The 144,179-nt window shown below is 42.2% G+C and overlaps 1 protein-coding gene across 2 annotated transcripts; it reads left to right on the top strand.

Moving 5' to 3' along the window:
- The first annotated feature begins 76,930 nt into the window (after positions 1 to 76,930).
- Positions 76,931 to 141,293, top strand: P4ha1 (prolyl 4-hydroxylase subunit alpha 1). Of its 2 annotated transcripts, none has more exons than XM_041656106.1 (15): positions 76,931 to 77,145; positions 93,325 to 93,427; positions 94,354 to 94,450; positions 96,711 to 96,862; positions 107,892 to 108,029; positions 112,949 to 113,188; positions 115,544 to 115,740; positions 117,356 to 117,532; positions 120,838 to 120,908; positions 128,225 to 128,324; positions 131,042 to 131,095; positions 132,840 to 132,905; positions 135,097 to 135,165; positions 135,743 to 135,839; positions 138,606 to 141,293. In XM_041656106.1, the coding sequence occupies exons 2-15, from the start codon at positions 93,337 to 93,339 to the stop codon at positions 138,674 to 138,676; spliced, it is 1,620 nt and encodes a 539-aa protein (XP_041512040.1). In that variant the 5' UTR covers positions 76,931 to 77,145; positions 93,325 to 93,336; the 3' UTR covers positions 138,677 to 141,293. The 2 variants fall into 2 exon arrangements, with proteins under 2 accessions (XP_041512040.1, XP_041512041.1); XM_041656107.1 differs by lacking the exon at positions 120,838 to 120,908 and adding an exon at positions 119,813 to 119,883.
- Positions 141,294 to 144,179: the final 2,886 nt, after the last annotated feature.

The raw sequence follows: 144,179 nt of genomic DNA, 5'->3' as shown, positions 1-144,179 counted from the left end.
CTGAACCACAGGCTGTAAGACCTTCTAATAAATCCCCCTCCTATATATAATTATAGACAGACAGATGATAGATATAAATTCATTCTGTAAGTCCTGCTCTCTAGAGAGCCCTGACTAATACAGAGCCCTAGAAATAAAAACACCACGGAAGAATTTTGCCAAGGAACTGAAGAGTAATCTCACTCCTGGAATTTCCAAGGACATTTAGAATCCTGCTGGCCTGTGAATCCCGGCATTGTCCTTTGATGCACCCAGTCTGGGAGCCTAACAAAGGCTCCGCAGAGTTTGCACTCCGGTGCTCATTCCAGGGGCTTGGAAGCTCCAGGAACAAACCAACTACAGTGAAGTCCCTAAACGTGACACAGTTTCACCAGTCTGGTTTTGCTGCCTTGCTCTTCTGTTGGTTTTAAGCGATGGGACTTGGGGCTTGCTTGGCAACCACAGCTGCCCTGTGATCCAGGAATTGAAAGAGACAAGCAGTCACAGCGCAGCAGGGGTGTGAGACGTGGGAAATAAGGATCCTCTCTTGGGGTTCTTAGTCTCACTGATAACAGAATTTAAGACCAGACTCAAACGGAAGCTTAAGGACAATTTTATTCATGTTTAAAAGGAAAGCTTCCAGAGCAGGTAAACTGTAAGCCTCAGCGGCCTCCTAGAGGAGGAGAATGGAGGAGAGAAGGGGACAAAGGGACAGGTCATTTAAGCAGACACGGAGGTCAGACATCTTACAGATAAGGAGTCACATGGCGGGGAGGGGGCTTTAAAAAAAGAACACGGAAGTCCCAAACATTGGGGAAGTCCAAAGTGTTAGGAAGGCATACTTAGAAAAGAGAGAGAGAGAGAGAGATAGAAGTGAAGGGGAAGTCAGGCTTTTCTGAATAATTCCCCAAAAGTGGTAAGGCTTGCAAAGCTGCAGGCCATTCCCTCGTAAGTGGCAGGGAAAGTACAGTATCTAATTATTCCACTTACCTATTTAGCATGGCTTAAGATGAACTCTCTTTCTTCAGGAGGTGTTTCCTTGGCTAGGTAATTGACTGGACGCAATGGAATTTCAGGTCTCCACTGAAGTCAACCAAAATTTTTCTCTTAGTGGGCTATCCTAACAGATGAAATCATAGATTTAGGTAACAGCTCTAGTCTCGGAAAAGCTGAATGAAGGGTGACAGTGGGTGACTGAATTAGGCAATGGCAGTGAGGTGGAAGGGACTGGGGTTTCAACACGGGGATGGGGGATTTCAGCAAGCGTTAGGGGAACAGAAAGTTCCTCCGTCTGGCTCTGGCAGAGTTTGTTCCAAAATGACTGAGGTAACATCATCTGTGCTGACTTCATTTTGTGTTTGCTTAGACCAGGCTCAGCCTTCTGTCTCCCTCCCCACAAGTGTCTGCCTTGGCAACACAGATTTCCACGGCCTTGACCATGGTCCAGTTGTATTAACCAAAACAAAGTAAACTAACAACTAAAAAAAGATAGAGGTCAAAAATAATTGACTTTCGTCTAAAATAATAACCATGCTCTACTACGAATGAATATTTCAAGGTTACTTTGACCCTCGTCTAACTTTGATGTAAATGATGGTCTTTGTGATTTTAGCCTTTGAAAATGCTGTAACCCCCCCCCCCAACCCATCCACCCAGCCTAGGCAAAAATGCTGTACCCCCGAGCCTAGGCACCAGGAATCTTTTCAGAGGCACAAACCTGCTCTTAGCCTGGCTGTCAATAAAAATGACTTAAAGCTTCTTTTTCTTTTTTCCTTTTTTTGGGGGAGGGGTGTGAGGAGTTGAGACATGGTTTCTCAGTGTAGCCTTGGCTGTTCTGGAACTCACTCTGAAGACCAGTATGGTCTCGAACTCACAGAGATTCACCTGCCTCTGCCTCAGGAGTGTTGGGATTAAAGGCGTGTGCCACCACCGCCAGGCAATTTAAAGCTTTTAATTGGCTTGATCAACACGGTGGCCCATAACTGTCTTGTGTTGATCCTTTCAGTTCATGGTTTATTCCAACATCCCTGAATCCTGCTGAGGAGTTCTTCTCAAAGCCTTCTACTCAGGTGAAGACTCCACTACTGAAGAGACAGAGAGGCGTGCGCAATGTAGTTAGGGGAAGAAAAGGGGCAGTAGGAAGCTTAATGTTACAGTCAGGCATGTGCTGGAAAGAGGTTGCAATTATTAAGATTAATACTATTAACAAGAGTCCCTCAGGGACTGGAGAGATGGCTTACCAGTTAAGAGCACCAGCTGTTCTTCCAAAAGACCCAGGTTCAATCCCCAGCACCCACATGGCAGTTTACAACCGGGTATCAGTTCCAAATAGCCGACATCTTCACACAGACATACATGCAGGCAAAACACCAATAAACAGAAAAGAAAAATAAATTAATAAAGAAAATAAGAGGCCTCTTCTCCCCCTCGCAGTACCAGAAGGAGCTCTGCAAGGGGCTAAGGGAGAAAAGTTCTATCTAGCTGCCGTGCCTATGAACCACAGTAATTATAGAACAAGACATACTGAACGATTCAATAGTGATCCTAGATCCTGGGGATGGAGAGAGACAGAATGATGTGAATACAGTACTCATATATGATAATCTCAAAAAAACAAACTTAGAAAAAAGATGAGGTCTCCTGTTCTGCACTGGAACATTGGAAAGAGTACCCTCAGGTCAAGAACCTACAGAGCTGACCTTCCAGTGTGTGCAGGGAGAAAAGCCCATGGGGTTGCTGGCTCCTAGAATGTACAGAAATTGCTTCAAAGTCGGGTTGTGGTGGGGATGCAAGTCTTTAATCCCAGCACTTGGGAGGCAGAGGGAGGGGGATCTCAGAGTTCAAGGCCATCATGGTCTGCCAGGACTGTTACAAAGAGAAACACTGTCTTGAAAAGAAAGAAAGAAAGAAAGAAAGAAAGAAAGAAAGAAAGGAGGGAGGGAGGGAGGGAGGGAGGGAGGGAAAGGAAGGAAGAGGAAAAAAGAAAGAAATTGCTTCAAATGTGGTTCAAAGAGGGAAGAGCCCACTCCAAGCTGGCAGCCAAACTTGGAAGTGCCATCAAGCTGTACTGGTTTTGGAAGCATGGAGTCAAGATTGAGAGCTTCTGGGAGGCTTCCTCTTAATTTTCAGAGAGCTACTGAGGCCAGGCACCATGTGAGAGGGGAATCCCTGTGAGGTCATGATGGGCCATTGTTGGAAATTGTGTAAGTGAAGTCTGGGATGCCAGAGCTGAGAGATGTCTGCCAAGGACAGCTGTGTGCTGGCAGTAGAACCAGCCAGAGCTGAGGCGGGAGAGGAAGACAGGGTTGGAGGGGTGGCTCTATCTAAAGTCCCAGACACTATGCACACTATGCGTGGAGCAACAGTTGGTGTTTGCCCTACTGCTGCCGCTGTAGACCCTCTCTGGAATGCAAGCCCAAATAAACCTTTTTCTGGGGAATGTTTTTGGTCATGATGTGGTAACAGAACAGCGAAAAGTAACACACCTCAAACACCAAAGCGAAGCCCTCTTCCTTCCGTTCTCTCTCCACTTCATTTTAAAACTTGTCTTTCCATTCTGTCTTAGGATATAAATTGATTTTCACTTCTTTCACTCAGTAATTTTTTTTCTCATTGACACAAATCAGAATCACACTGTCCTTTTGCAAACTGAAATTCCTAGAGGAAAGCCAGCCCTGCGTTAAATATTCCACAGGGTTGGTTGAATCATTTGGAGCCCTTGACTATGGAGAGTTGGAATGGTACAGATTTCAGAGCCAAAGTATCTTTGGCTATTTTTAGCCTCATGAATAGTTACTCATTGCCCGCCTCTGTAATCGATTGACAGTGGGCATAAGTGATTCCGTGTAGCCACCCACCATCTCTGGCTCTTAACAACCTTTCCACCCTTTCTACCTTCATATTCAAGAGAAACATACAATCATCTATTAACTACTGCCATGTTGATAAAGGGCATAGTCCCTACCTAAAATGGGCCACAGGACTCTTTTCCTATTCTATCTGTTGACTAAAGAGACCAGATATTGGCTTCTCTGTAAAGAGTGTTTAGAGTCCCTAAATTATATGGAGTTTAGTTTGAAATTTGAATTACATATCTTAAAAGCAAGTCACAGTTTTACAAGATTAAAATACAAGGTTTAGCCAGGCAGTGGTGGTGCATGCCTTTAATCACAGCACTCCGGAGGCAGAAACAGGCAGATGGATTTTTGTGAAACAGGCAGATGGATTTCTGTGAGTTTGAGGCCAACCTGGTCTACAGACAGACTCCAAAGCTACACAGAGAAATCCTGTCTCAAAAAATAAAATAAAATACATGGTTTAAGCAAGATCACAGTCCCTCTGGTGTTCCCAAAGATTTCTGGGGAGGTAGTTGGATTGTGGTAGAAGAACAGAGACTAGAGTAAGCTACACCCAAGATTAACATATTAAAGAAGTCAATGGCCTAGAAAGACTGAAAATCCTTCCCTATCTGAGCTTCATAATGGAGCATTCTCAAGAAAAGTCCAAAATATATAACCATGAGTGGGGTGGGTCACATGGCTTATAGCCACGTGATCTGGGGGCAGGGGTATTTAACCTCAAGTCACCAGACTACTTTCACTGTAAGGTATCTTTTCTCTTCCTTAATAAACTGTGTTTCTATTTTTAACCCATGTGTCCGTGATCTAATTCTTTGCTGTGGCCCTTAAAAGAGACTGGATGCTTCAGCAGGTGGCCCGGGATTCAGATCCATGCCTGTCATAATGTTGCATTATACAGCCATCCTAGAAGGTGTTAAGCGAGGATCTGAACACACCACAGCAGAATAATACCCACTCCAGCTCCCATGAGCCAACAAGTTATTAGGGAGGAAGACCTGAAGCGCCACATGGTAGTCAAGGCAACCAGCCATGGAACTATGTAATGCTACTGGCTGCCACTGCATGGGAGTTGGACTTTGAGGGAAAAGTCTGGGACTTGGCCAGGTGGGAGGGACAGGAGAAGCGAGTACGCACAAGTTGGCACAGATACCTGAACCTACAGGAAGGACAGCGGTAAGGATTGCAAGGGAGACAAGGTAGGTTGGGGAACATGTAAACACTGACTCATGAATCTGTCAGCTGGGAGATTGGTACGACCTGTGACGCTGCCCTTGCTCCACCCAGCTGTGCAATGGTGACCTGAGTCATGAACTAAGAGCTGGCATAGTTACTAAGCACAGAACAAATAGTGCTTCCAGAACTTTGACCAAAGTACATTTTTTTTTTTTGAGACAGGGTCTTCTATTATATAGCTCGGCTGTCCAGGAACTCACTACATAGACCAAGTTGGCCTTGAACTGCCAGAGACCCACCTGCCTCTGCCTCCAGAGTGCTGGGATTTTAGATGTGTGCCTGACGTGGTGAAGATTTTGTTTTTAAGAATAGTGGGTTGGGGATGTAGCTCAGTTTGTAAAATGCTTGCTCAGCATACATGAAGCCCGGGATTTAAATCCACATGAACACGGGTGACATCAACGCTACCCAACAGGTACATGCCAACCTCGTTGCCTTGTCCTTCCTTCTTCACGTGCTTTATGCTAGTTACCTCGTCAGCCCCGGCGAGCCCACAAAGTAGCCCTGTCTCTGAGGAGCACAATCACTCACCCCTGGCCCTCCTATGGCTTCCTGACAATGTTCATCCACAACTCTGCAGTAGAAAGTTTAAAGTCAGGGGTTTTAAGGATGATCCAGTGATTCAGATAACATGAAAAAAGTGCTTGTTGTAATTTAAAAACTGATGCGAAAGGGAAAGACGCCATGCGACAGAACACGCGTGAGGGGTTTCTTATTAGAAGAAAGGGAAGGTAAAAGGGGGAAGGGGAGGGAGGAGACCAGCCTCTAGAGACAGGAACAGCAGAGAGAAGAGAGCGGCTTCTAGGTTTTTAGAAAGAAAAAAAAGAAGAAGAAAAAGAGAAGTGGGGTAGAGAGACAGGAAGAGAAACAGAAAGAGAGAAAGGAACAGGCAGAGAGAGAAAGAGAGAAAAAGAAACAGATGGCCAGGTGGACAAGGCCCATCTTTTAATAGGGAACACAGTGAATGTGTACAGGAGGCGCTCTTAGTGGCTACAACTGAGCATGTATCCTGTCAGGACCCCAAGGGCAGGCCGGTACAGATGCCTGAATACCAACAGTACTGAGGGATGAGACTCCTGTTGAGACAAGGATGTAGGCAAAAGGAGAATAAAGTTCCGGTGCTGTTTGTTTACGCCTTGCAAGAAAACTACTCTGACTTTGATGCTATGGCACTACCTGGGCAGTATGTGGTACTGGGTCTTGTCTTTAGAAACCTTGGGTCACTGCAGAACTTCCTTAAGTCTTGTGGGGGTACATTAGGAAAGCTCTTCCTTCAGTCAGGGTCTTGGCAGTCTACTCCGGGAGACCTGCTGGGTCAATTTAGTGCCTATTCCATCAGGAGTCTCTGCCCTCTTACTGATCTGAGCTCTGGAAGATTCTGGAATGGCTCCTTCCTCTCCAGGCATCAGCAAGCCTTTACCAGCTTCTCCCTCAGTAGTGAGACTTGTGTGGGGACCTGGCTGAGCACTCTGCTATGTGCTGGAAACAGCCGTAGTTCTACTCCTTGAGCGTGAATCCAAGATTATTTCCTCTGTCTTGGTGTTACACCTGTATCTTTCTTTTCAGGCTAATATTTTATAGAAATCCAGAAGACAGCTAAGGGTCAGGGAGATCAGCTTTTAGGAAACACAACACAACAGGCTTGGGCAGCAGAGGGACAGCAAGCTTGTAGACAAACTGTAGACATTGTTCGGCTTGGACAAGTGGACAATTCATAGGCCTCTGAAAAGAAGCCTGCAGCCTATAGTCTAACATCCACTTCCAACTCTATTTAGGACAAAACACAGCAGAACTGAAATTTGAACCAGGTGCCTTCATCTCGCAGTCAGTGGGCAGGATCAACAGGCACGGAGAAGCGAAACTGTCTTCAGAAAACAATCACTCGAGAGTTTTAGCTGGCTGTAGCATAAGTCCAATATCTGCTTCTCCTTAGCAAGGACAAACGCAGCCATGTCTTAGACTTGGCAAAATCCCATTTCTGTCTATCTTGGCATGTTTTATTATTTCTGTATTAATTTTTTTTCATACAATACATTTTGATCATTTCCCCCTCCCCCAACTGTTGTCTTCAGCAATGTGGCCTTACTATCAGGCTGTAAGGAGCAACCGACAGCCTTGGCAACCGCCTGTGATGTTTAGGAGTTCCTATGGGATGACTTGGTCAGTGACTCAACATTGTACAACCCATTTCTGACACTGAAGGGTGTTGTTGTTGTTGTTGTTGTTTCTCGAGACAGGGTTTCAGGTTTCTCTGTGTTGCTTTGTTGCCTGCCCTGGAACTAGCTCTTGTAGACCAGGCTAGCCTCGAACTCACAGAGATCCTCCTGCCTCTGCCTCCCAAGTGCTATGCCACCACCACCTGGCTTGGCACTGGAGGCTTTAGTAAGTGGCATAAGATGTCTAGTTGGAGCATTGTCTCCCTTACTATTGGTGAAATTTAAATTTCTTTCATATACATCAATATATATGTATAATAAAATAGGAAATTTCGACAGTAGCAGGTTTCCATATGGATTTTCAAATTGCCTTTAGTGTTGGTTGTCCTCCCCCCTATATTCTCTCTTTTACCCCTTCTTTCCATTCCCCGCCCCTATTTATTCCTCCTATTCTAGTTTCCTCTTTATCTCTCTCCATAGCACTATATTCTGTTTCCTCTTCTTTAGGGGATTCTCTCCTTTTCCTTGATCATAGTAGGTAACCTTGATGATGTGCTCTTGCGTTTGTTTGCAAGTGTTTTATTGAGAACTTTTGTTCATCAGGGATATTGGTCTATAGTTTTCTTTTTTGTTGGGTCTTTGTGTTTGTGTGGTTTTGGTATCACAGAAATAGTGACTTTATTAAAAAGAATTAGGAGATATTACTTCTGTTCCTATTTTATGAAATAATTTGAGGATTATTGGTGTTAAGGTCTATTTTGAAGGTCTTATAGAGTTCTGTGTTGAATCCAACTAGCTCTGACATTTTTTATTGGGGAAATATTTGTTTTTTCTATTTCACTGGGGGTTATGGTCTACTTAAAATACTTATCTTGACCTTGATTTAATCTTGGTAGGTCATATATATCAAGAAATTTATCTATTTCATTCATGTTCTCTAGTTTGGTGAAATACAGCTTCTGATTTTCCTCAGGGTCTGTTATAATGTCCCCCTTTTCCTATCTAATTTTATTAATTTATATCTCTTTGTCTTATGGTTAATTTGACAAAGGGTTTGTCAATCTTGCTGATTTTCTTAAAGAACTCAGTCTTCATTTTTTTGATTCTTTGAATTTTTTGATTGCTTGTTTACATTTCATTGATTTCATCCCTAAATTTTATTATTTCTTTACATCTACACTTTTTTGTATATTATTTCTTGTTCTAGAATTTTCAAGTGTGTTGTTGAGTGGCTAGCATGAGATTTCTCCAGTTTTTTAATGCAGACACTAAGTCCTATGAACTTGTCTTGTAGAATTGTGTCTTATAGGTCTGGATAGTTTATTTCATTCCATTACAAAGAGCTTTTAATTTTGTTCTTGATTTTTATCTTTACCCAAGCTTCATTCATTGGTGAGTTATTCAATTTCCATGAGTTTTTAAGCTTTTGGTTGGTTCTGTTGTTGTTAATATCCAGCTTTAATCCATGGTGGTCAGATAGGAATTTGGGTGTTATTTCGATTTTCTAATGTGTTTTGAGACTTGCTCTGTGTCCTAATATGTAGTCAATTTTGGAGAAACTTCCATGAGCTCCTGAGAAGAAAGTGTATTCTTTAGTGTTGGGATGGAATGTTCTGTAGATATCACCTTGGTCTATTTGATTTATGACATTAATTCCAGAATTTTTCTGTTTAGTTTCCACAAGAGTGAACAGTCTATTGGCGAGGATGGGATATTGAAGTCACCAACTATCCCTGTGTAAGGGTCAATATGTGATTTTAGCTGTAGCAAATATTTATTTTATGAATTTGGGCGTCCTTGTGTTTGGTACATAAATATTTAGAATTTTTAATAAATTCTTGGTGAATTTTTCCTTTAATGAGTGTGTAACGTCTTTCCTCATCTTTTTCTGATTAGTTTTGGTTTGAAGTCTATTTTTCCAGCTATTTTGATAGTTATACTTGCTTGCTTCTGGGTCCATTTGCCTAAAGTATTTTTTCCAGTTTTTAGCCAGCAGTGATGTCTATCCTCGATAGTAAGGTGTGTTTCTTGTACGCAGCAGAAAGATGATCCTGTTTCCTAATCCTTGTCTCTTTATTGAGGAATTGAGACCACTTATATTGATAGAAATTACAGTGTTTACTGATATCTGTTGTTTTGTTGTGGTGGTGTGTTTCCCATTGGCCCCTCTTTTGATTTACTGTTCTGCATTATTTATTCCTCATATCCTCTTATGTGGTGTTAACTTCTTCAGTTGCCTTCTGCGGAGCTGGGTTGATACACAGAAACTGCTTAAACTTGACTTCTTGTGGAATGCTTTTCTTTCAATGTTGATTGTGATTGATAGTTTTGTTGAGTGTAGTAGTTTGGGCTGGTATCTCTGATCTCTAGGTGAAAATTGATGTGCTATTCTAATGGGCCTGACTGTATATGTCTTGGTCTTTTTCCTTTGCAGCTTATACTATCTTTTCTTTGTTCTATTCCTTTAGTATTTTGATTATCATGTGTCATGAGGAATTTCTTTTCTGGTTCCTTCTATCTGGTGTTCTGTATGCTTTTTTTTTTTTTTACCTTAATAGAAGTCTCTTCTTTTAGATTAGGAAATTTTCTTCTATGATTTTGTTAAAGTTAATTTCTGTGCATTTGACCTGGGTTTCTTTTCTTTCCTCCATACCTATTAATTGTAGATTTGGACTTTCCATAGTGTCCCAGACTTTCTGAATATTTTGTGCCTGAATTATTTTAGATTTAACATTTTCATTGACTGACATAACCGTTTCTTCTATCTTGTCTCCAATGCCTGAGACTCTTTCTCCTCTATCTTTTAGTCTGTTGGTGAGGCTTACTTCTGAAGTTTCTCTTTGACCTCCTAAATTTTCTATTTTCAGTTTTATTTCAGTTGGGGTTTTCTTTAGTGGTTCTATGTTAAATTCTTCTTTCATGTCTTGAAATGCTTTCACTATTTCATTCAACTCTTTGTGTTTTCACAGTTTTAGTAAGGCATTTATTCATAACCTCTTTAAGGTACTTTACCATATTCCTAACTATTTTGAAATCCTTATCTTCTGCTTCAGCTAAATTGCTTTTTTCAGGGCCTATCCCAATAGGGTTGCTGGCTTCTGGAAGAGGCATATTGTCTTGGCTGTTCATGTTTACGTTTTTGTGTTGAGATCTGTAGTTATTATGTGGGAGGTAGTTCTTGGTGTAGATCTCTGGTCTTGTCTTTCTCGCATGGATGTACGTACCATTCTTTGGTTGCTGTTTCCTACTCTGGATCACAGACAAGAGAGATGTCTGTAGTGTCCCTGAGAGAGCGTATTTCTGTGGGTCAGCAGGTAACAAAGGAATGTTGAATGTTTATAGACCAGGAGGAAAGTCTCAGAGAGACACAAAAAAAGACCTAATGGGTCCTTGGGTCCACACCAAGAGGTGGAACCTTCAGGGAATGGAGTTAGGTGGAAGGAGGGGCAAGACTTCCTCCATTTTGGTTCAGTAAACTTAATTTTTTTACCAAATACTCTTCCCCCCACACACACTTTTAGCTTCTGTAATTCTAATTCAAATGTGTAATCATGAATTCTATCTGAAGAAGACAGAGCACTGTACGGGCAAGTTTATGGTTAGGGGACATGGTTTTTACATGCGTATCTGGTATGAGACATTTACTAAATCATGGCTCACGCCTGACATCCTGGGACTCTGAGTCATCTAATAATGGTTGACACCAGGTGTGTGGGAAACTGTAAAAGTTAGCAGTGGTATAATCTCTTGTATCACTATTCCTGGCGAAGTGCCGCTTTTGTGTGTAATTGTTTTTAATAAATACAGGCTTAAGATCAGAGGTCAGTGCCTTCACCTTCATCTTTTGGTTTTTCAAGCAGCCTGTGTAAACCTGTTTGTGCCTACCTGTGGCTTCTGTACCAGTACCCACCTGCGTGCAACCTGTAGGCCTGAATGTCTGCCAGGATGTCTGCCTACCTAGTGGCCTATGTACGGTAAATAAAGTATGTCTTATCTGCCAGAGACTGCTCACACTCTTCTTAATCTCTTGGCTTCCTATGACCCTCCTCCATTCTGACATCAGAGATTGGACCTCATATCATTTATATGACATGAGTTATACTCTTATGAGTTATCCCATTGCTAAATGTCTCTGGGCAATGATTAAGTATTTCCCAAGAGAAAGTGATGACATCCAAAAGCAATACCTCCATATGCTCACTTTCTCTCCTACACCTAAAATTTTAGTCAGTTTAACCAACATTTGCAATACTCGTCTGATGGAGATCAGTCTGGATTGGGACCATGTAACAGTGGCATAGAGATAAGGGTTGTTGGTTTTGTTCTCTAGAAGCTAAGGGAAAAAGAAAGATAGCAAGGGGGCTTGGTAGTAGCATATTGGTCAGGCACTGGGTTTGATCCCCAGCACCTTGAAACAGGTAAGATGGACAATACTACATCCTTCCTCCCTCCCTCCCTCTTTCCCTTCCTTCATTCCTTTTCCCTCCCCTCTCCTCTCTTCTTCCTCACCCTTTCCCTTTCCTTCCTTTCATTTCCTTTTCCTCCTTCTCCTCTTCCTTCTCTCCCTTTCTTCCTTCCCCTCTCCTCTCTTTTGTGCTAAAGATAGAACCTAGGGTCTACATACATGCTGAGGCTGAATATTCTACCTTTCTGCTCTAGCCCAGACCTAAGATGGCGCTATTCGCTCTCACCTAGCATGTTCCTGGCACCTGTGGTAAATAAAGCTTCAGGTATGTGCAGAGAAATCTCAGCGACTTTGAGGGCGAGTCATGAGCTCAACTTCGAATACCTCGGGGGATGGAGCTCAGCTTGCTCACCCGCAATGGATCACTCCCATGGCCATGAGAGCCACTCGGAGTGGTGGGGAAAGAATTTTTGGCAACCCACACTTCCCCAACCCCATTTGTTCCCTGTATTCCTGCAGACTCAGTAACCAGGAAGTCCTGAACCTCGCCCTGGTGATTATCTGTCCTTAGAAGAGTTTGGGTTTTATTCCCTTATCTCAGTTGTGGGTTCCTTGCCAATCAGGCAGAAGGCAGCTCTGCAGGCTTATCATTGTTCCCCTTCAGACATCAAAGCAACCAGTGTGGTCCCAATGCAGTGAAAGCAAAGGTGCTAGGTCTCTCCCAGGAACTGAAGAACTGGGGTGAAACTTATGTGTAAGAGTGATGGGAAATGTTAGATAATAACGCTGGCCTGTTCAAGTCAAAGAATCAGTCACGGCCATCTGTGGAGTACTGAGAAGGAAATGTCTCTTAAGTGACACTTTTTGGAGAATTGTATGCTAACAGTCCACACATGGAGATGTGGTGCAGAGGGAGCACACAACCCAATGATTAACCAGCCTGCCTGGGTAGGCTCAGCTGAGCTGCTTCTGAGGGTAGGGTGTGGTCAGCTGGTCTTGACTCACACACACGCTCCTTTCAAGATTCAGGGATCTTCCCTGCTCCTGACCCCATCAGAGCCGTCTGACACTCGGCCGGAGCTGCTTATCATCCAGGACTGTCTAGTCTAGAACGGAGTTCAGAAGTTGCTTTGCAAATCCTGCTACCCTCCTGAGATGGGACGAACCCGCTACCTCCAGTAAGCTCTTGGGTCTTGAGTTCTGGTCCCCTTCTGGTGACTTCTCTTGCTCTCCGATTGGGTCTAAGTACAGAGATGAGGAGAGACGAGCAGCTGCAAAAAGAATCCACCTGGGAAAATGGAGCTCTGGATGCGGGGCCTGCTCTACACAGCCCTGTTTCTGTGTCCTGCCCTAAGCATCCCAGGAACTGGTGTCTGGTCTTCAGATCTGTTGCCAAAATACAAATCCACCTTCTGCCTTGTTACATGTTTATGTTTGTTCTGATCAGGCGTGGACAAAAAACAGCAGCAGAAATACAACCATACGTCATTCGATGATTCTATCTAACCATTGTACAGAGAGAGAAAGCAAATCTGTCAGGATAGTAAAAGGGTCATCGAAGCCTAGAGAGAGGAGGTGGGGGTGGGGAGGTAAGGGTGAGGGCTTGGAGAGGAAGTGGTAGGGAGTGGGGTCACAGCAACATGGCAGAGAGTACCTTCTTGGCATGATAAAATGTTCTAAATTACTTTAGTGATGCATAGCTTCGTATGTAGATTTTAAATAACTGAATTGTAGATCTTTTTTAAAGGAAGAATTTTGTGGCATGGAGATTATTTTATTTTTTATTTTTATTTATTTATTTTTAAAGATTTATGTATTTTTATGTGCACTGGTGCTTTGCCTGCATGTATGCCTGTGTGATGATGCCAGATCCCCTGGACCTGGAGTTATAGAGGCCATGAACTGCTTTATGAGTGCTGGAAATTGAGCCCTGATCCACCGGAAGAGCAGCCAGGGCTCTTAACTACTGAGTCATCTCTCCAGCTGGGATGGGGATTTTATAACAATAAAAAAATAAATATGAGACCAGTCTGTGGTGGCGCGCGCCTTTAGTGCTGGCACTCGGGAGGCAGAGGCAGGCAGATCTCTGAGTTCAAGGTCATCCTGGTCCACAGAGCAAATTCCTGGACAGCTAGGCATACACAGAGAAACCCTGTCGCAAAAAAGAAAGAATAATAGCAAAACAGAAAATTTTGAGGCCCAAAGACCTCATATCTCTCTCATTATTAGGAAAATTCCTGGATTTTGTTTGTTTATTTTAGGTATGTATGGTGGGAAACTTTAAAATACTCAATAGATAATATTATTCTCTTTATGGTGTCATTTCCCCCCTTTTGTGAATTAGCAAGCAGGCTTCTAGGAAGCTGCTAATGGACTGCGTGAATTAATTTATAACGGAGCTGCATTGGGCGCTTGTCACATTCAGCGACTGCCACTTAGTCACAAGCCCCCTCAGCTGTGTGGTCTTGCTCTCAGCGGTTGAAATTCAGCAGATTGTCCACATGGTGGGGGGGGGGGGCAACTTATACTTTCGTTAAGAAAGACAGACAGAAAAACAACAAAGTTTTTTTTTTCCCCCTCGGCCTGTGGAGAGGAGGCAGGTGATGCAGGAGCTAAGGAATAAAACAGAGGCAGAGCTGGGAACAGGGCTGAGAGCAGAGGGTGGTCAGCACCATTGTAGATCTGCTTTAGGCAAGCAGAGCTACCCTGCTGGGTGATGGCTGGGACCAGTGAGAGGGCTCCGCAGATAAAGGCAGCTGCTGCTAAGCCTGACAGCCTGAGGTCAATCTTAAGAGTTCAACTGGACGAAAGTAAAGAACTGACTCCCACAGGATGTCCTCTGACCTCCACATGTGTGTCCTTGCATGTACGTGTACATACATAACACACACACTGGAGGGGGGGGGAACAACAACAAAATAGAAGATGGTGTACCCAGGAAGAAGCTGTGGAGCAGTCAGAACAGGAAGTGAGGACCAGAAGCGAGAGTGGAAAGCTCCTGCGAGGGGTGGTTGGGCTTGTTTGCCCTATGCCTTCCATTTTGTGGTTTTGCTCTAAATCTTGCTGACTGAAAGGGGCTCCTTCTCCAACAAGTAGCTCATTCCTAGAGATGGAAAATATGCAAAGTCACCAACCCGGACTCTTCAGCCCACAGCCCAATTACCCCCATTAATAAATTCTCAGAGCCCAGCAGTGGTGGTGCACGCCTTTAATTCCAGCACTTGGAAGGCAGAGACAGGAGGATCTCTTTGAGTTTAGGGCCAGCCTGGTCTATAGGGAGAGTTCTAGGACAGGCAGGGCTACACAGAGAAACCCTGCCTCAAAAAAAAAAAAAAAAAAAAAAAAAAAAAAAAAAAAAAACAGAAAGAAAAAAAAGTTCTCCTACTCTGGACCTCTACCCACTTGCCCAGATCTCCAGGGCCAGACACAAGATAAGTAGGATCACGCTATAGAGCCTACAAAAGCTCTCCAAACAACCACTGTTTAGTCTATTTATTCTCATTCTCCTGCTCCTTCTGCAGAAAAGCTCCTCGTCCACATCATCTGCTCTCTTAGGAGACTTCCTGTAGCTCCCGGGGCTTTTTGAATAGCCCCATGCGGCTGTGTGTCTTCTACTTCCAGGATCTTCAAATGCAAAGTTGCCTCCTCCTCTGTCTTTTAATATAACCCAATGAAACAACAGCAACAACTCAGGTCCACTTCTTTCTATCATAATCATGGTTCTTGTACATCTCCACCTCCTCACTGGGACCCATAAAGTAACTAACAGCAGGATAGAGCCAGGCAATTTGACCCTCGCTTTGTATCAAGCTTTACTCTGGGTCACCAACTTATCCGTTCACGTAGGCATGTTAAGCTTGATGATAACCGAGGGTTCATTCTTCTGAAAAGCTAGGGGAGGAGAGATAAGAGTAACAGAAGCGTCTTAGTGCCAGCGTTCACAATGTAACAGAAGCATCAATAGAAGCATCGCACTGCCCGCCCGAGTTCACAATGTTAACAGAAGCATCGTAGTGCTAGCCTTCACAATGTAACAGAAGCATTGTACTGTCAGCGTTCACAATGTCCTCTTCTAGGCCAGTAAACATGAGTTTATCTTGGATTCCAAGAACAGGAAATTCTTCGGGATCTGACGCCTCCCTTCCGAAAGGAGGGCATTTTTCTGGGATATGAGGTTACATCTTGAAGCAGTAATAATCGTTGTATGAGAATTGTATTGCCCCACAAGCAGTGCACCTGGCAGAGCCAGAATGAGATGAGCAACTCGACCACATCCTAACACTGTTTAATTGTGTACCCCTGTCTTCTGCCCGCTTCTCCTTCTGTTTAGACTGGAAGCTTGGGCTGGCAGTATAGCTCAGCTGGTGGCAGGCTTGTCTAGCATGTACAAAGTCCTGCCTTTGACCCCGGGACTGCATAAACCAGTTGTGGTGCTGCGCGGCAATGGTTCCAGTGAAGGCAGGAGGGTCAGGAGTTCAAGGCCATCCTTGCTTACAGAGTAAATATGAGTTTCAGCACAGCCTGGGCTGCTGCAGGAGACCCTGTCTGAAAAGAAAACCTCATGAAACTCTTTAAGGTCATGCCAATACCATACCCTCAAATGTCAACACCAGGCAAGCAGGAAACGCACCTGCAGAATACCAGGTATGCCTGTGTGTCTCTCTACCCAATTTCTAACCTGCAGTGGCCTCTGACCTTTCAGGGAGAAAGCCCAGAACATTATGGGAAGCATGCACAGACTCTAGCCAGAATCCTAAAAAAAAGAGATAAAAGGAATGAAAAAAAGGAAAAATGTACACTTTGCTGGGTAATTCAGAAAAGAAGGCAGGCTTAGCAAAGGACATGGTAACAGCTGTGTAGTAACTAAAGTGTGTGAGTGTGTGTGTGTGTGTGTGTGTGTGTGTGTGTGTGTGTTGGTGTGGGGATGGTGTATGTTTTGAGAAAGGTTAAGTATATTATCACTTCAAACCAATAATTAGTTATTCCTCCTAGCTCCTTTGTTTGTCTTCCTAAAGGGTGTTGTCCTGACCAGGTAATTGACAGGCTCACCTAGATTAACCCCTACTGGGAAAGACAGTAATGAGAAATGTTCTAATCTTTGGAGTAGGTCAGAATATCTTATCTCCATCCAGGGCCACAGATACTCTTTTCTTTTCACCAGACCTTAAGGAATTGCAAAACTGATGTGTACCGTTCAGTGTTACCATGGAAACAGGAAGTGATGTCTGAAGCCTCAGTGGTCTCCAGGGCTACAGTAACCCAAGTCTACTGGACAAGCTTCACTTAGGAACGTTTCGACCTTCACTAGGCTCCTCTCAAAGGTGAAGCTCTATCTTTAAGATACAATTTTCCAGCCGGGTGGTGGCGGTGCACCCCTTTAATCCCAGCACTCAAGGAGGCAGAGGCAGGTGGATCTCTGAGAGTTCAAGGCCAGCCTGGTCTACAGAGTGAGTTCCAGGAAAGCCAGAGATATACAGAAAAGGCCTGTCTCAAAAAAACAAAAAAAAAATTTTTTTTGCTTGTTTTTACTTAGTATACTCAGATTTATTGTAATTGGGTTATATAGGGTTTTTAAAAATTTCTTCTTAGGCTATGTTCCTAAGAAATATTGATTTTTGTGTAAATGTTTGCACCATTGTGTGTATGCCTATCTATCATATTATTTTGTTTTGTATATATAAATTTTTTTTTTTTAAGTTTTTCGAGACAGGGTTTCTCTGTGGTTTTGGAGCCTGTCCTGGAACTAGCTCTTGTAGACCAGGCTGGTCTCAAACTCACAGAGATCCGCCTGCCTCTGCCTCCCAAGTGCTGGGATTAAAGGTGTGCGCCACCACCGCCCGGCCTTGTATATATAAATTTATATTGATAATAGTAAAGAGCTTTTTTCTTTTTTTTCTTTCGATCTGTCAAGAGTTTTTCCATTCAGTCAGAAAAAAAAATAAGGAAAGAAAGAAAGACAGGAAAGGGAATTAATAAATTCTCTATATAGATATATAGGTGTTAGAGAAATGGCTCAATAGGTAAGAGAACTTGCTGCTCTCAGTTCCCAGCACTTATATGATGCAGCTCATAACTGCCTGTAACTCTAGGTCTAGGGTCTCACACCTTCTGATCTCTGTAGCACACACACACACAAACCTCTGCAAAATCCTACATCTTCAATCTTACTGTTATACCCACCAGCAAGTGTGGTTTCCACCCCTCATCTAAGAATCTTCTCTTCACAGCAAATGGAGAGCCTCACAGAAAGCCACAACTGGACACAATGCGGAGGTCAATGGACCACGGGGAGTCTAGCCCCGCAGACCCTCTACGTTACAGCTCCCACATCTGTGGCTCAGGGAACACCACAGAAGAGGGAAGAGGGGCTGAAAGACTGGAAGAGCCAGACTACTAGGAACTCTGGTGGGAAACAGTCCCTCCTAGAGGCTGCACAGACTAGATGAGCTACAACAGTACCAATGGACATGTTAGCAGGGAAGCGGGAAGATTTCACAGGCCCCACCCTTAGATAAAGAGCTATAGACAAGCAACTATTGACTGCTGGGGTGGGGAGAATTAGCCTTTCCCAGGGATGAGCTCTCTCACTAGTTGTCCAATGCAAAGTGATCAGCTTTGAAACCAAATATACACCACCACCAAGAACAGACTCGGCAGTGTGTGTGTGTAACAAATATAATAAAAGAAAAAGAGACTGTCAGTGTGAAAGTGGAGAGTTTAGAGGGCAGCTGGGAGGAGCTAAAGTGAAGAAAGGAAGAAGTGATATTAATATACTTTTTCTTTTTTGGGGGGGGGCGGTTTTATGGTTTCTCTGTGTAACAGCCCTAGCTGTCCTGGAACTAGCTCTGTAGACCAGGCTGTCCTCAATCTCACAGAAATGTGCCTGCCTCTCTCTGCCTCCTGAGTGCTGGGATTAAAGGTGTGCGTGTGCCACCACCACCGGCCAATGTAATTACATTTCAATTAAAAGCATTAAAAAAAAACAGTTCTAGCCAGGTACTAGAAGAGCACGCCTTTATTCCCAGCACTTGGGAGGCAGAGGCAGGCAGATCTCTGGGAGTTCGAGGCCAGCCTGGTCTACAAGAGCTAGATCCAGGACAGGCACCAAAGCTACAGAGAAACCTTGTCTCAAAAATAAAATAAAATAAAAGCAGTTCTAGTGTATGCCTTTTTGTTCCCAGCACTCAGGGAGGCAAAGGCAGGCAGATTTTCAAGGCCAGACTGATCTACAGAGTGAGTTCCAGGAGAGCCACAGCTACACAGAGAAACCCTGTCTCTAAAAAACAAAAACAAAACAAATACAAAATAAAAATAGAAAATTAAAGGTGTAAAAGGACTTAAAGAAGGGTAAGGAGACTAGATGAAGGAATATGCTTCCAGAATAACCAAGTAACCCTGCAACTGTCATCATATTCTCTAGCCAGACTAACTACATTTTCCCTATTTGTCTATGGTTACGTTTACTTTATAAAATAAATTGCTTGTCCTGTTGAATGTGTTAATTGATTCATTTCCTATCAAGTTTACCTGTTCCTTTCACCTGCTTTCTTGTATAATTTTAATTTAACAAGGAGGCATTTAATTCTCACTATAGAGAAGGTGTGTCCCCCAGTGTCTAGGCTACTATTGATTTGTGGATTTAAAATTTCCATTTATTTGGCCTAGGAGTTGTAAGATAAAATAATTATCTCCTCCCCTCCTCCAAATTTATTTATTATTATGTTGTGTGTGTGCATGCACACGAGTGTGTACTTACATGTGTGGGTAGGGGTGAACATGTGTGTACAAAGGTCAGAGGACAACTTTGTGGAATCAGTTCCCTCTAGTTTTATGTAGCTTTGGGGGATTGAACTCAGATCTTTTGAGAAGAGAGACTTTACCTGCTGAACCAGGTGGTCAGCCCTTATTTCTGGATTTTAAGTAGATCCATTCTACTTCCTTAGTGCCGTACCAAATTCATATATGAGGAAATAAAGTTGTGTTGTAGGGAAAGAAGCAGACAGTTATTCCACTTTGGACACCTTCACAGCAAAATCTTTACCTTACCATATAAGAGGCATTATCTATTGTTAGGAGAAAGACCAAAGCCCAACCTGAGAGAAATCAGGACTCTGCTGCTGTTGTGGGCATAACGAGTCCCTAGCTTTTTGTTCACAAGCAGAAACAGAAGTGAAATTCCATTGACACTGGTTTTGGAGTGTTGCCCATTTGTTTCCAATGGACACGGCACGTGCATCCCTTATGAATGCTCCTGTCCCTGTTATCTGTACTATGGCCTATTCTGTCTGTTAATGTACACTGACTCATGATGCGTTTGTTGCTTCTTAGCCTCCATAATTCTGGCTGCTTGCCATACTCTCATCAGTGTTTAGCATCTGCTTTGCATTGGGAATCACTGGCAACCGTCCCATCTCTAACTTTGATTCCATTTGCATTAATGTGGTTAGCAGTCCCTCTTGAGATGCAAGCTCTTTCCCAAATTTGCTCTAGGGAGCAGTTTGTAGGGTATGTCAGGTGTAATTTAACTCATCAGTTAGGTCAGAGCCTTCTTTTGAGGAGATCCTCTACCCTCTTGTCATTGAGCCAGCACTCTTTCCTTACCCACTACTTACGCCCTAGTAACTGGATCTCTTAACTTTAAATAGAGGAATCTTTTTGTTGTTGTTGTTGTTTTGAGACAGAGTTTCTCAGTAGCTCTGGAGCCCATCCTGGAACTCACTCTATAAACCAGGCTGGTCTCGAATTTACAGAGGTCTGCCTGCCTCTGCCTCCCGAGTGCTGGGATTAAAGGCATTCGCCACCATCACCAGGTTAAATAGAGGAAAACTGACTTTTTTTATGATGGACAATAGTGAGTCACTCCAATTCTTAAGTTTAGGATATATTAAAATCGAATCTAGATTCGATTTTAAAATAGAATAAGGGAATAGCTTTCTTTGAGGGGGCAAGAAAAGACCTCTGTCCACCTGGACATAGGTAAGGATGCATTAGGTACAGAAGAATTTTCAATGTGGAATGGTTGGCATCAAAGGGGTCCAAGATTGGGTCAAGAAATAGGGGAAATGGCGGATGGAGATATCGTTCCCCTGGGCAGGTATAAGGATTATTTCATTCAGGAGGTAAATAAAAGTTATCAGAGAGTAGGACAAAGGGGGCCACTCAGAGCCCCCGAAGTAACTCAGGATCATCCGAATCTCTTATCCATCCTGCTCTAGTTCCTCTTCTGTTGCCGTGATGAACACCATGACCAGAAGCAATTTAAGGGGAGGGAACGATCTATTTGGTTTATCCTTCTGGGTCGAAGTCCATCGTTGAGGGCAGTCAGGGTAGGAGCTCAAGCAGGAACGTGAATCAGAAACCATGGGGGGGAGACCGCTTCCTTGCTTGCTCAGTCCACGAGACTGGATGTCTCAGAGAGGCCCTGCCTGGTGCAGGCCTGGAGAATTCCTGGAGAGCTGCTGGTCTTAAACAGTTTACACTGGAGAAGCTGATTCTGCTATCAGCTGTTGAGACTAAAACCACAGCCCCCATCTTAAAAAGAACAAAAGATACTTTCTTTCCCAAGCCGTTTTGGATGACCATGGCCCAGGAACAAATTCCATGTTCCAATGTGGAAGCAGTTTCATAAAGTTTCAAATTGTTATAGAACAAAGAAAGTCATAAATCAAGGCAAGTTTAAAATGTATTGGTGGGTACATAAAGGAGACAGATATTGTTGTGCCCAGATTACAGCCCCCAGAGAGAGACCACCAGAGAGGCCCAGACTGGAATAAGCAAGGTTTAATTAGCATAATCCAAACATGTTCAGAACCTTGATTTCCAAATGACCCCGTTGCAGCGAGATAGAGAGAGGAGTTAAGAGTTCCTTTGTGGGGTTTGCTTATTTTAAAGGCAAGAATCACAAGCAGTCCTTCTGGGCAGTCGGGGTAGGGGGGTTGGCACGGGTGCAAGGTCTTTGCTTCTTTCCATCCTTCTTTGTTAGGGAGCAAGGCCACACCGTTCCAGAATCAGGACATCGTTATCACCAGATGGCCCCGTCCTGACCCTATGCTTTGTAGTCTCCGGAGCAGGGAAGGGCCACTGTCCTTCCTGGGAGCATGAAGCTAGCCTGGGCTTTCTAACTTTAAAACATTCTGCTAGGAAATTTCTTCTCGTCCCTTGGAGAATAAGGGGTGAGGGTCCCACAATATAGCAAGTTGGGGAATGCTTTTCTATAGGCCCAAGATGCTATCTGAAGGCATTCTTAGCATTTGGGTTGATAGAAGCTAATTACCTGGAAGGTTAATAATTTCAAAAGGTTTTCTGTATATCAGTCTCAGGATGTTAGCTCTGACACAGATGTGGGCAAGCAATGGCTGTTCCTTAAGTCTGGAGCTAGCCCGAGATAACGGTAATTAGCCCCTGGACTTGCAACATTCCAAACTCTCCATAGTACCAAAGTTCTAGTCAGTCAAACAGATACAGCTTCCTTTTAGGTTTCGGTAACACAGCAGAGGAATGCAGTATGGTGAGACCGAAGAAATTGCTAGAAGGCAAGAAGACAAAAAGGACAAGTTTATTTCTTCCGTGCCCTTTTCTATGGGCTGTTACCAGAAAACGCCAGCCACACGTCAGATAGGTCCTTCCTCCTTAAATAATCTGATCAAGGAAGCCCCTCACAAGAGTGCCCAGAGGCTTGTGTTCTAGTTGGCTCCAGAGCTAGTCAGAGCTAGACAACCAAGATTAGCTATCGTATATCTAAGATATAAGATATATCCACTGTGTAAGCCTGCTAGAGACCTGAGTCTTATCACAAGGTACTCTCTGGGTGTGAAGAGTGTTTCTTGACTCCAGCATGATGCATCCCCGAGTTGAGTCCTGGATCTTAAAGGCAGTGACAGTAGGAAGCAGTGTATGGAATTTCCCAAGGTACCTTTGGAAAGGGACTAAGAGAGGGAGTGATTTTGTAAGCATCAGCTCTCCTGGTTCAAATGAGGTAGTGCCTGGCTCTCGAGTTCAGAAAGCTTTGGGGGAGTGATTTGGAACTTCGCTGGTGGTATTACATGTTTAATAAGTGCTGAGGCCTCTGAGTCTAGCAAGAAGTCATTGGTAAGAAAGACCTTCATCTTAACACTTTAAAAGTATTTAAACATACACCATCCGTAGGTTTCTGATCCTTTTTAGGGCAACGAGGAGTAATACCACTTATTTTACATGTCCAGGAATGGCAACTTGGGGTTGGACTGGGAGCTTGTCCCTGGAGGAGACAGACTTATTCCCCCTCTCCTCAGGCATTGAGCATCTGTGGCTCTTCTTCTAGGGGTGATCCATGTGCAATTTCCCCACTTTGCATTGGCCTAGCAACTGCTGTTGCCATTATACTGGCCTTATTCAGGCAACCATACTGTTGAGAGTTCATGGGTACAGCTTCCCTATCAGATACAGAAAGACACTGTCTCTCAGCAGACATTCTGGTCTTCTGAAACTTGCAATCTTTCTGGCCCCTCTCCCACGGTTTTTCCCTGAGCTTTATGTGCACTGGTGGCATTTCAGATGTTATGAGCTGGGGATGTGTACCCCACAGTCTTAAGATACAGGTGTAGATCTTATAATGACTAACGCTATGTTTCAAGTTTAAATTACTGTGCTTAAGAGATTTATAAAGCAAAAATGCCTCTACCCTGTAAGTCCTGCTTGCCCAAGAACAGATCTCTTCCTGGAATGCTGGGGCTGTTGTTCATGGGAGATAGCAAGCTACCTGTTCTCACTTTTGTAAACAAGCTTGGTTGCCCCATATACATAGGATGAGTGCTTGATCAAACATGGGCAGGAGGTAAGTAGGCTTGTAGTATGTCAGGATGTATGCTTGTCCCTGATTGGACGAAGTTGGGAAGTAAGCAGACTTGTAGATTTTACCTTTATAAACCCCTGACTAATGTAATTCAGAGCTTTGGGAATCCTGGACCTTGCCAGTATCCAATATTTATCCATGGTCGTGGCCAGTATTTAATAAAACTTGCTTCGGATTTGGCTCAAAACTTGGGATAGTGGTCTATCTTGCCCAGTAGGATTAACAGTCTCACCTCATATCAATGAAGTTGGGTTTTTTCTGCAATAGATGGAAACTACTACAGAGATCCCAACTGGTCCTGGTCTCCTTTCGATGTCCTTTAATTGGAAGCATTGCCATCTCTTGAAGTAAGAAAACTGAGAACAACAGTCTATCTATTCCTTGTCATAGCTGTGAGGGAGTGTCTTTCCTTCCAAAGTCAAACAAACAAACAAAACCCAGAATCAATCAATCAATCAAAACCCTGCCTGTGCACGGAGAACCACAAAGGATTATCTAAAGCCTGTTTTTCATCTCTTAATTCCAGCGCTCTGATTAGGGTGGTTAGTTCCGTGAGGTGCATGTTCGTGTTGGAGAAAGGCTTACTCTCTACAGTGTCATAAGGTGACTATTACATAGCCCACCCCCCAAACTCACGCTGTATGGAGAAACTCCTGCCCATACACAGAGTCCATTCTGGGTTTCCTAGAGAATCATCTCTTAAGACCTTCCCTCTGTTCATGTCTGAGTTATTATTTGCTCCCATTAGCAGTCTATTTTCTTGATCTCTTTATATAGAAATTTAACAGGATTCTGAGTGGAACATGCTATAAGCTGTAGACCCAGTCTAAGGCAACTTGGCCTGTTATCTTCAAAGATGGTCTGAGACAATGATTCATCTTAGGCGATCATAGTCTACATTGCCTCCCAGTGTGAGTTTTATGGCCACAGGAATTAAGAGGTCACAGTGGCCTGAGGCAGGCTAACACCCTTTGGTGACTAAATCTAGTTGTTTGCTTAGAAACACCAGAGTTCCTAGATAGGTCCTCTGGGTGTGTGAATTCCCCTAGAGCTATTATTTTAGTAAACTGAATTCCTTTCTCGCAGGCAAGGTCAATGCTGGTGTCGTCATAAAGCCAGCCTTAGCAGCTTAAAGGCCAGCTTGTGTTCAGGGACTTATTTCTGAAACTTTAGAGTTTTTCATTAATTTATATAGAGTCTTAGCAATATCCCCATCATTGTATCCACCAACCATGACTATCCACTGATATCCCAAATCCCCTAAGCTACTTGAGAATCCTATGTAAAAACAAACAAACAAAAAAACAAACAAACAAAAAAAAACAGGATAGAATAGGGCCTGTTGTCAGTTCCTCTGATTTTTTTAGACCCATCAGCCTGGACTAAACCTGGATATTTAACAGAAAGTTACAGAACTGGGTTAAAATTTTGAGAATTCTGTTGCACCTGGTGGTGAGGAAGTGAAGAAAAGCCTGGGTTCTACTTTGTGAGCCTTTTAGAGTCATGGTGTTAACGTGACTTGCCTGGGAAGAGAAAACTCCAATTGAGGAATTAACTCCGTCAAATGGTAAGCCAAGCTATCGTGAAACCATTAAACGGGACCACTCTGTGGGTGCATAGATAGAAATAAAAGATTTATTGTTAAATATGAAACTGCCGTGTGGCTGTCTCTCCAGCATGGAAAGAGAAGAGCCTTTTGGGGGAGTCCAGAGCTGCCGTGGCTACTGTTAGGAATTTTCCTAAAGCGAGCTCTCTGCCCTTGCAAAAATCCCAATCAAGCCAAATCACAACAAGCCAAATTAAAAAATATTCAGGTTTAACAGGATTCCTGGGCTCTCGGGTGGCGAGGGGGAAATGGGGAAGCCGCAAACAGCGACCACGGTTGGGGGGGTGTGTGTGTCAAGGTTTGGTGGACACAAGGACAGGGCCTCCAAAGATGGAGGCCAGAGACGGGGACTTACAGCTTCCTCTCGGGAGCAGAGAAAGAAATGAAGGGGAAAAAAAGAAGCCTTGCAAGTTTTAACAAGAACAATGTAGCTACAGAAGGGGAGGGAACAGCCTGGACATTCAACGTCAGAAGAACACAGTGGCTTTGACACGCACCACAGGGGCGTGTTGATAGGGACTGAAGGACCCTGGAGGTCATTGTGGCCTTTGCTGCTTACCACAGCTTATGCCAACAGAGAACCAGATGCCCCACTCGTCTGAGGTGAGGGGACTCTTCCTGGGAAGCAGAAATTCACTGTGTTGTATCCAGCATTTGCCATGTACAAGATGCCAGGGCATGGATGCTTCAGGATGAAGTTCTGATTCTCAGTTTCTCCCCACAGATGAACCAGCTGCCAGTGCCATACGGCCTGTGACGTCGCCACGCTGGCACATGAGTCCTGGAGTAATTCTGTGAAAGGAGGAACCTTCTGTCCAAATCCCTTCTGTCCAAGGCTCAGAGCACAAAAGTTTTCCACTGTCTTTGGAACTTCGTCTGCAAATAGCTTGAAGGAGAAGTGGTCCAGCGGCCACCATTGACATGGATGTCAAAGAGCATGGTAGGGGTTGATCCTCGAGCAGACAAGGGACAATGGCATCTGCAAAGTCAAGGATTTAAGATTTTTCCACTCCTTTGGTTAGTTTTTTAAAACGTATAGCCTTAAGCACATAGCTATAGATCTATTATTAGTGTGTAAATATAAAAAAACATATGAATTGAATTAAGATCTTTGAGTTTTTTGTTGTTGTTTGTTTTTGAGACTGAGTCTCACTGTGTAGCTCTAGCTGTCCAGGAACTCATTCTGTAGACAGACTGGCCTTGAACTCTCAGGGGTCTTCACCCTCATGTCTCCTGCGTGCTAGGATTGAAAGCATGTGTCACCCCATGTGACCAAATTGAATTAAGATACTTTTTTTTTTAATTTTTTTTATTGCGAAAAGAAGAAAAAAAAATAAACAAAAAAACAAGTTTCCACCTCCTCCCAGCCTCCCATTTCCCTTCCCCTCCTCCCACCCTTCTCCCCCTCCTCCCACCCTTCTCCCCCTCCCCCCACTCCTTCCCCCCCCTCCCTCTCCAGTCCACAGAGCAGTCCGGGTTCCCTGCCCTGTGGTAAGTCCTAGGTCCTCCCCCCTCCGTCCATATCTAGGAAGGTGAACATCCAAACTGGCTAGGCTCCCACAAAGCCAGCACATTAAGTAGGATCAAAACCCCCTGCTATTGTCCTTGGTGTCTCATCAGCCCTCATTGTTCGCCATGTTCAGAGAGTCCGGTTTTATCCCATGCTTTTTCGGTCACAGTCCAGCTGGCCTTGGTGAGCTCCCCGTAGATCAGCTCCACTGTCTTAGTGGGTGGATGCACGCCTCGTGGTCCCGAATTCTTTGCTCATGTTCTCCCTCCTTCTGCTCCTCCTTGGGACCTTGGGAGCTCAGTCCAGTGCTCCTGTGTGGGTCTCTGTCTCTATCTCTATCCATCACCAGATGAAGATTCTATGATGATATGCAAGATATTCGTCAGTATTGCTTTATCAAATGACAAAAGAATTTGTTCAACTATGTTCATAGCAGTATTATTTGTAATAGCCAGAACCTGGAAACAACCTAGATGCCCTTCAATGGAAGAATGGATGAAGAAAGTATGGAATATATACACACTAGAGTACTACGCTGCGGTAAAAAACAATGACTTCTCGAATTTTGCATGCAAATGGATGGAAATAGAAAACACTATCCTGAGTGAGGTATCCCAGACCCAAAAAGATGAATATGGGATGTACTCACTCATAATTGGTTTCTAGCCATAAATAAGGACCACGGAGTCTACAAGAGGTGAACCTAAAGAAGCTAAGTAAGAAGGTGAACCCAAGGAAAAACATATAGTTGTCCTCTTGGCTAAGGGAAGTAGACCAAATTTCCGGGGAGAAAATGGGATCTTGGGGATGGGGTGGGATGGGGGTAAAGGGAGATGGGGAGAGAAAAGGTAGAAGGGAAGGAGGGGTGACCTGGGAAACAGGAGAATTGGGATAAAGGAAAGGTGGATAGGGGAGCACGGAACCACAATTCTTAGTTAAGGGAGCCAGTTTAGGGTGGGCAAGAGACTTGACCCTAGAGGGGCTCCCTAGTGCCCAAGATGAGGTTCCCAGTTAGTTCCTTGGGCAGCTGAGGATTGGGAACCTGAAATGACCCTATCCTAGAATTAAGATACTTTTAACTGTTCAAAATAATATATTATTGTGACACTCACTTTCTTTTTTAAACTTTAATCTACCTGAACTGTATATATGTATATATAAGGTTTATTTTAATTTTATGTGTATACATGTTTTGCCTGCATGTATGTCTATGTACCACATGCATGTCTGGTGCCCTTGAAGACCAGAAGAGGGTGTCTTTGGATTCCCTGGAATTGGTGTTACAGATGGTTGTGAGCTGCTATGTGGGTGTTTGGAACCTAATCTAGATCCTCTGTAAGAAGAACAAGTACTCTTAGCTATTGGATCCTCTCTCCAGCCTTCTAAATTCTTGATAGGTTTTTATGAATTTGTTTCATCAGGTTAAATTAAAACCTAAGGATTGTAGATATGGCTCAAAGACCATAAATCTATAATTAATAATTGATTGATAAATGAATTTATTTATATTTTTATTCTCTCATGTATTACAACCTGACTGCAGTTTCCCCTCTCCCAATTCTATCTCTCACCTTCCCTCTTCCTCATATCTACTCCCCTCAACCTCCCCTCAGAAGGGAGCAGGTCTCCCAGGGACATCAACCAATATGATATAAGAAGCTACAGTCAAACCAGATACATACCAAGGCTGGACAAGACAACCCAGTAGGAGGAAAAGAAGACTCAGACACACACACACACACACACACACACACACACACACACACACACACACGGCTTCCACTGTCAGGAATCCCACAAGAACCCCCAGTAGATGCAGAGGACCTAGGTCAGACCCCTACAAGCTCCCTGATCTCTGTGAGCCCCCATGAATCCAGGTCAGTTAATTCTGAGGGCACTGTTCTCATGGTGCCTCTGATTCCTCGGGTTCTTCTGATCCTTCCTCCCTGTTGGGACTCCACAAGCTCTGCCTAGTGTTGGGCTATGGGACACCATATCTGCTCCCATCAGTGGCTGGATGAAGTCTCTCTGGCCTCGAATGATGATTTTGCTAGGTTCTGGTCCTAGAACACTCTGCAGGCAGCACAGACTGTAGGTCAAAGGTTTTGTGGCTGAGTTGATGGCCCAGTCCATCCACTCGAGGCTTTGCCCGGTTACAGAAGATGGCTAGTTCAGACTCCAAGTTTCCCATTACTAGGAGTCTTTGCTAGGGTTTCTCTTGTAGATTCCATGGGGTTTCCATTGCACTAGGTTTCCACTTCACCCCTGAAATGCCCCCCAATTCCAGTCATTTCTCCCAGTGTTTCCCCCACACACCTGATCCCTCCTGTTCCCAACCCCACCTGCCCCCCAGTCCACCTATGAAATCTATTCTACTTCCCCTTCCCAGGGAGAGTCTTTCATTTCCTCTTAAGCCCTCCTTGCTGCCTAGCCTCTCTGGGGTTTGGAGATTTTAGCATGATTATCCAATGTGGGATTCCCTTCTATATGCTGTGATTACCATTAATGTATATAGAAAGCTGGCTTGAGCCTATAGCAAGGCAGAACTTAATGAGGCGGGGAAAACTAAACTGAATGCTGGGAGATGGAAGGGCAGAGTCAGGGAGAAGCCATGGTGTCGCTGCCAGAGACAGACATGCTGAAATTTTGCTGATAGATCACGACCTCGTAGTGATACACAGATTACTAGAAATAGGTTAAATTAAAATGCAAGAGGTAGCCAATAAGAAGTTAGAGCTAATAGGCCAAATAGTGATTTAATTAATACAGTTTCTGTGTGGTTATTTTGTGGTTGAGCAGCTGGGAACCAACAAGCAGCTTTCTTACAACAACTATCTTTTACTTTACGGCTAATATCCACTTATAAGTGAGCACAAGCCATGTTTGTCTTTCTGGGTCTGGATTACCTCACTCAGGGTGATTTTTCTTTTCTAATTCCATCCATTTGCATGCAAATTTCATGTCAGTTTTCAACAGTTGAGTAATACTCCATTGTGAAAATGTACCATATTTTCTTAATCCATTCTTCAGTTGAGGGACATCTATGTTGTTTCCAGTTACTGGCTATTATGAATAAGGCTACTATGAGCATAGTTGAGCAAATGTCCTTGTGATAGGATGGAGAGTCCTTTGGGTATATACCCAGGAGTGTATGGTGTGGGGGAGTCCTTTATGTTTTGCTTTCATTGGTTAATGAATAATGCTGTTTCAGCCAGTAGCTTGGCAAAATAGGGCAAGGCGGGAGTTCCAAGCAGATAGAAGAAGAGAGAGTAGGCAGAGAGAAGTTATGTAGCCACCTCCAGAGACAGACACCTCTGCTGGAGTCCACCAACACTTTTTGCTAGTAGGCCATGACCTTGTGGTGATGCACAGATTAATGGAGATGGGTTAGATTAGGATATAAGAGCTAGCTAGCAATACACTTAAGTTATTGGCCAAACAGTATTGCAAATAATATAGTTTCTGAGTGATTATTTCAGGTCTAAGCAACCGGGAATGAACGAGCAGTCTCATGCTACTGGTATATCTGGATTTTTATGTGGATCCACTCCCAGTTTTCTGAGAAATCACCATATTGATTTCCAACGTGACTGGACAAGTTTGTGCTCCCACCAGCAATGGAGGAGTATCCCCCCTTGCTCCACATCCTCACCAGCTTAAGCTGTCACTTGTGTTTTTAATCTTAGCCATTCTGACAGGTGTAAAACAGAATCTCAGTGTCATTTTAGTTTGCATTTCCCTGGTGGCTAAGAATGCTCTATACAGTTTGGATATAGGCCTCTGTCAGATATGAAGTTGGTAAAAAAATCCTCTGTGGGCTACCTTGTCCTATTTATTTATTCATTTTTCAAGACATGGTTTCTCTGTGTAACAGCCCTAGCTGTCCCGGAACTAGCTCTGTAGACCAGACTGTCCTCGAACTCACAGAAATAAGTCTGCCTCTGCCTCCTAAGTACTGGGATTAAAGATGTGCACCAACACCGTCTGGCTGCCATTTCCTATTGATGGTCTCCTTTGCCTTACAGATGTTCAGTTTCATGGGGGTCCTATTTATTAATCATTGATCTTAGTGTCTGCGCTATTAGTAATCTGTTCAGGAGACAGTCTCCTGCGCCAGCGTATTTAAGGCTATTCTCCACTTTCTCTTCTCTCTGTTTCTCTTCTATCAGGTTCAGGGTATCTGGTTTTATGTTGAGGTCTTTGAGAATGCAGAGGACCCAAGGTCAGTTCCCATCATCCACATGGTGACTCACATGTCTGTAGCTCCTGCTCCAGGGGACCTAAAGCTCTTTTCTGACTTCTGTGGGCAACTGCATTCATTTGCACACACACACACACAAAGAACAAAAACAATTTAATCCTACACTAATCCTAAAATCTCTAGTAATCTAGAGATTACTAGAATTTGGTTCTGATATAAATACATAAAGGAATTCTAACATATGATATACGCATATGCAATTTTGAAGCAGGTATATGACCATCAATAAAGTTGGAAATGACTATTCCGATTTTGAATAAAAATTCAGCATTCATTCAAAATTTAGTTAATAAAAACCAACTTGTGGTAAATATGCTGAGAATAAAGGCAGAAAGATATAAAAATATAAAGTGTCATCACCTGTCAACCCCCAAAGACAGCTCTCATCTAAAAGAGGCTAAGATACAGTTATTCTGAAGATAAACGTGCATGATCATGGCCTGAAAACACAGGTTTAGGTTACTGAAAATTCTACATCCCAGTTTCACAGTGTTACAGAACAAAGAAAGTCATAAATAAAGACACTTTTCAAATAGATTGGCTGCAGTATTAAGCAGGTGGTTTTCAAAAAGCAGAGGAATCTCAGCTAGGTTTCTCAAATGCTGTCGAATGAAGTTAACTGGTAGAGAGTGTGGTTTGGTTAAATTACTACGTTGCAAACCGGACAGACAGGTGGACAATGAACGTCTCTTTAGTGGAGCTTGTTATAGCCAAATACATGCTGAAGTTGGGCCCCATTCCAACCTCTTCCCATCACTCAAGGTCTAATAGTCAACCACTCTTTGGTTTTCTTGTTTGTCTGTTAGGTTTGGTTTTTTGGGATTTTGTTTTGTTTTTGTTGTTTTGTTTTGTTTTTTTGAGACAGGGTTTCTCTGTAGCTTTGGAGCCTGTCCAGGAACTCACTCTTGTAGACCAGGCTGGTCTCAGACTCACAGAGCTCTTTCTGCCTCTGCCTCCCGAGTGCTGGGATCAAAGGCGTGTACCACCACTGCCCGGCTTCAACCGGTTACTCTTTGTAGACACAGGATTCTTCTCAGGTTTGCATTTTCTGTTTTCTTTCTGAAGAAACAGTGGGGAATATTGGTCATGACAATGATGGTGTTCAGAGCTGTTGCATAAGGATGGTTAAAGCACAGTTAGAAATACTATTTATTGTATTATTTAAGAGGTTCACACTGAATTCCTCAAGCATTTCAGGTTGGCATCACATGTTCCACTCGTGCCTGAAAATGATTTAAAAGACTCAGGCAGTGGTGTTAAATTTAGTCAGAATAACTTCTCTATCTTATTCATGGTAGTCATTGATAGTTTATAACAAAAATTACCTGGTCTTGTTCTAGGAAATATCGTGTACTTTTTCATATTCTTTACATTATATAGCCTTAAACAACTATGTGTTTTAATATTCTTTCGCTCCTTCACTCTGTCTCTCTTCCCCCTCCGCCCCTTTCTCCTGAAACCAGAAGTTGCCATGCCCTTCAGACTGATCTCAAATTCTTGATATCCCTATCTCGCTCTCTCAAGTGCTGGGATGTATGTGTACACTGTTAATGATTCATTCCTTTGTTTTAATTGTTTTTTAAAATGATAATGCTCATAGAAAATATTTCAGAGAATATGGACATAAATTTACCAGGAATCTCACCCTTCCCCACTGGTATCATTTGTCTGTCTACAATTTTGTGGGTTTTCTCCATTAATATGCAGATTTTATTGTTTTTGATGTGGGAGTCCCCTCTGTGTGCTGTGATTACCATTGATGAATAAAGAAACTGTCATGGAAAGCTAGGCTGAATGATGGGAGAAAGAAGGGCGTGGTCAGAGAGAAGCCATGGAGCTGCCGAGATAAATGCTGTGAACTTTAGCTGGTAAGCCACAGCCACACAGCAATACACAGATTAATAGAAATGGGTCAAATTTAGATGTAAGAATTAGTCAATAAGAAGTTAGAGCTAATGGGCCAAGCAGTGATTTAAATAATATAGTTTCTGTGTGATTATTTCAGAGCTAAGTGGCTGGGAACCAACAGGCAGCTTCCTCCTTACTACAGTTTTAAGCTTACTTTTTAAAATTTTATAATGAACGTCTTTCCATATGTGTACTTCAACACAGATATGTTTACTATGTGTCTGACACTACAGTGAGTGGATGAGCCATGATGCGCTTGTTCCCTTTGGAGGGATATCTTTATTCTCATTTACTACTAACATGAGCAGTGCATCAGTGAAAATGCTTGTCTGTGTACTTTCCAAAGGAGAAGCCCTCACAAGTGTAATAGTTAGGTTCAAAAGTATATAAATTAAACGTTAAGTATAATTACATATGCAATAGACCTGCTATATTATGTGATCTGCATCTGAAAGTTCAGCCAGCTGAATGTAGTTCATAACATTTGAAGACAAAATTGCATCTATACTGAATGTATATGTATATGTATATATATATATATACACTTTATATTTTTCCTTAGTTTTAAATAATGCTGTTAAAAAACGTTTTATTGGGCATTGTAAGTAATATTTACTGGTAACTCAAATTATATTAAAGTTGGTGCTGTATGGGAATGTATGCAAAGATTATGTGCAAATATTGTACAACTTATATAAGAGTTAAGCACCTGTGGATTTGTGCATTTATAGAAGAAAACTGCATGTATGTACACACACACACACACACACAGCCTTCCCAAAAACCTTTAACAAAGAGCTTGTTTTCCCTACCAGTTGTGAATTTTGACATTTATAAATATTTTTATTAGACTGTAGTTCAGTTGAATATATCTAGTATGTTTATTATACCCCTGGAATTTTATTTTCTAACCATATTTTTCAGATATTTTGTTTTAATTGTGGATTTATAAGAACCATTTTTTTTTTTTGAGACAAGGTTTCTCTGTAGCTTTGGTGCCTGTCGTAGAAATAGCTCTTGTAGACCAGGCTGGCCTTGAACTCACAGAGATCTGCCTGCCTCTGCCTCTTGAGTGCTGGGATTAAAGGCATGAGCTACCACTGCTCAGCTAAGAACCTTTCTTAATAGTGATAGTGTGGTGGTTTGAATGAACTGTCCCTCATAGGTCACAGGAATTTGAATATTTGGTCCTCAGTTGCTGGCTGTTGAAGAAGAAATAGGAGGAGTCACTGGGGGTGGGCTTTAAGGTTTCAAATTGACCTTTTCTACTTCCTGTTTAGATGGAGATGTGCTGAGAGCCGCTGCTCCAGTGCCCTGCCTGTCTGCCTTCTGCCACCCTCCCTCCTGTGATGGTGATGGCTTCTTCTCCGCTGGAACTGTCACCCCAAATAGACCCTTCCTTCTCCAAGTTGCCTTTGTATTGGTGTTCTACCAATAGAATCCCTAACTAAAATAAATACCAATTCTTGATTACGAATATTTTTCTCCACTTTCAGCTATCACAATGCTTCAATGGCTCATGGTTACAAGTTTAAAAGGTTCAATGATAAAATTCTTTTTTTCTTTATTTTATTTTTATTGTGCCTGGTGTTTGAATATGTGGGTGCACCTGAGTATGTGGACACATGTATGCCACAGCATGCTGGGAAGGTCAGAAGATGGCTTCAGGTGTCCGTCCTTACCTTCCATCCCGTTTGAGACAGTCTCTTTGTTGTTTGTCTGTGCATACCAAGCTGCATGGCTCATGAGCTTCTAGACAGTCTCCTATCTCTGCCTCCCTTTTTCCCATAGGAACACTGTGATTATTGATGTCTGCTGTGGCAACTGCTCTTGAATGGATTCTAGGAATTTGAACTCAGGGCCAGAAGTGCCTTAGCCACCCAGTGCTTTGCTTTTTTGTTTTCTTTTGTTTTTCTTTTTAACCCTTCATCTTAAAACAATTGTAGAGTCATATGCCCCTGTTTAAAAAAATATATTCTAAGAGTGTCTATATTCTAGGCTAAACATGAAATGCTTTATAAGAGCTCATGACCTTTGTTTTGTTTTGTTTCTAAGACAGAGTTTCTTGGGATAGCCCTGGCTGTACTGGAACTTGCTCTGTAGACCAGGTTGGCTTAGAAGAGATCTGCTTACCTCTGCCTCCCGAGTGCTGGGGTTAAAGGTATATGCCACCACCTCTTGCCGGGCTCATGTATTTGAAGCCCTGGTCCCAACTGGTGTGGCTGTCCCAGGGCGGTTAACGGAGGATGAGAAATAGGGTCCCAGTGACAGATGGAAGTTGTTGATGTGGAACCCTCACCCCTAATTCTCAAAGGGACAAAAAGAAATTTCCTAGCGGAATGTTTTCCCAGGAAGATAGTGGCCTTCCCCTCTCCCACCCAGGAGATTCCGAGCACAAGGTCACTTAGCTCAGCCCAGCCAGCCAGCCAGCCACCTGTTGATAAAGAAGCAGGATGGGAGAGAGCAAAAGACTTTGCACCCGTGCCAAAAGCAGCTTCAAAAAGCCTCTTTGTAGTTACACCTTTAAAAGTTTACCCCACAGAAGAGATACAACTCCTCTCTCTACCTCGCTGTAACCGGGATTACAGGGATTCCAAACATGTTTGTATTATGCTAATTAAGCCTTGCTTATTACAGTCTGGGCCTCTCTGGCGGTCTCTCTCTGGGGGTCATAATCTGGCCACAACAGTTGGGACCAAGTCTTTGAGGGTCATAGTCCTGTTCCTTCTGCTTCCTTCTGCCTCCATGGTGTGACCAGCTGGTTCCTATTCACACTGGCATGGACTAAACCTCTCCTGCTCTCCCTGTGTTGATGGACTGAAGTCCTCTGAAACCATGAGCAAAATAACTGCTCCCTGATATTCTCTCTGAGTCTTTTGCGATAGCAACAAGGGCAGTGACTGGCGCAACCCCCAGGAAAATCTTCTTCAATGTGAGCATCCGGCATAACTATACCACAGTATCAAATACCGGAAATTGATATTTATACAGTTCATTTACCCTATTTTCTTTTGACCAGTTCTACAGGAACCTGGTTGTGTCTCTGTGTGTTTGGTTCCATGTAATGTTACCACACGGACAGATGATATGGCACCACTATAGTCAATATATGGAACAATTCAATGTGAACTTCCCCTGTACGCCTCTCTTGAAGACACATGTGCTCTGCCACAGTTTCTTTGAGTTTATCCTGATTCTCTTGAATACATATGTCACTAAATTTGGAGAATTTTGACCATGATTTTCAAGTACCTATTTTCTGTCGCAACCCTTCTTGGAGGCCAGAAGTATGAATGTGTAGTTCCTTTGTTACTGTCATAGGGTCTGGATAACCCTGAACACACAGCCAGACCCTGGCCATTGACTAACTCAGTCACACATGATCACCTGTATCCTGAGAGCTGGACAACATGGTTGTTAAAGAGAAAACAGACTAGCCAGGCAGTGGTGGCCCATGTCTTTAATCCTAGCATTAAAGGAGGCAGAGGCAGGTGGATCTCAATGAGTTGGAGATCAGTCTGGTCTACAGAGTGAGTTCCAGGGCAGTCAAGACTGTTACACAGAGAAACTGTCTCAAAACAAAACAAAAAAATAAATAAATAAAATGGACTTGTCTGGGCAAACCACACCAGGAAGTAGAGACTGTCTGCAGCCCCTGAAGCTGCATTTAACTTCCTATCCCCCAAATCCACTATATTAAACTCCCAAGTATGCCCATCCCTCTTCGCAGGCACCTCTTTTCCCACTGGAGAGTGTCTGCCTCTCACTGCTGAGGTCTGACAGTCGCTTTCAGCCTTCTGTCTCTCTCTGCAGCTTCAGAAATCTAACAATTAAACTCTCTTTGGCCTGTTTTCTTTCCATTGCTCAGGTTTGGTAAACTCCACTGATCTGTCTGCAAATTCACCGATTCTATGTAGTTCTTTTTATTATACAATTAAATCCACCTAGCCAGTTTTAAATCTTCTTGTATTGTACTCTTTCATAATTTCCCTTTGTATTTTCTCCTCTGCTGAGGTCTTTGTTTGTGTTCTCAAGGAACCGATTTCTTAACCCATACTGAAGCAGTTCTCCATCAGCTTCTGGCGCGCTATTTTTCTCGGGATTTCAACATTCCAGATTGAAACATCACCCTCCAGCTCAAGGAGCAAAGGAGAAGCTTGGGAGCTTCAGTGGGTAAACAAAGGGTCACATGTCTGGAGGAACAGAAACTCAAAAGATTCTGGAGAGCGCCTTCCCAGCAATATCAAGCAGAAGTAAACAACTGTCTGGGGGGAGGGGGGAGGTCTACTCGCTGAACCGCAGAGAAAATGTGCTGCCTGCAGGCTGGAGAGAGAGCTCCAAGCGCCCTCCTGTAACTTGTGCACCTTCACACACATTGGTGCTTGGGACCTTCTGGTGGTCCAGCTGCTTTTGTTTGGAGTCATCCCTGCTCCTCGTAAATAACCTCTCATTTGTACTCCTGTTAGCAATCCCAGTAAAACCTCATTGGTTTGCCAAGATCAACAGGTGTGTAATTGTTGCTTTGCTCTGGGATGGGTTCCCTTTCTGGGTAAATAGACATGTGTCTTGCATTCCCCCCCAGAAGTCTGTCATGCAGCACTGCCTTAACATTCATGTGAGATAATCCCAACAGAAGATTAATGCTGGCATTAGTGATGCTGATTTTCTTATTTAAATTGTGATTCCCCCCCTCCCCCATGTGTTGGTATGATGAACAGTTGGTACAGTTTTGGATACTACTGTTAATCCCAATTCGAAGAGAAAGACCACTGACCCAAATCATCATGGCCAAGTTAAGGCAAGCAATTAGTTACAGCAAGCTTCTTTATTTGTGTACATGGACACCTTCCCGTAAGGTGGGGTTTAAGAGGTCAGCATTGGAGGTGGGGAAGACAAGGGTTTTATAGCTCAGGAGTAAGGAGTTCCACATGGGGCATCTGGCAGGCAAACAGGCAGGGTTATAGAAGCAGAATGTAACAAGTTGGTCATAAAAAACCTCTTGTGAAACAAAGACATGGTTGCAAGATGGTCTTAAGGTAGTCATAACAAGAAGATCATAACAACAGGTAGTCATAGTAAGGTGGTCCTAACAACAGGTATTCATAGCAACAGGTAGTCATAACAAAGTGGCCATAACCTAAGGGTTGCTGTTTCCTGGGACAGGTAGTGCAGAAGGGTTTGTAGTTAAGATTACAGGTGAGGCATAGCACAATCCTTGAGAAACAGAGGTTTAATCACAAACAGGAATGAGCCTAGCTTGTTTTTACCATAGATGGTTTTCAAACCTAAGATGGATGCAGTCTGGTTCATCATAATACTGTGAGACCCTGGATCATACTTAAACTTGTAGTAGAAAACACAAGGACTTAATGCTTCCCATAGGTTCTGCCAAAACTATCTCGGTAAAAGTAGGGCAAACAAGTGCTCCTGAAGGGAGTTGGGAGCTGAACTCCATTCTGGATCCTACTGACATCACTTTAATAGTCAGCCTGGAGTGTTAACAGCTTCCTTCAGGTGAGAGAGAGATGGAAGAGCAATAATTTTGCTTCAACCACAGCGAAGCTTCATCTAGCTTTTCAATTTTATTGGCTCTCGAATCAACTAAGAGACATGCCTCAGGGCTGGAGAGATGGTTCCCTTATGAACACTTACTGGTCTTTTAAGGACCCAGTTGAGTTCCTGCCTCTCATGTCAGCAGCTCAGTTACCTGTAACCCCAACTGCAGTATGTGTAACTTTTTTTATGACCTCAGTGAACACTTACATGCATGTAGCATATGCACACAGACACACACACACGAAGAGAGAGAAAGAGAGAGAGAGAGAGAGAGAGAGAGAGAGAGATCAATAGAGTAAGGTGGAGTAAGGGAGGATGGGCTTTTGGGATTTTCTTAGGTTATTAGTGGGGGAAGGAGTCCCAGTGAGTTCTCCTTCTTCATCATTCTTCAACCCTTCGTCTGCTGTTGCCTTCAACTGTAGACTTTACTGAATTATCTATGCTAAGCTGTGGTGTTTAATAAGTGTATTAAGAACATTAGTTTTTCTTTTCTTTTTCTTATGTTTCCAGCTCGCTGGTCTTATTGAGATGCAGTCTCATGGTAAGTAAAGGGACATCTGTATCTGTGTAGAATTGTAGAGCATATACTCTTTTTAAACCTAGCTCTTTTCTCAGCTTAATATTGCATTTATATTGTTCCATCTAGTCCTCAGCCATTCTTCACACTGAAGATTCTTGTCACTTTGTTTGAATGCACCTCAGTGTGCTTTCTACTCATTACTTGAGGGCCATTTGGTCATTGTTTTGTTTTGTTTTGTTTTGTTTTTTGAGACAGGTTTCTCTGTAGCTTTGCAGCCTGTTCTGGAACTTGCTCTGTAGTCCAGGCTGGCCTTAAACTCACAGAGATCCGCCTGCCTCTGCCTCCTGAGTCCTGGGATTAAGAGATGCACCACCACCGCCCTGCAATTTGGGGCTATTCTATTTTGATTAAAGCTGCTGTAAACACTTCTGTAAAGGTATTTGTTGAGTGGTGGGGCATCTTTTAATTTCTCTTGGGTAAATACATAAAGGTGAGACTGTTGAAATTGATTTCATAAATATGTGTATATACATATTACTTATAATGTATGTGTTGAATTTTGTAGGAATAGTTTCCAATTTGGCTTACCACACTGCATTCTCAGTACGGTCTCTATTAGAAATGCCAGTGATTTTTATGGGCTTTGTCACAGGCAGTCCAATTATTCAGAAATGCGCTTAAACTGGACTCCAGGATTTCTGGCAGTTAGAGAAAAGCCGGCATTCCTCAGGAGCTTGTGAAAGCAACTCCCTCTGCCAAAAGGACTTATTTCCTTTAACTCTGGGCAAGAGACATATGGGCTGCCCGTGGCACCTAGCACATCAAAGCACATACTAGCCTCTTGGCTGCCTCTCAAAGTCCACACTAGCATCTCAGCCCTCTCGCCTTCTTCTCTACCCCCTCCAGCTCAGCGGTGCCCCTCCCCCAGCTTCTCACACACCTTATAACCCACCATTCTCACTGTGCTCTCCCTGACTCCTGCTTCTTCTCTCTCATGCTCTCTCTTTCTCACTGTGGTTTGTTATCTATCGCTTGCTGTCTCTCGCTCTCACTGTCTCCATGACTCTCCCATTCTTCTCTAGCCCTGGCCATGTTCAGTCTACTTCTTTCTCTGTCTGCGCTGGACTCTGCCTGTTCTATCCCACCTATCTACAATAAAAAACCTTAACCATAGCATGGCACAGCCAGCCATGTTGGCAGTTTCTTTACTGCATCCCCTCAAATACAGGGATGAAGTGCTATCCTATTGTGCTCATAAATTGTACCTTTCAGGCGGCTGGAGAGATGGCTCAGAGGTTAAAAGCACTGACTGCTCTTCCTGAGGTCCTGAGTTCAATTCCCAGCAACTGCATGGTGGCTCACAACCATATGTAATGAGATCTGGTGCTCTCTCTGGCGAGTAGGCATATATGCAGACAGAACACTGTATACGTAATAAATAAAAACCTTTTTTTAAAAAAAAAAATTGTGCCTTTCAAGGAATATGTCTGTTCCATTAAGTTTGTGGATACAAGCTGATCCGTTATTACCATCTGAATTTCTGCAGGATTTGTAGTGGTATTCCCCTTTCATTACTTGTATTGATCATTTCTTTTTGTTGTTTTTTTGTTTTGTTTTTTTTTTTCTCAAGACAGGGTTTCTCTGCATAACAATCCTAGATGTCCTGGAACTATTTCTTGTATACCAGGCTAGCCTCGAACTTACAGAGATCCACCTGCCTTTGCCTCCTCAGTGCTGGGATTAAGGGTGCGCACCACCACCGCCTGGCTGTATTGATAATTTCTGTTTTCTTCATTTCGTGATTTCTAAAGGATTTCTACACCATTGATACATTATCAAAAAATTCAATGGATTTTTGGCTACTTACAATATATGTTTAAGCTTATTACAGTTGATCTACACATTATCTTTGGTTATAAGCCTAGCCTTTAATGGCTGAGCCATCTCTCCAGCCCAATCTACACATTTTTTATATAAACCACTTTATGCATAGTATATGAACCTTCTGAGTTTAAACTTCCATTTCTTCCCTCATGTCCTCTGGCCAATCTAGTTTATTTTGGTTCTACATCTGCTATTCCTACAGCCTAGTGCTATTCTTTTTGCTTTAAACATCCAATTACAATGTAAATATATGTCTATATGGAAATAAAAACTATAGTTCTCTTTATATTTCTTCTGATGGGCTGGAGAGATGACTCAGAGGTTAAGAGCATTGCCTGTTCTTCCAAAGGTCCTGAGTTCAATTCCCAGCAACCACATGGTGGCTCACAACCATCTATAATGAGGTTTGGTGCCCTTTTCTGGCCATCAGGCATACACACAGACAGAATATTGTATACATAATAAATAAATATTTAAAAAAATATTTCTTCTGGTATTTCATTGACAGGAATCAGTAATCTCATTACTTTCTGTTTCACATTAAATCTATATCTGTGCCTTAAGTTAATCTATTGCCTTAAAAATATTAATCTACTATCAATCTCACAAATACATTTGTTCATTCTAGACATTGTATTTTTCTTATTTTTTATTTTTTAAAGTGTTTTTCTAAGTTAGCATAAAAAGCAGTGGGTTTTATTATGGCATTTTCCTACTTATATGTCATTATAGTTGGTTCTAATCCATCCATCTCCCACAGGGCATGTCTCATTCCCCACCCACCTCTTGCTGGGTCTCAACTTCTCCCCAAAAATCTTCCTCTCTGGCTTTCAAGTCACAAATGTTTGATTTCTCCCTCCTTTGCCCATCTGCACACCCCTTTGTTGGGAACAGGTCAAAGCACCTTGTCCTAAATACTGCCATTTTGACTTCAGACTCCATTTTACCTATAAGGTGAACCAAATCTCGTATTTCCATGCCATAGGGGAGCTGGGAGCCTTCCAGTAGCTGACCAACCTCCTCCTTAACCATAGAAACGGTCTATTATACATCTTTAGTTCTCTAAAACATGGCTGTTCCTAACATCAAAAAGAACACATGAATCTGATTGGTTGGACTGGAAAGCTTACATTCTATGTCGATTGACCACGATGAAATGCATAGGGAAAGCCACTGATCTTTGAATCCTGCTTAAATACCTGCTGAGATGAACGTTTAGGGACACAGACAGCTCCCGAGTCTGTACTGTCCGGGACTGGCCAGCCAGTTTCTGTCTGTGCTGCCCAGTAATAATCTTGCTTTGTATGACCTCTTCTGTCTGCTTGGGTTATTTTGGAGCCCCAGGCCACAGTACCTTTAAGACTTTTCTTTTCCTCCAGTCAGTAAACAAATACATCAAAAGGTTTTTTTTTATATGATGAGATGATGGTGGGATTTATGTCATTTAGTCTGTTTATGGCATTTATAATTATGACATTTAATGATTTTTAGAAACTGGGAGCCTCCCATAGGTTGAATACTTATTTGTGGTTATTTTACCTTCTTGATATAGTAATCGTTTTAATATGTGATGGCCTTATTTTTCTCCTGACTAACTTTTGCTTGGCGTCTACTGTATTAGATACTTGAATAACTATGACTGCCTGTTTTGTCTTCCAATAAATTTTTCAATCAATAAATTGGCTTCCTTGGTTTCTAATGCTCTTGGGTATCTTTACTAGTGAGATATGTTTCTTGGAGACAGCACATAGCTGGGTCTTGGTTTTTTGTTCTTGTTTTTATTGTTTGTTTTTAATGACAGGGTCTCATCATGCAGTTCTAGATGGCCTAGAATATCCTGTATACACCAAGGTGGCCCCAAGCTCATAAGAGATCTACATACCTCTGTCTCCTAGGTGTTAGGATTAAAGACACATGATTTGGCTCAGCCTGGTCTTGGATTTTAGTCCAGTCAGGTAATCTATGTCCCTGCACTGGTGAGTTCAGCCACTCTGTATTGAAAATTATTGTTGAGAGATGTTTTCAGATTCCTGTCACTTTTGCTGATTGTTTTCTGACAATTTTTTTTTTTTTTTGGTTTTTCGAGACAGGGTTTCTCTGTAGCTTTGGTGCCTGTCCCGGAACTAGCTCTTGTAGACCAGGCTGGCCTCGAACTCACAGAGATCCGCCTGCCTCTGCCTCCCGAATGCTGGCATTAAAGGTGTGCGCCACCACCGCCCGGCTCTGACTGACAAATTTTTAATCTTTTATTTCTTCCATATTAGTACTAAGGGCTTTCTGGTTTACTGTGCTCTAGATGTGATGTATCTATTCTTAATTCTCCTTTGTTCATCTTAAACCTCTTATGAAATACATTCTTTCTGTTCAGTTGGAACCTCCAGCTAACCCCTGCACAGTCCAGAAAGCCCCATTCTTCTCTCTCCAAACCCCACCCTCTGAGAGAGTCTCCTGACAAAGGGAAAGGTGCCGAAAAGCCCACATTCACATTCTCGGTGGCTATTGCAGCTCTCCTCTCCGCCCCTCCCCAAAAGTTGCCAGTCACCCAAGTTCTGGTCTAAGTGCTCAGGTTTTGACCAGACTTGGGCACAAACCCAGCTTGTGGTGGACACATCATCACCCCTCACCTATAATCTATAAAACTTTCCTGCCCTGGCTTCAGCATGCAGCTTCTCTGTCCTCATGAGACCAGTGCACCCACCTGGGAGTTGCTTTGCTCTCAATAAACCTGTTGGTATACTTTTTCGATTTAGCTTGATCTGGCTTGCTATGTCGGTGGAGAAACTTGTTGTTTGGGGCAGAAAACCTGTTGCTTTCCTGGTTCAGGCATTCTTTGTTCTATTTGTGTAGTATTTCATTATGCCTCTTCTGAATTTCTTAGTGGCCATGAACTGCCTTTGAATTTGTATTGAAATGTCTTTTTTAATGTCAATATAAAAATATAGCTTTGCTGGATGTAGCAAGCTTTGTTGGCAATACTTAAAGTATGTTGCTTTATGTTTTACCAATTTTTAGAGTTGAAAATGGGAAAACTGATGTTTGGCATTGTAAATGAGCTGTGCTTTTCCTGGGCGGCTTTTAATATTATTTTCCTGGTATTTGTGGTATCTTAACTATGATGTGTCATAGAGGGGTTTTGGGGGGGGCTGAGCCTGTATTGGGTCTAAATGCTTCTTTTCTTTGGGTGTTCATTTCTTTAGGGATTTTTCCCCCTACTATAATTTCATTGACTATATTCTGCATGCCTTTTATTTTTTGTCTCAGTTGCTTCTTGTACCCTATTAATTTTAAAGGTTGTCATTTTATCTTCTCTCAGATTTTTTTGGATGGTGTTATCTTCTTTGTTTATTTTTTTTCTTTACTTATAGTTGATTTACTATTTCCTCAACTTTGTCTATCTTTGACTTTATTCTCTTTGTTTGAGTCTATTGGCGATGCTTTCTGCTGTGTTTTCTCACTTGATTCGTTGATATGGGAGTCCCTGAAAATGCTTACACCACCAGGGAGATGCGTAAGGAAAGAAGGACACTCAGCTCAGCATGACTTAGATAGCAGGTGCCGTTCTGAACTTCTGGAGTCTGACACCCGGCAGTTTATTTCAGGCATGTTAAAGTACAGTACAATCTTGGAAAAAAATTCCTGGTAGCAATTATCCCATTCCCATGTGCACAGTAAAACTTAATGTGTGACTACACCAACACTCTTGCAAAGTACATGTGACTTCTTCAGTGACGTGTTTTGTAGCTTCAGGGCCTAGAATCTGGTGTGGTCTCTGAGATAGCATAGAAGCCATCAGGCTATAAGGTACATATGGCATCTACCCTAAGGATGGGTTCCATTGACAGAGAAACAAAGCTCAAGATAAAGGTCTAGGGAGGGAGAATGTGGGATCAGTGGTCTGGGGAATTTGGTGATGTATGGCCCTACAGTAGCAAAGGTCACCAGGTTCATAGCAGCATCCCCTCCAGCCTTCCTGCACGGAAGACAGATGGCCATTTCTTCCACTGGGAAGACAACCCTGCCGAGCATGTTTGGTGTCTCCAGTGCTTGCCTGTACGCACTCATGCCCTCGACACACTGGGGCTTTCCCTTCAAACTATTTTTCAGAACCTCGATTACTTTGATATGTTTTTCTACCATTTTGCTGATGTGTTAACCTATTTTTGTGACTTTTTCCCTTTCCAGGTTTGGGATTCAATTACTCTGCTCTATTGTGACCTCTTTGAGGTCTTTTTTTTTTTTTTGGTAAACTCTGGAAGCCACCATCTCATGTTTTACCTGGTCGGTCTCTTTGAATTTAGTTGCTAAGTTATAGTTTTTTAGTTTTTAGTTATAGTTTGTGGGTCATGGGATTTTACTTTTTCATGTTTCACAGTATTGCTATGATTTGTGAATCTCTTTGAATATCTCTTCTGGTTTTAGTTGGAGATCTTATTGAGAAGCCTACTCTTCTTTTGAGATTTATTTATTTATTTGATGTATATGACTTAAGCAGTCCTCTGATTGTTGTGTGTGCACTGTGGCACATGCCCATGCAGATAGATAGATAGATAGCAATTTTTTTTTTAAATCCAAGGCATCTGTGGTAGTTTGAATATGATTGGTTCCCATAAGTTCATAGGGAGTGACATTATTGGGAGGTGTGGCCTTGTTGGAGGAAGTGTGTCACTGTGAGGGTGGGTTTTAATCTCATATATGCTCAAACTAGGCCTACCTAGTGTGGCAGTCTCTTTCTACTGCCCGGCAGATAAGATGTAGAACTCTCAGCTCCTTCTCTAGTACCATGCTTGCCTGCACACCACCATGTGCCGTCATGATGACAATGGACTAAAGCTCTGAAACTGTAAGCCATCCCCAATGAGATGTTTTCCTTTGTAAGAGTTGCCGTGGTCATGCTGTCTCTTCACAGCGGAGGAAACCCTAGCTAAGTCAGCATCCAAAAGAAGACCCAACAAAACCAAACTACCTTTAGGTTAGTAATTCATTTAAAAATTCTTTATTTTTAAACGGTTTTAACTGAAATGGAATTACATCAGTTTTCCCCGTCTTTCTACGGTGTCTCCTACATACCTTCTGTCTGACTCCCCCCGTGCCCTCTACTACTCTCAAACCGATAGCCTCTTTTTCTTTATTATACTCTGAATTTTTAATTACTGGCTTGCAACTACATTTGGCTCAGCTTACTTAGACTGCCAGTTACCAGTCCTGCTGTTATCAAGACTTTATCAACAGACTAGAACATGCCCTCTGACACAACTATATAAACATGATCTGGACACAGTCCTGCTTCTCCTCACACACCATATAAAAAAGACAAACAACAAACCATATGTAAGGAAGAGCCCTGCATTCACATGAGGGAAATTCAGTCTATACTATTCTTTCCTTCTTGTTCTAACCTTAGCTTTTCTTGAGTACCCAACTTTGTGTAATATTGCCAGAGCTCTTATCAGGAAAATATTTGGGTTTACATTTCTCTGACTTCTGGAAGTCATGAACTAAATTTCATGGCTAGTTCATTTCCTCATAGCTTTCCCTCTTTGGACTGTATCTTTTTGACTTCTGAGTCATGCATTTTAAAGTACTGTAATGTCATAGATACATTGGGTTTTCCTTAGTGAAAAGCAGAAGTGGGGCAGGCTAGGGTTGTACTTACAGGAGATTTTTTTTTCTTAATTTTATATGAGTTTATCTCATCAGACTTCTGTTCATATTCCAAATCCCAACCTCAGAATAGTATGTTAATTGTATTATAAAAATAGCAAAGAATGTTGATCAGACTTGAGGGTAGAGGAAAGAGTAGAGTATTCCAAAAGATTTTTCATTCTGAAAAGTAGACATTGGTGGAGGTGCTGTAGTTTGGGTAAAGCACCATTGTCTTGATCTGCAGCCTGTGGCGTTACTTTAGAAGTAAAAGAAAGTTAGTTATCAGGGACTTGCTCTTTGGAAGGATATGGGCACGCTGGCCTCTCCTCTTTCCTCACCTTCTCGTTCTGGCCACCTCAAAGGAGGCAGTTTCCTCTGCCCCACACTGCCACCATGCTGTGTCGGCTTAGGTCAGTGAAGCCTGGGCCCTAAGAGCTCCAATATGCAAGTCCATCATCAAGGCTACTGAACTGTGTGTTTAAATAAACAGGAGTCATGAGGTGTGTGTGTAATTAAGCCGTGAAGGAAGTTGTCACAGTGATGGGAAGCTGACAAACACAGGAAGTATGGACGATTAACGTGAGCATTGACAAAAATAATGACTTGAGAGCCGAAACAACAGGAAAAATAGTTCTATGCCAAACAAACATTAAGACTCAACTGTTACAGGTTTATTATTTTTTTCTTTCCTTAATGTTTATTCATTTACTCTAATGCATAATTTTTGGTTGAAAGGATAGGATCCAAATGTATCTCCGGCTCTGGGTGGGGTCATGAATTTCTGAACTGTCAGGAAGACCTTAAGATGACTATCTAGCAGGAAGTGCTAGGGCAGAAAACAAAAACCTACTACTGTTTTCTCCATTAGGAACTGGCCACCTGGGTGAGGAGACCCCTCATGTGAAGGCTGTTGCTCCAGAAACTTCAGAGAGAGCATATGGCCTGTCCTAACATGCAGGTTGTCACAATAATGACCCTTTCAGTGGTAGCTTGGTGAGCTCTATGTCTGTATGACTGAGACCACACCTGACCCTACGCCCTTAATCTGCCTTAAGCTTTGTTGTGAATACGGGATTGAGATAGCCGTTACCAGGAAACTTTTTTTCCAAAGCAGTACTGTACTTAAATCCCTAAAAAATAAACCGCCTGGGATCAGACTCGAGAAGTTTGAACCAGCCTGGCTTAGTGAGTCGTGCGGAACTGGGTTTCTTTCCTTGCCTCTCTATTCTGTTTCCTGCCATAGCATTCCCAGGGAGCCCTACACTTGAGTGCTGCAATTTAGGCCCTGTTCACACCTGGAATTAATACTTTGTTCACTTACATTGTTAGTGTCAGGGGGGTATGGGCCTGAGCCATAGCTCCATGCTGCCACCGGTGGCAATTTGTGGAGTTCCCTTCAGAGTTCTATGGTCAAGCGAAGAATTCTTGACTTTGCCATAGAAGGAAATGTGTGGATGAATTCCAAATGAATCGAGAGGAGTTGAAGATGTTAGGAAGAATATGTTTAGAATAGATTTGAGCATGACTGTTAAGAGAGAGGCCTTCAGAATAAGAACAACATGGATGTAGGCTTCTTGTGGGTGACTCGTGGCTAAGTGTCAGTAGTAGCCATAAACATGGGGAAGAAGGGTGGTTAAGACATCGTTTTTATTACCTGTGGGAATACTTGTGAGATTTCTTGGAAAAATCCAGGCTTTGTGACGGGAAAAGAGAAAGACCCTGCACTTGGTCCTTAAGTGTGATTCCTTGCTATTTTACACTCTTATCTGAACAGTCTCTACTGTGGTAATTATTTTCTTGTCATTGCGATAAAAAGCGACCAAAAGTGACTTCAGGAAGAGTTTGACTTTAAGTTCCAGTGGATTAGCTGTCTGTAATGGTGGAGAAGGCTTGGTAGTAGGAGTAGGAGAAATCACATCTCAACTGCCTACACAAGAAAAAGAGAACGGACTGTAAGTGGAGCCCGGCTATAAACTCCCAAAGCCTATCCCGAGTGACATGCTTCCATAACGTGCCCCAGTATCACCTACAGGACACCAAGTGTCCAAAAGCATGAGTCACAGTCAAGCCACATTTATATAACAGGGAAATTCTCTCTATTGAGGCTACCATCGTAGCAAATACTGCCTTCAATTCTTGTCTGTCGGCTGCCAAGCGGTGATGGAGGAAGGTCATTGGCTAATAAAGGAAACTGCCTTGGCCCATTTTATTGGTTAGAGGATAGGTGGGAGGAGTAAACAGAACAGAACGCTGGGAGGAAGAGGAAGTGAGCTCAGACTCGACAGCTCTCCTCTCGGGAGCAGACGCCTGAGAGAGAAGCCATGCCCTGCTCCTGGGATGAAGCTCCCACCCAGGATGGACATAGGCTAGAATCTTCCCGGTAAGCTCACCTTGGGGTGCTACACACAGATGATTAGAAATGGGCTAAATTAATATGTGAGAATTAGCCTAGAAGAGAATGGGCCAAGCAGTGTTTAAATGAATACAGTGTCCATTTAATTATTTCGGGGCATAAGCTAGCCGAGCAGGCGGCTGGGGTGCTGGGAACGCAGCCCCGCCGCCCTTATTACTACAAAGCGGCTTCAACTAGATTCTAAGTATGTCCTTTCACTTCCCATGTCCCCTGAAATTTTCCTGTCTTTCTGTCCTGCTTCAGTATGAGGAGCCAAAAGGACAAACAAACAAACATATAAATGGAGGCTCACGTCATCTCAAATACCACCCATCCTCTCAGACTGAGTCCCGCTGGTTCTTGAAGATGGTGGGCACGGCTATGCTTCAGGGTTTCGCATTGTTCTGTTTTACTGCATTGTACGCTACTTTCTGCTTAGAGTGCCCTTCAACCAGAAACCTACTGTCTCCTTCCTTTTCTCATCGAAGAACCCTGACTCTGCCCACGTGATGTATATGGGATGCCCAGGTCTGGCTCTCAGATGCCCCTCTCACACTGCCAGGCTTCTGAGGCATCCTAGCCTTTACTGCTTCCTCCTGGGCCAGCTTCCTGGTAGGCAGCACCAGAGAATGAGTTCCTGCAGTACCAACTGCTTTGCCCACCAGGCTCTGGGGGCTCAGGACTGAGCAGGGATGGAAGAGAGAAGGGAGGAGAGGAGAGATGGAGGGCAGGGAAACGGGGGAGGGGCGGAAGGGGGAAGGGAAAAGTGTCTCAGAGCCCTGCTCTGCTTGAAAGGTCACTGCTCTGTACCTTGGCATCAGTCCACAGACATCCCAGTTTAGGGCTCTGATTGGTCTTAGAGATCAGGCGACTCAGCCACCCAGCTGGCACCCTCCCTGTCCAGGGGACCTAGGCGCTTGGTTGGAGGGTGAGTGCTGACCGTCAAAGGGCCTGACCACCTCCTTGAACTAAATTGGTGAGAAAATTAGGGGTTGTAGTGGCCTTCCTGATGGCCCCAGTGCACTGTGGGAAGAGAGGGACAGTGAGAGGATTAGAAGGTCATTTCTCACCTTGAGGTCAGTCACCTCCCCCAGTAGGGAGAAGACCCCAGAGAGGGGTGGCTTCTGAGAGATTGAGGGTCAAGGGGGAGATCTGTGAAAGGAGCTGAGACTGCATGGTCTCAGGAACTGGCCTGCTCTGGGGTTGGTGTGTAAATGATGAGATCGGGTCCCCTGTGGTCCTCTTGCCACCGAGTGCTCTAGGCTGCTTATTTCCCAGATCCACAGGCAGAGCCACAAGCTTGCTGCGAGGACTGTGATCAGAGGCCCACTGAAGGAGAGATGTGTACTGTTGCAAGTGTATCTCAAGGAAATAAATCCATCCTTTTCTTTTTGTCTGACTGTCCATCAGTCCTTCCTTTCCTCTCCTTCCTTCCTTCCTTCCTTCCTTCCTTCCTTTTTTCCTTCCATCCGTCCTTCCTTAAAAATTTCCCCCTAAACCGGGCGGTGGTGGCACATGCCTTTAATCCCAGCACTCGGGAGGCAGAGGCAGGCGGATCTCTGGGAGTTCGAGGCCAGCCTGGTCTACAAGAGCTAGTTCTGGGACGGGCACCAAAGCTACAGAGAAACCCTGTCTCAAAAAACAAAAAACAAAAAAAAAAAATTTCCCCCTAAAACGATTGTGCAACATGAAGCCCAGATACTTCTTGCAACTCTATTCATTGTACTGTCAAAAGCCTGAAAGGAACTGATTCCGTGATTTGCCCTTCTTGCTTGAAAAAAATTGATGCATAAGTCTGGTTTGGTCTTTTGGGACCAGTTGGTTTGCAGCTGAGCTAAATATGAATTTCAAGCTGGACGAAATGAACTGCCTATACTTTTAAAAATTATTTTATTTTATATGTACGACTGCACCTGTATGTATGTCTATGTACTGTATTCGTGCAATGACCTTGAGGGTCAGAAGTGGGCCCTGGAGCCCCTGGAACTGGAGATACAGATGGCTGTGAACCTCCCAGAGTGTTGGGACTCAAACCCAGGTTTTCAGAAAAAGCAGCCAGTGCTCTCAGCTGCTGAGTCACATCCTGAGCCCCGGGCTCGATTTTATATTCGACAGAAGTTTGGAATGCCGTCTTCTTTGTTATGCTAGTCTCTGTATTTTAAAATGTTTCTTAGCCAGGTGTGGTGTTGCACACGTTTAACTTCAGCACTTGGGGGGCAGAGGCAGGAGAGCTCAGTGAGTTTGAGGCTAGCCTGGTCTACAAAGAGAGTTCCAGGACAGCCAGGGCTGTTACACAGAGAAACCCTGTCTCAAAAAACCAAAAGGAATGAAAAGGGGGAAAAAAGTTTCTTTCTGCAAAATAGGTATACAGAGTTTTTTCTTTTGATTTCTGATCAGTGCCCCCTCAGTGAGATTTCTGAGTGTTAGATACCCATCTTCCTTGTTACATAGTTAGGAAATTCAGCCAGGGTCTGGATTATTAAATCACCCTAATCAAATCCCAAACTCTCACGTTACAAGCTAGAACACTAAATTAACTAGCCATCACTATAACTGTTCAAAACGCTCCCTCTTCATCATTCCTCGGGGTTCTCTTGTAGGGAGGAGAGCATGGAGAGACAGATATGGTCAAAGAGCCAAATGAAGAATGATCCTGAATCTTTGATGAAGAGAGATGAAAAGCCCCTGACTGCTTCCCAGCATTCTTTTGGGCATGTATGCGATGTTTGACATCTGAGCTTGGATCATGAGAAAGCCAGTCGCACCATGAGAGAGGCACTGATGTCAAATTCTCACTTTGACATTCTTTACCCAGCGTGTATTTAGAATGAAAAACCCCTTTATTACTTCAGACAAATTGGAATTAATTGAGGTGCCATTTTAATTGCATTATCATCTCCACCAGGTAGGTAAGACATTTACACACCTTCCCTAGGTTAGCCACGGCTACAGCTGGGTTTTGATGTTGCTGCTTCTAAATTGGAGATGACAAGTGTTTTTGAGATTTGTGAGGCCAATTCGCTGTCGATACTGTGGATGTCTATTCTGGTGCCAAACCTTGAATTTGGGTGGCTTGCTAGGGGTTATGTTTGGTTTTTACTTTCCTGTCCAATCTGGGATTGAAGTGTAAAATGTAGCAAGTCGAAAGACTGTGTTTTCTTTCGTTTTCACTTCCTGACACACCATCAGGTGTGTCTGTAAGGAGAGATGGAGAGCAATTGTCTTCCCACATGCAACCGCATGCATGCTTTTATGGACGCTAATTCTGCTTTTCATAATGGCCCTATGATGCTGGCATTATTTCCATTTCACGATGGACACAGCAGGCTGAGGGAGGCAGAATGACTTGTTTATTTAGTGGCTTGCTCATTTATGACTTCAATACCGTTTCTCTATGCTCTTTCTAACCATCAGAGTTAAATCACTAAAGCCATAGCCTTTGTTTTTAAAATCCTTTTCCAAGGAGGGCAACCTGGCATCTCTTACCAAAACAGAATCTGTTTGTGTTTCTCCCTGAGGTTCTTTCATAGCAATGCCCGTGTTTTGCTCTCTGTAGATTTCCGAGCTGGGTCTTTAATGTTCTCCGTGCCATGGACCTTGGCAGTCTAGTGAAGGTTTCATGAGAGCACACACATGGAGAACAGACTGGAAAATACTATTGCCAAAATAGTCAGAAGCTCTAGCTGTGATGTCATGCTTCCAGTGGTATTTTTGGTTGGTTGGTTGGTTGGTTGGTTTTATTTTGAGTTTTTAGAAATGGGGTTTCTCTGTATAACCTTTGGCTGGCCTGGAACTTACTCTGTAGACCAGCCTAGCCTCAAACTCAGCAATCTGCCTGCCTCTACCTCCCAAGTGCTGGAGTTAAAGATGTGCGCCACCATACCTGGTGCTTTAAGTGTTTCTTTATGGATGCAGTAAAAAGATTTAGTAGTTAGGTCAGTCTAACTATCGGAGTTGTCAAACGGTGACAAGGATAAATGGCATTTTAAAATACCGAGAGAACTATAAGGCAGCACAGAAATAGATGCTGTTTCTCTTGGAAACAACTCTCCAAAATGGCTAACAACACTATAATATCCCCCATATTAATAATTCAAGAATATACTAAATTTCACTTACGGGTTAGGGTAAGCAAAGACTTTTCTCCTCACCCAGGTTCACAAACCGAATTCCTTTTAGTTTAAGGACACACTTGGGAGAAGCTAGCTCCTTGTGAGAAGATGATCTTAGCATGCCCAAGGCCTTGAGTTCCCTTTCTTGCACCAAGCATAGCAAATGCCTCTGCAGCACAGCAGTTAAGTCTTTAGTTGTTTTGAGGCAGGAACTCACTCTGTAGCTCAGGCTTCCCTAGAAGACATGGCAGTCCTCTTGTCTCAACCTCCTAGGTCTTGAGGTTACAGGCCTGAGCCAGCACCTTCAGCCTTCAAATCTTCTTTATTCTGTTCTTCGGTAAATTCTTGGGTAGGGCTGGTGTCCACCACAGGTCTGGTATAGAATGAGGACCCCCGGTAATTAGTGCCACTAAGGATGTCACCAGTGCACAAATGTAAGTGCAGTGGTTGAGTGCTTACTATGGACCAGACAGAGTGTGAAGCTTTGAACATCCTAGCTTGTTCAGTCTTCCCACCAACCATCTAAGAATGAGACCATTATTATTATTATCTCCCAACAGCTTGTAGGACTTCATTCTCTCCTTTCACTATGTGGGTCCTAGGAATCCAGTCAGGCTTTGACAGGCACCTTTATCTGCTGAGTCCTCTCAGCATCCCTGGGGCTGAGATGCTAATGTAGACAGTCCATCCCCCAGAAGCCTCGCTTTTGACCATCACATGACAAAATTAGAGTCTTTAAGGGAGAAGATCCGTGCCTCTCATTAGTAGGCCAAAAGAAAGTAAACATCACATACCCTCTGAGATACAAATCAACCATCAGTATGAGTGCATTTTCTAAAACTTTTCAAGATATCACAAATCTGGCTTTTGACTTGTACAATATCTTTATGCCCCCATCTACTCTCATCACCTTAAAATAAGGAACTAAAACTGCTAAGATAACTCTAGAAACACTGTGTCGAAAAGAGTTGTCATGCTTTGAGAAAACTAGTTGGGCTTTTTCAGTAATTATGAGAGAAATATAATTGAATTCAACTTTAAAACAAAAGGAAAACAAACAAAAATGTCCCAGGGTGAAAACTGCAGTGGTCTACCTAGTAGATGGCAGTGGGTTTCACCCATTTTATCTGAACCTTGAAACCAGATGTTCAGTCATTTGTGTTACCTTGGTCCAGGGAAGAAAAACATCAGAGCCATGGGCTATTTGCTGTGTATGGTAAGGCTTTCATAATAAATGACTGGGTTGTGTGTGGTGTGTGTGTGTGTGTCTAGGGTTAACTAGATATAATAAAGATGGTAGTAAGCCATAGTTAGAGCCCCTGAGGCAAGAAGGAACTCAACACTAATAATCAGAGGGAAAGCAAACCACCTGGGACAAAATTGGAACTATATAAACTTGAATTTTGGGAAACCGATGTCTGGAAACAGCTATTTAGCCCATTTTGTTTTTAAATAATGGCTTAAGTTGTCTTATGTTTACTTTTAAAAGTGAAATATATTTGTTGAGAGTACTATCCACACAGCAATCATAAACATTAATGATAGCATTTCTTTTTATTTTTTTAAAGATATATTTATGATGTATATAGTGTTCTGTCCACATGTATGACTACAAGCCAGAAGACAGCACGAGATCTTATTACATATGGTTGTGAACCACCATGTGGTTCCTGGGAATTGAACTCCAAGACCTCTGGAAGAGCAACCAGTGCTCTTAACCTCTGAGCCATCTCTCCAGCATTCTTAACACTTGATGTGTAAGTAAAAATTAAATAACCCTTCTACTAGCTGGAAAAGGGAAGTGCTGGGGTTTAAACCCAGCTACAGAGTCAGAAGTTAGGGCAACACGTGTGTATTCCAGCATTTAAGAGGCAGAGGCAGGAGGATCGGGAATTCATGGCCAGCCTCAGCTACTTAAAACTCTGTCTAAATGCATCCCTATCCCCAACAAAACAAAAAGGTAAAAATCAAATGAACCAGTTACAAGGGGGATCAAAGTCCAGATTTTTTTTCCTGTGTAACACAGATCCAGGCTATTTTCTTGGAAGCCCTAGGTTTCAGGAATGCACTAGGGAGAAAGCAACGCGGCAGTGTGGTGGGGTCTGTAGCTGTGTTGGCTTCAGTGGGAATGGGTACTATAGGTTCGTATGATTGAATGCCTAGTACCCAGTTAGTGGAACTGTTTGGTCAGGGTTAGGAGCTATGGCTTTGTTGGAGAAGGTGTGGCTTTGTTGGAGGAAGTGTGTCACTAGGGGTAGGCTTAGAGGTTTCAAAAGCTCAGACCAGACCCAGTGTATCTCTCTAGCATCAGGCCTGTCTGTTCTCTGTCATGATGGTCTAACAGACTAACCCTCTGAAACATTAAAAAACAAAAAACAAACAAACAAAAAACCCTTACAGTCGTGATGTGCTTTCTTTTATGAGAATTGCCTTGGTAACTGTGTCTCGTCACAGCAATGGAACAGTAACTAAGATAGCAACCCAACTGGTTTTCAGTGAAAGCTACTCAATTTTTATCTTTTCATACCTCATTTGAAGGGAATGCTTTTACTTGCTAATTTTTCTTCAGCCATCAAATTGCATTTATTGCCTGCTAATGTCTGCTAGTGAAAATCACTCAACTGAAACGACACGAATTGTGTATTCTAGGGTATACTTTAAAAGTCAAGCGCATTGGAAACAAACCTAAGTTAAAGATGATGATCATTTTGTAACGTGCATATGTATATACATTTGTAATATATTTTAATATATTTTTGTGATATATACATTTGTATATTTGTATATATATATACTACAATTTGAGGAGAAAAGGCACCAGGAAATTTAATGTTGGAACCAAGGCTTGTGCAGAAAGAGATTTTTAAAAAATGGCTTGATGTGAAATGGAATAGTGGGAGTGGTGCGCCAAGGCTAGACCCCACCCAGCTAAGCTTCCATCTTGTGCAAAGGAAAACCTATGCAGCAAAGGAAAGCTTATGCAAATGTAACTCAGTCCATCCCAAGCAGGCAGTGGAACTTGGCAGCATCAGCCACATGGTTCCATGCTTTTGGCTTTAGAGTCAGAAAGGAGGCATGAGTAAGGGTGTTCTGGAATCTTCCACACATGCTGTTGAGGCCAGGCATTTGTCAGGGGAGTCCCTGAGTGGAGACCCTGAGAAGCCATTGCATGAAGCTGTAAAATTGAAGCCTGGGTTGTGTTGAAGACCCCAGGATGTTGGGGGAGCAAAGCTGTGGTATATCTGCCAAGAAGAGTTGCATACAGGCAGTGGAACCAGCCCAAGTGACAGAAGTGTGTTGCAATCAGCAAAATGGGGAGTATGGGTTCATCTGATCCCTTTGACATTGGACGTAGAGCTACATGGGTCAGAGTTTGCCCTATGGCTCTTACTTTGGTTCAATATCTTCTCACTATGCTCCAATTTCTTTATTCTGGAATGATTATATATATATCCTGTGCCATTGTATGTTGGAAGTATGCCAATTGCTTTTCAAATTTACAGAGGGTTACAGCTAAGAGACTGCCTTGTGTCTCAGAAGAGAGTTTGGACTTTTAATCTGTCTTGAGACTGCAAAAGTCTAGGGGCACTTTTGAAGTTGACCTAAACACATTTTGTATTATGATATAGCCACAAACATATGGGAGCATGGGGTGGAATGTGGTGATATGAATGAGCATGGCCCCATAGGCTCATTTGGTTGAATACTTAGTCCCCAGTTGGTGGAACTGTTTGGGAAGGATTAGGAGATTGTAGCCTTGTTAGAGGAGGTGTGTCCCTTGGGGTGGGCTTTGAGATATCAGAAGCCCAGCCATTCCTGGTTGGCTCTCTGTCTTGTGACTGTGTTTTGAGATGTAAGCTCCCAGCTACTGCTCTAGCACCATGCCTGCTTTCCTGCTGCCATACTCCTCGCCATCATGGTCATGGCCTCACTCTCTGATGATATAAGCCCTCAATCAACTCTTTCTTCTGTGAGTTACTTTGGTCATGGTATCTTATCACAGTTAGAGAATAGTAACTAAGACACAGATCAAGCTTGGCTTCCCAGAACATGGGAGGTGAAGGCAAGAGGCTCAGGAGCTCAAAGTCATCCTTGGCTACATAGTATGTTCAAGCCCAGCCTGGGTGTTTTGTTTGATTTTTCAGGGCTCCAGAAGCAAGTGTGACTTATTGGATGGACACTGGGGTGGCTCAGAAGGTAAAAGGAAGAGCTGAAACAGAAGACAGGCAGGAATCAGGGCAACCCAGACCTTCTTCCTAAAACACCTTGACTCTGTTTTTTTTTGTTGTTTTGTTTTTTTGTGGTTGTTGTTGTTGTTTTGGTTTCTTGAGACAGGGTTTCTCTATCAAGCCCTAAATGTCCCAGAACTAGTTCTATAGATCAGGCTGGTCTCAAACTCATATAGATTCATCTGCCTCTGCCTCCTGAGTGCTGGGTTTAAAGGTGTGTGCCACCACCACCCAGCAACAACTTGACTGCTGATGATGCTGCCTGCTGGGCAGGCTGAGTTTCTGCATTTAGGTTTCAGATTCCCAAAAGAATCTGAATTATCCACCTGGGTCCAGCGTCCACAGTCCTGTCTTCCCCTTTCTCTTCCTCCTTCCCACCCTCCTCCCCTTTCTCCTCCTCTTTCCTCTTTCATTTCTCTCTCCTCCTCTTTTCCTCTCATCTTCTTTTCTCTCCTCTGCTTCCTTCATCTTCTCTCATCTTTCTCCTTCCCTTCATCCCAAGACAGGGTCTAATGTAGCCCAGGCTGGCCTCAAACTCAATTTGTAGCCCAGAATGACCTTGCTAGGTTTCTTCTTCTTCTTCTTCTTCTTCTTCTTCTTCTTCTTCTTCTTCTTCTTCTGTTTTTTTTAGATAGGATTTCTCTGGATAGCCCTGATTGTCCTGGAACTCAGTCTGTAGACCAGGCTGACCTCAAACTCAGCGATCCACCTCTGCTTCCCAAATGCTGGGATTAAGGGTGTGCACCACCACCCAGCTCTAGGCTGACTTTGAAGTTGTGAGCCTCCTGTCTGTACCTCTCTAGAGCTAAAACCTCAGGCATGTCACTCCATGCCCAGTCTATGCCAAATTAGGCCAGCCAGGCATGTTAGGCAAGCACTCTACCAGTAGCTCCACGCCCAGCCCAGATCTCCGCTCTCCTGGGTCTTTGATGGGAAGTCGTTTGTGGACCAAGCAATCTGCCAGCAGGAAATTTTCTGTCGGGAAGAAAAGTCAACAGGAATGCCTTGTCATCCAACGGAGCTGGTAAAACTATCACAGCTATAGCAGAGGTCAAGGCTGTTCTGTACAGCTTTATCCTGGTCAGCAGCTGTGAAAGGGGCCATCTGCCATGCCAGCCACACTGTGTTCCCGAAGAGTTACAACCCTAAGGATTCAGTGATAAGGAGGTGCTCAAGGCAGGGAGGAAGAAGGGCACAATCTCGAAAACCTGTTTGGCAGGCTGCCTTGTTTGCCAGGAACTCTGAGGGCTCTCCATGAGGATAAATAAAGGCCACACACCGGGATCCAGCAAGGCAGTGTAGGGAGTAAAGGTGCTGGCCAAAAACCTGACAGCCTCGGATCAATCCCTAGGACATGCACATGAGTAAAGAGGCGAGCCCATGCCACTGTGGGGAGGCAGGAATGTCCAGGCAGCCATGAGGCAGCACGGGGACCTGGTAAACTTGATTGGGGGAGGGGGAGGGAAATGGGAGGCGGTGGCGGGGAAGAGACAGAAATCTTTAATAAATAAATAAATTTAAAAAAATAAAAGGTAATAAGAGAATGGGGAAAAAAAAGTTTGTAAACAGGTGTACGCAGGCCACACATAGTACTGAGATACAGCAGAGGTGCCAATAGGCGTGACTGCTCTTCCACGTCCAGCCACGGGGATACAGCACCGAGGTGAATAGAAACGCCCACCCCTAGGGGCTGGCACTGGGACGCGTGTAAATAGGCGAGCCAGCACCACCATGTGGCGGCCATGGGACACAGCACCGGTGGAATGTGGCACATGCGTGAACAGTTGTATCTAGGCCATTGTTTGGCAGCCCAGGAACCCAGCAGGTAGACGAATGGATATACTAGTCCTGCCGTGGGGTGACACTTTGAAGCAGCAGGTACGCAAACAGGTGAGCCTGTGTCATCGCGTGGTGGTGTTGGAAAATGGCAGGAGTGCAGAGTGGTTAATCCACACCACCATGTGGCTGCACTTGGGAATGGCATGTGTGTGAACAGGTTAGCCCAGGCTGCCGCATGACCACGCAGGGGCACGACAGTCTAAATGCATAGTCGTGCCCAGGCTGCCACGAGGCGGTGTTGGGACATGGAAGGCACATGGGCAGTGAGTCCCAGGCTGCTACATAGCAAGAATCAGACACCTCATGCAAGCAAATAGGAAAGTCCCGGACAATATGTGGTAGTCTTGATACACGACGGGCAAGGGAATAGGTGTGTGCAGGCCACTACACCGCAGGGCTGGGACATGGCAGGTCTGTACACAGGTGTATCCAGGTGGTATATGACAGGACTGGGATATGCACGGGTACAAAAAGACATGTCCATGCCTCCAAACACAGAGGGGTGTGAACAGGCATGCTTGTGCCCGCCATGTAGCAACACGAGGGCACCAGAGGTGCACAATAATTGTTCACGTGCCACCACGAGATGGCACTGAGACATGGCAGATGTGTAGACAAGCATGCTCACGCTGCTTTGTGGTACCATTTGGATAGGGCTGACGTACAAAAGGCACGCCTGTGCTGCCATGTGCTGGCGCTGGTATATGAATAGGCCTGTCTGCCACCCTGTGTCAGCACGGGAACACGGCAAGCGCATGGACAGGTATGCCCACACCACCAAGTTGAGGTGCTGGGACACAGCAGGTTGGAGCCCACACTATATCATGTGGTGTGGGCTGTGCTGGGGCCTGGCAGGTAGGCACACAGACATTCCTGAGCCACCACATAGCAGCTCTGGGACACGGCAAGCATGCCAAAGAGGCGTTCACAGAACGTCCTACGGTGGATACCAACACAGCACACATGTGGACAGGCAAGCCTAGGCTGCCACGTGGTGAAGTGCGTGAACATCCAGTGTGCATACGGGCATGCCTCCATGTGGTGGTCCTGGACATGCAAACAAAGCATGCATGTACTGCCACGAGGCAGTGTGGGGACACAGCATAGATAGGAGCATGTCAGTCCGTGCCACGGCATGGGGTGCTGGAACATGACAGGCAGGCAAACAGGTGTCCACCTGGCAGGCACAACAGCAAGCATGGCTGTGCTGCCATGTGGTGGCATTTGGAGAGAGCAAGGGGATGAGCAGGCATGCCTACCGTTCCAAATGGCAGAACCGGGCGTGGCAGGCGCGCAAACAAGTGATTCTGAACCGCCACATGGAGGCGCTGGGACACAGTAGACGTGCAAGCAGGAGTCTTCAAACAGGCATGTGCATGCCGGCACAGAGTGGGTAGCTACAGCGGGCAGGTGAGCATGCGTGCCTGGGACACCACGTGGCGATATTAGTTAGACAGGGCTTGTGTATGCACAGGCGGGCCTGCACCAGCAAGGGGCAGCGCTGGGACAGAGCAAGTGTTCTGTGCCACAGTGTGGTGACACTGGGATACAACACGTCCACAAACAAGTATGCCATGCCAGTGTATGGCAGGGGATACAGCAACATGCAAATAGGTATGCCTGCATGGCCGATGGTGACACAAGGACATAGCAGGCAAGAATGTGTGTGCCCATGTCACCATCTGGCTGTGATAGGTGTGCCCTCACTGCCCCATGACGGTGCTGGGACATCACAGGCATAAGAGGTGGAGAGTGCATCCCCTACTGTGGTCCTGGTACGTCGTATACTTACAGCCAGGCCTAGACCGCCATGCTTTGGCACTGGTATAATACCAAGTGCGTGAACATGCCTCGTCAAGCCACCCTATTTCGGTGCGAGGGCTCACAAAGTACACAAACATATGTGCCGTCCCACTACACGACAGCCCTGGGACGTGAGAACAGGCACGCCAGTGCCACCACTGTGACATGGGATGGGTGCAAACAGGCGAGCTCATGTTGCCGTACGGCGTCATTAGACACGGCACAAGTGCAGGTGGGTGTGTCTGAGCTCTGGAACGTTGCAGGCATGTGAATAAGTCGGTGCCCGTTGCCGTGTGGTGGCACTGGGGTGTAGAACAGGCTGCCATGAGGTGGCACTGGAACACAGCAGGCGTGTGAACAGGTGAATCCAGGCAGCCCGTGCTGGGATATGGCAGGGGTGCAAACCGACTACACCATCATATGGTGACACTAATACAGCAGGTTTTACAAATGTGTCCACGATACTACATGGTGACATGGGACATGATAGAAGTGCAGACAGGCATGCCTATGCCACCTTGTGGTGGCATTGGGACATGGCAGGCATGCAAACAGGTGTGCCATCATCACCCCATGGCTGGGTGGGCACGTTCACGTATGTGACTACGTGCACCAACAAGCATTCCCATGCCACCTTGTGGTATCATGAAGACACATTAGCGTGTGAATTGGCATGCCTGTGCCACCAGGGGTCAGTGCCAGGACATAGCAGGCCCATAAAACATCATGCCCATGTTACCACGTGGCAGTGCTGGAAAACAGCGGGCACTCAGACAGGAAGACACACACAACGCCACGGTGGCACTAGGACATAGCAGGTGTGACACACTGCCACATAACACATCGCTTGTGTAAACAGGCACGCCTCTGCTACCAGGTTACTGGGACACAATAGGTGTCCATACAATAGGTATGCAAACAGGAATGCCCACACTGACCCATAGCATGAAGCATTGCAGGGCACCGCAGGTGGACAAACTGGTGTGCTTGTACCATCGTGTGGTGGTGTTGGAACATGGTGAGCCCGTGCCACAACATGCTGGCACCAGGACACGTCCCACCATCCAGGCATACGGCCCCAAACTGCCAGGATGGGTGCTGGGAAACAGCAAGAACAAACAATCGCACGGCAGAGATGGAACACGGCAGGCACATGAACAGATCTGCCCGTGCCATCAGACAGTGGTACTGGGACACGGCATATACCTGAACGGGTATGCCAGTGCTGCCAGGAGCCACTGGGAGACGGTAGGCATGAAGATGCATGCCTGGGCCTCCACATGGCAGCACGGAACTTGGCAGGTGTGTCAGCCATGCTGGGACATGAAATGGGTACAAGATGCACTTTGCTGTGACATGAGAGGTAGCATGTGGGGGAGGCTATGCAGTGGTGTTGGAACATGGCAGGTGAGAACATGGTAGCTTTGTGATGCCACATGGCAGCTCTGGAGCATAACAGGGATGCAAGACAGGAGCCAGGTGGCAGAGCTAGGATACAGCAGGCATGTGAACGGAGGTGCATAGAGAGGCATGCCCGTGCAGCCGTGTGCCAGTACTGGGACATGACAGACACGGACAGGCCTTCCTACAAAACCACACGATGGCACTGGGACACAGCAGGAGGGGACGGGCATGCCCGCGCTACCAAGTGGGGGCAGTGGACCAGCGGACCTAGCAGGCATGCGAAACATGCAGAACAGGCTCCAGGTAGTGGTACTGGGACACAGCAAGGCCCCAGACAGGCATATCTGCACTGCTACATAGTGGTGGACACAGTACATTCAAACATATGCCAGTGGCGGGATGTGGTAGGTGCACAGACAAGCATGCCTGCATCACCATGTCGCAGTGCTGGGACATGGCAGGCACGCAAACAGGCATGCTCGTGACACCAGGAGGTAGGACGAGGGGTGAGAACAGGAGCACCTGCATTGCCATAGTGCTGAGACATGTCAGGTATGCAAACAGGTATGCTAGACTCCATATGGTGGCACTGGGACATGGTGAGCCTGTGAACAGGCATGCCAGGCTGCCATCTGGAAGGGCTGGGACATAACCAACAGGCTAATATGCATGCCCATGCTGCCAATGTGGAGGTGTGCAATAGGTGTGCTCATTCTGCCATGTGACGCTGCTTGAACAAAGAAGGCATGCAATCAGGAATGCTTATGCCACCCAGTGGCATAATGGAGACACAGTAGGCACATGAATAAATGCGTCCACACTGCCTGCACAGCCATGTGGCATCACTTGGGAATAGGCGTGCCCATATTGTGGCACAATATATAGCATTACAAGGACAGTGTAAAACACTGCAACTGCTACATGGCAGGGCTGGACATGACCTGCTTGCAGACAGGCATTCCCACGCTGGGACATGGCCGGAGCACAAACAAAAGCCTCCATATCACCAGGGGATGGCGCTGGGAGACAGAGGGCATGCAAACCGGCATTCCCGTGCCACCAAGTGGCAGTGCTGAGACACAGCAGCCGTAGAAACAAGGGTGTCCATGCACCTACCTGGTACTCCGGGATACAGCAAGCACACAAAAAAACCGTGTCCACGCCACCATGTGGCAGCAATGAAACTCGGTAGGTACATGAACAGGCATGCCCGTGTCACCACCAGGTGGTGGGGCTGGGACACAGCATGCACCAGAACAGATGCGCCTGTGCCACACAGCAGGCATGCAAACAGGCATGGCGTGTCGAATTGCAGCATTGCTGGGACAAAGCAGGCATGGAAATCGGTGTGTCCGTGTCACCACGTGGAAGCTTTGGGATATAGCTGGCGTACAAACAGGCAAAGCCTGCACTGCAACATTCCAGAGCTAGGAATCATGGGCGTACCCAGGCCAACAGGTGGCAGTGTTGTCTCTGCAGCAGCAGCTTGATGCCATGTGTCTCACATGTGAACACATATGGCAACACTACCATGGGCACGATGCTGCAGGAAAGGCAGAGATCACATGTGATCAAACGTGCTAATGCTGCCGTAGCACGGTCATGTGGCACATCTTGGGTATGGTCACATGCCCACACGACCAAATATGGTGCTTCAGCACAGCTCGTGTGTGACTGTGCATGCCGGTGCTGCAGAGAATGGTGTTAAGACAATCTCTTTTGTACACAGGCATATGGATGCCACCAAGGCGCAGCACTGTAGCACGGCTCATGTGTGAGTGTGAGTGCAGATGCAATAGGCTTTAATAGTGTAGTAAACTATCACCAAACACACTTTATTTCTGTGGTTCTAGAGAACAAAATCTGGGCAAACTAAGGGCAAGTCCCCCGACTGAGCAATGTTCCAAACACTCCATTGAGGACCTAAACTGAGCCTCAAGTCACTGCATTCTAGACTAACCCTTTGGTGGTTAAAGGAGATAATCGTGTGTTTAAAGATGTGCTTATTCATTCCCTGAACAGATGCTTACTGCAGACTGTCATGTGCCAAGCATCATGCTAGGGTTGGAGATCCATTGGTGTATAAACAGCTATAGTGTTTGCATGTGTGTGTGGTGTGTGTGCAAACAGATAAAAGCTGAGTGAGCATTCAAGTGTGGGAGAGCACAGCTTATGTATTCAGTCTTTGATCAATTCCGGGAAGGGACATCAGGAAGAAAGGCACAGAAGACTGGAAGTATAGGTTAGCTGGTAGACTGTTCACTTAGCATACAGTTATATACAGCTTTGGGTTTTATCCCTAGCCGTACATAAACTAGGCATGGTGACCCACACCTGGAATCCCAGCACTGTGAAGGAAGAGGCATGAAGATCAGAAGTTCAAAGTCACCTATGGCTAATTCCAAGCCAGTTTAGGTTATGAGACCCTGTCTCAAAGAAAAATAAAACTGCTACCATACACTGGAAAATTGGAAGCTTCTTTAGCAAGCCTTAAGCAGATTGCTGGGTATTGTTCTATATTATGTAGGACAAGAACTAGCTCTTAGCAAATAGAGGGAGGAAATGGTTTCCTTGAGAGCCATTGGCAACGATCCCTGCCTATTTGCAGTGTAAACACTGGAAGGCTCCTATGTTTCTTTTTATTTTTTTTTATTTCATTTTATTTTATTTTTTTGGTTTTTCAAGACAGGGTTTCTCTGTGGCTTTGGAGCCTGTCCTGGAACTAGCTCTTGTAGACCAGGCTGGTCTCGAACTCACAGAGATCCGCCTGCCTCTGCCTCCCGAGTGCTGGGATTAAAGGCGTGCACCACCACCGCCCGGCCCTATGTTTCTTTTCAAAAGCAAACTGCAGGACCAATTTAGGTGGTGAACACCTGTAATCTCACCTCTCTTGAGGCAGAGCAGGGAGACAGAGAGCTAGGAGGCAGCCTGGGCGATGAATCGAGGCCTTGTATTTGGTTGGCCTGTATTCCCACTTTTGCAGTGGTTTCTGTCCCTGCATTCTCCTCCAAACAGGCAGTAATGCTTAACACACCAGAGATTACAGTGATGCTCAACTGGAGGTCGGGATGGCAAAGAGCAATTCGCATATTCCAAGGTCAAAATGTGAATGTGTGATCTTATTAGCACTGTGCAGACTGTTGCAACGTCTGGGGAAAGAAGACATTTCCGTTTAAAAGAGGGCGGCTTATGAAGGGCCACTCCTCTATGTGTGTGTGTGGGGGGGGCACACCAGGCACTGAGCACACTGATTCTCAGTCCTCCAGATGAGGAGCCACCTTCCTGTCTGAGACTTTTCGAGTTTCACATCACTGAATAAAAAACTGAGATTTCTGGCATTCTCTCCGGGTGAGTTTGAACTCTTGATAAGTTCATTTGGGTGGAAGAATGCAGGGAGCTGCCAAACTCCACAAATCTTTCAGACAGCCAAGTCAGATTCTGCTTCTAAACAGAATCACTTTTCTCAAACATGACTTGTTTTCACCAAAATGTTCTATGGTAACCATTTTGTGCGCTCGATAGAATAGCTGTTAGATATTCCCTTGCTAATTACAGAACTTGGATATTTAATATCCATGACTCCTTATTTTCAGAGAATGCTATATTACCCCAGAACCCCATGCAAGAGGAGGAAGGAGTCTGCTAGGGCATTCACATAATCATACGCCAAACTCCATAAACACCAGCAGTATTACCACCAATAAGTTCATAATACTGATACATTTACTAGTGTACTGTATGTACTTGAATATATGTTGAATGAAGAATTAAAATAGATTTCCTCATAGTAATGACTCTTTTTTTAAAGGTAGTATGCCCCTAGTGCCCCTGTTTCCCGTTTGGGAAACAGGTACCCCTCCTTTCCGGATCTGTTGCATCTGCAGCTGGGTGTTGTGGTGAACACCTGAGTCCTAGCACACTGGAGCCAGAGACAGGGGAATTGCTGAAAGTTTGAGACTAGCCTGGTCTATACAGAAAAACCATAACTCCGGAATTAATGAGTATAATACAGTCTGACCTGGCTAGTTTTATGTCGGTTTGATACAAGTTAGAGTTATCTGAGAGGTGGAAACCTCAGTTGAGAAAATGCCTCCATAATAGCCAGCAGTAGGTGGTTTTTATGTTGTTTGTTTGTTTGACTAGTGATTGACGAGGTAAGGGTCCCCATCCCACTGTGGGTGGGCACCATATGTAGTCTGGGCCGCCAGCTCACAAATAATGACATGGAGACTTATTATTAATTATGAAAGTTCAGTCCTAGTTTAAGTTTGTTGCTAACTAGTTCTTATAACTTAAGTTAACCCATTTCTATTCATCTAAGTTCTGTCACATACCGCCCATCCTCTTTCTTTCAGGTTTCCTAGTGTCTCTCATTCCTCCTCCTACTTCCTCTCTCTTCCTGGAAGTCCACCTATCCTTCCTGCCTAGCTACTGGCCATTCAGCCTTTTATTACACGAATCACAGCAATATGCCTTTACCCTGGGCTGGTGGTCCTAGGTTCTATAAGAAAGCAGACTAAGCAAGCCATAGGGAGCAAGCCAGCAAAGAACAGCCCTCCATGGCTTCTGCACCAGCTCCTGCCTCCAGGTTCCTGCCGTTTTTGAGTTTCTGAGCTAAATGATTTTGATGCTCAACAGTGATATGGAAGTGTAAGTCAAATACAAACGAACCCTTTCCTTCTCAAGTTGTTTTTGGTCATGGTGTTTCATCACAATAGTAACCAACCCTAAGATACCATCTAATGGCTCCTTCTGTAAATCCCAGGGGCTGCATATGGTGGGTATGGTCCTACAGTACCAGCTATTCAGGAAGCTCAAAATGGACATACAAGCCTTCATTTGACTGTCAACAGTTGACGAAAATGCCTGCTGACTTCCTGTTCCTCTCCTAAAGACTAAGTCATGTGTTCCAATTCCTCTTGGAACTCAGATGATGTGATCATCTTGTGACCTCAGATATCTTATATGCTCAAACACTATTTTACTATTCATTGCTCTACTTACATTTTAAGGATAGAAGCAGTTCTTTCTTTCCACAACCCTTCTTTCTTTATTTTGGTTTTCTGAGACAGGGCTTCACTCTGTAGCACTGCCTGACCTAAAACTCACTATGCATATAAAGCTGGCATCAAACTTAATAGCAATCGCCTTGCCTCTTCTTCTCAAGTGCTAGAATTTGCCAACACACTCTGCTTCTTTGACATTTTAAACCAGAAGTGGGATTAACAGCTAAATAGAAAGACTGGAAACTTCACAAACCCTTTAGTAGCTGGAGGAGGAACACACACTAGGCAGGCAAGGCACGGTGCCTCTATTCCAGATGCAAAATAAGAATGATAAATACAGCCGGGCGGTGGTGGCGCACGCCTTTAATCCCAGCACTCGGGAGGCAGAGGGAGGTGGATCTCTGTGAGTTCAAGGCCAGCCTGGTCTACAAGAGCTAGTTCCAGGACAGGAACCAAAAGCTACGGAGAAACCCTGTCTCAAAAATAAAAAAAAAAAAAGAAAAAAAAAGAATGATAAATACAATTCTGATAAATCTTTTCTTATGCAGTATGGAGGTTAAGACAAACAGGGGAGGGCTGGAGAGATGGCTCAGCAGTTAAGAACACTGGCTATTCTTCGAGAGAACCTGGGTTCAGTTTCCAATACCTCCATAAGTGGCTCACAACTGTCTGTAACTCTAGCTCTAGGGGATCCTATACCCTCTCTAGCCTCTGTGGATGCCAGGCATGTGATTATACATACATAGCAGGCAAAACACTTGTATAGATGAAATAAAAATAAAGAATAGAAACCTTAAAGACAGAGAAGGAGAAGCCGCAGCTATGAACAGCCTGAACTTTAGTGCCTTAATATAATTTTGTTTTTACTCAAGTTGTCTGTCCGGTAGAGACTGTCAAGGTAGTGGCTGTCACCTCCCAGGCTTTGCCTGTTGTTTACTTGTTTACTGCTCAGTGGCTTCATCTTGTTTTTGTCTGAGTCAGGGTGTTGTAGAACACTATCCTCCAATCATTGCCATCTTCAGAGCAGCTGCAACTACCTCCAAGTGAACCTTAGAACCATCTCTGTTGCTGTTTCCTCAAAGAAGTGGATAGGGAGAGTCGCTAGACCCTTACCTGAGACTCCCTAAAGGCAAGGGCAGGAGCATATATGCAATTTCACATACATACAGTTGTATGTAATTCTGCTAACATGGTGTGCGTGGTTGAGTGGTCTCAGGAAGTGCTAGAGTGTACAGAGAGTGGAAGGTTAAGTGAGGAGGGCATCCATTAGCACAGCTATGGGGAGGTTGTCATCCGTACTTGGGTGAGACTCTCCAGTGAAATGCTGTTTTGAGGTCACACACGAACAAATTAATTGACCTGAGCTAATTTCAAAGATAATAAAGAGCAGACACTTCTGGAAGAGAAAAACCCTAGACATATTTGATGAACTTCCTTAGTGAGGTGGTCTTGCCCTGACAGCCAAGGGCAGAAATGCAGTTAATTCAAGTTGTGCAGTTCCATCCTCTGGTGATTTGAATGAGAATGGCCCCCATAGTCTTGTGGATTTGAATGTCTGGTCACAGGGAGTGGCACTATTTGAAAAGATTAGGAGGTGTGGCCTTCTTGGAAAAGTACATCCCTGGGTGGGGATTTTAAGATTTTCAAAAGCCCCAGCCAGGCCCAGTGGCTCCCTCTTCTTACTGCCTGCAGATCCAGATGTAGAACTCTCGGCTGCTTCTCCAGCTCAATCTGTGTGCCACCATGCCTCCACCATGATGACAATGGATTAAACCTCTGGAACTGTAAGCCAGCCCCAACTAATGCTCTTTTATAAGAGTTGCCATGGTCAGGGTGTCTCTTCACAGCAACATTGATTCAGACACATCCAAAACGAATCACAACTGATTTTTTTCTATTATTACTAGGAATTGAGCCTAGGGCCTCAGGCATGCCCAGCAAATGTTTTACTATTGAACTATCTCCAGCCTCCTCATATCGACAATCTGTTAGAGTATGTTTCATCCCTAGAAAAGCCTTTGGCACTTCAAAAGAATATGGTTGATTAGAGGCTAGTTCTTTAGCATCTCAACAACTTAGTTCACTTTTCTAACTCTTTTTTGTTTTTCGTTTTGTTTGGTTTTGTTTTGTTTTTTCGAGACAGGGTTTCTCCGTAGCTTTTGGTTCCTGTCCTGGAACGAGCTCTTGTAGACCAGGCTAGCCTCAAACTCACAGAGATCTGCCTGCCTCTGCCTCCAGAGTGCTGGGATTAAAGGTGTGCGCCACCACCGCTCGGCCACTTTTCTAACTCTTCATGTTGGTTGTTGATACACTATTCTGCCAGTTTCCAATTCTTACATAACTAACGGGTCCTGGCGTGTTAGTTTGTAGATACATGAAGTCATATACAATTGAACATTAAGGTCAATGCTCCTGTACCATTTATCATAGGGTCGTTTTCCTAATTCCCACAAACTCACATACACTTATTCAGTGTCTGAGTTAATCCCAGCTATGGCATTCATGTCCAGGAAAGAATAATAGGAAATCCACTTAAAACTCCCAGAAACATCTGCTGCTCTTGTTTTGGTCATGGTCACAAAAGTGACGTTAGCTTATTGATGATATGACATATGATGATATTGATCAGCACGAAGTTGTCATCTTGATACAAACTTACTCTCTTACAGTCCTGCATACCAGATCTCTGGCCCAAGTCTCATTAAATAAAAACTTCAAAACCTTAGCAAGACTGAGCTCCTTCTGGGAGCTCTAGGGAAGAATACAGTTCCTTGCCTTTCCAGCTTCTAGAAGCTACCATGCTACTTAGCTTATGACTTCTCTTCCACATTCAAAAATAGGTATATTGATCCTGTCCTAGTTCTTGGGAAGCCGAGGCAGGAGGACTGCCATGAGTTCCAGGCAGCCTGAAAACCGACAAATGAAAAACCCCAAACGGAGTTAGGAATAGCACATCTCTCTACCCCTGCTTTGTTCCTCACAGCTGGGTCTCTGTGGCTACCAAGAAGCCCTTGTATTTAGATTAGCTCCACAGGGTAGTCTAGGCTGCCTTTCCCAGCTCAGAGACTATAATTTAGTCACATTTGCAAAGCTCTTTTGCACACATGCCGGCACACTCTCAGGTTCTAGGGATTAGCAAGTGACCATCTTTTATAGAGTCATTATGGCCACCATCGTGGCATCCATGCCTGCTGAGGCCACATGATGTGGTGAACTCACGGGTCCAGCATGGGCATTTTTCTCAGCGTGACAGTACTGGGGTGTTACTGTTCTCCCCCATTGCAGCTGAACTCGAACACCCCTCATGTCTTGACTATCATGAGATGGGAGAAAGGCTCCTGTTTCCAGGGTCCAGCCCTCTGGGCTCCGTGACTCGGCGACTCGTCGTCACAAGAAAGCCTCTCTTAAATTTTCCTGTGTCAAAAGTAAATAATATACTACTTGCTGCTTAAAATACTTCAGTGCCTTCTCATTATACTTGTTCCAGCAAAAAAAGCAACGTTTATAAGCCTTTTATGCCCCTCTAATCTCGCCTAGGACTTCCTTCCTTCTTTACTATACTCTAGCTATACGGAAGTTCTTCCAGTTCCTCAAGTGTTCTACTGTTTTCTTATGATATGAACCTCAAATACACTATTTCCCCCTTTTAGGCTGCTCTTAGTCACATATTCGGGCCTGAGCTTAAATGTCACTCTTTGAGCCGGTTTCCTTGTGGCCCTTATCTTTTCTCATAGCCCCCTGATATTTCCTTAGTGCTCGCACTGATCAGAATGTGCATAAGTGCCCTGGAGGGGCAGCTCAGTGCTTATGAGCATCCTTGATCTGGCTGAACAGTCAGAACCCATATCTAGCTGCTCACAACTGTTTGTACTGCCAGCTTCATGGAAATCCAATCCCCTGGTGTCCTCTGGTACTGAAAGACCTCCAGAGCAGGGAGACTCTCACTCAAGTCTCGGGATAACATGACACCGCCCCCCCCCCCCCCCCGAACTCACGAGAGACTGTCCTTGCTGCAATCACTCGAGGTTTATTGACAGGACAGGAACCAGTGCACTGGGGCCGAAACTCATTTCCCACACAGGGGTAGACAGTCTGACCCCGAGTAGCTGGAAGAAGGGGTGTTTAAGGGAAGAAACCATAAAATTCTGAAAATACCAGTGATAATCACAAGGGGGTGATTATCACTGGTATTTTCTCTTGTGATTATCACTGGTATTTTCTCTGTTTCTTGAGATTATTCTCAAGATTATAATCTAACTTTATCTTCAGCTAGTTACTGAAACAGAGTCACTGTACCGGCTAATCTAGATTTTTGATTCTTCTCTCCCTGCTTAGATTTTTGGCTCTATTTTTTTCTGCTAGATTTTTGTCTCTATTTTTTCTGCTAGAGGGGTCTGGATTTATCCAGGTCTTTCAGTACCTGCTCAAATTCTCCCTCTCCCTCTCTCTTACACACTCACGCACGCACAATTTAAAGAAGTAAAAGTAAACCTTTTTTTAAAAAAAAAAAAGGATCTCACCATGTAGCCCTGGCTGGCTTGGAACTTGCTATATAGACTAGGTTGGCCTCAAACTCACAGAGATTCCCACAACTCTATTTCATGTACTGGGATTAAAGGGAGGTGCTCACACACTGATACTAAATAATAAGAGTATTTTTTAAAATGTGTATATTTTCCCTCATCTTGTATGCTATTTGTTTCCTTAGAAGGAGTCTGAGATCTATCAAGGTTGAAACAAATAGCTAGCATTTAGCATGGGCTACTGCAGCACACAACGCCTGTCTGTGCTCTATGCGTTACCATACAGTTTCCGAGCTTCGGGCAAGGGGCTGGAGGTTGAAACACACAAAGACACACACAGACAGAGAGAGAGAGGTACGGACCTCTAGTCACTGGTAAGAAGCCCTTTATTCATTCAATAGCACCATGGAGGCTTATATACTCATCAGTCAGGTGGGCCAACAGGTGAAAACCTTATCCTCTGATCCTCAAGGCCAAGGCAACACGTGCTCATGAAGCAGAGCTGGTAAACAACTTTGACACAGCTTTCAGTAACTCAAATCAGAAGGAAAGTAAAGATCTCTAGCAGGGAAGAGTAGCTGGAGGCCAGGACTCCAAATGGTCCCAACAGGTGCTATCTACATCAGAAGACAAATACTTTATGGATGCCACAGGTGACGGGTTGGTGGCATGGGCCACCATGTCTGCCATCCTTTTAGAGTGTTTTGAAGAAGGTGGAGTTCATGCATTGACCAATTTTCAAAAGCAGGAACAGGTATTTCAAAATTGGAGGCATGATTTCTGGGGTGCGGAGAGGGCTGACAATGGGCTGTGAGTGTAACACTTCTTCAAAGAACTTTTTAAAGAAGTCAGACTGCTTTAAAAGTGAGGAAGCTTGTCCCAGGGGGATTCTTTTCAAGTCTGGACTAGCTTGAGTAGCTATTGGTCTATTCGTTTAAAACCACTCCTGCTTATGACAACCATCATTACAAAAGAGACTTTCTAAGAATATTTGTAACTTTTAATTTTTTTTTAATTTTTGTTTTCCAAGACAGGGTTTCTCTATAGTTTGGGGGCCTGTCCTGGAACTAGCTCTTGTAGACCAGGTTGGCCTCAGACTCACAGAGATCTGCCTGCCTCTGCCTTCCGAGTCCTGGGATTAAAGGTGTGTGCCACCACCGCCTGGCTATTTGTAACTTTTAAAATCCTACTCAAGAAGTAGTTGACTGATGAACATCTCCAACTTCTTAAGTTCAAGAGGCCTGGAGTTTTTGTGGGTTTAGAGTCAGGCTGGAGAATTCAGGCAGGGGTCCTAGCATTTTACTATCCTCCTTGTAATTTTCATTCTAGCAGAGCAGGGGTGATCAGGCTGTGCAGGCATAGACTTAATAGCAAGTGTATTTTGAATGTATTTTGTTCCTCCAGAGTCATATACTAGAGTTTTAGAAGCCAATATAACAAGGTTAAGAGAGTTTCCTGGGCAGTGGTGGCACATGCCTTTAGTCCCAGCACTCAGGAGGATCTTAGAGGTCTACAGAATTCCAGGGCAGCCAGGGCTATACAGAGAAACCCTGTGTCAAAAAACTATAAACCAGAAAGAGAGAGAGAGAGAGAATTAGTTCAACCACTTCATCCTCCTTCCCACCTCCTCCTTTCCCTCTCCCTATATTTCTCCCTCCCTCCCCATATCCCATGAGATGCCGTCTGTCATGTTACGATACCACATGAGGCCTTTGCTAGCTATAACCAGTTGATTTTGAGCTTAAGCGTTTCAAAACTGTGAGCCCAAATCGGCCTCTTTTAGTTATGAGCTACTCAGCCTCAGGTATTGTCACAGCAGCCATCAGTGCCCTAAGACAATCGTCATCTCCACCATCATCAAGCTGAAGAAGAAAAGACCTTTGAGACGTACTCCCACTACGTAGCCTAGGCTGGTCTTGAATTCTCACTCTTCTGGCTTAACCCCCTCAAGGCTAAGATTACAGAAAGTGCTACCACACCTGCAAAATGCAGTTTTGAAATTAATTGCTTGGCACACATTTGTATTGATTTTCTTTATTGTTTTTCCCCTTGATATTCTCTCTCTCTCTCTCTCTCTCTCTCTTTCTCTCTCTTTCTCTCTTTGAGACAGTGTCTTTCTATATAGCCTTGGCTATCCTGCAACTCTCTCAACTCTCTCGGTAGACCAGGCTGACCTTGAACTCACAGAGATCCACCCTCCCTTGTGGTTGTGATTAAAGGCTTGGACCACCTCTGCCTGGTCTCTTTGTCTCCTAATGTGATAAGTGGCGAAAGGTTTCTATAGAGATAGTTTAGAATTGTGTGCATTCTGCTCACAATGTTCCTGTCTGTTGTCCTTGGAGACCCAGACAAGGTGGTGGATCCCCTGGAGTCACAGTCATTGTGAGCCACCACCCGGAACTGATCTGTGGGAACCAGGAGTCAAACCCAAGTCCTTTGAAAGAGCAGCCAGTGTTTATAACTAGCCCGTTTAGAACATCTTGATAACATCATATAAACTCTAGGATTGTCATTAAACCTGGAGACATCACCAACAGTTTGTTTACTCTAATGACTGAAAAAATTGGGGGCACATCAGATTTCTCCAAATGGGCAGCATTCTAGTTTGCCGTCTTTTAAAATCTAGAAGGAGAGGACGTCCTTTTAAACTATGCACTGATAAACATTCAATCTTTAACTTAAAATAGTACCCACCAAGCCCGATTGGTGGCAGCTCCTGTAATCCCAGCCCTAACATTTTAAGCAGACCACATGGAATGAGGACTCTTGGATTATTGCACCATTGGTTAGAGGGCAGAGCCTCCCACAGAAAGGAATGGAAAAGCTGCTGGGTCCTCTTTTAGGAACTGATCTGAAAAAAATTAAAAGGAACTTGCCAATTTAAGGACTGAGGCAGAGGAGTATCACAATTTTGAGGCTAGCTACATAGTATCTTTCCATTATGGTAGCCTATAGTGTGAGACCCTGTTTCAAAAAACCCAAATAAAAATAAAGTCACACACACATGGAGAAAGTGCCATAGATCAGCTTCATGCTCCCTTAATTTCAATCCTGCTTTTCCTCCGCTATCTTCCCAATTTTATTATTTTCTTTTTGCAGTGCTGGGGTCTGAACCAATAGCATCACACAAGCTGCCAAGCAATCTGCTACTGAGGTGCACATTCCAGGTCACACATTTTTGACTCTAGAACAAAGCTTCCATTCACGTACCGATAAGAGGTCTGGTCTTACACCTTTCTTTCATAATACCGGGAGGGCTGGCACAATGGGTGGGGAGAGTATTCTTGGAAGCTTGGGACAGCTGGCAATATCCTAACCACATAGAAAAGAGGCTCCAGGCTACAAAAATAAATCTTACTAAACTCAAACCAAATGTTACCCTAGTTCAATTTTAGCAAAAAATTTTTAGATGCCTGCCAGCTACTCCAACACCTTTAGTCAAGAGGAAGAGAGGAAGTCACTGAGGAGGATGAACGAGAACAGTAAAAATATCTTACTTTTTTACAAAGTTTATAAAAGTATACGGTCATATAGACATGTTGCTAAGACCCTTTCTAGGGTCATGGAAGAAAGCACTGCTAAGGCAAATTCCTGAAGGTGAAGTTTTCCCAGCTGACCTCAGGGTCTGGAGAGACATTCTTTGGCCCTTGACTCATAAAACACATGAAGAATTACAGGAGTTTTTATATGGATCATATCTGTCAGTATTTACTGTAGTGAAAAAGTCATGTAAAATACTTTTATTAATATATCTTAAAACAATTATATTACAAGTTAAAAGAATAGCTTTTTTGTTATAAAACATTTAAAAGTATCAATGCGATATTTTTGTTTTGATTTCTGTAAATTCTTTTACTTCTGGCTTGGTTGGGATATGCTCTACCCTTAAACTATGACAAAGGCATTGTAGTCTCTGGAAAATTCAGCTGTGTTGTCATTGGAGTGAAATAATCAAAACCTTCCTACAAAAATTATTGACCCTGACTAGACTTGCAGAACCACAAATTCAGAAACCATTACTTTTGGGTGACTGGAGTACTTATCTCCCCAGTCAAGGCCACCTCCCAGATAAGTGTCAATAAGTTCCATACTTTAGCAAACAAGGAGACCTTTACAGACAGTTTTTAATGAATAACAAGTCTTAGGGAAGTTATTCTTTCACTGACAGGTAAATTATCTCCCGCATTGTCCTTTCTTCCACTTCTAAGGCTTTCTTTAAAACCAGGACCAAGGTCAAACACAACAGTTAGTGCCTCTGACAGCATGCTCAACCGTGTTTTGTTTTTAAAGATTTACTTTTATTAATTTTAACCGTGTGTGCGAGTTGTGTGGGTAAATACAAGTGCTCTTGAAGGCGCAGAGGTGTTAGATCCCCTGGAGCGGGAGTTACTGGCCTCTGTGAGTGGCCCCACATGGGTGCTGGGAACCTAACTCTCAGCGGTTATGCCATATCTCAAACTGTTTTACTGTTGTTGATGCTCGTTTGTTTTGTGTGGGTTTGTCTGGGTGTAGGTAACAAAATCTAAGGCCTTCTTCCATGGTCGGCAAATGCTCAAAAGCTCAGTCTGGCACACCCCTGCTCCCATTATGTAACTTTCCAAGTTCTCCTTGAATCCCAGGCATGTGCTAAGTAAGCGCTTTTTCATTCAATATCGTGTTTAATTCTGCAGACATCCTAGGAGACAGATAATAAATAATACGATATTCCTTTGCAGATGTAGAGCCTAAGATACAGGCAAGCTAAAGCCCAACCTTAGACAAAACTGGGTCGGGATTTAAACCCAGATGATGCTCGACTTCAATCTATTATTCGCTGATTAAGTATACAGGTGGGAGACAGGGCGAAATCCTCGTGTTTCAACGTGTAAATAGGCATTTATCAACCCAAAAAGCCGTATGGGCCAAGAGAGCCCCGACCGCCTGCCGGGACGCACCGTCTCATTTCCTTCTCCACGACTCCGCGTTGGTTTCTACACTCTTATAAGCCTCTCCTAATTTTCTACACACGTCCGTTCTGAAGACTTCGACGCTCGGAGACCGAACGCTGACCCTGAAACGAAGGCGCTAAATTGAACCAGGAACTGGGGGAGGGAGGGGGGGGGGGAACCGTGGTAACCACGGTAACGGCGGCGTGGCGGGAGCTCTGGGCAGGCGCACTGCGTCCTCGCGTGGGCCTGCCTGGGCCTGGAACTCCTCGGGCCGGGGCGACTCCGGGTGGGTGGGAGACCGGCGGCGCGCGCCTGCGCAGTGGCGAGGGCGCTGGTGTGACCGAACGCACGTAGCGAGGGCTGGGGCCGTCCTTTCCCCGGCGCGCCGGCGCAGGCCTGGGGTTTATAAAAGGGCTGATGGGCTCCCTCTGTCGCCCAGTCGCACCGCCAGCAGGCAGAGGGTAGCTGGGAGGTAGCCACCGGAGCGCAGGCGACGGGACCCGACAGGACCAACCGGACCCGAGCTGTCGCCGCCCTCACGCACGGCCCGCTGTCCAGGTGAGGCTCTCCTCGGACCTTGGGGACCGACGCCGGCCTCCCCGCGGGCAGCCGGGGACCCCCTCGCCCTGGGCGGCGGGGGCTCTGCTGCCCTTTCCCACCGCCGCCCCCGGGTCTCTCCGAGGGGGACTCGGCCCCGCACCCCCGAGGCCCAACCTTCCCGCCGCTCGCCCGGCTTCCCTCGCCGCCCCCGTCCTGCCTCTGGCTAGGGCTGCAGTAGCTTCTGCCCCGCCCCAGGACTGGGACCTTCTTGAATGTTCCATCCCGGGCAGCCTGCCTCCCTGTTGACTTGGGTCGCGCGCGGTGCTGGTCCTCCCTACAAAGTTGGGGGAAGGCGAGGGCGGGCGGGGGTCTGGGTGGCCACAGCGGCAGATGGTTAGCATGTGGCATCGGAGAAAGCTTGCGGCCGGGGCTGAGGCACCCCGCCTTTTTCTTTTTAACTTTTGCAAAGTGAAGCTGGGAAGTGGGACCTACTCAAAAGTTAGAACTGAACTTGTCTGTGGCGCGTCGCGGTGCTGCCTCAGCAGTTAGACATAGCCCGGGGACGTGAGCTGCTGGAGCGGAGAAGTTGCTGTCATTCACAGCTGGGGAAGCTGGCTTCTTCCTTCCTCTTCATCCCCGGGAATCATTTAAGGGCGCGTGAATCCGTCTCTCTCCCTCTCTCCCTTTCGTCCTTCTCTCCCCCTCCTCTCGTTCCGCTCACCCCATGACCCTCCCCTTGTAGGGTCGAAAAGTCAGTTCATTTCAGTCAAACCTTCCGTGGTTGTGTGAGCATTTTAATTTGAGTTTTGTGATTGTGTGTGTGTGTGTAGGTGTAGGGGGAGGAAGGATGGTACGATAAATAGGAGACTGTTTCAAGAGTGGGAACTTCATACAAATGCAGCTTTTAGAACGCTAACATCTTCAGAGGGCCGCACGGAATGAGGACTCTTGGATGTTTGCACCGTTGGTTATAGGGCAGAGCCTCCCAAAGAGAGAAATGGAGAAGCTACTGGGCCTCTTTTAGAACCTGGGGGGAAAAAATTAAAAGGGACTCGCCAGTTCTTTCAACTTAACTGTTCCTCAGAGAGCTGTGGCTCTTGGACTTTTCCTTGGAATGCGCTCTGGAGGGATGGATTAGCGGCTCCGTGAGCGGGGGAGGGGGGAGACGTGGCAGCAGTGTTCTTTCATGGACTCTTTGCCTTTTTTTTTTTTTTAAGGTTGAGGGGGGAAAAAACGTATTTCCCTTCTCAGGTTTAGATGTAGCTTATGAATGGAGCTAGTCTTTTCCTAAAATAATCATGTTTAAAAAAGTCACGCCTGCTTAGTAGGAACATTGGAAATTAATTTTAAAATACATAAAAGGATTATTTGATTATTTCTATGGAGAAGATAGATTTTTAAGCAGCAGGTAGTAAAGAAGCTGAAAGTGGCCGCGCTTGAATTTGTCGTGATTTGAAATATGAATAGCGGTGATTTCTTTTTTTCCTCTCAACCTCTGATTTTTCTTTAACTTTGGGTTTTAGCCTGAATATCATTTCAGAGCGTTAAATATGAATTGAAGTTTTACCTTTTTCTTTCTATAGGAAGCATAGATTTTTTTTTTATTACTTTAAAAGGTCATGACACTTTGATTTTGGAATATTGTGTCTGATGTTTTTTGAGGACAAATGCCTTTTGGATTTCCAGGCTAAGGAAGAGACTATTTCCATTGTTACACTGAGATGGGTTTTATTTGAGATACTGGAAGCAGGGACTGTGATATAAAAGGATTGGGCGGTTTGTCGATTGGTTACTCAGCTAGCAAAGTAGGTGAAAAACAGACGCAACTTATAATTATTATAAAAAATAAATATTGAAGGAAAAAGTTTTAGGTCAGCTGTGTATTACCACTGTTGCAGGTGAGCCTTATAGCTGTGGTAGAGATGCTATTATTTCTCTGTTGCTTCAACGTGAGTTAAATATTGACAAGCAGCATGATTCATGGAATAGCTAATTTGAAACATTTGTGTTGATGCCAGGTATGTGGTAGGAATTGGGAAAGCCATGAAGTTTGTGAACCTTAGTTTCTATGGAAGGAATGCTTTGTTTTTAATAGATGACTAACCTGGGGTGTAATTATTGTTCTTAGACCAATCCGTGAGATCCAGAATGGTTTTCAAACTGTTTTGAGGCCATGAAACCCCTTGAAAGCCCTCAGGAAAGTGGGGGCCTAAATCAGGAAATACAAATATATGTATTTATATATAATTTTGTAAACCATTTTGTTTTGTTTTTGTTTTTCGAAACAGGGTTTCTCTGTAGCTTTGGAGCCTGTCCTGGAACTAGCTCTTGTAGACCAGGTTGGCCTCCAACTCACAGAGATCCGCCTGTCTCTGCCTCCTGAGTACTGGGACTAAAGGCGTGCGCCACCACTGCCCGGCTAATTTTATATACCATTTCATGCTCCCATCCATTAACTCTCTATTATAAGAATTCCTAAAAAAATAAAAGATGTGAAGCTACTATTCAAGAATATCTAGGCTTCTTGAGCAGTCTTAATTATTTCAGAAAGTTGAGTTGAGATGTCAACTTCATTCAAGTATGTAGATGGTTCTAATAAACTTTTGCTGAAAGTGCTTTTAACAAAATAAGTTTTTAGAATTGTTGAATTGCTATATTGTAAGTCAGAAAAAGTATGTCATATCTTGTCCTTCCTCTCCCCCAATATTGTAACACTTTGAAGGTGGAATAAGCATGAAGATAAGAGAAATAACTTGAATGGTTTTTGGCATTTAATTTTATTGTCTTTTTGTGGTAAGATCCTAAATCTTACAATTAAACCATCTATGGCACATGTGTATAAACATGCATATGTGAGACAAGCCAGATAAAATGGGTGCTTACATATGTGAAATCAGTGAAATGTTCTTATATAAATTGGAGCTATTCTGTCATTAGTTTTCTTTTAGCCAGATAGATATTATGCCTGAATAAAAGCCAAAAAAAAAAAAATTTAAAAAGAGTCTCAGAAGTTTTGAAGCAAATTCCTTTTTTTGTCTTCATTTGGATGCTTAGAATGACTGTTAGTATATTTGGCTGAATGTTGGCTAAAAATACAGTACTAAGATTCATGCTTCTTACATAACTATCATCAGAATAAATTCTGCCTTAGATTTCTTCTGCTTCCTGTTTTTATAAATGTGTCCATGTTTTGGTTGCTTACAATTTTCTTAGTAATAGTAAATCAAATTAATATATCATCCTTCTGGTAGTGTACATTTGAGCAGTTATAAATAATATAAAGGGAAGACTTTAATTCCGTGCTTGTTTCATTTGTTTTGATGGTTGTATAACTTTAACTGGTTTTGTTTTCATCTCTGTAATTATTGTTTTAAGAAAGAGTCTCACAATGGTAGCCCTGGTTGACCTGGAACTCCTCAGACTAAAAAGATCTGCCTGTGTCTGCCTCCCAAATGCTGGGATTAAAGGCATATGCCACCATGCCCAGCCTTGTATTAGTCATTTTTCTGTTATGACAAAATGCTCAAGGCTGGATAATACAAAAAGAAAAGAGTTTTGTTAGTTCATGAATCTGGAAGTCTTACAAACGTGGCTCTCACGTCTGGTCAGCTCTGGGGATGGCCTCACAAGAGATGGCTTCACAATGGTAAGAGTGTATTTGAAAGGGAAACCAGATAGATGCAGGGGTGCGGTTCACTTTCCCTAATAGTCTCCTCTTCAGAGAATGGATGCACCCTGAAGCAGCGTTATCCCTTCTAAGAGTGTTGTCTTAGCAATTTAACCACTTCGGTAGACCCTTCTGAGAATGGTGTCCCCAGGGACTTGACCTCCTAGTAGTCCCCACCTCTTACAAGTTCTACCACTGGGGCTGGGCAGATGGCTCAGTGGTTAAGAGCACTTGCCACTCTTGAGAAGACCTGAGTTTGATTGCCAACACCTACATGGGGGCTCACAGTTGTCAGTTACTGCGGTTCTAGAGGATCTTATGCACACTCTTCTGAACCTTGAGGATACCAGGCATGTATGTGTTACACATACATACATGTGGCCAGAATACATATAAACATTTTAAAATCTTTTTTATTACATTTTAAAATCTTAATAACAAAAGAAAAACTTTAAAAGTTCTACCATTTGGGTGATGAGATAGCTCAGTAAAGACACTTCTCACCAAGCCTGGAAACCTGAGTTCAAGCCTCAGGACCCACTTACTAGGGGAGAGACCTGACTCCTGTACCTCCTACTTGTGTATTGTGGCATGTGTACACCCTTGCACTCCCACTCCCCTCTACAGCCACCCTGGGAGACTAAACTTCCAACTCATGAACCTTTGCGGTTTAAAGGCATATCCAAACCATAGAATCAATCATTGTACTGGGTACTAAAATAATTTAGAAAGTGCTCCAGAAAATATTTTTTATTTTTGAGACACTCTTATCATGATGTAGCTCTGGCTGTCCTGGAAATCACTGTGTAGTTTTATATACACGTATGTAACTTGTCTCTACTCCTAGTGTCTCCTTCCTCTATTCTGGGGATTGAACCAGAGTTTTGTGCATGCTAAGCAAGTACTTTTTCCACTGAGCCACATTCTCTGTGCCTTCGAACTTCACTTTTAAGGAAATTCTGAGAGGTACTTTGATAATCAGCTCCATTTTACAAATAAAAGATTCAAAAAGGTCTCTTTGGTTAAGTGGCAGCGCTAGGATGCAGGTTGTCCATTCTCTTGACTGACATTTCATGTTACTCTGTCCTTGATTACCAGCCTGACTGGCTCGGGTAATGAAATAATTTCAACATTGAACTAGAGGTCTTAATTGTCATAGACTCAATCGTTGTTATTTAATTTTTTAAAAAATGGTGTTGGTAGGTATCAGATTTAATGCCCTGTACGTTTACTTCTGAGGTACATCCCCAGCCTAATGATCATATTTAAATTGTTCATAGCCTGGGGGAAAATCAGTAGTCGCAGAAAGTGTCTCATAGAACATGGAAGCTTTTCACCTGCCAACATGATGCCGTTGTTTCCCTTCACATTAAAAATGAGTTAAATAAAATTCTGGATGAAGTTACATATTTGGAGTCATTCACATCTTTTGCAACTGAGTTCATTTTCTTTTATTCTAGTATATGTGATCTTATAAAAAGATTTATTATGTTTATTGTATGTGTAAGGGTGTTTTACCTGTACATATATCTTTGTGTGCGGTCCTTGCAGAGGCCAGAAAAGGCGGCGGGGTCAGAACCCTTGGAAGTGGAGTTACAGAGCCACCATAGGAGTGCTAGAATCAAACCCCGGTCTTCTGTAAGAGCAGTATGCTTCGAGCTGCTGAACTGTGTGCTCAGCACTAGTGTATGTGATCTTAAATTAGTATGCCTTTCCCCATCTTGGGAACTTAATAAAGGTGTTGGAAAAGAGGGAACTGAAAGCTAGGAAGAGAAGAGGTAGGCCAGTCTAAAGAAAATTTAAGACAGGTAATCCCAGCACTCCAGAGGCAGAGGCCGGAGTATCTCAAGTTTAAGGCCAGTCTCAGCTACATAGTGAAACCCTACTTCAAACAAAACAAAACACCCAAAGGCACTTTTGTAGGATAGCCTTGAGAGAGATTAAGTTTGGTGAAGTGTACCTGGGCTTTGAAGCTAAACCCATTCATTAAGAGGATAGAGGGGATTTGTACTCTCTAGTTACTTGCCCATCTTCTCACAGAATCAGTAATGTCCAGAGATGAGAGAGTACAAAACCTTTTGTATTGGGAAAATATTTGAGTAATAGGACGCCCATATAGGAATTTGTCCCTCTGGTATGCAGAGTGTGTTAAGGCATATATTGAGATGAACTAGTGTTGGATTTTAGAGACACTGTTTTGAAGGTGTCTTTGGTTCTGTATTTTGATAGGTAAACATTTTTTATGTAATGCTATGTGTTGATTACTGTGCTGAAAGAATTATAATCTCTAGTTTGAAATAGAATGGAAAACAGTTACATGTATTTAGATGTCTGTTTGAGAAATATCTAGTAAATATGAATTCATTTTAAATAGGCTGAAGACTTCTCTTTTACTCTTAATTTTATGTTAATTGGACTTTCATATCCAGTTCTCTAAAATCAAGAATCTATAGTGTTTGTAAACCCTACTTGATGAATTTAGGGCTCCAAACAGGACTTACCATGTTGACCTTTGTTCTTGGTCTTTGATCAAATAAATTCCCTCACACAGTTTTTAATGGGGGTGGGGGTTGAAACAGAGTTTCACTGTATAGCCCTGGAACCATGTGACTGTCCTGGAACTCAAGGTTGGCCTTGAACTCACAAATATCCCCCTGCCTCTGCCTCCTGAGTGTTGAGATGAAAGATGTGTGTGTGCCACTGCCTGGGACCTCATGTTTTTTAACTTAGAAAATTTTTTTGATATTCTAATATAATTACAACATTTCTCTTTCCTCCATCCAAATCCTCCGACACATTCCTTGTTTTTCAAATTCATAGTCTCTTCTTTTCATCAATTGTCATTGCTTGTGTGTGTTTTCAGGGCTGACCACTTGGTATTGGGTAACCAACTGATGTGCTCTTCCCTGGGGAAGACATTTCTCTTGCTCTTAGCATTTCTTAGTTGCCTATAGCTCTTTATGTAGGGCTTCCCCATATCCTGTCCCTTGGTGTTGTCTTTGCTCAGATCACATTTGGGTAAGTCATATTGATTGAGAGTTATGGGGGTAGCTTCTGACTATCTTCACTAGGAGATAGTCTCACAGCAAATTCCCTGATGCTCTGGCTCTTACAATTTTTCTGACCCCTTTTGGGCAATGTTCCTTGAGCCTTAGATGCAGGAGTGATTTTTTTGATATATCGACTGGGACTGGGATCCACAACTCTGCTTTGATTGGTTGTGGTTTTCTGTAATGGTCTTTGTCTGTTGCTAAGAGAACTTTCCTTGATGAGGGGTGAAAACTGTACTTATCCGTGGGTATAAAAGGACAGATATTAATAGATTGGTGTTAGGGATGATGCCTATTTAATGATGAAGTGGTTATAGATTGTCCTTCAGTATCTGTGACATGAATTCCTCCATCCATATTTTTTTAAATCTACACAAGATTTTACTCATTCAAGGCTAGCAAGATGGCGCTCAGCAGGATAAGGAACTTGCTACCAACTTCAGTGACCTAAGTTGTATCCCCTGATTTACATGGTGGAAGAAGAACCAATTTCAGGCTGTCCTTTGACCTTCACACATATGCCATGGGGTTTCTGTGTTTTGTGAGCTTTTGTGTAAATTTCTTTGTAGAGGCATATACTCCCCCCCCCCCCCCCGTTAATATCTAGGAGCAGAATAACTAGAACATAAGTGATAAGGAATTAGTCCCCTCTCTCCAAGTTGTTGGCTTGTCTCTCTCTCTTTTTTTTTTTTTTAACAGTATGCTTTAAGAGGTAAGAATTAGCACTATTCTCAGACAACATATCTAAGTAAAAGATCTGAAAGGTAATTTAAAAAAGCTCTAGAGGGCTTGTGCCTCTAATTCGAGCACCTGGGAGGGAGAGGCAGGAAGATTCAGTTTCAAGGTCATTGTCTGCTACTTGAGCTTGATGTTGGCCTGGGCTACAGGTGATCTTGTTTCAAAAAGCAAAGTCCTCCAAAATGAGTGCATTCAGCAAGTTTACAGGATAGAAAGTCAATATACAATGGTCAGTTGTGTTTCTACTTAACTGGTACTGAACAACTGGTAATTAAATGAAAAATTACCATCTTCATAGCACCAGAAACTTGCAACTTCACAATTCTGAATTGTACATAATTCTATAGTGAGTAAATGATTCATAATGTGAGTATGTTGAAAATTACAAAACTCTGGTTGTACCATCTTCTTGGATTGGAAAACTGAGTATTATCAGATTCTAATTCTTCCCAAACCAGCCCATATCCCAGAAGTATACTTAACAGCAGCTGATAAGCTGCTTCTGAAGTTGATGGGAAAGTGAAAAGCCCTGAAAAGAGCTACCATACTCCAGACAGTATGGCATTAGAAAAAGATAGTCAGTGAACAAAACAGAGTTCGCACACAAACATGGCCGGTTACATTGAAAACAAACAAACAAACAACAACAACAAAAAAAAAAAAACCCCAAGAATTCTGAGACAAAGTCACAGACCAGATTGTCTTGAACTCAGAATTTTTCCGTCTCAGCTGCTTGAATGTTAACACATTCAGTTCAGTTCATTTTGGCCAGCTAAAAAGTAAATCTATATAAAGAAGTCTAAAACAGTTGCTTAATTATACTCAAAATGGGGGCAGGGAGGGTAGTCTTTGTATGTAGGGTTTTTTTTTTTTTGAGACAGGGTCTTATTGTATAGTTGAGGCTGGCAACTTTGGACTCTGTAGATTCAGGTGAGCCTTGAACTCAAGTCTACTGATTCAGTCTTCTGAGTGCAAGGACTATTGGTTCTCTTTGCTTATTTGCTGGTGTTTTGTTGTTTTGAGACAAGGTCTCAACTGTGTAGCTCTGGCTGGCCCAGAATTCACTATGTAGACCAGGTTGGCCCCAAACTCTTGCCTCTACCTCCTGGTGTGAGATTTCAGGTGTATGCCACCACACCTGGCATCTTGGTTTTATCTGCAAGAGAAATTTTAGAAAACTGTTTGTGTACAGCAGGATCCATAAGCAATGTCAAACATTGCATGCATAATTTAATGTTTCTTTCTTTCTACAACCTCTTTCTACTCTCTGCTCCCTCTTAAAATATAGTCTGCATCTCATTTCTAGTGATCTTTGAGTTGAGCTGGCCTCTTTTCCATATCTACAAGTCTTTGTTTTCTTTCCCACGTCCCTCAAAACACCTTGGTAACAAGTCCAGCTATAGGTCTTGTCCCACCTTTGGCATTTCTTACGTGTCTTCTGTGTGCCTGACGCCATCCTTAGTTGAAATTATTTGGGTTTTTTGTTATTTTTATAAGCCTAAGACATTTCTAAAATTATTTTACTTTGTGTGTCAGTGTTTTGCCTGATTGTACGTCTGTATGCCATATGTGTAGTGTCTGAAAAAGCCAGAAGAGGGTGTTGGATCCCCTGGGACTGGAGTTACAGATGGCAAGTGGTTATATGGATGCTGGGAATCAGGTCCAGGTCCTCTGGAAGAACAGCCAGTGCTGTTAACTGCTGGATTACCTCTCTACCCCTGAAATACTGCTTTTTAAATTACTTGGTGGTGGTCACTTTTAGCCTCATGTTTTATCACCTTGCTTATTCTCTTTCCTATTAAAAGACCACCAAATAAAGTAGACATTATTGATGAATCTTATTAACTTAGAATGCTCATAATATTACTTATAATGACATTTTTAGGCTCTCTATCCTGGGGAAAGAACTCTGGCTTTTTTTCTACATTAAGAAAAGCATGTTTTGAGACAAGATATACACACACACTCACGCTCCCTTATGCTGTTTTAGAACTCATAATCTTACTGCTTTAGTCTCTTGCATTTAGTCTCTTGAATTTTAGGTGTGTGGCACCACACCTGGCAGGAAATGCCTATGTGTTTCCAAGGTGCTTGAAACCATTTAAAAAAAAATCTATTGTTGAGTTTAAAACAGGCATCTAAGCCAGATGTGGTGGATACCCCTTTAATCCCAGCATTCAGGCAAATGCAGGTGGATCTCCATGAGTTCAAGGCCAGCATGGTCTATACAGTGAATTCCAGGACAGCCAGGGCTACTTAGAAAGACCCTGTCTTACCAGGCGACGGTCGCACACGCCCTTAATCCCAGCACGTGGGAGGCAGAAGCAGGTGGATCTCTTGCGTTTGAGGCCAGCCTGGTCTACAGAGCGAGTTCAGGACAGTTTCCAAAGCTACACAGAGAAACCCTGTCTTGAAACCAAACAACAACAATAAAAAACAAAAAAAGACACAAAAAAAACAGAAAGACTCTTTCTCTAAATAAAACAGGATGTCTAAAAGTCAAGAACAATACCATTTTAATAGTCCTACATTTTTATTAAAAATCTGATCATAGCATTAAAACAATTGTCCAAGCATGATGGAAATTTATAGAGTAAAGTTAAAGACAAATGGCAGTTTGATGTGGGGTTAGAAGGAAGATTAGAAATTTAGCTAGTTCTTTTAGTAACTGCTTAGTTGTTTCAGAAAACATGTTCTACTTGAATGGGAAAGGATGCCAAGTCCAGTTACACAGCACATTGTAGTAGCCATCGTTAGGAACCAGTATTGGTGTTGGTTGTGAACTGTACAAGATTAAAGGTGAACACAGAAGCCAGGAGAACAAGCAGTGTGAGAACTGCGGGAGCGTTTTAAAAGCTTTGAAGCCTGTATGGGAGGCGTGGAGAGACCTAAAAGGAGCCTCATGGAAAATTCTTAATGTCAGGCAAAGTTTAGATTAGAATATCAAGCATTCTTTCATATCCATTAAGATTTGGGTGATGTGTCTGGGAAAAAGGAATTTTCTTAAAATGTTGCAACTTTTTTAGGAGAAATATAAGAGACTGAAAGGATAATAAAGTATCTGCCAGACCCCCTGTTCTAGTAATCCATCAAATAACGTGTACTTTGAAACTCAATGAATGCTTATAACAGTGTAAATGTCTTCAGTGTAGTGTAGGAGAACTATTTCCTAGGTTTGATTGACTTGATGTGTGGGGCTGGACTTTGCCTGGAAGAAGCACGACAGAAAAGTTAAGTGTTAGTAGATAGCAATGTATTTTTATCCAGGCCTACCTGAGAAAGTGTCTTCCAGTAAGGGTGCTTCTACTCTTTTCCCACTTACAGTTTAAAAAATATAACATTCACAGTAAACATGTTACAGGATTGTATAATGAAAATTCACGAATCTACTGTCTAACCAGTAATCGCCTCCCTTTCTTTCTTTCTTTCTTTCTTTCTTTCTTTCTTTCTTTCTTTCTTTCTTTTTTGGATTTTCGAGACAGGGTTTCTTTGTAGCTTTTGGTTCCTGTCCTGGAACTAGCTCTTGTAGACCAGGCTGGCCTCGAACTCAAAGAGATCCCTCCTGCCTCTGCCTCCAGAGTGCTGGGATTAAAGGCGTGCGCCACCACCGCCCGGCCTCCTTTTCTTTTTTGACCTGTGCTTTTGCTATGTAGCTTAGACTGGCCTAGAACTCATTATGTAACCCAGGCTGTTCTCAGATTTGCAGTCTTCCTGCTTTAGCCTTGTAAGTATTGCGATTACATGTCTGTACTGCTGCATCAGGTTCATAAATTATTTTCAAGAAATTATTTTTATTGCTACAGTATCAAGTTTATCTTGGCAGCTGTGATCTTCTTGGGCCTTCTATTCTGTTTTCTTCCATTTCCCTCCCTCTCCTCTCTTTGCATGTCTTCTCAGGAATCCTAGGACTTTTTCCTTTTAAGAGATTACCTTCAGTACTCCAGAGGAGGAGTAGGGGAATGTCTGGGAATTCAAGGCCAGCCTGGATTGCATAGTTAGACCCTGTCTCAAAAAAACCCAAATCCATAAATATTACAAAATGAAAGCGATTACAATTATGTTGGCTCATTTAAATTCTGTTCCATGCTTGAAGATTTAGAACAGAAGACAATTTTATCTCTCACTTTTTCTTAATGCTGTATTACCTCTTGGGAAGCTTGACTCTATTCTATAGTGATTTGCTTTTGTAGATTTGAAGGGTAGAAATAAATGGAAGTAGGACATCATAATTAAGAAAATCATTATTCTTTTTTTAAAAAACTGTGATTAATAAAACTATGTCTATTAACATGCCACTTAGGTTGTTCAGGGAATGTGGGTAAATGAGATACAGTTTTGAAACAGAACCATTCTGTAGAGTGATCTGTTTTTCTGAAAGATAAATTGAAGTATAAAACCCATTTTAAAGAAAGAGGCCTGTTTTTGTGATCTCAATGTTTTCCTATACCCAGTTGCTCTCAAAGTATTGCCATCAGACCAGCAATGTCTGAGCACCTGGATATGTGTACAGGTTAACCTGCCTATCTCAGACTTTTAAACGGTTCTGATATGGCAGTTTGAGGACCATAGCTATAGAACAACAATTTGATTGTCTTGTTAGTTGTTGGAGTAATGGTATATAGACCTGACTTTATATTGCAAATGGTAAAATCCAATTTAAAATAGCCTGGAAAAAAAGTTATAAAAGAGGCTCCCTTGGGTGTACTAGGAAGTTAGTGATTGGGGTATCTCACTGATTCAGCGCTCCAGTTGTAAAGAATGAGACCCTGTGGCTAGAAATACTTGATTCTATGATGTTACTTTGCCTTTATAGGTGGGATACATACTTCAGAACTAGGAAAAATAGTCATAGGTCTGACCACAGTTCACGTGTGAGTTAAACAATTCCATGAAGACCTGCTTTTTCCCATTTACAAGCCCATTCCTTAACCATTATGTTCATGAGGTGAGGGTCAGTGCTCTGGGTTATGTGTCTATTTCTAGGAAGAAGGAGAATGGGCAGGCATGCCACTAGGATACTGTAGTTCACTATTTCATATCGTAGTTGGTTTGCCGTAGACTTACGCTCTAAGGCATCCAGAAAACATAGATAAGTGACAAGGTGGCTCAGTGTGTAAAGCACTCGCCACACAGCCGAGGACCTGAGGTGGAGCCCGGGATCCTTGTCAACGTTGTCCTCTGACCTCCACATGTGTGCACTCCTACACATGCATCATATATACATACAGTAACAAAATGTGCAGAGGTGTATGGAGAAGTTACCCAATGTTTTCCTACATCCTCATTCATTTCTGCATATCTTCTTTCATAGTTACATATAGCTATGTTATATTGTTACATATAGCTATGCTATATTGTTAGGTTTTTTTCCCTTTTGTTTTGCTTGAGACACTTTCTCTTTATAACACAGGCTGGATTTGAACTGCTGATTTTTCTACCTTAGCCTCTTAAGTGCTGGGATTACAAATGTACAAGTTTGAACATGTTTTTGTTAAGCATAGTTTCTTATTTTGAATTTTCAATTTCTTTATCCATTTACCTATTAGCATCTTTTTAGTCTGGACTCCTTAGTAGAATTTAAAAAAGGCTTATTTAAAATTTTCATTTATTGCACTTCACTTTGTGTGCCTGTATGTGTGTGTGTCGTGGTGCTCCTGGAGGTCAGAAGACAGCTTGGAGTCACTTTTGTTCTACCGTGTGGGTCCTGAGAAGTGAACTCAGGTCCTCAGGCTGGTGGCAGCCGTTACCCACTAGGCTACTTCAGTCCCCATACAAACCTATTCATTTTATACCATTTTGATGTTTTCTCTCTCTTTTCTCCACCCCTCTCCATGTGTGTGTCTTCATATGTGTGTGTGTCTGCATGTGTGTGCTTATAAAGACAAGAGTGTATAAAGGTCAGAAGATAACCCCAGGTGTCAGTTTTCACCATCCACCTTGCTTGTAACCTGACCTCTGTTTGCTGTTGCGTATACAGACTAGCTACTCTATAAGTTTCCTGGGATTCTCCTGTTTTTGTATCCTATCTCTGCGCAAGAACACTGGGATTACAGGTGCCATTTCTGGGGACAAACCCAGGTCCTCATGCTGTCCACTGAATTGTTTCCCCAGCCTTGTTTTCTGATATTTAAAAAACAAGTGAGTGTATGTGTGCATGCACGTGCTTGTAAGTACAGGTGCCATGGGAGGCCAGAGAATTCAGATTCTGCTCTTAGAGAACCTGAATTCGGTTTCAGCACCCACACTGGGTACCTCATAATCACCTGTAACTCCAGCTCCGGTACATACTCGAAACACCTGTGCCATCCCTCCAGCCCCTTATTACTATGACCCGTCTCACTATGTAGACAGGGATGGCCTTGAACTCACAGAGCTCTGCCTGCCCCTGCACCACCACACCTAGCTCCTTTCATTTTTTTCTTCATATTATTAGTGCTTTGAGATTTTATTTAGATGCTGCAGTTATTAAAAGTATAAAAGTTCGGGGCTGGAGAGTATTTCCAGAGACACTGTAAATTCTAGTTTCCTGTGGTATGATGCCCTCTTCTGGCCTCTGCAGGCACTGCACACAAGTGTTACACAGACACAGGCAAAAGACTTGTACACATACAATAAAAATAAGAGGGGTAGGGCCTGGAGAGATGGCTCAGCAATTTATTGCATTTGATATTGTTACAGAGGTCTAGGGTTTGATTCCCAGCATCCACGTGGTGGCTCAGAATCCTCCATAAATCCACTTTTAAGGATTCCGAACTCCTTCTTCTGGCCTCTGAGGGCACCATGTGTACATGTGGTGCACTTATATACATGCAGGGGAAAACACCCATACACTTAAAAGAAAAAGTTTTAAAAAACAGTTACTGGAAGGAAAATGCCATTTTAAAGCTGCTTTTTAGTTATTTCTGTAAGCTAATGGTTCTTGATTTATTGTGAGGTTTAACAATAATGGCAGGGAACAAAGAACCATTAATAACACTTTATTTTATTAATGAGATTTTATATGATAGGTCTAAACTTTATCATGAGTTAAAAATTTATACAGTACTTATGATTAGCCTTCTGTTAATATAATCAAAGCATATGTAATTTTTTTCTGGAAAAGGCATTTACTCATTAAGAAAATTATGGCAGAAATCTGATTAAATACAGAAAATTTTAGACTCTTCAGGCAGCCTGGTGTTTTGAAAAAGCCTTGTGCTTTGGCAGGAGCCCAACAGAGGAAGTGCTTGCATCTGCTACATTCTAGAAGCTTTCCCCAGATCACTGTAAGGCAGCCAAGAAAACTGTATTTCACTACTGTGTGGTTCTGGAAGGATCTGGAAATTTGTAGCAAACTTGAGGGAGGAAATATAGTTCTTCCAGGATGCCATTTTATTGTAGTGATCTATTTTTATTGGGTTTAACTTAAGAGTGAAGGTGAAGGTACTTTTCAGCTTTTATTAAATAGGGAGTTTCAGTTAGGCCTCTGAAAAGCCTGTTGGTTTAGACAGATTCACATAGGAAAGATGGAGAAATGCCGACAAGAATTAGGTTGGCAAGTCAGACTAGGCAGTGGGAACCTGCTTCTGAAGCAAGTTGTACTGTAGTGGTGCCGCACTGCTGTAAGCAGCGGGAAAGCCCATGAGAAGGAGGAAGGGTGCTAGGGCAGTTGGTGAAAGCCAGGCAGAGCCTTTCATCACGAGCAGTCCTCACTAGAAAAGACTGCTCCCAGGGACAGTGGAGGACAGGAGGCAGGGGTGGCAGGAGGCTCTAGGGGTTAAAGGACTGTGAGGGCCAGAGTTCAGACCCCCAGAATGCAGACATTATGCCACGTGGTGTGTGAGTCTGCCTGTGATTCCAGCCTTAGATGGCAAAGACCTGATCTGTAGAGCAAGCTGGCTAGAGACTAGCTGTGTGAGTGAGCTCTGGGTTTGGTTGAAAGAACCTGCCTCAATGAATAATGTAGAAGGGTGGTTGGGAGGTTCCAGATGTCAACCTCAGACTGTGCATGCACACACATGTGCACCACACACAAAGGAATGGGAAAAGAAAAAAGGGGGGGTGTGTGCTTTTCTACAAGGTTGGAATTAGGGGAAAATCACAGCAGTGTACTAACTAGGCTTGAGAGTTTTTGATTTTTAAACATAGAACATAGTAGTAAGAGAAGTTAGCCCATCTTAAGAACAGAAACAGTGAGTTACAGGACAGCCAGTGCTGGGGAGGGGTGGGGGGGAATGGCTAAAGAGCTCTGAATATTTTTTCTTATAAGCCATTTCTGACATTTTAAAAATATATTGGTGATGTTTAAAGTATATTTTTGTTGTGAAAATTCATGTTTTAGATCTAGTCAAAGGGAAAAGTATTTTCCATTCTATAAAAAAGCCTCAGCTGTTAAGAACACTTTTTGCTTTTCCAGAGGATCTGAGTTCTGCTCCCAGCACCCATATCTGTTGGCTTACAACTGCCTGCAACTTCAGTTCTGGAGTTCTAGGGCATCTGATTCCTCTGACCTGCAAGGACACCCATACTTGTATACACAGTGTAGACACATATAATTAAGAATAATAAAAGTAAATCTTAAAAAAACCCACAGCTCTTAATTGCTCTACTTAAAATAGTAACAGGAAAACAAATGGGTTGAAGTTTTTCTCTTGTATGGAGCATCTAACTCTGCTAAGATCATAAATTAGCTGTTATTAAATTGATTTATAAAAATCACCATCAATTCTAGCCTGGAGACTCACTGCTGTGCTGTTTTTATAGGTGTGTGAACCCATGAAGTCTTCCAAGATGATCTGGTGTGTTTTAATGATAGGGATTCTACTTCCTCAGTCTTCAGCCCATCCAGGCTTCTTTACTTCAATTGGTAAGTCTTTACTATTTATAACTTACTGGGTTTTACATTTTAAAATTTACCTGTTTTTGTAGTTTTAAATAGAAAAAAACAAATGCATTATATTCCTGAAGACTGACCTTGGTTTACAAACCCTTTACCTATCTAAACAGGCAGTTTTAAAAAATCGGTTATGTCTGTCTGCTTTTCTTCTTTACAATTTTTTAAAACAATGTTTTATTGGGTATGTGGATTAAGGCGGGGTCTCTGTGTGGAGTGGGACTCTTAACAGAGCAAGTACATAGACGGTAAGAGCTCCCGTTCTTTCTTGTTCTCAGAGTAGACTTGAAAGTTTGAGCTGTGTCTGTCTATAATTTCCTCTCTGTATACTTCATATGTGTAATGAAGTGTTAAGTGAGATGTTTCCCTTCTTTCTATTAACCATTTTGACCCTTCTAAAATTGTAGAACTAAAACAGAAGTGTAGACATTTCTTAACACTTGATTTCAGTATATAAAATGAGGAGCCCTCTTAATCTTTAAAAAGAAAAAATTTTAAACATTTTTGCAACTTTCTCAAGTGTGGTTTGTATTTTGTTTTGTTTTGTTTTTATCAAAAATTTGATCCTGACTAGTCTTAAACCCAAAAGATGAGGTATAAAACCAGAGACAATAAAGAAAAAAAACAGTAATTCTTAGAAAGTAGTGTTATTTGTTAATTTAAGTTTGTAAATGAAAACACCATTTCCCAAAATAGTCTAAGTTGACAAAATTTATTAGTTACAAAAGCTAGAACTAGAACTCATGATTAGATTTTTATTTGGATTAATTTGGTTTATCTGGTAAAAAAAGAAAAATGAGGGAAAATGATCTTTTACAGCATATCTGTTCCATTCCAGTTAAATCCTCCTAAAAGATTTATATTGATGAATATTTAATAACCTTTCTCTTCCCATGTAGGTCAGATGACTGATTTGATCCATACTGAAAAAGATCTGGTGACATCACTAAAGGATTACATTAAAGCAGAAGAGGACAAGTTAGAACAGATAAAAAAGTAAGTGTGTTTCCTTACAATAGCTCCAACTCTACCTGAATGCACCAAGAGTGGAAATGAAAACCAGTTAAAATGTCTAAAGCAGTGAGCACAGGAAAATGGGTTAATCTGGGTCGGGGTTCATGTTTGTCAGCTTTGTGTTAGGTAGAGGTCAAAGGTTGACATTAGTTGTCTTGCTTTATTGCTATCTACTTGTTTTTTAAGACAGGCTCTCTTAACTGAACCTGGCAAGGCTAGTTGGCCGGTTAATTTCAGGGATCTTCCTCTTTCCACCTCCCCAGCACACACCACTGTCAGTGTGGGTGTTGGAGCTGAACTCAAGTGCCCATCCTTATGTAACAAGCACTTTCCCACCTGAGCCATCTCCATAGTCCCTACTTAGCTTTTTCACTACTGTGACAAAGTAACTTGACAAAAATTAGTTGGAGAAAATAATTTACTTTGTCTGACAGTTCAGCTGTCTTAGTTCCATTCCATTAAAACATAGCAGCTCACATAATGGCAGTAGGGAGCACACAGAGAATGCAGGGGAAGCAGGCTCCCTCCTTCCTGAGCCTGTGTTGATGCTGCACACATCAGGGTATGTCTTTCCTACCTAATTTTCTCTGAAAACACCTCATGGATAAACCCAAAGCTGTACTCAATCTATTTAATCAATCTAATGGTGTTGACAGTCCAGATTAACCATCACAGTGAGGAAGAATATGGATGGATGAAGATGTAGGTGTCCCAAATAAGCCACCTGCTTGAGTAGTTTTTCCAGTTCTACTCCTGGGATTCTGTCATAGAGCTTACAGTTAATGTTATGTTTTATATGTGTTTTTTGGGGGGGTGTATAGTGGTTTTTCTAGAATGTTAATTTTATTGACACAAATTTATAGTTAATCCTGACCTGAGAATTTGTGTTTTGTTTAATGAATGTCTTAGTATTGATATTTGGGTGTGTGTGTGTGCATGTTTTGAGACAGTCTGACTGTGTAGCACTGGCTGACTGAAACTCACTGAGATTGACCTGCTTCTGTCTGCTGAGTGCTGGGATTAAAGGTGTGCACCTGGCTGATGTTTCTGCTTTAAAACTTGTTTTCTACATAGAGTTTTTAAAGATTTGCCACAAATTAGCCAAACATGGTTACACACACATGTAATTTCAACACTTAGGAGGGAGGGGCAGGAGGATCACAATGAAGGCCAATCTAGACTGCATAATATAATAAAACAAAGCAATAATAATAATGATTAGTAATAATAATAAAAATTTTTAGCATGAGTTAGGCTAAGCTTAGTGGCATGTACCAGTGCTCACTGCCACCGCAGGGGATGAAGCAGGGAAATCTCTTGAGTCCAGAAATTCAAGACTAACCTTAGTGGCAGCATAGTGAGATCCAGTATTTTTTTAAAAGGAAAAAAATGTGTAAGGGGCTAGAAAGATGACTCAGCAGTTAAGGGCACTGGCCACTCTCTCAGTAGATCCAGGTTCAATTCCCAGCACCCACAAGGTGGCTCCCAACTGTCTGTAACTCCAGACCCAGATCTGATCTCCTCTTCTGGCCTCCTCAGGCAGCAGGCATGCACATGGTAAGCATATTTTCATGCAGGCAAAACACTCATACACAACAAAAAAAAAATAAGAAAAAAGTACAAATTTGTTTTTAGGGTCTAAGTTGCTTTAAATGCATACTTAACAGAATTTAGACAGGGCCTTTTTATTATTATAATAATTTTAGCCTCTTGGAACTTATGAGGAAATGAAAGTTTTGAGTGATTAAAATTTTAGCTTTGACCAAGATGAGATTCCATTTGTGAGAAATAACCTAAAACAGAAAAGTTGTGTATTTTTTATTCTATTAAGTTAGATTTTTATCTATAAGATCTTATGCTTTAGAGTCTTTATAATTTTACTTTAAAAAGAAATTATAGATAGTATCTTTAAATGAAAACCTTATAATTAGTTACTTTTCCCAAGTTCTTTACTTGTGTGTAATTTTTCTTTGGTACACTTTTTTTCAGGAAGTCAGGAGGGACTTGCTAGATCATGCTAGCCTTGAATTCACAGGGATCCACTTGCCTCTGCCTCCTGAGTGCTGGGATTAAAAGCATGTGCCAGATTTGGGTTGGTGGGGAAGTGAAGAGGAGTTGGGAAAGGGGAAACTAATCTGAATATATTGTATGGAAAAAAAAAAAACATTTTCAGGAACAAAAAAAAAAAGCATGTGCCACCATGCCTGGCTTAGTTCACTACTTTTATGTCTTATATCTTTAGATGGGCAGAGAAGTTAGACCGACTAACCAGTACGGCAACCAAAGACCCAGAAGGGTTTGTTGGACATCCTGTAAATGCATTCAAATTAATGAAGCGTCTGAACACTGAATGGAGTGAGTTGGAGAATCTGATCCTCAAAGATATGTCAGATGGTGAGTTTACAGAGACTTCAGAACCCAAAACCAACTCATTCCTAGTATAGCAGAGGTTTATGTTATAATTGAATTATTGCATGTATGTTTTGTTTGACTAGAGATAGTTGAAATCTGGAGCATTTTATTAAAAAAAATAGTAACTTCTAATATTATTGACAGAATGGGTGATTTTTGCCTTTTGATCTATAGAAGTGATTAGATTATTTGGAATAGAACTTCATTTCTAAGAGTAAAAACATTGGGAATTGAGTTACAAAGAAGAGTTTTAGCTGTGTTCTACCTAGTATATTGTGTTTAGAGTTATTTTACTTATCGTAGGCAATAAATAAAAAAAGAACCTAGAGACCTTAATACTCAAATCTTTCTACACAAAATATTAAAATTGTAGTTGGAGTGTTGATATTCTGGTTAAAAAAAAAAAAACCAGGCCTGAATTTAATGAGGTAAAGGGATTTTGTAGTGTACAGTAGAAGTTCAACCGAACCATCTGTAGATAATATGTTCTCTAGAATGCTACCAGTTTTAGCAAGCAGTAAAGGACACCTTACAGTCTCTTTATCCATGGTAGTTACAGTTAGCCACAACTCCAAAGTGTGGAAAACTTCCAAACTGAACAGGAAATTGTAGTTTTGTGGCTTTCTGACTGAGATGAATTCCTCTGCTGCCCTGCTGGACTGTGAGGCCCCTTCCTTGCAGCATATCCCTGCCCTTAGTCCTTAGCAGCCCTCTGTTCTCAGAGCATTGTTGCAATCTCACGTTTCATAGTGTTAAGTAACGCGTGGATCACACATGATCCACAAGTGCAAGCATAATGATGCTGCAATTTGGATGTGTCAGAGAGAAGCAATAGAATGTTCTGTAAGTGAAAGCTCTTGACTTAGAAATGAAGGCAAAAACATAGAAGTTGCTAAGAACCTTGGTAAGAATAAGCTTAATGTTCATTAAATTGTGAAGAAGGAAAGGAAATTATAGTTCTGCTGTTGCACCGCAGATTACAAAAGCTATATACATGAGCTCAGTTAGCTAGAAAAGATACTGGCTGAACTTGTATATGTATATGAAAGGAAATTTAGTCTTGTTTTTCAAAGTTTTGGCACTGTCCATGCTTTCTTTTAACTACTAAAAGTTTTGCAGTGGGTCTCCTGTGGGTAAGGAAGGAACACTACTACCTATAGGACCATGAAAAGTAATGGCAGATGGTTGTGCCTACTTCTTTACCTTGAGCTGGCTTTCCCATTATATTCCTCCTGAGACCATTTATTGCATTGAATCTGAGGATTGCTTTGGGTAAGATTGCCATTTTTACTATGTTGATTCTACCTACCCAAGAGCATGGGAGATCTTTCCACTTTTTGGTGTCTTCTTCAATTTCTTTCCTCAAACATTTAAAGTTCTTGTCATACAAGTCTTCTACTTGTTTGGTTAGAGTTACTTCGAGATATTTTATGCTATTTGTGGCTATTGTGAAGGGTGTTGATTCTCTGATTTCTTCTCCAGCCCATTTATCATCTGTGTACAGGAGGGCTGATTTTTTTTTTTTTGAGTTAATTTTGTACCCTGCTACATTGCTGAAAGTGTTTATGAGTTGTAGTGTAGGGATAAGTCCCGCCCCTTAAAGGGCGTGTTCGCCTCGGGCTAATGTCTGCCTATAAATTTGGCGAGCAAGCTCTGAGCTCTCGCTTCTGCTTTCCTGGTCTCCGCGGGAACGGTGGTTCTGTAAGTCTATTTCTACATTAAAGCTATATATATATTTTTACACTCTGTCTGCATTCATTTACGCCGTTACATTTTGGCGTCCAACGTCGGGCTATTTTGCCCCCGACTCAAGCGGGTAGCCCGCTAGCTAACACAGCACCCTCCCCGGTGCTGTTTTTCAGTTCGTGACTCCGGCCCCAGTGCCGAGTCCGAGACACACTCGGCGACACAGGCCCATTCTGCCTGCCTTGGCTAAGTTTTGCAGCGGAACCCCACTGCCTGAATTAGCAGAAGCTCAAGTACTTGCGGTTTTGCAACAAAAGCTGCCACAGCGTCAGATTTGGTCTGTTACAAAGTGACTTGGCCGGTTGTGGTGGCCCACGCCAGTAGGATTTGTTGAAGGAGGCAGAGGCAGGAGGATCACAAGTTTGAGGCCGGCCAGGCAGTGGTAGAGCACGCCTTTAATCCCAGCACTTGGGAAGCAGAGGCAGGCAGATCTCTGTGAGTTTGAGGCCTGCCAGGCCTTGGTAGTGCACGCCTTCAATCCCAGCACTTGGGAGGCAGAGACAGGCGAATATCTGTGAGTTCAAGGCCAGCCTGGTCTACAAGAGCTAGTTCTAGGACAGGCTCCAAAAACACAGAGACCACCACTGGCAGGAACCGATCTTTGCAGGTAAAAAAATTTTCTTTTATAAATAAAATGTCTGAACACATTACTGTTCAAGAATTTAATGATTTTTTTAATTGTACCATGTGGGAGATTTTACAAGAGGTGTCTATCACCCCACATATATGGATCCTTCTGGGATTCGTAGTTTTCATTGGCACCAAATGGTTTGATAATAGAAATATGATAAAGTCTTTACGAGACGAATCCAGGATTCTTAAGGTAGAGATTGAACGCTTAAAAACAATTGAGAATGACAACAATCTTCTCAAGAATCAGTTTGAAGTTCTCCAGGCTGATAACAATCTTCTCAAGAATCAGTTTGAAGTTCTCCAGGCTGATAACAATCTTCTCAAGAATCAGGTTGAAGTTCTCCAGACTGATAACAATCTTTTCGAGAATCGGTTTGAAGTTCTCCAGGCTGATAACAATCTTCTCAAGAATCAGGTTGAAGTTCTTCAGGCTGATGTTAAGGAGAAATTCATTACTATGGAAGAGGGAACAGCTGATCTGGACCATAAGATTCAGTCCCTTTCTGTAGGAAATGAAACATTAACTGAGAGAATCAAAACTGCTGAATGTGACAATCGGATTTTGTCTAAAGCTTATGACAGATTGACGGAAAGATTGTCAATACAAGAAGGCACGGTTTATGCCATAAAAATTATGTCCAAAGATGAGATGTTATCTCTAACGGACAAACTTCATATTTTAGAATCCTCAATGAAGGCTTTGGAACATAATTCTGGACAGGAGATTCAGACATTGCAGAAAGCAATGGTGAATAGAATTGAAAAGATTGAGGAATTTCTAAATTCTGATGAGGAAGAGCAAAGGGTAGAAAGGAAAATTTTAACTACATCTGTGGGTAAGTCTCTCCGGGACAATTTCCACAAAGCTCTACCTACAGCTCTACCTGCCTTTCCAGTAATAACAACAGAGAAGGTGATTGGTTCCAAAAACCCTAGGGTCATCAAGGAGGATACATGGGAACCTGTGCGTATGAATGATCTCAAGGAAATAAAACAGGCTGTCATGACTTTTGGGATGCAAGCCTCTTTTGTTAAAGAGATGCTAAGATCTTGGGCCACGACAAGCAGAGCAACCCCCTCAGACTGGCTCCAGCTGAGCTCTGCGGTACTGGAGAGTGGACCGCAATTGAAATGGAAATGCTTATTCAGGCAAGAGGCTAGACTCTTAGAACAGCAGGAAAAAGCGAAGGGAATTGACATTTCCCTAGATCAAATTCTAGGTGAAGGGCTCTTTTCTGATCCTCAGGAACAAGCTAATTTGGATGAAAACACACTCTCCATGTGTACTACAGCAGCCTTAAGGGCTTGGGACAGGGTACAAGACCCAGGACAGAGAATGGAATCATTTGTCAGAGTTAAACAGGGTCAGAGAGAACCCTTTAGTGACTTTTTACCAAGATTAACTAAGGCTGTACAAATAGGAATATCTGACCCAGAAGCAAGACGTATAATGATTGAGTCTTTGGCTTATGAAAATGCAAATGTGGAATGCAAAAGGATTTTGGGTCCTTTAAAGCTCAGATCAGCACCGTTGGAAGAATGGGTCTTGCATACACTCAATGTTGATACATTTGATTATGGCACTGAAGCATGGGTAGAAGAAGCAATTTCCAATGGTAAAAGGAGACACCAGAATACCAAATGTTTTAATTGTGGAAAAATGGGTCATATGAAAAGGAATTGTAGACAACGGATTTTCAGAAATAATAATAATAATAATAATGCATCTTTCAGAAATAATAATGCATCTTCTAGAAATAACAGAAATAGGAGGACTCAGCCTTCAGGTTTATGTAGAAGATGTGGAAAGGGCAGACATTGGACGAATGAATGCAGGTCTACAAGAGATAGACAAGGCAACCTGATACAGCCGGGAAACGTGAGAGGGGGGGCCTCACAGGCCCCCATGGCAAACATGGTTCAGTCATATCCAGTTTCTGCAGAGAACGTGCCTCCTCAGGACAATTAGGAAGCCCCATGCCTACTGTTACAAGCAATAATGATCAGAAAGATAAGTTACGTGTGTTTTGGCAAACTTCTATAAATGATCAAAGACCTAAACTAAGAGTGTGTGTAAATGGCATTTTTATTACTGGCCTGCTGGACACAGGTGCTGATGTAAGTATCATTACCCCAGAATCTTGGCATCCATATTGGCCTCTTCAGAATGTAAATGTTCAGCTCCTGGGAATTGGAACCCTATCTCGAGTAAGGCAGAGCACGAGATGGGTTGAATGTATAGGGCCCGAGGGACAAATAGGAAAATTAAAGCCATATGTAGCCAATATCGCAATGAATTTATGGGGTCGTGACCTATTACAACAATGGAATACTGAAATTAACATTCCTGCTAAATCTAGAGCCTATATTTCTGAGAATAATATTAAAAGATATTACAAATGGAGAAAACCGGCCATTCGGGCTGTACAAGAACAAGCAATTGATGTCCCTTCAGAGATACCAACAGCCTTGCCTCTAAAATGGTTGACTGAGAAACCAATATGGACAAAGCAATGGCCTTTAGCTGAGGAAAAGTTACAGGCTTTAGAACAGCTGGTACAAGAACAATTAGATGCTGGACATATAGAAGAATCTACCAGCCCTTGGAATTCTCCTGTATTTGTGGTTAAGAAAAAATCAGGTAAATGGAGAATGGTGACAGATCTCAGGGCCATCAACAAGGTTATTCAACCTATGGGCCCTCTGCAATCTGGAATTCCTTTGCCCTCTTTATTACCAAAAGGATGGCCTCTCATAGTTAATGATTTAAAGGATTGTTTTTTCACTATACCTTTGCAAAAAGAAGATAGAGAAAAATTTGCCTTCACAGTGCCTACTTACAACAATTCTCAACCTTCGAGGAGGTACCACTGGACCGTTCTCCCCCAGGGTATGTTAAATAGCCCCTCCCTGTGCCAATATTTTGTGAACCAACCATTGCAAATAATACGCAAGAAATTTCCCAAATCTATAGTATATCATTACATGGACGACATCTTGTTATCCGATTCAAATATGGATACCTTGAACAGACTGTTTGAAGAAATAAAGATACTTTTACCTAAATGGGGATTGCAAATAGCTCCTGAAAAGATTCAGAAGGGAGATTCTGTTAATTATTTAGGTTATAAAATAGGTTTGCAAAAAATTAAGACACAAAAAGCACAAATTAGGAGAGATCGCCTACGGACTCTTAATGACTTTCAAAGACTGTTAGGAGACATTTCCAGTCTACGACCAGCTATTGGAATAACACCTGATCTAATAATTCATTTGAACAAAACCTTGGATGGTGATAAGGATTTAAACAGTCCCAGAGAATTAACAGCTGAAGCAGAAAAGGAACTGACAATGATTGAGGAAAAATTACAACAGGCACATGTGGACAGGGTGAATCCAGAGCTCGATTGTATTCTCGTCATACTACCATCAAAAATTTCTCCTACAGGAATTTTAATGCAGAGAGATGATATTATCTTGGAATGGATCTTTTTACCACATAAACCAAGTAAGAAACTGAAAACTTATGTGGAAAAAGTCTCTGAGTTAATTATAAAAGGCAAGCTGAGACTTCGTCAACTAGCAGGCATAGACCCAGCAGAAATTATAGTGCCTTTCACTACTGATGAACTAAAGAAATTATGGGAAGATAATGAACCATGGCAAAGAGCTTGTGCTAATTTTTTGGGAGACATTAATAACAACTATCCAAAAAGCAAGAGGCTTAACTTCATAAAGAGAACCTCTTGGATTCTTCCTCGAATCGTCCGTGATGCTCCAATAACTGGAGCCCGTACATTCTATACTGATGCCAATAAATCAGGGAAGGCAGGTTAAAAATCAGAAGACTTGGATAAGGTGGAACAAAGTCTGTATAATTCTGTCCAGAAGGCGGAATTATATGCCATTCTTATGGTGCTAAGGGATTTTAAAGAACCTATTAATATAGTTACAGATTCACAATACGCAGAAAGAGTTATTTTACATATTGAAACTGCTGAATTTATACCTGATGATACTGAACTAACCTCATTGTTCCTCCAGGTTCAAGATTTGATCAGGAACAGGCTTTGCCCTATGTACATAACACACATCCGATCCCATACGGTCTGCCAGGTCCTCTAGCACAAGGTAATGCAGAAATTGATCAATTATTGATTGGTAGTGTGCTACAAGCCTCTGAATTTCATAAAAAACATCATGTTAATAGCAAAGGTTTGAAGAAAGAGTTTTCAATTACATGGCAACAAGCTAAGGAGATTGTAAAGAAATGCCCTACTTGCTCTTTCTATAACCAAACGCCACTGCCTGCAGGGGCTAATCCAAAGGGCACCCAAAGGAATGAAATCTGGCAGATGGATGTGTTCCACTTTGCAGAATTTGGCAAATTAAAATATGTACACCACACCATAGACACGTATTCAGGTTTTCAATGGGTACTGCCCTGAGCTCAGAAAAGGCTGATTCAGTAATCACACATTTATTGGAAGTTATGGCCATCATGGGTATACCTGCGCAAATAAAGACAGATAATGGTCCAGCATATGTATCTAAGAAAATGAAACGCTTTTTTGATTATTATAATATAAAACACATTACAGGTATACCAAATAATCCTACAGGTCAGGCAGTTATAGAAAGATCAAATCGTACTATAAAGGATATGCTGAACAAACAGAAAGGGACTGAAAATACCCCCAGAAATAGATTACATAATGCTTTACTAACCTTGAATTTTCTTAACGCTAATGAGAAAGGAACGACAGCAGCAGAAAGGCATTGGATAATGGAAAAGTCTGCTGAACTAAATCAACCGATTTATTTCAAAGATGTCCTGACCTCTCAGTGGAAGCCAGGAGATGTGCTACGTTGGGGAAGGGGTTTTGCTCTTGTTTCCACAGGAGAAGAAAAATTGTGGATACCATCAAAATTAATAAAGTTTCGATTTGAAGAGGAGAAACCTCTTGGAAAGGAGAAATGACAACTCATCCACAACGATGATATTCATACAGGTGGTAAGAAAAACATATAGAATGGGGGCAGGGTTCTGTTCTTATCTCCACAGGAAAACACTCATCTTTGAGATATTCAAGGGACCCTGGATGTTTGGATACTGACAGATGGAAAAATACCTGCCCAATAGGAAATATCAAGACAACTGAATGGGTTGTGTAAGTAATATTAAACCATATTTCTAAATTTATAAAGCTGGTTTTGAAGTTGGACTCTGGCTCAGTCCCTCTCCAATTCCAAGCCTGTTAGTAAGAGAAAAACCCAGAGTTTCTGGAGTTTCTGTCTCATGTCAAGAGCCATGATATGGGACAGAAAGAAATATGAGTTTAGAAAACATCTTTGCTTCTCTTCATATCTATCATACTTTTCATTGAATATATCTATCATGTCTTTCATTGAATATATATATATATATATATATATATATATATATGTCTATATGATTAATGTTTAAGTTTTTCATAATGAACAATGAGTTTTTCCTGAAGTGACATTTGAAGTTTCCAGGAAGAAGATGGGGCCCCATAACAACAACTCCACCTGGTTGATATGACGTCATGATACTGATAGCGCTACTACAAGACCTGCTTTGGGTACCAGCTGCACAAGACAGTTCCAACTTGGTTAGCTGAAATGGTGCACATCTTATACAACATTTTGGCCAGACCTGCACGAAAATACTCAGAGACTATTTGCAATTTTAAAAGACATTATCTTGAAATTTAACCATCATTTTACTTTCACAGGATCCCCCAGAAAGAACGTCGCCCCTATGACAGCTGGAAGTAATTCTAGAGAACGACGTCCCCTCTCCCAGTAAAGTTTGCCCTTGGGTTTAGGGACATCATTTAGCGGTTGATTATAATTAGTATATGATTGAGGGTTGGGGGAGGAATTTTATAAGCTCAGGGATCATTTTGAAAAAAAAAAAAAGAGGGATGATGGGATAATAGACAAATATATTGGTATAGATTGACTATTGTACGCATGCATGTTTCTACCTCTGTTTAAAACATTTTTATGTATTGACATATATTGTATTGATATATATATATATTGTATATATTTACCATATTGCAGTGTACATTTCTACCTCTGATTAAGATACTTATATAATATTTGTGTATTGATATATATTTACCTACTGCAATGTATATTTGTACATTGTTTATATTTGGAGGTCATTGTCCTCATTTGTTTCACAGTCGTTTATTGTCTTAGTCTTTAAGTTAGATAGATATTGAGAATTATATAGACTAATTGTCATCTAAGTTTGTCATTTATAATTAGACTAATCAGGTTCTTTAGATATATAGAGATTATACTCAGTATAGATAGATAATCTTCAACCTCTTCAAAGAGCTGTAGAAAATGGCCTTTAATCTAACTCAGAGTTTCGTGATAGTGAGACATAATTGCTCCTGGCAACACCGCTCTATTCCCGGGAGAATGTTGAGCACCAAAAACACTCCATCTGGAGCCTTTCTATTTGGCAGAACTGGCCTTTGGGCAAAGAAATGCCCATACCTCAACCACTGACACAGATACAGAGCGTGCATCAATGGATAAAACAGGACTGTCATATCCTGCCAAGACAGGGTAAGATAGTTTTGAAAAGTTCCTTGCCTTTAATAATGGTATGTCAGTTATGTTAGGCCTTAGCCAAAATTGGTTGACTCAACGTTGCAAACGAGACTTTGGGTGATTGCCCAGGTAGTCAGTTGTCTCTGTCAATTGTTGCACATTTTGGATATATCTCATTTGTTGAGTAGTGTTTATTCCCTTCTCAGATCTTTGACTGAGTTGAAGATTATATAATTGTAGTTACTCTTTACATTATTTGGACTTCTTGAGATAGAATGTTTAGCAAAGCTTTTGTTCTCAATATTGTTTGTTGTATTTATTATTTGTTGTTATTGTATGTAGTTGTATTTGGTTTAGTTCTGTCTTATTTAGACAAAAAGGGGAGATGTAGGGATAAGTCCCGCCCCTTAAAGGGCGTGTTCGCCTCGGGCTAATGTCTGCCTATAAATTTGGCGAGCAAGCTCTGAGCTCTCGCTTCTGCTTTCCTGGTCTCCGCGGGAACGGTGGTTCTGTAAGTCTATTTCTACATTAAAGCTATATATATATTTTTACACTCTGTCTGCATTCATTTACGCCGTTACATTGTAGAATTTCCTTGGTAGAATTTTTGGGATCACTTATGTAAACTATCATATCATATCATCAACAAACAGTGAGAGTTTGACTTCTTTTCCGATTTGTATCCCCTTTATCTCCTTTTGGTGTCCTATTGCTCTAGCTAGGATCTCAAGAACTATATTGAATAGATACAGAGTCTTGTTACTGATTTCAGTGGAATCGCTGGGAGTTTCTCTCTATTTAGTTTGATGTTGGCTGTTGGCTCGCTTTATATTGCCTTTTATTATGTTTAGGTATGTTCCTTGAATCCCTGCTCTCTCCAAGACCTTTATCATGAAGGAATGTTGTTTTTTGTCGAAAGCTTTCTCAGCATCTAATGAGATGATCATGTGGGTTTTATTTTTCAGTTTGTTTATATGGTGGATTTATGTTGACAGATTTTCATATGTTGAACCATCCCTGCATCTGTGGGATGAAGCCAACTTGATCATGGTGGATGATGGTTCTGATATGTTCTTGGATTCGATTTGCCAGTATTTTATTTAGTATTTTTGCACCAGTGTTCATGAGTGAGATTGGTCTGTACATTCCCATTAATTAAAAAAAAACATCTGATGTTTAGTGATCAGAATACATATAGTTGACAATAAATTTATGAAACTATTTACAGTGGTGACATTAGTGTTATTAAAATTTTGAATAACATTTTGATCTTGTTTTTTGTTTTTAAGGAGTGTTTATAATCCATTCTCCTTAGGAGCTCTAGTTATCAAGTAATTCATTTTGTTATTTTGATTTTAAGATATTTTATATTAATCCTATAGTTCTTGTGTCTGTCAGGGAAAGGGTCCTGAGAATGGAACTCAGGGCATTGCACCTTTTATACAGATTCTCTACAATTGACCGTACATCACCAGTTTTGTATTTTCTATCTCTTCTGTGTATTTTTTAGACAGGGTCTCACTATGTAGTTCTAGCTGGTCTGCAACTCGCAGACTCTGCCTGCCTCTGCCTCCACATGCTGGATTAAGGGCATGGGCCAGCATGCCTGACTTGTTTGGGCATTTTGAGACAGGCTGGCACTCAACACATGCCATCCTCTTATCTTTGTTGGAGTTCTTGGTTTAGAGGCATGTGCTATCATTCCTGGCCTCTGGGCTGTTTGTTTTTTCTTTGTTAAGTTGTGTAACAGTTATTATTAGAGCTTTACTAATAGGAATGTAGTTCTGAAGTGACCTCAGGTTGCTTACTTTTTAATGGGAGTATGGAATTGAAGCTAATGGTCTGTTCCATCTCAGTCAGTGTGGGGTGTTTTGTTTTGTTTTGTTTTTCTGTAAACATGTGGAAATTTCTTGGTAAGGTAGAAAAATGGTTAAGTTTTTTTAATATAATACTCTATTAAAAATCAGTTTGTTTCTATGAAAAGTCAATGAATTTTTATAGCCCAGCCTTCCCCCACCATTTTTTCTATTTCAAGGCTTTATCTCTAACCTGACCATTCAGAGGCAGTACTTCCCTAATGACGAAGATCAGGTTGGGGCAGCTAAAGCTCTGTTTCGTCTGCAAGACACCTACAATCTGGACACAGACACCATCTCAAAGGGTAATCTTCCAGGTAAGAGAATTCTTCCCATCCATCAATGTTTGTCACCTAGCTACTCTCTTCAGCCCATAGGAAAATATGAGTAATTTTATGTATTAACATTTGTTTGTGACAGGGTCTCCTGCAGATCAGGCTGGTCTCCTGTTTCAACCTCCTGAGTGCTGCAATTACAAGCATATACTGCTATACCTGGCTTTCTAGCTCCCAAAGTTATTTGTTGTTGGTATTTGCAAGGCTATGAGAGTATGTGGGGGCATGCACGTGCCATGGCACATGTGTAGAGGTCAGAGAACAGTCTGGGAGTTGGTTCTCTCCTTCTTCCGTGGGATTTGGTGATCCACCTGATGGACCATCTCAGTAGCCCTACTTGCTACTATCCTTTGAGAACAAAAGTAAAGCTCCCTTCTCTGATAGTTAATGGTAGGGGATCATGCTTTTAGCTTGATACTGTCAAGGCAACAGCCTAAGGAAAGAATTTCAGTATATAACAAAAGTCATTTTTCTAGTTTTTCTTTTAGAACATCTGATATTACTTAAATGCTTTGTAGATAAAATCGTAAGATGATTAATCATTTTATGTTCATTAACTGAAAGCTAAGATGTTCTGAATATGGGCAGATATTAAAATGTTCTGTAGTATAAAGCAACCTACTATAGTATGTAACTATATTGGTCAAAAAATTTTGTGCAAAAATTTTGAGTTATCTTACTTTATGATAATTTGCTTCTGTCACTTTTTCTGTGAGTTTGTGGCTCAGTGTCTTCTTTCATTATCACTGGAGAAGTGAAATGTGTCTGTAGTCAGACTGAAACTGGTTTTCTCAGTAACCAAAGAGATGGTTGTTGATGAAAATGCCCTTCCTTCCTTCCTTCCTTCCTTCCTTCCTTCCTTTCGTTTTGAGACAGAGTTTCTCTTTATGTAGCTCTAGCTGTCCTGACACTCTGTAGACTAGGCTGGCCTTTAACTCCCAGAGATCCACCTACCTCTGCCTCCCAGTTTTGGGATTAAAGGTGTGCACAACTATTACCTGGCTAAAGATGCGTTTTTTGTACATCTTTTTTTCATTTGGTATACATTGTGGGATGGTAAAATTTAATATTTTATATTAAGTAAGATTTTTTAATAAACAAATACTTATTGGAGTGATCAGGTTTGTATTCTATTTTCTATTTCTATTGACTGCATTACAACATTTGATAGGATTTATAACCTTTAAAATTTGGCTTCTGGTTTACAATCCCACATTCAATAGGCATTAATTATGTCATATGTGCAGTTACTAATTAATAATCAGGCATCTGTACTGGCCTGCCCTTGGGGTCCTGATAGGATACATCCTCAGTTGCAGCCACTAAAAGCACCTCCTGTACGCATTCACTGCATTCCCTTTTAAAAGGCGGGTTTTGCCCACCTCCCATCTCTCTCTCTCTCTCCGTCCTCCCCTCTCTCTGCCTCTCTGCTTCTCTGCCTGTCTTTCTCTTCTCTTCTCTTCTCTTCTGCCACTCCTGTCCCCAGAGGCCCGTTTCCCACCTCCCCTCCCCGCTTTTTCCATTCCCTTCCTCCAATAAGAAACTCCTTCATGTGAATTCTGTTGTATTGCGTCTTTCTCTTGCATTCTTGCATGCTGCTTTTTAAATTACAACACTAAGATCAGTACAAAAATTATATAATGCACAAGACAATACCTTTGTTGTTTAAGGCACTTCTGTTCTTAAGATAATGAATGCCAGGAAGGGAGAGCTTCTGGATATAGTAGGAGCACACAGAAGGGATCTTAATTCTGGCCTTCATATATGTGAAAATGACTTCATGGAAGACCTATTAAAATAATTGAGATCTAATGAAGAAAGTGTTAGCCAGGAGAATGGTGAGGAGGTGGACAGGAGTAGGCAAGGAAAAAGTGTTCTAGACAGAAGGAACATATCTGAAGACCAGAAGGGAGAGAACCCTTACTCAGATAAGTAACAAACACTTTTTTTTTTTTTTTTGCTTGTTTGATTGATTTGATTTTGGCTTTTTGAGACAGGGTTTCTCTGTGTAGACCCTACTGTCCTGGAATTTGCTCTGTAGACTCAACCCAGAGATCCCTCTGCCTCTGCCTCTGTCTCCCGAGTGCTGGGATTACATCACACGGGCTAACAAGAACTTTGTGTGGTTTAGCACAGTTCCAGTGGAACATGCATGAGTTAGGCATGGGGTGTGGTTGGTGAGAGCAGTGAAACATGAGGCTAACGAGGTGAGCAAATACGGTGCCTTAGAGGGCTTGTGTCATTTCCCCCATTTTCTCGCCCGTTTGCTCTTGTTTCCTTCATGCCAGCCGTGGAATAATCTCAGCTTCAGGTGCTGCGTTGTCTTTTTTTTTTCTTTCTTTTTCAAAAACCCAATCCTCAGACAGTCTTTTGTAATAATTGTGAATAGATAATAACTAAAACATTCATAATCACTTTACCAAAGCAGAATAGCTGAAGATCTTCCGCCCTTTATCATTATGCTTATTCATACAACACTGCCAGAATGTTGTCATTTACAGACTGTTACTGTGATGTCTCGTGTGTTGATGTACATACTCCCCCCATGTGCTTTGCATGGCCACAAAACACTTAGGCTTGCAGAATTGTGAACTCATTTTAGACATAGACCAGCAGCACAGTGATGAGGGTCAACATTTTATATGACTGTTTGGTTTCTGGAATTATATCACATTAAACTACTAGGATTTTAATATCTGCTCTGGTTAAATGTGTCCCCTGCCAGTTTCAGCATTGAAACTTTATTACCATGAATCTGAGGCCAGCCTGCGAATATAACAAGTACCAGACCATACAGGGATGTATAGCAGGGTTTTCTTTTATCAGCTTGTTGGTTAGTATTAATTGTCAATTTGACCAAAGTACAGTGCCCTGGGAAGAGATAGGCCTGTGGGCTTGCCTGTGGAGGATTGCCTTTATTATTAAATTGAAATAGGGAGAGCTGCCTACTGTAGGTGGGTTCATTCCCTCACTAGGATAATGTATAAATTTAACATAATTTTTTTGTTATTTTATTGAAAATAAGTTTTTTCATATAGTATATTCTGATTAATTTCCTATCTCCCAGCTCCTCCAGGATCCTTCTTTCTTTTCCCGCCCACCCAAATTCACACCCGTTCTTTCTCTCTCCTATTAGAATACAACAGGCATCTAAAAAGATAAGAACCAAAATAGGACAAAACAAATGGGGGGCACACAAAAAAAAAACACAAGAAGCACATACAAACTCTGAGACACACATTTGCACACATGTAGAAACCAGAAAAACACAATTGGAAACCATAACATCTAAGCAAAAGATCTGTAAGCCCCAGCAAAGCATATGAGGGGAAAACCTTCAAAATACTCTTGCATTCATTTGTATTCACCTCTGCTGCTGGGCATGGGGCCCACCCTTAAGTGTGGTTTGTGTACCCAGTGAGACTCCATTGGGAAGCATTCCCTGTATTCTCTGCCTTAACTCCATTTCCCTCCCTTTCCCTGTTCGATACTCCTATTCCTGTTGTCTTTGCCCCACCCCCACACCCCTGTACATCTATGACTATCCTTCCCACTAGTCCCTTATTCTGTTCCTAACATCTGCAGTTAAACTGATGTAACAGCTAATATCTGCATGTAATCTGATACATACCACATTTGTCTTTTCGGGTCTGGGTTTGTTTTTTTTTTTTTTTTTTTTTTTCTAGCTTCATCCATTTGGCTGTGTGGGTTTTGTTTTGTTTTTTAAAGCTGAGTAGTGTACTACATTTGCTTTATCCATTCATCTGCTGATGGCCATCTGTTTCCAATTTTTAGCTATTATGAATAGAACAGCAGTGAACATGGTTGGGCAAGTGTCTCTTAATGTAGAGTCCTTTGGGTATATGCCCAAGAGTGAAACTTAACACTCAAAAGGAGTAGATGATAAGAAATAATTAAACTCAGGGCTGAGTCAGTCAAATAGAAACAACAGCATCAATACAGAGAATCAATGAAACACGGTTAGGTCTTTGAGAAGATCAATAAGATTGGTAAACTCTTAACTAAATTAATCAAAAGAGAGAGAGAAGGTCCAAATCACTAAAATTAGAAACAAAAAGACTTTTTTAAAAAGATAAACTAGTCAGTGGTTTGTTTATCTTTTGGTGCATCTTTCCGTTCATCTTTTTCAGACTGTTCCTTAGGCATAAGATAGATACCAGTTTTGTTGTTGCTTCTGAGACAGATATGATTCCTGCTGTGTTATATAATCAAGTTTTATCTTGATTGATGTTTCATTTTGGTAACTTCATCTGCTTCATATATACTTGATAAATGGATATTAATAACATATATGCTATATGATTTCATCTAAATCTTGGTTGTTTTTTTTTTTTTCACTTTTTTACATCAGTTTTGTGTGGATGCCATATGGGTGCCATGGCATGCATGTGGAAGTCAGAGGAACTTGTGAGTCCTCCTTCTGCTGAGTTTCAGGGAGGAAGTTAGGTCTTCAGCTTGGAGCTAGTGCCTTTACCTGCTGAGCCATCTCCTCGGCCTTGGGCGCTTGAGGCACATCCCTTGTACCAGCTGTGTAATCCTGTCACACCATATTATTCTGTTTGTTTATAAAATTAGGCTAATTTTTGTTTTGAATTTATTGTATATTTGTTTGTTTTGAGACAGGGTCTCTCTGTGTATCTCTGACAGTCCTGGACTCACTATATAGACTGGGCTGGCCTTGAATTCAGAGAATTCACTGCTTGACTTTACCTCCTGAGTGCTGGGATTAAAGATGGTGCTACCCACACCGAACTGATTATTGCTTTTTCTTACTACTGGATTATTAAGAAGTTCAAATCAAAGTGAAGTAGCGCTTGGAAAGTTTATGTAAGTATAGTACAATATGAAGATTGCCAATGCTCTGTGTTTTCTATTTGTAGGAGTGATACACAAGTCTTTCCTAACGGCCGAGGACTGCTTTGAGTTGGGCAAAGTGGCCTATACAGAAGCAGATTATTACCACACGGAACTGTGGATGGAGCAAGCACTAATGCAGCTGGAGGAAGGCGAGGTTTCCACCATAGACAAAGTCTCTGTTCTAGACTATTTGAGCTATGCAGTGTACCAGCAGGGAGACCTGGATAAGGCACTTTTGCTCACAAAGAAGCTTCTTGAACTAGGTATGTTATTTGGCTTAATTTACGATATTTGCACACTTACCCGCTTCTTACTTGTCTCCAACCACACAGCCATGTGTCTTTCACCAGAAGTCTAGTACTTGCCCCGCCAGACGTCCTTTGTCTTCTCACCACTTTCCCTCAAAGTAGGCAGTAACTGAGTTTTCTCCTAATGGTATCACAGCAGTCGCTGTGTTCCTCTGCCATTCTCTTTCCTCCGGGAAACTGGAGGAAACTGGAACAACCAGACGATAGTGGTGCACTCCTTGAATCTCCAGCACGTGGGAGATAGAGGCAGGTGAATCTCTACGAATTTAAGGCTAGCCTGATCTACACCTACAAAGCGAGTTCCAGGACAGCCAGGACTACACAGTGAGACCTTCTCTCCAAAAAAACAAAATAATGAATAAATAAAGAAATAGGTCAAATCTAGATGAAGAACTCAGTTGAAAATTTACTTACCATGTGGCCATAGTAATTGCTAACCACTTTCCTTTGAAGACCATTATTCTTTTTTGCATTTCATATTCAAAATGTTAGGAAAATGATATGCAAATTTTTTAAAGTGATGTATTTTATGTGTATGAGTATTTACCTGCATGTGTGTAGGTGTATCACTAGGCCAGAAGATGGTATCGCATCCCCTTGAAAGTATGTGGATGTTGAAAACTGAACCCTGCCCTTTTCAAGAGCAGCAGTACTCTTAACTCCTGACCCATTTCTCCAGCTTCCCAGAATTCCTTGATTTCTACCCAAGATCTGCTATGTTGAAATCTTTTCAAATGGAATCTCAGAATATATAAAATAATAAATTATGAAAAAAGTATATTTAATAATTTTTAAATTTTTGAGATAGAGTTTCTCTGTGTAACAGCCCTAGCTGTCCTAGAACTCGCTTTGTAGACCAGGCTGCCCTTAAATTCACTGAGATCCATCAGCCTCTGCCTCCCAGGTACTTTGATTAAAGATGTGTACCTGAGTAAGATGATAGATGTTGGGGGCCGGAGAGATGGCTCAGAGGTTAAGATCACTGGCTGCTCTTCCAGGGGTCTTGAGTTCAATTCCCAGCAACCACATGGTGGCTCACAACCATCCCTAATGAAATCTGATGCTCTCTTCTGGCCTGCAGGCATACATGCAGGCAGAACACTGTATACATAATAATAAATAAATCTTAAAGATGATAGATGTTAGAAAAGCGAGACTATTCCAAAAGATTGATCTTCTGAAAGTGAGCTTTATGATAATTGGTTTATTTCTTAGTTAGATGAATAAATCAAGATATTAGTTCAATAACATTTGTTTTTCTTTTGTTTTTTTAAATTAAATTATACTTCATATTCCATGTAGAAAATTTATTAATATAGAAAAAGAGTCAACTTTTTTCCATCATAGTATATAGTCCCTCACTATACACATTTATTTTTCTCCGTTATTATATGTCATAACATACATTGTGATCTGTTTCAAAAGAACTACAAATAATTTACAGACCGAACACTTTGATTAATGCCACAAGTGATGCCTCTGCTTCCTGTTCTTTTTATTTTTATCTCTGTGGTTGCTTGGATTGGTTTTTACTTACTAGAATGTAGTTAAAAATTATCACTAGTAATTTCTGGGGCAGTTAGTGAATTTGGCATGTTCGAAAATTACATCTCTTCAGTTTCCTTTTTCCTTCACACTTAGAAATTTAGAGCTGACGTCTACTCAGCCCTCAGATGTAAACTGATCTGTCTGTGGTGAATATTAGTTATGAAGTGGGTCTCCTTTGTCTTTACCACAGTGATTGCTTTGTAGCCACAAAATGATCCTTCCCATTACCTAAAATACATGGATGAGTAAGAACTTTGTTGTTGTTTTGTTTTCTTTTTGGTTTTTTTTTTTTTTTTGAGACAAGATTTCTCCTTGTAGTCCTAGCTGTTCTGGAACTCACTCTGTAGACCAGGCTGGCCTAGAACTCGAGATCCTCCTGCCTCTGCCTCCTAAGTACTAGAATTAAAAGCATGCACCACTATGCCCAGCTGAGTAAGGATCTAAAGTGTTGACACCAGATTGAACATTGTTCTGGGGCTGGCCAGTAAAGTTCTCAAAGTAGAAGCAGTAATTGCTGCTTAAAAGTTCAAAACTGCTTCTGTCGCCAGAGCTGTTTCTGTCCAGGGCAGCTCTATGTCCTGATTGACTAGGGCAGTGCTAGTTACGCTTATTTTGGTACTAATAACTTTCATTAGTGCCTCCTTTCTCAAAAGCATTTTAATTAGGAAGATAAACTTTAGATCCCTGTGTTTATATTACAGTTTTTTGATGATTGAACAACTGAAAACTTGACCATGTACACTCTTTATTTCTCTCTAATAGATCCTGAACATCAGAGAGCTAATGGTAACTTAAGATATTTTGAGTACATAATGACTAAAGAAAAAGATACCAATAAATCTGCTTCAGGTGACCAGTCTGATCAGAAAAGTACACCAAAGAAAAAAGGGATTGCTGTGGATTACCTGCCAGAGAGACAGAAGTACGAAATGCTGTGCCGTGGGGAGGGTATCAAAATGGTAAAGTGGAAAAAGTTAATTGTGTGTTTGTGAATATGCATGTGTTTGTGCATAGTGCTAGAGAGAGTCAGAATGACTGCACAAAGCAGTGTGCCGTACTGCCTTACTATGGATGAAAATGCATTAATGTGCATGTGGTACGCATTGTATGATGCAGACATACATTGTTAGTGAGTTTTTAGAGTATTTCTAAGTATAAACTCTTGAAAGTATGTTTAAGTTCTTTGTCTACTAAGAAATTAAAGTTAGGGTTTCTATTTAGACATTGCAGAATGTTGACAGTCTAACCACTAACCACAGATGTGTATATTGCATCATCATGAATAGAATCACAGATTCCTATCAATAAGCGTTTGCTTTTATTGGGAGCTAATGAGCAATTCAAGAATAGAAAGACTTCATTAGATTCCTGCGACCATTTTGTACATTGCTTTTCTAATAATAATGTGTGTGTCAGACACCTTTGTATCGCTGATAAAATGCCGGAGATTGACAGCTTTAAAAGGAGGAAAGATCCATTTGGGTTCAGGGATTCGGAGACTTCATTCTATAACCATAACACTCACTGCATCCTTTGGGCTCATGGCAAGGCAGGACATCTTGGGGAGAGAATGTGTGGTGGAGCACAGCTGCTTACCCCACAGAAGCTCAGAAGCAGAGAGCAGCAAGGACGGATTTCCAGCATCACCTAGGCACACCCCAGTGACTTTCCTAAAGATACCACCTGCCAACCACACCACAGGCTAGTGACCGAGCTAAGAATTTAGAAACAGTCTAGATCAAGCTCTAAGAGTACTTATCTTTTAAAGATGAGAACTCAGACTCACTAGAGGTTATTATCATATCTTTATAGATTTCTAGAAGTTACATAATAATATCAAATGATCAAATATCTAGTTAGTTTGCGAATTTCCATGAGTCTGAACTTGTTTTGAAAACAGGATCTCCTACCTCACAGACTATTGGCTTGTAACTCTTTATCTTATTTATTATGGAATTTTGACCTTCTGGTTCTTCTGCATCTATGCCCACACCCAGTTAATACATTGCTAGGGAGTCAACTCAAGGCTTTGTGCATGCTAGGTAAGCACTCTGTCAACCGAATTACATGCCCAGTCCTTTTCCTTAGTAACTTTTAAGCCAGCGAAGTGGAATTCCTGGCTGCCTCCTGGTTATTTTGGAGAAATGCTGGGTATACTTTTTTCCCCTTTTAAATAAATATTTAAATGTTATTTGATGTTTATAATACCTATAATTTATTAGATAAGAGAATGGTAGAAACAAGAAACATTACGTTATTTTCTTATTTGAGGCCTCCCTCTTCCCCAGAAAATAATCGTTTCTATTTTTCAATGCTAGGGATTGAACCCAGTGCCTTTCTTATGTCAGGTAACCACTCTACCACCAAGCTGCAACCCCAAATCCTAAGAATCATTAATAACATTTTAAAGATCATGTTTGCTTTGATGCAAAACATCTACAGGATATTGCTTTGTGTGCTTTTCCAGAGACCATCTCTGTGTGTGTGTGTGCAATCATAGTTCTTGTTTTTAGCCCATAGAGGAATCGACAGTGGGTAATATTTAAATATACTTATTATTTTCTTCATATTTAGACACCTCGGAGACAAAAAAAGCTGTTCTGCCGCTACCATGATGGAAACCGAAATCCTAAATTTATTCTGGCTCCAGCCAAACAGGAGGATGAGTGGGACAAGCCGCGTATTATTCGTTTCCATGATATTATTTCTGATGCAGAAATTGAGGTTGTCAAAGACTTAGCAAAACCAAGGGTAACTTTTTTTCTTCTCAGTTTACTGAATGTTTGTGTTAATCTTTTCTTTGCAAGGTGACAGGAAGGATAACTAAGGTGGCCATAACTTCAGATGGTTTTAAGTGTTATTGCTCCAACATAATGTTAAGTTATGGTTTATGCTAGCTGTGTCATTTTGTTATCTACATAAGTAATACGCCCTAATCCTGGGCTTTAAACAGTAATGGAAACCATAGATTTGTGTTCTTTTATGAAAAACTAGTTTTTTGCTGTATTACTGGAAGACCTCCATATTTTGTAGCCTTCAGTACCACTCAAAGCTAAACCTTTTCATACATAGTCTGTTTTTATAGGTGTCTTGCTAATTTTAAAATAGTATTATGGTTTCCTAATTTTAGTTTATATATATTCTTTTAATTTTCTTTAATGAATATGGGTGTTTTGTTTACATGTGTGTCCATGTACTATGTGCACGCAGTGCCTATGGAGGCTAGAGGGTATCAGATCCTCTGAGACATGAGTTACAGATTGTTGTGTTCTGCCGTGTGGGTGCAGGGAATCGAACCTCAGTCCTCTGGAAGAGCAACAAAGTGCTCTGAGGAACTGCTGAACCCCAGTCCTGAATCTATCATATCAAGAAAAATAGTTGAATGTGAGTTATGCCTAATTCTACACGTGTAGTGTTTGGCATGGAAACTTGTCTTTTGTGTGAGACTGTGGAGACCATCCCTCTGTCCTTTGTTTCCCCATCATCTTGTTCTTTAAAACAGCACATCTATTAATAATACAATGCAAGCTTTTGTAGAGATTATTAAATAAATTCTGATTATTATTTTTTCTGTTGGAATACATAGGGGTTGATGCATTTCTATAAAGGTCAAGGCAGTCAATGTTTTTTCGAGCTTTGTCAGCTGTGTGGTCTCTGTCCCAGCTACTCAGCTTCATCATCTGGTGTAAAAGCAGCCAAAGGGCATGTGAATAAATACTGTGGTTACAGCAGCATCTGCTTTTTACTTTCTAAAGCTGGTGGCAGCTGGTTTGGCTGGTGCATTTGCTGGCTGTGTGTATATGTGCTTAGATAAACTTGAAATTTTCTTTTCTAATTTCTTGACGTATTTTTATTGACTCTCTGGGAATTTTACATCACGCACCTTGATCACACTCACTTCCCACCCTTGTGGCCGTACCCCAAAAAGAAGAACAACAAACCATAAGTCCAATTTATGTTGTCCATATAAACTTGAATTTTTTAAAGTTTTATTATTTTTCCGAACTTACATTTTTTGGTCTTATCAAAAAAAGTTTTAAAAAAAAGACATTGTAAGTACAAAGGGCATCAGGTGCTGTCCTGGGCCATTCTCACACATCAGCTGCCAAGCAGAATGACTCCGTATTTTCTCATTCTCTTTTGAATTCCTAATTCAGTCCTTTTCAGACCCACTTTACCAGTGTTTCTTGGTAGATATTTGTTAGGAATTCACTTTTGAGATAGAAGGTCTCTAGTTGGGATTGTTTTTGATGAATAAATTCAGCGACAACTAGTTAATTTGCTTGTCATGTCAGAATTGCCTCCCCATTTTAGAAAGTCTGGAATGCTTGTCGTGGCTGTCGTCTTTCCTCTAACCCCAGCTGCCCTGCTTTCTCCCCACACAGAAAGGCTGTTTTACTGTGTATATCACTGAGTTATGTTATCTCTTAAGATGAAGAAATGACCTTAAAACAAATTTTATTAACCTTTGTAAACATGTTTCACTGGAGTTACAATCCGAGGTTTTAGAGTAGACGATTATTATTAATATGTCTTTTGTTTTTTGTTTTTCCAGACAGGGATTCTCTATGTAACCCTGACTGTCCTAGAACTAGCTCTGTAGACCAGGCTGGCCTTAAACTTACAGAGATCCTCTTTCCTCTGCCTCCCGAGTGCTGGGATTAAAGGCATGTGCTACAACCACCCTGCACAAACAGCCATTCTTGAAGCCATAAATTGTACTTTACATTTCAGGAATTTTTCTTCTCATCACATTCTCTAAGTATTGAAGAAATTTAATTTCCAGTCTTTTCTGTTTGTGTGGCCTGTATTCATGCAGTGTAAAAGCAATTAAGATAATTTTTAAGAAACACACCAAAAATCTAACTGACTTTTAAGGCTCAACACAAGGTGATTGGAAGGGTATTTAGATATTTTCCTATTCACCCTCTTTTGTTTAAAGAAAAAGAAAATGGAGAGGTCTGACTGGTTAGGGAAATGTGATTCATTTTTTGTCTTGTAATGCAATTATTTTGATGGTTGGCTTCACAGCTGAGGCGAGCCACCATTTCAAACCCAATAACAGGAGACTTGGAGACGGTACATTACAGAATTAGCAAAAGGTAAGAGATTGTATGCTGCGTATTTTTCCTCCTAAGAGTGTCTTGAACATCCTACCGGAATTCTTACTTGTTTACAGAAGTAGATCATTTCCAGTCTCCAGCTCAAGTGGCCGCCTTACACACAGAAGCATAACGCATGGACGCATGCTTTGTGTTTCACAGGCTTCCCCTTGAACTAGAAGTTCTGTTTTATCTCTGTTCGGACTCATGTTTCAGGAATTAAGTGTTTTGTATTTTTAAGGTCAGGTATTAAACACTCAGGAAACTGCCTGGTCCTTTCCTTTTCAAGCCCTTTGTTGTGAGAGTGGGAAATGAAGAAGCAGCAACCCCTTCATGTGGGGTGGAGTGCTGACATGTCTCACTCCCTCCTGCACGGCGATTGTCTTTCGCCTTTAATCTGATTGTCATTATGGAGTAATCTGTTCTTACTGGAGTTTCTCACTTAAAGTCGCTGCCCAAAAGTTGGCTGCGGAGAGAGCAGCTCTGCTTCTGAGCTCAGTCTTTCAAAGGGCTTGAGATCTCTGCTGACCTGGATGATGCAGAGAGACTGGAAAGCAGTTTCATCCCGATGAAAGTTTTAAAATGATGAACTAATTTCAAATACTTTGTAAATTATATCTGAAGAACATTGAACTTGTAGACCTGGGGAAGCTCCTGTGAAACCCACTGCCTCAGATCATTCCATACAACCGCGAATGACTTTAGTTAAAAAAGCGAAAGGACAATAAATAAATGCATTTGCAGTCAAATTCCGTCAGCCATTTTCTCCTGACCTAGAAGTGGCTGCTCTTCTGCCACCTTTCTGAACGTTTTGCTGATTCGACCCATTACCCGCCATGCAGACCAATCGAAATCCTTCCAATCACCTGTGGCTTGACAAAACAAAAAAGTGAACAAAGCCCAATGGCCTGCTGGAGTGTAAGCCCTTGTCCTTTCTCTTTTTTCTTTTCGTAGCTGAGCCGAGCTACAGTACATGACCCTGAGACGGGGAAATTGACCACAGCACAGTACAGAGTATCTAAGAGGTAAGGGAGCAATGGAGAGAATTGAGGCATATTTGGAGTGTTCTTTTTTGAGAATCTAATTTCAACAAAATATATGATATTGTTTCTAAGATGTAGATGTCAGGGGAAGGTTTTGATGTCTGTGCTTGATTTTCATAATGGACCAATAAGCAGATAGATCCAGGCAGTTTCCGGCAGTTTCCAGCTCATTGATAAGTATAAAATGCCCAGTGCGGCTCCAGCAATGCTAATATGGGAAGTGTCTTATGTTGAGAGAACTCCCTAAAGGCTCTCTGCACAGTGCAAGGCCCAAGGCAAACTCTGCCTTAGTCTGTGGTCACCAATAGTTCTAAAAGAAATGCCTAGAAGGACAGTGAGGCTCCTACAAGTCAGCTTTCAATTCCTTCCGTTCAGCAACAGATGTAACAGTTAAGAATCACGGTGCAGATTAAACTGTGTTACTAAGGCCAAGTAAGGTTAGTACAGCAGTGACTCACCTATTGATAATGGCTTCTCAGGTTAGAAAATGAAATCAGAAATGTCATTACACTGGATTCTGCTGGATTCTAACCCTAAGTAAAGTTTTTCTACAGATGCCAAAGTTATAGAAATAAGTATAAGCTCTGCCCTGTCTCATTATAAACATTTAAATATATTTGAGAGTAATTGCTTAGATTAACATGTATTAATAATAGTTGAAGTAACTCAATCTGAAGCTACTAATTTTTAAGTTTTTTGATCGATTGATTGATTGATTGCTATTATGTGTGTGTGCCCATGTGTGCACATGCCAGAGTGGACATGAAGAAATCAGAGCTGCTCTGAATTTGTGAGTTGGTTCTCTCTCCAGTTGGTGAAGCATGGTCTTTCTTGCTGTGTTTGCCATGCTGTTTACTCAGGACTAACTGACTCCTGATCTTCCGGGTAATTGAGTCTTCTTTCTTTACCTCCCATCTTTGCATAGGAGGACTGGAATTACAGACTTTTTATTACTATTTATTTATTGATTTATTTTTTAGCAGAGATGGAACTCGGGTTTTCATGGCATGATCTATTTTGCCTGCCCTAAAGGTACTACTTTTAATACAAGCTTTTATGTAACAGGAGATTTATGGTGTTGTCAGTTATATAAATATTTTTCTTATAGCTCTGGAATAAGATTTCTCAAATCAATATATTTTACCTTTAAAGTTTTTTTTTTTATTGGTAATTTGTAGGACTAGAAGTTGAACCTAGGCCTCTCGTATGTTCCCAGCCTAAGGTGTAGCTCAGGCTAGCACTGGACTTGTGGTCATCCTGCTTCAGCCTCTTCAGCATCTTCCTGTTGTGCTATGTTCCCAGGTGCCACCATGGTTGACAATTGATACTTGGAATCAGGTCATTTTTGTTGTTATTGGCTATTTGAGCATGGTTAGCCCATCTCTGGCACTCAATAAATGTCACAACTGGAGAAGGTGTAGGGACAGCTAGGTTGCTTGTTGTGCCTTGCTAGGTAGAATAAGTCCCCACTAACCTACTACTCTGCCTCCTCTGAGACCACTGACTAGAAGAATGGGATGAAAATGCAAGTTCTGGCGCAGGGGGGAAATGGCATGAGATTTCCAAGTATCCCAAAAATTGTGTTCAATTTTTAAAATTCATTAAATTACATTTTATGTGTACGTGTGCATGTTTGTGTGTGCATGTAGTACACAAGGAGATCAGGGAACAATTTTTAAGCTGCCATGATGGGGCGTGTCCTCAGGAATACATTCATTTCTATGAGTTCCAGGATAATCAGGGCTACACAAAACCAAACCAGGATAGCTTGTAATGCCAGCATTCAGGAGGCTGAGACTAGGGAATCTGAGTTTGAAGCCAGCATGGTGTACACAGGGGGACCCCGTCTCAAGACAAAACCTCTCCCATAAAGCTGTTACTGTATTTCAGAGATTTGCACATGGATTTGACATTTTTACAGTCCTAAAGCTATAGTAAGTATCTTAAGTTCTCCTGATTTGGATGCTTCTAAGAATCATTTAAAACAAAACTTCAACGGAGGAATGGGAAATGATGTGGTTCTGTTATAATCTTAAAAAATCAAACTTTCATGAATGAAGTGTTTTGGATTACATTTCTGAAAGCTTCTATATATAAAATATACGTGATGAAGGAATCCTCAGACAAGGATGTCATTGGACTCTTCCCATTTTCAAGTAACTTCTGTTGAAAGTGGTCCACAAATATTTGTTTTCTTAAAGCTAACTCCTATTCAATATTTCAGACTTTTTAAGTATTCTAGTTTTATAACCCCAAGAAGTAGCTTTATTGGGTTATTTGAAAAAGGCGTAGTCATACTTGATGTTATACATCCTAAGGGGCAACAGAAGACTTATTTATAGCCAGTAGCATTCGATGCCTGAAACGTTGACCAGTTTTTAGCAAAGTATGGTATGTTTTAAACTAGTGAAAAATGCACTTTATTTCAATGACTTTATTTTTAAAGAAATGTATCAAAATAAAAATATGCTTTGAGAGACAGACATTAACTGTTAAAGAAACTTCCCACTGAAAATATTAAGTATGCTTTAACAAATAAAATGTTTTACTATTAGAGGAAAAGAGTTTCATGGATATTTGGGAGTATTCTAGTACAGGTCTGAGCCATTGTACATAGTTGTGAAAACCTAAATTTTGAAGTCTATATTAAATTTTGAAATTATAAATAAACCAACATTTTGTTTCCCTTATAAATTAAAAAGTTTTCATAGAAGAAAATGTGTTCTGATGTCAGTTAATGTAATAATCCCTTTTGCTCTAGCAACACCTGCATTTTGCAACAACCCGAAAAGGAATTATTTCTAAGTGATCATATAATTTTATGCAGAAGGATAGGTTCCAGAATTCCAGCAGATGGAATTTTCCTTGGCAGAGCACACATGGCAGTTTGCTGTTGTTGAGGGCTGGCCATGGTGGGTACCTGAGTCTCAGCTAACAGGGAGGCTAAGGCAGGATTGCTTGAATCCAAGAATTCAAGGCTAGCCTAGATTTTTATTTATATAACTAACTATATGTAACATTGAGCTGGTAAATCATGTCTTTTTCTGTGAGAACCAAATAGCCCCACCCCCAACAAAACAACAACTTACCTCTTATTGCTGGCTAGATTAGTGGCTAGATGACAGTGATGGAGTTTAAGTTTTTGTTTGGTTATGCATTGTGAAAAGACAATTAAGTTGGATAAATTCCAAAGTCAGCTTGCTATAGCAAAAATCCTGATCATAAAAGTAAACAATATGCTTAAACGAGGAGAAAAGGTTTTTGATTTTGGTGGCTTATTCTTGGAAACAGTTCAGTTTTTCACTCTAAATAATGATTTCTGGCAATTGGTATTTATAATGTTATAAACATAATATGACATTTATGCCTAAAATTAGTTTACCCATATTGCTAAGAAACAAGTATAAGAATCTAAAACTACTTATATGCAGTGTTTTTCCTGCATGTGTCCCTGCAGGCCAGAAGATGGTACCAAACCTCATTATAGATGGTTGTGAGCCACCATGTGGTTGCTGGAAATTGAACTCAGGACCTCTGGAAGAGCAGCCAGTGCTCTTAACCTCTGAGCAATTTCTCCAGCCCCCTCTAAAAGTATTTTTATAACACTTAAGCTAATGTGCAGAACTTGGGGGTTTTGTTTGTTTGTTGTTGTTGAGACGGGGTCTCTTTATGTAGTTCTGGCTATTCTAGAACTTGCTGTGTAGACCAGACTAGCCCCCAAGCTAACAGAGATCCTCTTTGTTCTGCATCCAGAGTGTTGGACTTAAAGACATGCACCACCACACCCTGCCAGAATGGTATAATTCTGAATGATTTCAAATTGTTTTAAAGTGCCCTAATGTTTAACATCACTGCCTTCTAATGGGTTAAACAGTGGTTTTCAAACAGAGAGAATCAAAGTAGACAGATGCTAACCGCCAAACACTTGAAGAGGAATTATTGGAAATTGGAAATGTTGCTATTGGGAAGCAGTACTTTAACCTCAGACTTATCATTTGTCTTTACAAAGCAACAGTTTATTGACTTTATATTAGCTAATTGTAACATGTTTTACATCTACATTGTGGTAGGAGGTGTGACATTACTGACATCTTCCTGTGCAGATCTGTAAGTGTCTCTGAAGTGGCCCCAATTTAGCCAGTCGACCCTCTACAGGCTGTGTAAGGATGCTGCTGCTTCCTCTGCCAACTTCCTTGCAGTGCTTTTAAGATTTGTGTGTTAAAAGTCAGGATTATTTCAAATAGAGGAATCTTGTTTTTAGAAAAAGTAGAAACACTAATTGAAAGTTTAAGCCCTGTCATGAATCCAAAAAGAAAGATATTTGACTATTTAATTTTTAGTAGAAGATACAGTGCATATAGAATTACTAGAGCGGGGAGGTGGATGCAGGAGGATTGGGAGCTGAGTTCATAGAGAGTTCAAGGCCAGCCTGGACCACTTAAGATCCTGTGTCAAAACAAAAAGCAATAGACATTGTAAAAGTTGGTGGCTGTCAGGCAAGTGACAGTAGAAGTTGGTTTCTGTCTTTGGGTAGTAAATTTCATGTTTTAATAAGCATAGGCTCCCCATTCAAAACTGGCTTTATGGAACTTTACTAGAACATGTTGAATGACGTGGGGCAAAAAATACCAGGTTAACTCCAAGATAAACCAGATATATTCTTCTTTATCATAAGGGGCAAACGCATGAAACAGGAACGAGAAGTTCAAGCTCAGCTGTGTTGCACAGGAACCGCAGAGAGTGAGTCCTGGGCAGCCAGGTGTTTTTCTCCTGGTATCCATTAGGTCATGCCCTAACCTGACCCCACCTCTTAAAGATCATTGGCTGACAGAGATTGCCCCATCAAGAACATACCTGCCTTATTTTGAGATTAATCTAAATTAAAAAAAATTAGGTGCTGGGCATATCTCCTCAGAGTTAAAGTGTTCGCCTACCATATATGTAAGGCCCTGGGTTTCATCCTTATCACTGCAAAATGAAATATAATAATAGAAAAATGATATGGGATTTTTTTCTGAACAGTTAAGTTTAGGTTTTTGCAAGAATACTGTTAAAACAATGAATCAAAGCTTAATGAGAAGTGAAGGAAGAAATCTGTCCAGTTGAATGGACAGAAGCAGAACAAAAGACATAACTTGAACTTGGGGTTCCATCCTATTTAAGATCTGAGGTTTAACCTGGACCTAATACTGGAAGTGCAGCTTCCAAATCATAAAATTCACTTTATTTTTGTGTTTAATTTTTTTAATTTTATTTTTACTTTATTAATATGGATATTTTGTGTACAAATATGTCAATATAAACGTATGGCATGCCTGGGGCCAGCAGAAGCCAGAGGAAGGCACCAGATACCCTGAAACTGGAGTTACAGACCATTGTGAGCCACCATGTGTGTGCTGAGAACCAAACCCAGGTCCTCTGGAAGAGCAACCAATGCTCTTAACTTATGAGCCATCTCTCCGCCTTGTTTTCACTTTTCTCTTCTCTACTTATTTAGTACCTTTTGTTTTGGAGACTGGGCTTCTCTGTGTGGCAATCCTGGCAATTGGTTTGTAGACCAGGCTGACCTTGAACTCAGAAATCCACCTGCCTCTGCCTCCTGAGTGCGAAAATAAAGGCGTGCACCACCACTGCCCAGCATTGCTTTTTCTTTTTAAATTTCCTAAGTTTTGGTTTTTTAGGCAAGGTTTTCTTCTATAGCTCAGGATGGCTTCAAACTCCGAATGCTGTCTGAGCTTCCAAACCCTGGAATCGAAGCGTCTACTTCAGCCGTAGCTGTCAAATTCACCTTCCTGAAGTGTGTGTTCCAGTTGTTTTAAGTTTTTAGTTGTGTACTTATTTAATTCCAGACATTTTTATATAATAACATGCACTAAACATTGATTTCTTTTTCCATGTGTCATGTGGAGACCAGAGGTTCATGTCACGATTTTTGCTCATTCTGTTTTTATTTTTTTTTAACTGAAGATCTATTACTGAACTTGAAATCTACCAGTTTGGCTAGTCCACCTAGCTTGTCCTAGGATCCAGTATCTATCTCTTGAGGACCTGGACACTTTATCTGCTGAGCCATTTCCCCCAGACTCTTTAAACATTTTTCATGTATCCATGAATGGAGCTATTCATTACCCATCCTACCCCCACTCCATACCACTCCCTCGCAACCAGTAATTACTTTCTTCATTGATTTGCCTATTCTGCATATTTCACATAAGTGGAATCATATAACATGAGACCCTTTGTATCTAACTTCTTCCACTTAACATGTTTTTTAAGATTTTATGTTACACCATGTATCCTTGCGTTATTACTTTAATGGCACAATAATTTGTGTTTTTAGATATGCCACATTTGTATTGAGTCTGTTCATAAAATGATCAACATTAAGATTGTTACTTTTTAACTATTAATAATGTTGCTACGAACCTTTCTATACTGTACGATTTAACTTTCCTTATCTAAATGGGAGTAGAATTGCTGGTGATCTAACCATGTCTGACATTTAGAGGAAGTACTTAACTGTCTTCTACAATGGCTGCACCATTTTGTCTTCCTGCCAGCAATATGTATGTAAAACTTACCTAAGCAAATAATGCATGAATTTGTTCCCAGTAAATCATCACTGTAGAGCAGCTCCAGAACCCTTCGACCTCCTCTACTCTAGTTAGTGTCTATATTTTGTGTAGAAGAAATAATTGTTTCCAGCTTAACGTGTGTTTTCCTGAATGTTCAGGAATTTTCAGTGTAAACAGGCAGTGTGCTCCTGCAGTTCCAACTGCTCAGGAGACTGATGAGGCCTCGTCTCAAGAGAGAAAAGGAGGGAGGGCAGAAAGAGGGTTCTCGATCTAGGGAATAGCATTAATAGTCTCCCTCTGTTAATGCAGTGTTCCATAGAAACACAAGGTGTCTATTCTCTAACTGCAGAATGTTTCACTATTAAGAAATTGTATTAGTAAAGATATCGTCAGACAAGATCAAGCGGGTGAGCTGAACGTTTATTATTCTGGATGGGTGTGGTCGTGCACACTAGTTATCCCAGTTCTTAGGAGACTGAACCAAGGGAATTTGGAGGTAGAGGTCATCCTGAACGACGCAGTGGAGCTCGGGGAAAGCTACAGGCTGAGATGGAAGCTTGATGGTAGCGCATTGGTTTAGCATGCACAATGTCCTGCGTGCATTTGATCTCTAACACTATTTTAAAAATTGAATGTTCTCTTTGTTGCTTTGTTGAAAATGGCAGGTATTGGGCTTTTATTTAATGAAACAGTAGCCATAAAAGTACTATTTTCTTGTCCTAGTGCTTGGCTGTCTGGCTATGAGGACCCTGTGGTATCTAGAATTAATATGAGAATACAGGATCTCACCGGACTAGATGTTTCCACAGCAGAGGAATTACAGGTAAGCTACCAGTTTCTTACAGTTACTTACACTTCTTCAAGAGGTTCTTCCTGTTAGATTTCCTGGCACTGAACAACAGGCTTGTGTAATACCTGAGGACTGTAAGTGACCCCTGTAAGCCATAGCTTTCAAAGACCTTAATAATCCACTGCAGAAATTGAAAATGAAAGATATATATTACTATACTCAGTAGTAAGCATACTCTGACCTTTCACATTTTCAAATTACATTTATTTTACCATGGTAAAGGCATGCGAATATATATGCTGTGGATCTTCAGGATTGGACTCCAGTATCAGGCTTAGTGGCAGGTGCCTTTACCATCGAGCCATCCCACTAGTCCTAATTTTTCTTGATAATTTCTAGACCCATTCTGCTTGTTGAGTGGCTGGGGTAAATTTGGCTTTTTAAAAGGTATTCTTTAAATTGACATAATTTGTATGTCATACAGTTTACCTTGGTTTAGGTATATTTACTTGGTTATGACCTCATCACCATGATTTTCAGACATTTCCATCACCCTAGCGAGAGACTGTCCATGCCCTGAGCAGTAACTTTCTATTCCACTTCCTAAGCCCCTGGCAACCACTAGCTACTTTGTGCTTCTATGAATATACTTATTTTGGATATTTTATATATAGGATTTACTTATCATGTGGCTTTTATGTCGGGTTTCTTTGACTAAGCATTATGCTGCTAAGAAGCATGGATCCCCACTTTTGGAGTCTCCTTTGAGCTGTCTGCTCATTGGTTGGTGGATATCTGGGTTACTTCTGCTTTTTTGCTGCTGTGAGTAATTCTGCATACAAGTTTTTTAGGACCAAACATGGGAGCTTCCCACATGTGTTTTGTGAGTGTGTGTACAAATGAGAGTAGACTGCCATAGCTGTATCACTGGACATAAGCCGGTGACACAGCTACAGCTGTGCTGTCTGTGTGACCTGCAGAGTACTCGTGTCAGCCTCTGAAAGGGATGCGATTGCTCCTTGGGCCTCACGTGTAGGCTAGCATACTAAGTTGTTAATGAAGAACTAGCAGCGCGGTCTGTGCTTTATGCCGCTGCAGCTAATGCAGCACAGCAGCTGAGCTGACTGTCACTGCAGAGCAGGGCACCTGCCTGAGAGCTGCTGAAATTGTCACTCACTCTGTGGCAGTCCTCTTCCTCAGTATTTGTCTGATGCTTTTAGAAACCATTCATTGTGAGGTGTTTTTTCTTCCCTAATCTGTTTACCCTACTTTTAAAACCTTCAAGAATTGTTTATTTTCTCCTTCATAGAAGATCCAGTTTTTTCCTCAATATAACAGTAACATGCACAGTGTAATAATTTACAGACGGCTTGTTCTTTGTCATGGTAGTGCTCTTAACTGTCTATTTGTGTTGGTGAATAGGGTTAAAAAAATCCTCATTTTATATTGTGTCCTAAGTTACACCTATGAAGTGGAGTTAGACCAAATGCCTCCTTTACTGGGGCATCCTGGTGACCATCTGAAGTATTAGGGCCTTAAGGCAGGAATTGGTGTGAGCCTCTTCCCTTTAACCTAAAATGATTTTTTAAAATTATGTAAAAGAAAACTTATTTTTGTTAAAGTGTGTTGGGCTGGAGAGATGGCTGAGTGATTAAGAGCACTTGTTGCTATTCTAGGGAATCAGGGTTCAGTTCCCAGCACCCACATGGTAGCTCACAATCTGCTAAACTCCATTTCTAGAGGATCTGATGCCCCGCTTCTTGCCTTCACAGGTTCCAGCACACGTGATGTGTAGTGGTATAGTATTTGTATTTTGATAAATAAATCTGGCCTTAAGACCCAGAGGCAAAGCTAAAGCCACTACAAAAGTCTCACCTCTACCAAGGCTGGGCGACCATAGACTAAGCAAACTAAGCCTCTCTCTCCTCCCATTTTAGATTCCCTCTAGTGCTGGGATTAAAGGCATGACTCCCCAGGCCCAGGATTAAAAGTGTGAGCCACCACCATCGGATTTGTTTCCTCATTGATCTTGTGTAGCCCAGGGTGGTCTTAAACTCAGAGATCCATTTGCCTCTGTCCCCCACTGGGATTAAAGGTGTGTGTCATCATAACCTCCAGTGGTTTTAGCTTTACCTCTGGTCTTCAGGCCAGATTTATTAAAATACAAATACTGCCGGGTGGTGGTGCATGCCTTTAATCCCAGCACTCGGGAAGGCAGAGGCAGGCGGATCTCTGTGAGTTCGAGGCCAGCCTGGTCTACAAGAGCTAGTTCGAGGACAGGCTCCAAAGCCACAGAGAAAACCCTGTCTGGAAAAACCAAACAAACAAAACCACCAAATACTATACCGCTGTATTTCTCCTTTTTTGTCTAAAAATTAAAAAATTTTTTAAAGTTTACCTTACAATATAAGAGGTCAAAATGGAGGTTCTCAGGAATTTATTTATTTATTTATTTTGGTTTTTCGAGACAGGGTTTCTCTGTGGCTTTGGAGCCTGTCCTGGAACTAGCTCTGTAGACCAGGCTGGTCTCGAACTCACAGAGATCCGCCTGCCTCTTCCTCCCTAGTGCTGGGATTAAAGGCGTGCACCACCATCGCCCGGCTCTAAGGAATTTTTTTATGTATTAACCTTTTCCCCCTTCTTTTTGATACTAGGGCTTGGACTCAGGACCTCAGCCATGCTATGCAGACTCTGGGCTCTTGAGTGGTAATATTAATAGTTCTTATTCATGTTTTGTTTCTTTCCTTCAGGTAGCAAATTATGGAGTTGGAGGACAATATGAACCCCATTTTGACTTTGCACGGGTATGTGAAACTATAAACATGGCATAGCTAAACGTAAATGGATTTAGTTAAAGACATTTTCACAGTGCTTGTTTAAGACAGGTAGACTTTACTGGGGGAGTGGGCAGAGTGCAATTGTAATGAGGATTTCAGTGAGAGACTTAAGTTCCACTCCAGGTTACGGGCCAGCCCGGCTGGGGCAGTACCTAGACAATAACTGAGCAGTAAGTGGGCTATCTTACCGCAGTAGGGACAGGAGCCTGAAGAGATATGAGATAAGGTAGGGAGATGCTCTGAAACCAGGCCCAGCTGAGGAGAGCGCTCAGAGGAACTTGGTTAGGTGTGGTCAGGAAGAATACCTTTGTTGATTCCGTCCACCTATAAAAATCCATTGCCTGCTTGGAAGTTGTGCCAGGAGGTCCTGAAAAGTCTGCAGAAAACAACAACAAAACCACTCAAAAAAGACATTCCGTTCAATGTATTGGTGAGCCTGGAAGAAGGGGAAGACTGTTCCCATAGTCACACTGGACAGTGGGGATGAGGTGCCCGGCAGCACTGCTGTGAGCACCTGGAGCTCAGGTTACTAGCCTGAGGTTTCCCATAACCCTCTAGTCAGAGTACATCGTCAGGAAGGGAAAGAGTGGCTTGAAAGAGAGGGGAGCTGTTCTCTGGGACTTTTACTGATGCGTAGACGAGAAGGATTAAAGTTGCTCAGTTTGATAATGTTCCTCAGTGTGGCAGGAGCAAGCAAAAGAAAAACTGAATCGATAAGGTGCAGCCGAAGACTGTAGCAAGCAGCAGTCAGACACTGAATACTGTATACTATATGTGAGAGCCATAAGAGATAGGGGCAGCAAAAATTTGAAAAATAAGCAAAGGGAAATTCTAAATAGAAAAATGTTAACTTTTAGAAAGATGAGAAATAAGTGACTGAATTGGGCAATAGGTATGAAACAGAACGCATTGAGAATGAGAGACGAACTGGGAGCGGAGTCAACATTAAAGTGTGTCATTATCAAATCTTCATTCAGGTCTCCTCACCATAATCACTGACCCTCTTAGCACTGTGCCGTGTGATCCACAAGCTCCTCTTCACTCTTCAGCCTAGAGTGTCCTGGAGCAGCTGCTTTACTGCCTTCTCTCAGATCCCAGTGTGCTTTTTCTAGGGAATCCTGCAAAAGTAACACTTTCGTTTCTTCCTCTAAATCCTGATACTAAAACATTTCAGGGCTTTTGGTGATGTCAGGCCCCACATTACAAAACTAAAACATTCCATTTTGAGATAATCGTTGATTGCTAGAAAGTAGCAAATAAGTCTATGAGGCCCTTGTATGTACCTTCCCCACCCTAGGGCTGGTGTCCCTATAACTGCAGCACAGTACCAACCAGGAGTGCGCCGTCGGTGTGCTCACAGTGCTCAGTACTGTTTCACCAGTTCTCAATTCTGAGCTGGCTCTGCACTCTAATACACGCGACTTAGTGTAATTCCTGTCACGTTCAAGGCATCTCACTAGACATCACAAGCCTCCCTGCAGTACTGCTCACCTACTGCACAGCCCCTTCCTTCCCCCGTCCTGAATTTCTGCTAACACCATTATAGAACACACTAATTCACTCAGAAGACAGGTCTGGAGTTTGGAGTAATTGTCCCAAAAGTCTTCAGGGTGAGGGCTGAGTCAAGCACTTGAGAGGCTAGTTTGGACACAGAACACTGGCCGTATATTTGGGGTGTGTTCTTTACTTATGTTTACTGCTTTATCCACAGAAAGATGAGCCAGATGCTTTCAGAGAGCTTGGGACAGGAAATAGAATTGCTACATGGCTGTTCTATGTAAGTTACAGCTACATTTCATGACTCAACTTATTTTTTGGTAGGTTATATGAAGTTGATTTGGTATCACTCCTATTGACTACATAGTGCCTTCAAAGCCAACCTGGGTCTCAAAATAGAAAAAGGGCTGGGGGTGTGTCTCTCTGATTTGTTTAGCATGCAGGAAAGCCTGGGTTTGATTTCTAGCATGTCACAAACCAGGCTTGGGGGTGCATGCTTGCAGTCCTAGTACTTGGAAGGCAGAAGGATCAAGGCCATCCTTGGGTATATAGTATAGTGAGATTGAGGCCAGCATTGACTATGAGAGCTTGTCTCAAAGTGGAAGGGGTGTTCTTTAAAAATTATTGCCTGGTGGTGGTGATGCCTGCCTTTAATCCCAGCACTCAGGAGGCAGAGGCAGGTGGATCTCTGTGAATTCAAGGCCAGCCTGATCTACAGCGTGAGTACCAGGACAGCCAGGGCTATACTGAGAAACCCTGTCTTGAAAAACAAAACCAGGGGCTGGAGAGATGGCTCAGAGGTTAAGAGTACTTACTGTTCTTCCAGAGGTCCTGAATTCAATTCCCAGCAACTACATGGTGGCTTGCAACCATCTGAAATGAGATCTGGTGCCCTCTTCTGGTGTGCAGGCATACATGGAATGTTTGATACACAAGAAATAACAACAAAATTATTGATAGTTCCAGTACTTGGAGATGTTCCACATTTTAGAATATGGACTGTTTGCCCATACACGTTCTCTACATGTGCACACTTTATAATGTGCAGCTTTACGGCTTTTCACAAACTAAGCATGTCTGCTAATCAGCACCCAGACTAGAACATATCACAGAACGGGAGAGGGAGAGAGAGAGAATAGTTAAACTCAGGACCTAAAATATGCTAAGCACTCTGCCTCTGAGCTACATGCCCAACTCCAGAATTAATATTTGTTCCACTTCATCCAACTTTTCTGTTAAATAACAGATCACCCCCAAATGATTTTTCCTTCAGTGAGGGAGAGGGGCAAACATATGGTCTCATGCATGTTCTGAATGTTTTTAAATAGCTGTCATTTATTTCCTCCTATTGCAGAGGTCTTAACTGGGTTTAACATCACGATGCCTGTTGATCTCTCGTGCAGTTGCACTCATTTGTCAAGCACTTGGCCCTTCTGGAAGGCTTAGGCAGATGGGTCTCTGTTGGCCACCCTACTCACAACTCGGGGTTCTCACAAATCCCCAGTCTCCCAAAAAGAAAATTCTACATGGACATGATATTTTTACAGCCTGTTTTTAGAAGTCATACAGTGTCCTTTTTCTGTTTTTAAATCACACCTGCCAGGGACGCACTCCACCTCTGAACCACACCCTCAATTCTGCCCCGGTTCAGGATGAGGGGCATGGGCTCGCACCATTTGAAATGAATTCCGAAGTCACAGTCACATAAAAAGCAGGTGGTGACTGAGGCTGTAGCTCAAAGTCTCGGCTGGATCTTGAGTACTGGGAAAAACAAAACATGTAGTTAGACTGTTACTATGTTTAGAAAATAAAATCTGCTAGTGGTGTAACCCTTATTTTTGAAATATGTGGTTTGGGGGCTGGAGAGATGGCTCAGTGGTTAAGAGCACTAGCTGCTCTTCCAGAGGACCTGAGTTCAATTCCCAGCAACCACATGGTGGCTCACAACCATCTGTAATGAGATCTGGCGCCCTCCTCTGGCATACATGTAGGCAGAGTGTTGTATACATAATAAATAAATAAATCTTTAAAAAAAATATGTGGTTTGCCAGGTGGTGGTGGCGCACGCCTTTAATCCCAGCACTTGGAAGGCAGAGGCAGGCAGATCTCCGTGAGTTCGAGGCCAGCCTTATCTACAGGCTCCAAAGCTACAGAGAAACCCTGTCTTGGGAATGAATGAATGAATGAATGAATGAATGAATACGTGGTTTAGCAGGGCATGGTGGCACAATGTTTTTAAGTCACTTGTTTTAGAGGTGGCATATACATCCCATAGTTGGGCTGTGTTTGGTATTTTCTGCCTGTGGTGGTGTTTAAAACTCTTCACTAGGATGGATTTCCTTGATGCGTGTGCTTTTTCAGTTATTTAAGGTTTGTGTTTTTGTCCTAGGCTACCTTTATAATAAATAGAAATTCTTTAATCTTGTGGTTTTTCATGTAATTTTATCTGAAGGTAATTGTTTCCCTTACAGATGAGTGACGTGTCTGCCGGAGGAGCCACTGTGTTTCCTGAAGTGGGGGCTAGTGTTTGGCCCAAAAAAGTAAGCTCACTTGGTTTGTGGGGCTTGGTTTTGTTGGGTATTTTCCTCCTGAAGTAGATTTGCACGTGCAGTTTGTGGCCCAGGAAATGAGTTACACTTTCTTGTATTTATTTTTATCTTATTGGTCTTTTTCTGTATATGTGTGTTAGATCCTGGAGTTACAGACAGTTGTGAGCTGCCGTGTGGGTGCTAGGAACTGAACTTGGGTCCCATGGACCATATTTGCAGACTACATTCATCTCAAAGTAAAGGTTGGGTGAGGAACAAGTGTAATAACTGAGTTCTGATTCCCAAGATTTGATTTCATATAATTCTCTCCATATTGCCGGACTGTTCTCACTCTGTAGACCAGGCTGGCCTCAAACTCACAGAGATCTGCTTGCCTCCACCTTCCGAGGGCTGGGAGTAAAGGCCCTCCACCATGCCCGACTGAAACACTCTCTTGTCATCCACCCTTATAACTCCCATATGATCAAGAAAACGCCTCCAAGCCATAGACGGAGCAGGAAATAGAAGTGCTGTGAAAAGTGAAAACCTAGCGTTTTATTTGATGATAATTTTGAATTGTTCTCCACAGGGCACCGCTGTCTTCTGGTATAATCTGTTTGCCAGTGGAGAAGGAGATTACAGTACACGGCATGCAGCCTGTCCTGTGCTAGTTGGAAACAAATGGGGTAAATAGTTCCTGTATTCTCTGCTTAGAAACTTTATAACCTGCACCTTAAAACAAAATGCCTCCTCCCATGATTTGCCATCTGGCTAATTGTATAGGATCCAGCTAAGCCTGTCCCTGATCTGAGTATAAATTTGCATCCCTTAGATGAGCATTTTGGTGAGATTGTTTTTGAGGGTGGGTGCTCTGTTTCACCTAGTTTTCCAGAAGCATTAGATTAGTTGACTCCCAAGTTGAAAAGTTAGAATCTTGCCCTCAAAAGGTCACAGTCTGAGAGCGTGAACTGATGGGTAATCAGAATGTGGCAGAGCACAGACCAATGCCCAAGAAGGTTTAATTTTTGTTTCCTCAGCACATAACAGTTACTTTTTAGATATGTTAAGTGCCAGAAAAGATTTGGGCTAAAGCTCAGACAGCACCTGGCTTCAGTGCAGTATTTAAGAGGCCCTCCTCTCAGACCATACAGGCATAGGATTGCCTCTATTAACAACTAAAATAGGAAACGAAACAAGTTTAATACATACGAATCCAGTGTGTACATTACAGTATGTCAGTGGCCACATGTTAGATGCTCACATCTACATGTGTCCATTGGTTAGAACCACTGTAAGGAGGCCTGGTTGGAAGACCTTACAATCCCCTCACTGAAAATGATGCTTGGGAACTGCTGGACCACGGTGAGCACAGGCTGACTGGGAAGGAAACAGCTCTGAAGGCTCTTCTCCATCATGTGAGTGCTCTAAAGCAGCAGCAAAGGGTTTTGACTCAAAGATACAAGAAAAAATGGCCAACTGATGAATGAAGACTATGTACCAGGGAGTTAACAGTAACCAGTGTAGGCAACCTAGTTCAAGTATTTTGTCCAAGTCAGTGACATTGACTTATTCTGTAATACCAGAAATGGGGTAGAAAATTTGGGAGAAGAAATCCGTATTTTTATATATATAGCCCTTCAAAATCCCAGCAAAATTCTTCAAGGATCTCAAAAGAACAGTACTCAACTTCATTTGGAAAAGCAAAAAACCCAGGATAGCCAAACAATCCTGTACAATAAAAGAACTTCTGGAGGCATCACAATCTCTGACTTCAAACTCTACTACAGAGCTACAGTGCTGAAAACAACCTGGTATTCGCATAAGAAGAGACAGGAGGACCAATGGAATCTAAAATATACGTCTTAGAACACTTGCTTTTTGACAAAGAAGCAAAAAATACCAAATGGAAAAAAGAAAGCATATTTAACAAATGGTGCTGGCATAACTGGATATCAACATGTAGAAGAATGAAAATAGACCCATGTCTATCACCATGCACAAAACTCAAGTCCAAATGGATCAAAGACCTCAACATAAAGCCAGCCACACTGAACCTCATAGAAGAGAAAGTGAGAAGTACACTTGAACGCATTGGCACAGAGAACCACTTCCTAAGTATAACAGCAGCACAGACACTAAGAGAAACAATCAATAAATGAAACCTCCTGAAACTAAAAAGCTTCTTTAAAGCAAAGGGCACAGTCAGCAAGATAAAACAACAGCCTACAGAACGGGAAAAAGATCTTCACTAACCCCACATCAGACAGAGATTCCATCTTATACCTGAAAGAATGGCCAAGATCAAAAACACTGATGACAATTTATGCTGGAGAGGCTATGGGGAAAAGGGAACACTTCTGCATTGCTGGTGGGAATGCAAGCTGGTACAACCCCTTTGGATGTCAGTGTGGTGATTTCTAAGAAAATTAGGAAATAACCTTCCTCAAGACCCAGTAATACCACTTTTGGGTATATATTCAAAGGATGCTCAATCATGCCACAAGGACATGTGTTCATAGCAGCTTTGTTTATCCTAGCCAGAACCTGGAAACAACCCAAATGCCCCTCAACCGAAGAATGGATAAGAAAAATGTGTTACATTTACATAGTGGAAAAAAATTTACACAGCAGAAAAAAATAACAGCTTGAATTTTGAGGGGAAAATGGATGGAGCTAGAAAACATTATTTTGAGTGAGGTAACCCAGACACAGAAAGACAATTATCACATGTATTCACTCAGGTGGTTTTTAAACATAAAGCAAAGAAAACCAGCCTACAAACCACAATCCCAGAGAACCTAGATAACAATGAGGACACTGAGACTTACATAAATCTAATCTACATGGGAAGTAGAAAGTATAAAAAGACAAGATCTTCTGAGTAAATTGGGAGCATGGGGACCTAGGAGGAGGGGAGCAGAGAAAAATGTAGAGCTCAATAAATATTAATTAAAAATGTATATAAAAGATATATGTATATATATATATATATATATATATATATATGTGTGTGTGTGTGTGTATATATCAGCTGTAGTGATGCATGCCTTTTAATCCCAGCACTCAGGAGGTAGAATCGGGCAGATCTTAGAGTTCAAGGATAGCCTGTCTGGTATACAGAGTGGATTCCAGAATAGTCAGGGCCACGCAGAAAAGCCCATCTCAAAACCAAAACATTCTGTAACTAAGACAGCTGACTGAGGATGTGATAGCATCAACTGATGAGAGGACTGTCTGGGTTTCGGGGGCAGTACTTGGAGTACGGAAAGCGCTGTGTTCCCTTCATGTTGTTCCGCTTGCAGCTCATTTCAGCCTCAGCAGAGATACATGCAATCTGATTTTTCCAGCATTGTCAAGTTTATCTGAATTTTAATCTTAAGCTTTTAACCTGTGCTGAAACTGTTCTAGTTGAGCTTTCAGATGAGAATAAAATTTTTTTTTTCTCCCCACAGTATCCAACAAATGGCTGCATGAACGTGGACAGGAATTCCGAAGGCCGTGCACCCTGTCAGAACTGGAATGACAGACCGGCTCCCCTCGCTCCTGTTGTCCTCTAATGCGCCCGGCACAATCGCTGATAACTTTCAGACGTTTACAGCTGACTAACACTCCATGGTTAACTCGGTCATGAACCTCGTCCCGTGTTTTGTCTGTGGACAATCACTTATTGTATGGGCTTTTTTGTTTTTTAATTAACACTCAGTCACCACATTATGTAAAATTTTACAGTTCATTATCACAGAGTACAGGACATTTAAACAACAGAATTAGGATTCATAATTTTAAAAGAGCTTTTTGGTTTAGATTAAAAAAACAAAAACATCCAATTGTAGATTTCAGCGCATCTGCGTAGATGGTGGTCCCAGCGAGGCTGTGTGTGGGGTGCAGGAGCCTGTCCTCCTGCTCTTCCTTCGCTGGAGTGTGCGCACTCCTAATAAACTAGGACCCTAGTCTGGGCCCTAAGGGCTTTGCCTCATCTATTAGTCCACGTTCCTATTTCTTATTATTTAAAGAAACTGTATTTTTACCAGATCTCCCTCCTCAACAGTGGTGAATTCAATTGGTTTGAGAAAATTACTTCGTTCAAAAAGTTCTGCTTAGCAGAACTGCCCTACAACTACAGTGCTCAGACTTTTTCCTCAGTGACTGATGGTGTCCAGAGACCCTGCCTGTGTTCCTCCTACAGCAGGTGGTGGTGGTGGCATTCTGATTAAATACTGTGCCTTAGGAGACAGGGAGTTACAGGTCCTCGTAATGACGAGTGAGGGAGTTGATTTTAAAAAAGTCTTTTATAAAAAGCCAAAATGTTTTTTCTTTCTGAAACGTGTTATAACAGTGACCTATTTATGATCTTAAATCTTTTTTTAAAAAAATGTTTCTGTGTGGTATTTTTCATGTAAAATAACACTGCGTACAGGTATGTTACTCCTTTACTACATAGAGCTACAGTTTAGTATTTGGTTAGACTTTTAGTCAATCAAAACATGTTACTTTGGAGTCTAGCTTGCCTGGCCCACTTCAGACTTTTATGAGACACTAACAAAAAGTGTACTTTCTTCAGACACAGTCATGCTTTGATTATGAGTTGTTACAATAATGATACTTACACACTTTCTCTTATTCAAAAGCCTGGTTGTGGTCTTGATGTATATGAGGGAATTTTTTTTTCATTCAGAGCTCTGGCTCTTTCTTTTTAGTTCTCTGGGAAAGTAGGGATTAAAATGAACTGTTCCATCACAAAGATTTTAACAAAAAAACAAGTTCAGCACTTTAAACTGATTTTAGGTGCTTTAAAGACAGGATGGAGCCGGGCAGTGGTGGCACACGCCTTTAATCCCAGCACTCAGGAGGCAGAGGCAGGCAGATCTCTGAGTTCGAGGCCAACCTGATCTTCACAGCAAGTTCCAGGACAGGCTCCAAAGCTATAGAGAAACCTTATCTTGAAAACAAAAACAGGATGGGTATGGTGGTCCACATCTTTGGTTTCAGCACTTAAGAGATGCTTCTGCCTTTTCCTCCTAAGTTCAAAAACAGCATGGTCTACATAGTAAGTTCTAGGTCAGCCAGGGCTACATTGAGAGATCTTACCTCAAAAACAAACAGAACAACTTCTTTTAGGCCAGTGGTGTAGTTCAAACATAGAGTAACACGTGTGAGCCCTTGGGTCCCATTCCGCTACTAAAACCCCACACTGGTTAACATGGAAGCAACAAGTAAAATAGGGATTTCAAGGCCAGAAAATAGGTTTGTCACGAAGTGTTAGCAACCAGATGATAAATTAGGGAGACAACAATATATACATCTTCTATAAGAACTTTATAAGCTATGTGTGGCCTGCCCCTGCCTGATGTTCCCATGAGAACATCTGGTGGTTAGTGCCATTTGCAGTCTCAGGTGACTGGGGCCAGTGGCTGCTCCCCACCTGGAAAACCACAGGGTTCATGAGGAAAAGGGGCAAATAGTTGAAACCAGGAATGGCCTGTACACACGTGGAGAGACGCTCAGCCTCGCTGCTCCTTTAAGGAAGTCGGCAGTGTTACAGGATTCCTGTCAGGAAAAGAAAGTGTCGTCGAGGATGTGTAAAGATTGTTATTATGTAAAAGTTCTTCAGAACCTGTGGAATTTGTTTCTGGGTAGGAAATGAAGGCAAAGAGTTGACGTGTTTATACCCGGGCTCATGACAGGATCGTTTGTAGTCACCGTAAAATGGAAGCAACCTAAGTACAGAAATAAATGAGTGGGGGAAAGGTGGCATATACATTAGGAACATATTCAAGCCAGAAAAGGAAATTCCAACACACGCTCAACATAGTTGAAGCTTGGCGAAATAAGCCACACAGATGCTCTCAGCCACTCACGTGATACCTAGAGTAATCGAATGCCGGGGATGTACGTGGTTGTCTGGGTGGAGAGGAGACACTTGGGACTTAGTATTTATTGGGTGTTTTGCCAAGAATATACACTTAATGTGATCTAAATATACTCTTCGATTTTAGACTTATTTTGTATGCATGAGTGTTTTGCCTGTATGTATGTATGTGTACTACATGTGAACTTGGTGTCCTCAGAGATCAGGCAAGGCCATCGGACCTTCTAGAACCAGTGGTGGTTGTTTGGTAACCATCATGTAGGTGCTGGAGTTGAACTCTGGTCCAAAAAATGTTCTGAAATCTGTGAGCCAAGCCATGTCTCCAGCCCCTAAAAACATTCTTAAAGGTAAACGTGCCAGAGTTGTCGCTCAGTGGTTGAGCATGCCCACGGTCCTGGGTTCAATCCTCAGCCCTCTCCAAAAAAAGAACAAAAAGCAGTATCACATTTTAAATGTTTGACAACTTAACCGTTATGTTCCAGTTCTTCTAAACCTTCCAAATTGAAAGCAAGGGCATCTGTACACCCGTGCTTCTGTTTATAGCAGCAGCATTCGCGGTGGCCAAAGGTGGAAGCAACCGCTTTGAGTATCTATCTGCAACTGAACGGATGAGCAAAGGTAAAAACAGAGATGGGTTTGGAATTATAGAGCTCAAGAGACTTGACAAACACTGAAAATTAGCAGAGAATCCCAAAGCAAAACTAAGGGATGAGAACAGCTTTTAAAGAAAAAAAAAAAAAGTCAGGCATGGTGCTACACACCTTTAGTTACAACACTCAAGGGAGAGACAGATACAGACTTTGAAGCCAGCCCTGTCTACATAGTGAGACTGCTTCGAATTCCCAGCAACCACATGGTGGCTCACAACCATCTGTAAAGATGTCTGGCGCCCTCAACTGGCCTTCAGGCATACAGACAGAATATTGTATACATAATAAATAATTATTTAAAAAAAATAAATCAAGACAACTTAAAAAAAAACTGTTTAGCGCTACAATTTAGAAACAGATACTACATATATCTGAGAACAGACTCAGAATGGCCATGAATGCACTTGTAAATTCACCAAATCGTAAAGATACTGAAACTGGTTGAATAAGTGAACTTCGTGACTTAGAAGAGAGAAATTAGATCATAAGGCCTTGGCAGCAACACTTGCATAGAACAAGAATATACTTAGTATGGGCGGGGGTGATGGCTCAAGACTGGAGTTTGGAGCCCGGAATCCCCGTCAGTGTCAGGTGGGCATGACAGCCCTCTTGAAAGATGGAGATGGAATCCCCAGAACAGTCGGAATCGCTGAGCTCTAGGTCCCTGACTTACAGGGAATACAGGAATACGCCCAGTACCAGTTTCTGGCCTCCACATGCGCACACCTAGGCACCTGCTCTGTAACATACACGTAAGTGCATAAACACGCAAAAGATCTAGATCCACTCAGCACAGACAAATCTGTCAACACTGGAAATCTGACATGTGAAATCCTTTTTCTAAGGAATCTCCCAGAAGAAAAGTTGTGACCTCTAGAATAGAGGTGTGGAATAAATACCAAAGACAGTGACTATGCTACCAAATCTATGGAGTATATCGGTATCCACAAAGGATTGTGTCAGTGTTTGTGGTTATTTTTATTTTTATGATTTTTTTTATTCTAGATAAGAGTTTCTCTGTAGTCATGGCTGTCCTGGAACTCGCTCTATAGACCAGGCTGGCCTTGAACTTGAACATCTTCCTGCCTCTGCCTCCCTAGTGCTGGGATAATTAAGGATCTTTTTCAGTGTACAATTCAGGCCAGCCTCACACGATGCCCTCTGGCCCTGGGGCGGGTTGTGGGCCTGTACCATCATGTTCAGCTACTGCTGGTGAATTTGAAATCTGTCTGTAGTGTCGTGTTATAGTAGCCTGTTAAAGTACAGAAGACACCCAAAGCCAGTAGAATAGAAAAACCTTAGGAGAACGTTGTTAGAGAAAGAAGTCATTTTCCACCCTACAAAACTAGCTAGAACATACAGTGGAATTTTATTGTGCAGTACAGATGAGAAAAGTAATCACCAAGAATCTGTGTGAGTCCATAGGTTTGAAATGTCCAGACCAAGCAAATCTATACAGAGAAAAAACAGGGATGGGGAAGAGAATAGGCCCGATAGCTAAGGGATTACATTTTCCTCAGCTGGTCATAAAAACATTTCTAAGTTGCGCAAACCAGGGGTGGTATAGCTAGAAGGATCAGAAATTCAAGGTTTCCCTTTACATAGTGAGTTAGAGGCTAGCCTGGAGCATAAAAGAACTTGTCTCAAAAACAGTAACTATTGAGTCATTAATAAATGTTCTAAGTTGTGATGACTGCAACCCAGCTAAGCCACTGGGCGAGAACCAGAGTGTTTAAGAACTGTATAAAATACACATGTCAGGTTAGTGAGCTAGATGGTATGAAATAGGTATCTCAAAGCTGTTTCTAAAAAGCTAGCAAGACGTCAGAAATAAATGAAACCTAAGTTCGGCCCACTGTAGGGAAGTTTGAAGAAACCCAAACCCACACTGACAGAAATGGTGAGTCTGCAGCTGAGCTGACACAAGCAAACTGTCATCAGGCATGACGGGGACAAAGCTACAGATCCTACAGAGCTTGAAAGGGTAATGGTGGATTACTAACTTCTTCGGGACTGTTCGGACAGATTGTGCAGGTAACAAATCACCAAAATCTCAAGAAAATTCTGAATAGCCCCATTATTGAGTAAAGAAATTAAGGGCTTAATTTTTTTAAACCAAAAAGCAATGCAGAGTTCTTGATGACATCACCAATCCCTGCCGTGTTAAGGAATGCCCTCCACAAATGGCTTCAGAAAATGCATGATTTCCAGCTCACTTTAAGAAATATTGGTCGAGCGGTGGTCACGCATGACTTTAATCCCAGCACTCGGGGAGGCAGAGGCAGACGGATCTCTGTGAGCTAGAAGCCAGCCTGGTCTATAGAATGAGTTCCAGGACAGCAAGGGCTACAGAGACTCACCCCCCCCCCCCACACACACACACAAACAAAAAAAGAAAAGTTGTCCCTGATCTCCAACCAGACTAAGAAAGTATAAGGAAGAAACAATCCGTATCTCCCAGGAACATAGATACAAAATACTATTGCATCTAACCAAAAATAAGGGGG

Source organism: Microtus oregoni, unplaced genomic scaffold (genome assembly GCF_018167655.1).
Source record: "Microtus oregoni isolate MIOR12 unplaced genomic scaffold, Mior012 000007F_ref0000211, whole genome shotgun sequence".
In the NCBI taxonomy this organism is placed as follows: domain Eukaryota; kingdom Metazoa; phylum Chordata; class Mammalia; order Rodentia; family Cricetidae; genus Microtus; species Microtus oregoni.
The sequence above is the reverse complement of the archived record's forward strand: the minus strand, read 5'-3'. Positions and strand labels throughout refer to the sequence as shown.

Coding starts and splice junctions, on each gene's coding strand:
- P4ha1 (XM_041656106.1), top strand. CDS start 93,337: ATGAAGTCTTCCAAGATGATCTGGTGTGTTTTAATGATAGGGATTCTA. Junction 120,909..128,224: donor CAGTACAGAGTATCTAAGAG/GTAAGGGAGCAA, acceptor TTCTTGTCCTAG/TGCTTGGCTGTCTGGCTATG. Junction 131,096..132,839: donor CCCATTTTGACTTTGCACGG/GTATGTGAAACT, acceptor CTTTATCCACAG/AAAGATGAGCCAGATGCTTT.